This window comes from Balaenoptera acutorostrata, chromosome 15 (assembly GCF_949987535.1).
Source record: "Balaenoptera acutorostrata chromosome 15, mBalAcu1.1, whole genome shotgun sequence".
Classification (NCBI taxonomy): Eukaryota; Metazoa; Chordata; class Mammalia; order Artiodactyla; family Balaenopteridae; genus Balaenoptera; species Balaenoptera acutorostrata.
In genome coordinates, this window is record NC_080078.1 from 16,301,531 (window position 1) to 16,431,685 (window position 130,155).

At 48.6% G+C, this 130,155-nt stretch overlaps 5 protein-coding genes and 1 long non-coding RNA gene across 10 annotated transcripts; 5 read left to right on the forward strand and 1 right to left on the reverse strand.

Moving 5' to 3' along the window:
• Positions 1-13,562: 13,562 nt before the first annotated feature.
• LOC103016631 (uncharacterized) lies at positions 13,563-35,823 on the forward strand. The gene is made up of 10 exons (XM_057528862.1): positions 13,563-14,099; positions 14,302-14,415; positions 16,211-17,388; positions 27,178-27,232; positions 27,413-27,470; positions 31,691-31,802; positions 31,864-32,099; positions 32,323-32,744; positions 33,057-33,170; positions 34,649-35,823. The coding sequence occupies exons 1-10, from the start codon at positions 13,895-13,897 to the stop codon at positions 35,167-35,169; spliced, it is 3,015 nt and encodes a 1,004-aa protein (XP_057384845.1). The 5' UTR covers positions 13,563-13,894; the 3' UTR covers positions 35,170-35,823.
• LOC103017110 (uncharacterized) lies at positions 26,863-29,174 on the forward strand. The gene is made up of 2 exons (XR_451357.3): positions 26,863-27,232; positions 27,413-29,174. It is a non-coding gene; the product is annotated as an uncharacterized LOC103017110 (long non-coding RNA).
• A 5,289-nt stretch (positions 35,824-41,112) lies between the features above and the next one.
• On the forward strand, positions 41,113-48,230 carry LOC103007793 (zinc finger protein 764-like). Of its 4 annotated transcripts, none has more exons than XM_057529407.1 (3): positions 41,113-41,335; positions 45,529-45,642; positions 46,437-48,230. In XM_057529407.1, the coding sequence occupies exons 1-3, from the start codon at positions 41,299-41,301 to the stop codon at positions 47,351-47,353; spliced, it is 1,068 nt and encodes a 355-aa protein (XP_057385390.1). In that variant the 5' UTR covers positions 41,113-41,298; the 3' UTR covers positions 47,354-48,230. The 4 variants fall into 4 exon arrangements, with proteins under 4 accessions (XP_057385390.1, XP_057385391.1, XP_007187054.2 ...); XM_057529408.1 differs by having other exon boundaries at positions 46,440-48,230; XM_007186992.3 differs by lacking the exon at positions 41,113-41,335 and adding an exon at positions 42,989-45,380.
• Positions 48,231-52,504: 4,274 nt separating this feature from the next.
• ZNF768 (zinc finger protein 768) lies at positions 52,505-55,602 on the forward strand. Its single transcript, XM_007186408.2, has 2 exons — positions 52,505-53,405; positions 53,697-55,602. Exons 1-2 carry the CDS (start codon positions 53,318-53,320, stop codon positions 55,292-55,294), a joined length of 1,686 nt encoding a protein of 561 aa, XP_007186470.2. The 5' UTR covers positions 52,505-53,317; the 3' UTR covers positions 55,295-55,602.
• A 5,084-nt stretch (positions 55,603-60,686) lies between these two features.
• Positions 60,687-102,969, reverse strand: ITGAL (integrin subunit alpha L). 2 transcript variants are annotated; one of them, XM_057530219.1, is made up of 31 exons: positions 102,861-102,969; positions 101,690-101,792; positions 100,992-101,083; positions 100,812-100,879; positions 98,369-98,486; positions 98,114-98,244; positions 96,780-96,925; positions 93,370-93,502; positions 93,060-93,210; positions 89,212-89,285; positions 88,999-89,131; positions 84,379-84,530; positions 83,906-84,043; positions 83,313-83,510; positions 83,039-83,169; positions 81,139-81,299; positions 80,882-81,033; positions 78,979-79,068; positions 76,532-76,585; positions 76,366-76,436; positions 75,897-76,038; positions 73,832-73,942; positions 73,344-73,423; positions 73,142-73,228; positions 71,536-71,611; positions 66,495-66,608; positions 66,197-66,253; positions 66,003-66,101; positions 65,497-65,592; positions 64,371-64,481; positions 60,687-62,076 (listed from the first exon to the last, which is right to left on the reverse strand). In XM_057530219.1, the coding sequence occupies exons 1-31, from the start codon at positions 102,913-102,915 to the stop codon at positions 61,903-61,905; spliced, it is 3,498 nt and encodes a 1,165-aa protein (XP_057386202.1). In that variant the 5' UTR covers positions 102,916-102,969; the 3' UTR covers positions 60,687-61,902. The 2 variants fall into 2 exon arrangements, with proteins under 2 accessions (XP_057386202.1, XP_007186469.2); XM_007186407.2 differs by having other exon boundaries at positions 76,532-76,588; positions 100,989-101,083.
• An 18,100-nt stretch (positions 102,970-121,069) lies between these two features.
• Positions 121,070-123,328, forward strand: SEPHS2 (selenophosphate synthetase 2). Its single transcript, XM_007198483.2, has one exon. It carries the CDS (start codon positions 121,230-121,232, stop codon positions 122,583-122,585), a length of 1,356 nt encoding a protein of 451 aa, XP_007198545.3. The 5' UTR covers positions 121,070-121,229; the 3' UTR covers positions 122,586-123,328.
• The last annotated feature ends 6,827 nt before the right edge of the window (positions 123,329-130,155 follow it).

The following is a 130,155-nucleotide window of genomic DNA, read 5'->3' on the forward strand; positions in this document are numbered from 1 at the left end:
TTTCCAGAATGTCATATAGTTGGAATCATACAGTAATCACTTAGTAATATGCATTTGAGGTCACTATGTATCTTTTCATGGCCTGATAGCTCATTTCTTTTTAGCGCTAATATTTCACTGTATGGATGTACCACAGTTTATTTATCCATTCACTTACTGAAGGACATCTTGGTTGCTTCCAAGCTTTGGCGATTATGAATACAGTTGCTGTAAACATCTGTGTGCAGGTTTTTGTGTGGACATAATTTATCAACTCCTTTGGGTAAATACCAAGAAGCATAATTGCTGGATCATATAATAAGAGTATGTTTATTTTTCTAAGAAACTGACAGTCTTACAAAATGGCTGTACTAATTTTTTTCAATGAAGGGGTGTTGGACTTTGTCAAGTTCTTTTTGCACATCTGTTAAGATGATCCTGTGGTTTTTGTCCTTATTTTATTGACATATGATGTATTACATGAATTGATTTTCAAATGTTAAACCAACCTTGCACTCCTGGGCTAACTCCCATCCAATCATGCTATATAATCCTTTCTATGTGTTGCTGGATTTGGTCTCTTGTATTTTGTTAGGTATTTGTTTTTATTTTTATTTGTGGTAAAATTCACACAACATAAAATTTATCATCTTAACCATTTTTAAGTGTACAGTTCAGTAGTGTTAAGAATACACACATTGTTGTGCAACCAATCTCCAGACCTTTCTCATCCTGCAAGACTGGAACTCTGTATGTAATAGGGAAGAACCTTTTGTATTCTATCACAAGTTAATCACTAAAGAGATGTTGCCTGTAAGCTTAAATTATACACAATGGCCCATCTCTGGGAACCCTGCTTCCCAGGTAATGAGCATTAAGCTAAATACCTTTGTTTAGCTCACAGGAAACATCCTGACCAGGGCCACCTGTGAATGACTGCGGGAGGAAGAAATTAACACATTCCCTCTGGAGGCAGATGGGAATCAGGAAGTGTTTTGCTTTACTCCCTCCCATTTTTGTATAAAAGGAGCCTGAGTTGTAACTCAGGCAAGATGGTTCTTTGGGCACAAACCCACCATCTTCTCGGTCAGCTGGCTTTCTGAATAAAGTCGTTATTCCTCGCCCCAGCAACTCCTCTCTTGATTATTGGCCTGTCCTGTGGTGAGCAGTATGAGCTTAGACTCAGTAACATATACTCATTAAAAAACTCCCCATATTCCCCTCTCCTCAGCCCATGGTAATCACCCAACCACCATTCTACTTTCTGTTTCTATGAAATTGGCTACTTTAGATAACTCATATAAGTGGAATCATATGTATTTATCATTTTGTGACTGGCTTATTTCACTTAATGTCCTCAAGTTTCCTCCAAGTTGTAGCACGTGTCATGTTTCCTAACTTTTCATGGCTGGATAATATTCAGTTGTATGTAAACACCACATTTTCTTTATCCATTCATTGGTCCATGGACACCTGGGTTGCTTCCATCTCTTGACTATTGTGAATAATGCTGCCATAAACGTGTGTGCATCAATAGCTCCTCAAGACACTGCTTTGAATTCTTTGGGGTATATACCCAAAGTGGAATTTTTGGATCATAAAGTAATTCTATTTTTAACTTTTTGATGCACCACTATAATGTTTTCCAGAGCAATTGCACCATTTTACATTCCCACCAACAGTGCACAGGAATTCCAGTTACTCCACATCCTCACCTGCACTTGTTCTTTTTTTTTTTTTTTTGTAATAGTAGCCATCTTAATGTGTGTGAGGACAGTAGAGTTTTTTGAATATTGAAGACAGGCTTATCTAATCATCTGTTTTAAACAACTGCTTTTAGTGCAATTTCTCTAGCTCTTTTATGTTTCAGCCAGCTTTTTTCCCTTTCTTCTTTTTTTAATTTATTTATTTATTTTATTTATTAATTTATTTTTGGCTGTGTTGGGTCTTCGTTGCAGGCTTTCTCTAGTTGTGGCGAGCTGGGGCTACTCTTCATTGTGGTGTGCGGGCTTCTCATTGTGGTGGCTTCTCTTGTTGTGGAGCATGGGCTCTAGGTGCACAGGCTTCAGTAGTTGTGGCATGGGGGCTCAGTAGTTGTAGCTCACAGGCTCTAGAGTGCAGGCTCAGTAGCTGTGGCACATGGGCTTAGTTGCTCTGCGGCATGTGGAATATTCCCGGACCAGGGCTGGTACCCGTGTCCCCTGCATTGGCAGGCAGATTCTTAACCACTGCGGCACCAGGGAAGTCCTCTCTTTCTTCTTAATTGTTTCACAATGGTTATCTTTTTCTGTGCTCAACTCGGAGGTGAGAGACTATCTTATTCCCTGTGGTGTGTCACTGTGCCCTTCTCTTGGTAGATTCCATATACATCTTAACAGGTAAATACATTGGAAATACGGGCATCATCCGAGGTGAAATATGCAAGAGGCCTACTGTCGTACTCTCAGATGCTTATAGAAGACACTACTAAGCTAGAAGTGAAGTCTGCACTGCATTATGATGCCTTTACTACCTGGGGGCTGCTGGCTCCACTCGGGGCTTTTCCAGTGCCCTAGGCAACTAGACCTCTGTGTATTTGTGTCTCCCTCAGTAGGTTGTAAGCACCACTGGGAGAAGGCACCCTTAGAGCCACCTCTTTCTGGTCCCAAGCATTATATTTGCCATGTTAAATCACTTCAGACATGGAGAGCCGTAGGTGCTCCAGGACTAAACCTTGAGTCAAGTCCAGTGGAGACCTGAGCATCTGGAAGGCTGTGGAGAGGAATGTAACCTCCACGGCCGAGGCCACTTTGAGTAGCTCCCTGCTCTCTCCCCAGCGCCTACAACTGTGCTCAACCCAGTGGGTGCTCAATAAATGTTTGACCATCATCCAAGTCTCGGTGTAAAGGAGGCAGGGAATCCTAGAGCAACGCAGACGAGGCTCTGGCGAGAGCGGGGCCGAGAGCGGGGCCGAGTGCCGGGCCAGGGAGGAGGCCGGTGCTGTGAGCTCTTGGGCAGCAGGGCTGCGCCGCTGTCCCTTGGCACGTACACCCAATACAGCGCCTAGCACCGATCAGGTGCTGAACAGTGGCTGGCCGGAGCTCCAGGAAGATGGCCTGCCCTCAACGCTATTGCCGGCTTCCTTCCAACCGGAACGATTCTCTCAGACCCAATCAGGACGCTGGCTCTTTGCCTTCTGCCGGACACCTCTCAATCACAGTGCGCGGGAGGGAGAAGGGCGTGAAGCTCAGCAGCGCCATGACAGTTCAGGGCGAAGAGTTTAGGGCCCCGGCGCCGCCTAGTGGTGGGTGAGATTCAACGGCGCTTCCACTGCGCCCGAAGGCATCTTCCCAAGCTCCAACACCGGTCCTTGCAGGACCCGTGAGAATAACATCGGAGGGGTTTTCACTGGCTCCAGGAGAGGCTGGTCGCGGAGCCTTTCGGGTCTCCTCGACGGCGCTTTGCGTCCCAGCAGAGGCCGGCTTCGGCCCCACTGCGTCCAGAACCCGGCGCCCAGCGGCAAACGCGGGGAAAAGCGCTGGACCCACGGCGCCGCCCCCGGACCCGCTCCTTGCCGGCGGGCAGGGGGAGGCCCGGCCCGGGCGAGGGAGGCCGGGCGCCGTGAGCTTCGCGGACGTGGCGGTGTACTTCTTCCCGGAGGAGTGGGGGTGTCTGCGGCCAGCGCAGAGGGCCCTGTATCGGGACGTGATGCGGGAGACCTACGGCCACCTGGGCGCGCTCGCTGAGGCCCGGCCTTCCCCTTTAACCTTTTTCTTGTGACCGGGGGACCCTTAGACCTCGGTGCGGGCGCGCCTGAGAGTGTGTCTGTTGTTGGGAAGGGTCTTCTCCCCGAGTGATCGGGAGGCTGCACCCCACCCCTGCAGAGGAAGCACCTTCTTTAGGCTCCATCCTCTCACCCTGTCCGCTGTTGGCCCTTCTCCCCTAGGATTTTGCAGGCCCCAAACCGGCCCTCATCTCCTGGATGGAAGGAAGGAAGGAGGCATGGAGCTCGGAGGCCAAGGGTCCCGAGGAGGGGCAGAGGCGCCCAGGATCTGGGATAGGTGAGGAAAACCGAGCTGAGCTGGAAGTCAGCCTCTCTTGGGAGTGAGCCGGGCGACCCTTTCTCCCAGGAGGCCCTCCACACACACAGCCTCTCTTACAGGCCCCAGCTGGTAAGAATCCTCTGAACCTTTCCTTCCAAAGTTCCTTTATTAGACCTGGTGCCTTCCTTGGGTCAAGAATAGGGAGGTAGGGGAAAGAGTAGCTCGGGATAGAACTTACTGAGCCTCCTTCTCTGTGCCCAGAGAGTCTGCATCCTTCAGAAAGGGGCCAGAAGTTCACTTGTGCAGCCGGGACTGTCGGCCCAGGCGGCGACTGCTGTTTTTATTCACTGATCTGCTGTGGGTTCCAGTGCCTTGAGAAATCTCAGTCCCTACTGAAATGCCCACGTTTAAGGGCTTTAACATGGCAGGTAATTGCTTATTTCTGTCAAGCAGTACTATCCATCACCTTCTGACAATACTACAAGTTTCCAAGCCCTGAATGGCGAAAAACATGGCATCCACCCATGGAATGGGGAACCGCTGCCATGGTTGAAACTGGGGGTTCTGAAACAGGGCCTGCTGCTCCCTTCACATACATCTACCCATGTGGAGAGAAAACAGGTGTGGTGATGCAAGCACTTGAGTCTTCGGTATCAATTCTCTTGTCTCTTTGAAAGCAAGAAAAAGAAGAATGAATGGAGCAACAAAACGGGGGCCAGGGAACTTGAGGATGCCCCTGTGAGGAATGGACCACCAACGAAAGCCAGATTGGCCTTTAAGGACTGTGGCCATTCTTTGCTTCAGGTCTCCAGACACGGGACACCGGTGCACTCAGACTCCCAAGAGGCCCTACCCCTGCCTGGAATGTAGCCGATCTTTCAGCTACCCCTCCCTCCTGGCCAGCCACCAGCAGGTCCACTCTGGGGAGCAGCCCTTCCCCTGTGACCAGTGTGGACGTTGCTTCCCCCAAAGAGGCAACCTGGCCGTGCATATGCGCACACACACAGGGGAGAAGCCTTTCTCCTGCTCAGACTGTGGAAGGCTCTTTGCCTACCCCTCCATGCTGGTCAGACATTGGCGAATCCACTCTAGAGACCGTCCTTATGTCTGTGGGCCTTGTGGGACTCAGTTCCTCCCAGAGGGCTCATCCGGTCCATCACCGCGTGCTCCACACAGGGGACAAGCCCTATTCATGTCCAGATTGTGGCCGCAGCTTCCACCAGACTGCAGCATTGGTCATCCACAGACACAGACATGGTGGGGAGAAGCTGTACCTGTGTACCCAGTGTGGGTACCACTTTACCCACCCTTCCCTCTTGGCCATCCACCAGTGCATCTGCACTAGGCAGAAGCCCCATATCTGTTCTGACTGTGGTCGGGGCTTTGCCTACCCCTCCCTCCTGACCAACCACCAACAGTTCCACTCTGGTGAGTGTCCCTAACCTTGTGCCCACTGCAGTGCCTACTTCGCCCAGCAAAATAACCTGCTCCAGCATCAGCTCATCCATATGGGAGGGAAGCCCTACAAGTGCCCTGATTGTGGCCTCTGCTTCCGGCAAAGTGGCTCTCTGGCCGTCCACAGGCACACCATACAGGGGAGAAGCCCTACTCCTGCCCTGAATGCAGGCACAGATTTACCTCTTCCTGCGTCCACAGGCGCACCCATTCTGTTGAGAGGCCCTTCCTTTGTCCCCAGTGTGGGAGAACCTTTAGGCGAAAGAGTGCCCTGAAAGCCCACCAATGGATCCACTGTACAGGCAGGACAAGTCGGAGGGGTGACAGACCTCTGTCACAACCCCCAGCTCAGACTTCTGTCCGTGAGGGCCAGGAACCCTCAGTACACTTCTGGCGTTTTCCAGATATGTTCCAGTAGTGCCACTGTCTCCCAGTTAAGCAGTGTGGAGGAGATAATGTCTTAAGATTCTCCCTCATCAAGTATTGGGAAGGAGGTGTAGAGAGGGCAAGGGACAAGAGAGGGGAGAGAGAGAAAGGGAATCAATCAAAAAGAAGACGGTGGGGGCTGAGCCACATCTGGAGTCTATGAGAGACCTGGGAGCAGAGACCAGAGCTTAGAGGGAGCACATCCAGATTGAATAATCTGCCAGGGAAAGCTTGAGACCCCTCCAGTCCTCTCCTGGCACTGACTGCTGCCTCCTGACAGTTTCAGCTCCCAGTTTTCCCCTAACTCTAGATCTCAGGGAAACAAATCTCAGACCCACTCACCCAGCTTGGAGCCAAATGGAAGCAGAGGATTATAGGCTTTGAAACAGTTTATCCCATATTCAATCTTAACTCATCCCTTGCCTCATCAACATCTCTCTGACTATAAAATGAGTATGACAGGGACTTCCCTGGCGGTCCAGTGGTTAAGACTCTGCCCTTCCACTGCAGGGGGCCCGGGTTCAATCTCTGGTGGGGGAACTAAGATCCCACATGCCTCGTGGCATGGCCAAAAAAAAAAAAAAAAAAAAAAAAGGTATGATAATACTGCCCCCAAGGTGATTGTGAGGATTAAATTATATTTAGTCAGAACTGTACAACAGGGCCTTCCCTGGGTACAGAAGATGGTGGGGGCTGAGCTAAGGTCCCACATGCCCTGCTGCACAGCCCAAAACAAACAAACCAAAAAACCCCTGTACAACATTAGTTGTTTAGTACAACATTTTCCACATTGTATATCCTCCAAGTTTTGCATACACAGTAGAGATTTTGGAATATTGAGGACAGCCTTACTTAATAATCATTGCTGGAAACAATGGCTTTTAACGTAATTTTCTATTACTTTTACATGTTTCAGTGAGTTGGAAGCTATTATTACTTTTTTTTTCCCCTTAAGTGACTCACAATGCTTATTTCTTTCTGTGCTCAACTCGGAGTTGGGAGACTGTCTCATAATTCCCTGGAGTCTGTCAGTGCTACCACTGTGGCTTAGGCAGCCAGACCTTTGGGTATTTGTGTGTCTCCCTCAGTAGGTTGTAAGCACCACTGGGAGCAGGCACCCTTAGAGCCACCTTTTTCCGGTCCCAAGCATTATGTTTGGAGATGTCATGTTAAATCGCTTCAGACGTGGAGAGCCTCAGATGCTCCAGGACTAAACCTTGAGTCAAGTCCAGTGGAGACCTGAGCATGAGGAAGGCTGTGGAGAGGAATGTAACCTCCACGGCTGAGGACACGTTGAGTAGCTCACTGCCCTCTATCCAGCGCCTATAACTCTGTTCAACCCAGTAGGCGCTCAATAAATGTTTGACCGTCGTCCAAGTCTGGGTGTAGAGGAGGCAGGGAGCCCCAGAGCAACGCAGACGAGGCTCTGGGGAGAGCGGGGCCAAGTGCGGGGTCAGGAGAAGGCCTGTGCTGTGAGCTCTTGGGCAGCAGGGCTGCGCCGTTGTCCCTTGGCAAGTGTCCGCAGCACGGCGCCTGGCTCGCAGCAGGTGCTGAACAGTAGCTGGCTGGAGCTCTAGGAAGAAGGCCTGCCCTCATGCTACTATCAGCTTCCTTCCAACCGGAACGATTCTCTCAGACCCAATCAGGACGCTGGCTCTTTGCCCTCTGCCGCACGTCACCCAATCACAGTGCGCGGGAGGGAAAAGGGCGTGAAGCTCAGCAGCGCCATGACACTTCAGGGCGAAGAGTTTATGGACCTGGTGCTTTGCAGAGGGCTCGCGGTACAGACGTGATGCGGTTGACCCCCGACTACTTGGGCGCGATCAGAGACCCGGCCCTCCCCTTTTCTCCCTTGTTACGACACGGGGACCATTCGGCTTCGGTCCGGACACGCCTGAGTGTGCGTCTATTGTTGGGGAGGGTCTTCTCTTTGAGGGTTCATAGGGTTCAGGGGCCGTACCCCACCCCTGCAGAGGAAGCATCTTCTCTAGGCTCCATCCTGTCACCCTGTCCGCTGTTGGCCTCTTCTCCCCTAGTTTCTGTAGCCCCCAACCCTGCCTTCATCTCCTGGATGGAGAGAAAGGAGGTATGGAGCTGGGAGGCGGAGGATCCTGGGGAGGGGGCGAGGCGCCCAGGATCTGGGACAGGTGAGGAAAGCGGAGCTGAGCTGGAAGTCAGCCTCTCTTGGGAGTGAGCCAGGCGGCCCTTTCTCCCAGGAGCCCCTCCCCCTACCTTCCCCAGCCCTTCTCTTTAAAGACCCCAGTTCGTACGAATCCAGTGAACCCTCTCTTCCCAAGTTCTCTTTACCACACCTGGCGTCCTCCTTGCCTTCAAGGGAAGCTGGTCCCACTGGTCCGCACTGCGGGTTTGGGGTGAGGCAGCTCTGTTGGGGATTGAGATCTTTTGCCTTCTTTCTGCTTAGAGTACTTAGAGCATTGCTGTCCAACAGAGCTTTCTTCAGTTATGAGAATGTGCTGTATCTATACTGTCCAACACAGAAGCCACTATCCACATGTGGCTATTTAGAACTTAAAATGTGGCTAGTGTGCCTGAGGAAGGGAATTTTAACTTTTAGCTAATTTAAGCCTAGATGCCACCATATTTCTGATTGGCCTTGCAGAGGGGCCAGTTCACTTGGTCAGGTTTCTTGGCCTGCCCTTGCCTGTAAGGAAGTACCCTGCCATTTGAAGCTGCCTAGACCCCTCAATATAAGGAATTTAATGACTTGCCACCTTCCAATTAAGATGGCAACAGGTGTTTTTGTGTGCTTAAAAGGCACTGAGATCTCAGTTTGAGAAATGTTTTCACTGAAATGCCCACATCTAAGGTCTTTAACCAGGGAGAGGTGTTAGCTTCCCTATGAAAAGAATTCAGCACTTTCTTATGAGAACACTATACAGTTTTGGAGGCCCTGAGTGAGGAAGAAGGGATGGTACTTTTCCTGAAAAGGGGAAACTTCTGCCTGAGGCAGGTGGGGTATCTCTGGACGAGGGGGTCACACTCAGACCCCTGTGCCTCGGATGAATGGGTACTCAGTCTCACGTGCTGCTCCATCTCCATACACAACTGCCTGCTTCCCAGAGAGAGAGAGCGGGCTATGTGGTTCACAGCACGCTGCAATCTTCCCCTGGCTCCAGTGTGGCTGTTGCTTTTGAATGAGTAGGGCACTGGCCACCCACAGAAGGGAGAAGTCCTATTCATGTCTGGACTGTGGGCAGCTCTTTGCCTTCCCTGCACTGTTAGACGCAGAGTGGTAGGTCCACTCTGGTTACCGTCCCCATGTTTATGGTCATGTGGCATCCACTTTTCCCAGAGGGCTCACCTGGGCTAGCATCAGCTGCTCCACGCAGGACACACCTGTGCCCTATGACCGCCACCTCCACCCGAGCAGGTCCTCTATATCCACAAGTGCAGACGTATGTGCACAGACTGTGGGTGCCACTTTGCATACGCCCACCCCCCCCCCACCCACCCCAGCCAACATGGGCTCGCGCATTGGGTAAGCACCGCCGGTACTGCCTACAAAGTGCTTGCCAGGAAAACGTGCTCTGGCACCAGCTCACCCACACAGGAAAGAAGTCCTGCTGGTGTTGTGACTGGGGGCGGTGTTTCCGCCAGAGGCTTCCTTGGCCATTTACAGCCGCGCACACACAGGCGAGAAACGTTCTCCCTGCAGTTGGCATCTGCTTCTACTCCTCCCTCCTGCTCAGCCAAGGGCGCATCCACTCTGATGAGACGCCTTCTCCCTGCACTGAGAGTGGGGAAAGATTCAAGAGAGAGTATGCCCTGAAAGCCAACCAGTGGATCCATCAGACAAACAGGGAGAGGCAAAGGTGTGGGAGAGCTGGGTAGTCCCTGTGCCAGGCTCCATCCCTGGGGATCAGGCCCCCCAGTTCAAATCCACTATTTCTAAGACAGATTCCAGGAGTATGGGGGACCTCGGTCACACGCTGTGAAGGCTTATGATGGAAAATATCTCTTTTCATCCGAGTGTTGGCCATGCAGGGTGAGCAGAGAGAGGAAAAAAAGGGGGAGATGTACTAAGTGATAAGGTATGTGCCTGCCTTGAAGTCCCCCTTCAGAGAGCAGGATATAGAAGTAATCAGAAAGGTGCCTGTGAATTACTTTACTTAGAAAGGGACAGGTTGGGGACTTCCCTGGTGGCGCACTGGTTAAGAATCCGCCTGCCAATGCAGGGGACAGGGGTTCGAGCCCTGGTCCGGGAAGATCCCACATGCTGCAGAGCAACTAAGCCTGTGCGCCACAACTACTGAGCCTGTGCTCTAGAGCCCACGAGCCACAACTACTGAGCCTGTGTGCTGCAACTACTGAAGCCCGCGTGCCTAGAGCCCGTGCTCCGCAACAAGAGAAGCCACCACAGTGAGAAGGCTGCGCACCACAACGAAGAGTAGCCCCCGCTCGCTGCAACTAGAGAAAGCCCGTGCAGCAATGAAGACCCAACGCAGCCAAAAATAAAATAAATAAATTTATTAAAAAAAAAAAAGAAAGGGACAGGTTGGAACTAGCCTACATGAATCTGTTAAGGTAAGTCCTTCAGGACTCATTACTCTCTCCCAGGATTAAGTACACTGCTTGCTCAAGTCTGGGTTTATGGTGCAATGACATCTTAGGCAAAGGTGAGGTTTGTCAGTCTATAAGGTGAAGTCCACATGTACTAACTATAATCAGAAGTTGTACTTTCAGGCACTGCCCCTCACTGAGCATGAAACAAGGAGAAATTAATCTCGAAGACTTTCAAAACCCAATTTGGAGCTGCCAGTGCAACACAGGGGACATTCCAGGTTCAAATCTCATCCCTGCCTTTACTAACAGGTTCTGGGCAAGCTGCTCAACCTTCTGAAATGTCCTCATAATGACTCTGGAAGGATAATCATCCTCATAGGGACTCTGAAGATGAGTTTCAACTGAGATCATTTATATCAATTTCAACCATGCCATTTTTTAAAATAAATTTATTTATTTATATTTTTATTTTTGGCTGCATTGGGTCTTTGTTGCTGTGTGCGGGCTTTGTCTAGTTGTGGCGAGCGGGGGCTACTCTTCATTGCGGTGCGTGGGCTTCTCATTGCGGTGGCTTCTTTTGTTGTGGAGCACGGGCTCTAGGTGCACAGGCTTCAGTAGTTGTGGCACGCGGGCCCAGTAGTTGTGGCTCGCGGGCTCTAGAGCGCAGGCTCAGTAGTTGTGGTGCACGGGCTTAGTTGCTCTGCAGCATGTGGGATCTTCCCGGACTAGGGCTCGAACCCGTGTCCCCTGCATTGGCAGCTGGATTCTTAACCACTGCGCCACCAGGGAAGTCCCTCAACCATGCCATTTTAAGTCTTCTGTCACTTATAGACATTGTTTTACTCTGATGCTTTTATAAAATGAAGATCTTCAAGGAGATTCATAAAGGACTTTTTGACAAATAAGACTTTTGATGACTTTTAGATCTTACCACTGAACTGGATAAAAAAATTACAAAACTCTAACAGGAAACCTGATGGCTTCTTCCAGATTAACAGGAATTAATTACATGGGACTGAATGAACTGATAAATATGATTTATAATTTTATGACTTTTTGTCTAAAATATTACTGGCTCGCTTTTAATCTCTGTTTTCCAGAAAACCTTTCCTCTTATGCTATGACCTACAACAAGTTGATAAAGTATACCTCTGTATTGTAAATGAAGATAAAACATTGATCTTTTTCTCTCTGCCTGATCCCTCCAGAATTTGGCTTCTCTAGCTAGCTCCCCTCTGGACTTGATGGCTTCTTGCGACCAGGTTACAACTAGTTATACTAATCATTGAAATCTGTTCTCTTTTTGTTGTTCTCAAATTGCTTATGCTTTGTGTCTCTCTCTGCTGTACTATGACCTTATTAATGTTACTAGCTATATTACTTATATCCTGTCTATTTTATAAGATTGTTACTTCTTGCATTACCTAATGTATCACCAGGCCTCCAACAAAACTAATGATGGCTAAATGTCTTGAGGCAATTGATCATATACATAACTCTATGTAAAATAATTGTAACAGTGAGACTCTAGATACGGAGAAGCAACAAGGGAAAACATTTCCTGCATTATAGGAACAGACTAGTAAAACACACGATCCAGAGAATTTTAGGTTATTAACAGGGCCTAATCCAAAAATAGCACATTGGGGGACTTCCCTGGTGGCACAGTGGTTAAGACTCCGTGTTCCCAATGCAGGGAGCCTGGGTTCGACCCCTGGTCAGGGAACTAAGATCCCACATGCATACCGCAACTAAGAGTTCGCATGCCACAACTAAGGAGCCGGTGAGCCGCAACTAAGAAGCACATCTGCCACAACTGGCACAACCAAATAAAAATTTTAAAAATTAAAAAAAAAAAAAAACAGAAACAGCACATTGGGTGGCTGATCAACAAAATCTTCCTCTGACCTAGGAATGAGAATTCCATGACAAATTGACCATGAAATGCCTCCCAAACCTTGGTCGAATTTATGACCAAGAGGGGGCCCTGTGTGGGAGCTCCCTGGTGGCCTAGTGGTTAGGATTCTGGGCTTTCACTGCCATGGCTTGGGTTCAATCCTTAGTCAGGGAACTGAGATCACACAAGCCGCTGGGCGTGGCCAAAAAAAAAAAAAAATAGAAGGGGCCCTGTGGAAAGGGAACCTTGCCTGCCATTTGGTAAACAACAAATGCTGCCGGCCATCAAGTTATCAGCCACTGCAGCCACCAGGCCCTCCTACTCCCTACCAAGGTGTGCCTTGAGGGAAATTCAAGATGGAAAAATACAGGAAACATTCTGTGCTCTGGATACTGCCTAGATAGTTAAGCTGCACAGCTAAAGAACAATTTCAACAAGCCCAGACTCTTGCATCTTCCCATATATAGAAAAGCCCTAAAATCATTAACTTGAAATGTCTGTTTTTTTGTGATTAGCAATAATGTTTTGATGTTCAAATATATATATATTTTTTCCAGCAAAAACTGCTATATATCCTGGCTCCCCCCTTACCTCTTTGGAGCAGTTCCTCAGAGCTGAGAGGATAGTCCTCAGTAAGGTCCTGGAAAAAAACTCAACTCGCAACTTTTAGGTTGTACGTTTTCTTCAGTTGGACAAAAATCTTTGTTCTCCTTACTAGCAAGTACCCTCTGAGATTTTCCTCATCAGTAGAACCAGGATGATAATCATCATTTCACACATGGTAGCAAAAAATAAATACGTTGAACGTGTAATATGTTGGGCATGGTACCTGCGCACAGGAAACGCTAACGTTAATTCCCTTCCCCAAAAGGCAAGCAGGGAGTTACCCACTATCGCAAGCGAAGGCTCCTCTGAGAAAGCCAGGAAAGGAGACCCAGGGATATTCCAGCCCCGGGTTGGCCAGAGTGGCTCCGTCGCTCAAATCCTTCCCTCCCTCGGCTAGGCTGCGCCTCCAAGAAACAGAGGCTCATTACTGCTCCCAGGCGGGGTCGCCGCTTCCCGCCTCCAGACTCCCGGGCAGTCACCCGACACCGAGGGTCCGGCTTTCTGCCCTTACGCTTCCGTTGGCTTCGTTCAAACAGGCCGCTTTTGGCAACACCCAATCAGAATACTCGATCTTAGGCCGCCGCCCAATGACCGCGTGGAATAGGGGGGGGGGAAAGGGCGTGAAGCCCAATCGCAGCGCCATCACACTTGAGGGCAAAGAGGTTAGGCAGCCGGCATGGCGCTCCGGTCAATAAAATCGATAGCTGGAAGCTGTCTGTGTTTCAGGCAAAGGCGGTGCAGTAGCGGCGCCGCCATTTTCCCCGAAGGCATCTTCCGGTGCCTTTCACCCAAGTTCGGGCAGGAGTTTCCTGAATAACAGCGAAAGGTTTCCGTTAGCCCCGCCGGCGGCCGATTCCTGTTCCCTCCTGGTCTCCCAGGCACGCTCCGCCCGGGTCCGGCTTGGGCTCCCAAATCCCGGGGCCCGCCAGCGCCCAGCGGCCAAGGCCGGGACCGGGAAAGCCGTGGCGCCGGCTTGTCGGGTCCAATGGCACGGCCTTCGGCTCCGCTCCCCGCGCGGGGACCAGGAGAGGCCGGACCCGGCCGGAGAAGGGGAAGGAGGCCGAGGGCGGTGAAGTTCGGGGACGTGGCCTTGTACTTCTCCCCGGAGGAGTGGGAGTGTCTGCGGCCCGCGCAGAGGGCCCTGTACCGGGACGTGATGCAGGAGACCTACGGCCACCTGGGCGCGCTCGGTGAGGCCCACCCCAGTCCGCTTCCGCGGGACCCGAAGGGATGGAGGAACTGGGGATCGGAGTCCAGAGTGTCCAGGGTCCTGGCCTGCGAAGAGGTTGTGTCGGGCGGGAGGACAGGGGCTTGGCAGGAGATGCCACCGGGTAGATAAGTCTACCCAGCGTTATGTACGAGCTGGGCCTCTGACTGATTCTCCTTCCCCAGGGTGCGCAGGTCCCAAACCAGCCCTCATCTCCTGGTTGGAACGAAATACCGATGATTGGGAACCGGCTGCTCTGGATCCACAGGAGTGCCCAAGGCGGGTAACAGTCCAAAGAAGTAAGTGAAAAATGCCTCTGGAGGGCTTGCAGCCCCTAATGACTCAGTCCAGAGTTTCTGTGGCTAGGGGTACCTATGACCCACGCTCCATTTACCGTGTTCGTTTTTACAACTTCAAGGTTCTTGTCTCTTTCATGGTGTCGAGTCCCTCTACCAAAGATTCACTTGTCAGTTTGTAAACTGACCACCTGCAGTTGTCTGTTGTGTAAATGGATCAGTGAGCTTTTCAAAAGAGCTGCAACCCTCCTGCCTCCTTACCAGGACTCTGTCTCCAGCATGCTTTGAATTGGGCTCTGACTGATAGAGCCTATACCTCTGAGTTTTCCAGGTTTTGGGTGAAGGGATCTTATGGGGAACAGTGGCCTGGGGTGCAGGGGCCTCTTTTTGCCTTTCTGGCAGAATGACCCCCATCAGTGCAGGAATCTGCAAGTCTCCTCAGGATCAAGCAAGGCTCTGATTAAGGCCATTCAGGTAGAAGGGCCCCCCAGATCCACCTACAGGGGCAGATGCAACTGTCTGGGCTGGAGTTTCTGTGCCAGATTCTCTAAGAGTAGGGCTATCTTTCTAAGATTCAGATCTGACATGATATTTTCTTGCTTAAAACCTTTCAGTTTTTGCCAAGGCAGGTTGTCAAATGGCTGTCAGTTATATCTAAGACACTTGGGGAACTTGGTGAAAATACAGATTCCTGGACCCCATCCCAGAACTACTCATTTACTCTTATGGATGTCTAGGAACATATACATATTTTAATATCCTCAGTTGATTCGGATGTACGTTTAGGTTTGGTTCTCACAGTGTGGTCCTCAGACCAGCAGCAGCAGCAGCAGCATCACTCGGGAATGTATTAGAAAATGCAAATTCCTGGGCCCCATCCTAGACATGTTGAATCTAAAACTGGGGGTAGGGCCTAGCAGTCTGTTTCATTAAACCCTCCAAATGATTCGGATCACAATAAAATTTGAGAAGCATTGGCTTAAAGGGCCTTATGACCTAGTCAATGCCAAATCATATCTCATTTGTTTCCACTTTCTGCCTTACACTTACCTCTTCAAAAACTTTAAAAAAATTTTTTTTAATTTTTATTTTTTTATTTTATTCATTTGTTTATTTTTGGCCATGTTATGCGGCATGCGGGAATCTTAGTTCCTGGACCAGGGATCGAACCCCTACCCCCTGCAGTGGAAGTGCTGACCTCCAGGGAAGTCCCCAAAACTTTTTAAAAATAATTAATTAATTAATTAATTAATTTTTGGCTGAGTTGGGTCTTTTGCTGCGCGCAGGCTTTCTCTAGTTGTGGCGAGCGGGGCTACTCTTCCTTGCAGTGCATGGGCTTCTCATTGCAGTGGCTTCTCTTGTTGCAGAGCTGGGGCTCTAGACGTGCGGGCTTCAGTAGTTGAGGCTCATGGGCTCTAGAGCGCAGGCTCAGTAGTTGTGGCGCACAGGCTTAGTTGCTCCGTGGCATGTGGGATCTTCCCGGTCCAGGACTCAAACCCGTGTCCCCTGCATTGGCAGGAGGATTCTTAACCACTGCGCCACCAAGGAAGCCCCCAAACCCTTTTTAAAATCAGCTTAATCTCCTCCAAGAAACCTTCCCTGATTTCTCCAAGCTGGATAAGGGGTTCCTGTAATACCCTCCATATTTCCATAGCCATATGTCACACTTAGTTGGTTGTCTTTGTCACTAACATTCCTTGAAGACGGGCCGAGTCTGTTTTATAACCTGTAACACTGTAATAGGAAAGAGTAGGAGCCCAGTGTTTGTTAAATTAATTTCTTCTTTGTGTTCCTGTAGAAACCAGAACCAGAAAGAATGAAGAGAAGGAAGTATTCCCGCCTAAGGAGGCACCCCGCAAGGGGAAGCGAGGCCGCCGGCCCAGCAAACCCCGCCTGATCCCCAGGCAGACATCCGGAGGTCCCATCTGCCCTGACTGTGGTTGTACCTTTCCCGATCACCTGGCCCTGCAGAGCCACAAGTGTGCCCAGAATCTGAAAAAGCCTTACCCTTGCCCAGACTGTGGGCGCCGCTTTTCCTACCCGTCCCTGCTTGTCAGTCACCGGCGGGCACACTCTGGGGAGTGTCCCTACGTTTGTGACCAGTGTGGCAAGCGGTTCTCCCAGCGCAAGAACCTCTCCCAGCACCAGGTTATCCACACAGGCGAGAAGCCCTACCATTGTCCTGACTGTGGCCGCTGCTTCCGGAGGAGCAGGTCCTTGGCCAATCACCGGACCACACACACGGGTGAAAAACCCCACCAGTGCCCCAGCTGCGGGCGTCGCTTCGCCTACCCCTCCCTGCTCGCCATCCACCAGCGCACACACACCGGAGAGAAGCCCTACACCTGCCTGGAATGCAACCGGCGCTTCCGCCAGCGCACCGCCCTGGTCATCCACCAGCGCATCCACACAGGCGAGAAGCCCTACCCGTGCCCGGACTGCGAGCGGCGCTTCTCCTCCTCTTCTCGCCTGGTCAGTCACCGGCGGGTGCACTCCGGAGAGCGTCCCTATGCCTGCGAGCACTGCGAGGCCCGCTTCTCCCAGCGCAGCACGCTGCTTCAGCACCAGCTCTTGCACACGGGAGAGAAGCCCTACCCCTGCCCGGACTGCGGACGTGCCTTCCGGCGGAGCGGTTCCCTCGCCATACACCGCAGCACGCACACCGAGGAGAAACTGCACGCGTGTGACGACTGTGGCCGCCGCTTCGCCTACCCCTCACTGCTGGCCAGTCACCGGCGCGTCCACTCGGGCGAGCGGCCCTATGCCTGCGACCTGTGCTCCAAGCGGTTCGCCCAGTGGAGCCACCTGGCTCAGCACCAGCTCCTGCACACTGGGGAGAAGCCCTTCCCCTGCCTCGAGTGTGGCCGTTGCTTCCGCCAGAGGTGGTCTCTGGCCGTCCACAAGTGTAGCCCCGGGGTCCAGAACTGTAGCCCTAGATCTGCTATAGGGGCGCCTAGCCAGAAAGGCAACGCCCTTTAGAATGGGAAGGAGTGTGTAAGTTCATTTTTTTTCGCGGAGGGGCCCAGAAAAGGGAAGGGGCCCCCGGTCATACAGGGCAGAGTCAGAACTAAAACCCAGGTCTCTTGCTACACAGAGCTGAACTTTATTCTACCACGCTGGCTGCCTTAATACGTGTGTCTAGAACAGACAGTCCCAGTAGGAGAAGTGACATTATTTGGTTAAAGTTTTCCAACCTACCCTATCCTAAAAGAATTTGTGTGTGTGGATATTGGGCTAAAAGTTCTCCCCATCTGATTTACAGGCTTTGTGTTTTCTAGTTTGTGCATGCAGGGATTACCTGTCCCCTTGCATGCAGTCAGGAGGATCCCATTTATGCGGAGCAAGATCTCCTCCTCCTCTGCCTCTTCCTCCATGCCAGGTTTAAACAAACCTGGTTTAGCCCCCTTTTGACGATATTCCTGCCAAGTGGTCTTCTACCCTTTAAAACCTCCCTTGACAGGGAGCTCACTACCTCACAAGGCAGGTCATTTCACTGTGGGACAGCTCTGACAATTAGAAGGCCCTTAAGAACAACATTCTCCTTCCCTGGAAGCCTTGCCCAGTATATGTTTAAAGCTTGATCTACATGGCAGCCTTTCAGAAAACTTAACCACAAATACTCTGCCCCCATGTTTTCAGGTTAATTAGCATTAATTTGGTCAGTCATTCCTTAAAGATAGGTTTTCAAGTCCCACACATGATCTCTCCCCAAACAGGTGCTGGTTTTTCAATGTCCTTTTTAAAGGATCATACAAAGTAAGCCAGCATCACAGTATACACTATACCTCCTTGGTCTGTACTTGTTTTAACAGCTCTAGATTGCATTGGATTTGGGGGTGGTAGCAGTGTACCAGGAATTTATTGGGTTTCAGACACCTAGATACCTAAGCTTTTTCTTTTGTTCTAAAACCACATGCTGTGAAGTAAGTCGTCTGCACCCTGTGTTTGGAAAGTTGGTTCAAGATGGGTCTGGGACATAAGCGCAGTGAGTTTTGGGAGAAGATTAATTTTAAGGAAAAACAGGGGAGCTGTGGTCTAGGCAGCAAGAAGTAGAACCAGGACCAGCTTGTTGTACTTTATCTGGTGGATTTGGATTAGTTCCAGGCAGCCAGTAGCTGGAAAATTCTTGAGAACTGGGTCTCACTCCTCCCTGAGTCTCATCAGAATCAGGAGACACTAGTACAGAACCTTCCATGAGTCCTCTGTGAACATTTTCCACGAAATGAAGTGAGGCCATTCAAGGGGGTTAAAGAGTTAGGTAACTGAATACAAAGCAGGAAGAGTCCGTAGTCATCAAGTTGTGTTCATGCCCTGCCTCCCCCTCATATAAGCTCCAGACAGCAGCAGCAGCAGCAATGTGTTTTAATTTTGATATGCCTCCATGGCACCCATTCCTAAGTAGGTGTGCAGTAAAGCTTTACTGAATTAAGTAAACAAGGCCTACCACTTTGCCTTGGGTAGCTGTACCAAACTGAATTTCCAAACATGACGTATCTCATATTCCAACAGCTGGTGTGGGTCATCCTCCTACCCTGTTGCTTCTTCCCTCAGTCCACCTGATATCAGCCCCAGGGGGGTGTAGCTGGGGCACACAGTATTTGTAATTACCTGTTCTGGTATTTAGCAAGTTGCATTGTAACTGTTTGTTTCTCCTTGGATTGATGGGCTACCCCAAAAGCAGGGGTCATACCAGATTGGGTTTCATTAAAATGTCTGATGAATGATTATGTTCTGTGTGGAATTACTGCTTATAAAATGTAAATCTAGTTCCTTGACTAAGTAGACATTTTTACAGTTCTGATGGAAACCTGCCCTTCCCTAGCAGAAACATATTAGAATTCTGCCTAGCTTCCTGTTTTAGAACTGCCTCTTTTCCCTACCTCTATCACCAGGCTGACCCAACTACTTCCTTACCTAGGAATTTTAGAAATTTCTTTGGGCCTGGATTGTAACTCATAAACTTGGGAGCCGTTGGTAGGCAAGTCCCAGTATGTGGTCTGTGGAGGGCCGAGATGACAGACAAGTTCTTAGGTTTCCTAATGCACTTCAGTCCCAGGATCCCTTTGACAATTAACTGTAGTCAGTGGGAGATCCCAGTATTCTTCCAAGTAATTCTCCCTTCTGCTTCAGGTAGTTTAAGTTGAGTTTCTGTTACTTGCAACCAAAAGAATTAACTAATCCACAGCCCCAATATGGGTATATCTCCCATCTGCCTTCATGCCTATATGTGAGCTATGAAGAAAAAAAAATCACAGTGCTGCTGAGAGGGGCCAGCCTTTCCACTCCATCCTCAGCTGAACTTTCAACATTGTTTATGTCTTTGATAGCCCCAAACCAGTGACTGCCTTCCCCTTCACTAAGAAAACACAGGAGGTCAAATAGGAACTCCCGTAACATTCCACTCCCTGCTGTGACTCCATATTTACCAGTGTGACCACTCGTACTTGCTTCTGACCCACCTCCTGGGAAGCCCCTCATATGCAGAGCTTGTCAGTATAGGTGTGCCTGGATTTTACCTACTTATGCCCTCTCAGGGACTTTGCTCCATCTATTATTCTCTCTTAGTTTTATGGTTTCAGAGTCCCTCTCTTGCCTGGAATATATACATGCCAACCTATAAACATAGTAAAATCTGTCTTTGAAAACAAAGAAATTTCCCTTTGGCCTCAGTCCCCATCTCCTATTTTCAGCTAAGTTTTTTAAAACAACAGTAGCCTACATTCACTACATCCACTCCGTTTATTCTTTGGCCTACTGCAATAGTATTCTAGCTATTTTGTTGAGCATTTATGATGTGCCGTGTACCGTGGCATTAAGCCTTTTATATACATGCCAATCTATAGTTGGTACGAGAACCCCGTCAAGTCAGTGTTAGGAGATGCTCCTCCATGGGTCTCTCATGTTGCTACACATCTTGCTGAGTATGCCAAAAAACACAAGGCTCTGCCCTCAGCAAATTCTCAGACTTGAGCCAATTCCAGACCTAGAGCCCCTTGAATAAGGGAGGGCTGGGTCCCCTTGATGAAGGACCATGTTACATTGGCAAAGACACTGTAAAACTTCTTCCGACCCTTTTCCAAATGTACCTGCAGCCATCTACCAGGGTGGCTGGGCATGGGAGAAGGGAAGTAACTAGAGTTTTCAGGGATTCTAATTCTTAGAGATCCAAATGAGAGAAATGTATTAAATAAGACAAAATAAAATGTTCTTCCAGAAATAAACCCTTGTATTTATGATCAACTGATTTGCAACAAAGGTGCCAAGACACTGCAAGGAAAAAGTCTTTTCAACAAGTGGTGCTGGGACATGAAAAAGAATGAAGTTGGGGGACTTCCCTGGTGGTCCAGTCTGAACCTGCCTTAAGAATCTGCCTTCCAATGCAGGGGGCGTGGGTTCAATCCCTGGTTGGGGAACTAAGATCTCACATGCCACGCAGCCAAAAAAAAAAAAAAAAAAGTAAAAAAAGTAAAATAACTCAGGAAGGACATAAGAAACTGGTAACAGAAGTTGCCTCTAGGGAGGGGAAAGGGACTAGAGGAGAGACTTTTTGTAAAAAATTGAAGCATAATACACAAATAAGTTCACATATCACAAGTGTACAGCTCAATTTTCACAAACTGAACACATCTGAGTAACCAGCACCTAGAACAGGAATCAGAATCTCATCAGCACCCTAGAAGCAAAAAAGGTAACACTCTATCCCGATTCTTAATAGCGTGCATTAGTTTTGCCTGTTTTTATACTTTATATGAATAGAATCATGTATACTATTTTGTGTCTGGCTTCTTTTGCTCAACATTCGTCTATAAGATTCATCCATATTATGCATGTGGTTGTAGATGATTCATTCTCATTCCTGAATGGTATTCCATTTAGTGAATATCCCACTTTGTTTATTCATTCTATTGTTGTGGATAGTTTCCAGTTTTGAGCTATTGCAACTCGTGTTGCTGTGAGCACATGTCTTTCAGTAAACATATGTATTCATTTCTGTTGGGTATACACCTAGGAATGAAATTACTAGGTCATAGGGTATGGCATATTTTCAGCTTTATTATATACTGCCAGCTTTCCAGAGTGACTGTACCAACTGACACTCCACCAGTAGTATAAGAGTTCAACACTTGTGAAACTTACTTTTGACTATTTATTCTTTTGCATTTGGTTATATTATGAAATAAAATGCAGGGACTTCCCTGGTGGCGCAGTGGTTAGGAATCCACCTGCCAGTGCAGGGGACATGGGTTCGAGCCCTGGTCCGGGAAGATCCCACATGCTGTGGAGCAACTAAGCCCGTGCGCCACAACTACTGAGCTTACGCTCTAGAGCCCGTGAGCCACAACTACTGAGCCCACATGCCGCAACTACTGAAGCCCGTGCTCCTAGAGCCCATGCTCCGCAACAAGAGAAGCCACCGCAATGAGAAGCCCGTGCACTGCAAGGAAGAGTAGCCCCTGCTCGCCGCAACTAGAGAAAGGCCGCGCGCAGCAGTGAAGACCCAACGCAGCCAAAAAATAAATAAAATAAATTTATTTAAAAATTAGAGTTGTGGGCTTCCCTGCTGGCGCAGTGGTTGAGAATCTGCCTGCTAATGCAGGGGACACGGGTTCGAGCCCTGGTCTGGGAAGATCCCACATGCCGCGGAGCATCTAAGCCCGTGAGCCACAATTGGTGAGCCTGCGCGTCTGGAGGCTATGCTCCGCAGCGAGAGAGGCCGTGATGGTGAGAGGCCCGCGCACAGCGATGAGGAGTGGCCCCCGCTTGCCACAACTGGAGAGAGCCCTCGCACAGAAGCGAAGACCCAACACAGCCATAAATAAAAAATAATAAATAAATAAATTAATTTAAAAAAAAAGTAAAAACTAACATAATTAAAAAAAAGAGTTGTCTACAAATTGAGATGCCTGTGTACTGATCCTCAAAACAACCAACAAAATCTCAATTATGAAAGAAAACAAAACAAAAATGAAGATAGTTTAAGGGACCACTGAGAGGACATCAAGCAGACTAACATTTGCATTGTAGGGTCCCAGAAGGAGGAGAGAGAGAAAGGAACAGAAAACCTATTTGAAGAAATAATGGCTGAAAAGTTCCTTAACCTGGCAAAGGAACCAGACAACCAAGTCCAGGAAGCACTGAGTCCCAAAAAAGATGTACCCAAAGAGACCCACACCAAAGACACATAATTAAAATGTCAAAAGTTAAAGACGGTTTTCAAACTTTCAAAAGCACGGGCTCCAGGCGCGCAGGCTTCAGTAGTTGAGGCACATGGGCTCAGTAGTTGTGGCTCATGGGCTCTAGAGCACAGGCTCAGTAGTTGTGGTGCACGGGCTTAGTTACTCCACGGCATGTGGGATCTTCCCAGACCACGGATCGAACCCGTGTCCCCTGCATTGGCAGGCGGATTCTCAACCACTGCGCCACCAGGGAAGCCCTGTACACAATTCTTAACATACATACCAAAAACCTAAAAAATTATGTAGTTGTGATTCTTTTTTTTTTTTTGGCTGCGCTGCACAGCTTGTGGGATCTTAGTTCCCCAGCCAGAGATCGAACCTGTGCCCCCTACAGTGGAAGGACAGAGTCCTAACTGACTGGACAGCCAGGAAATTCCCATGATTCTTTTCTTTTCTTTTCTTTTTTAAAATTTATTAATTAATTTACTTAGGCTGCGCCAGGGCTTAGTTGTGACATGTGGGATCTTTAGTTGCGGCATGCGGGCTTCTTAGTTGCGGCATGTGGACTCTTAGTTGTGGCATGAGGACTTCTTAGTTGCGGCATGTATGCAGGATCTAGTTCCCCCACCAGGAATCGAACCCAGGCCCCCTGCACTGGGAGCACAGTCTTACCCACTGGACCACCAGGGAAGTCCCCCATGATTCTTTTCTGAACAGTTATTCCAGTGCCTTTCCAGCTTAAAATTTGGAGGCAAATTTTCCTTAACAGGATATCAAGTGCCCATATCTTCAAATGTTGATATGCTGTTACATCCTAAGTCCCACTAATTCACAATTTAATATCATATACACTACATACTCAAGTTTTCAATCATTCACAGCACATTAACAAAGTTATTAGGAAAACTGGACTACCAGGACCAAAGATGTTACAGAGTGCACAAAATTCTGACCAGGACAGCCAAGATCAAGGAGTGGTTTGCTTTAGGAAACAATTCTACCAAAAACAAGGGAAGGGAAGTAAAGTGTTCAAGGGACCTCTCTGGTGGTCCAGTGGTAAATAATCCGTCTTCCAACGCAGGGGATGCGGGTTCGATCCCTGGTTGGGGAACTAAGATCCCACATGCCATGGGGCAAATAAGCCCGCATGCCACAACTACTGAGCTCTTGCGCCTCAACTAGAGAGCCTGCGTGCCGCAAACTACAGGGCCCACGTGCCCCGGAGCCCACCCTCCACAACTAGAGAGAGAAAACCCACATGCCACAACTAGAGAGAAGCCCAAGTAGACCGTGCACTGTAACGAGAAAGATCCTGCATGCCTCAACAAAGATCCCCTGTGCCGCAACTAAGACCCAACGCAGCCAATAAAAAAAAAAGGAAAATAAATAAAATAAATACTAAAAAAAAAATAAAGTGTTCAAGACATTAAATGTACGACTGACTCCAAATTGCCATTTAGTATGCTTTGTATTATAGGATAGAAAAGCTACCCCATCTATGGAATGTTAAGCTGACACCCAAGACAATCAGAACCTCCCATATTCAATATCTCACTATTTTCTAGTTGTACCAAAAAATAAACAACCAGCAAATGACTTCACCTCTTAAAAAAAAGCATTTACAGCAGCAACATGGATGGACCTACAGACTATCATACTGAGTGAAGTAAATCAGACAGAGAAACACAAATATCATATGATAGCGCTTGTATATGGAATCTAAAAAAATGGTACAAATGAACTTATTTACAAAACAGAAATAGAGTCACAGATGTAGAAAACAAACTTATGGTTACCAGGGGGTATGGGGGGGGAGGGATAAATTGGGAGATTGGGATGGACATATACACACTATTATATATAAAATAGGTAACTAATAAGGATCTACTGTATAGCACAGGGAGCTCTACTCAATACTCCGTAATGGCCTATATAGGAAAAGGATCTAAAAAAGAGTGAATAGGGACTTCCCTGGTGTGCCAGCCAGACTGCCAACAGGCTTCTCGAAGCTGGGCTGCCTAGCTGCTGCCACTCTCCCCTGCGTTGGAGCTGCTGGGACCCGTGGTGGGGACCCTATTCTTGTTTTTTGGGGATTACTTTTTTTTTTATTTTAAATATTTATTTATTTATTTGGCTGTTCCGGGTCTTAGTTGCAGCATGCAGGATCTAGTTCCCTGACCAGGGATCGAACCTGGGCCCCCTACATTGGGAGTGCAGAGTCTTAACCAGGTAAGTCCCCCTTTTTGCTGTTCTGATTGGGCAAATTCCATTTGTCTTCCAGATTACTGGTCTGTTTTGGTTTTTTTTGCATTCTCTGATTTCCTGCTGCTTTCCACTAGTGTATTTTTCATTTCAGTTAATAAATTCAAAACTTCTAAATCTTTGTCTTTCATATCTTCTAGCCCTTTGGTGATTTCCTCACAGATTACCTCTCTGGATTAATCCACTTTTCTCCTGAGTTCGATGAGCATTTTTATGACTGTTACTTTGAATTCTTTATCTGATAAACTGCTTGTCTCCACTTTGTCTAGTTCTTTTTCTGAGGTTTTCTCTTGTTCTTCTCTTCTGAAGATATTCTGTAGTTTATTCATTTTGCCTAACCCTCTGTGTTCATTTCTACGTAAATCAGCTTCATCTCCCAGTCTTGAAAGAGTGGCCTTATGTAGGAGGTGTCCTGTGGGGCTCAGTGGTGCAATCTCCCCTGATCAACAGAGCCAGGTGCTCCAGGGTTATCCCCTGTGTGGGCTGCATGTGCCCTCCTGTTGCGGCTGGGCAGCAAATGTTGCAGGTGTGCTGGTGGGTGAGGTTGGTCCCCTGGGTCCTCAGGGGAAAGCAGGGGCAGGGCGCATGGTGTTAGCTAGGCTGATGGAGAGTGATAGAAATAGTGCTCACCAGCACCAAGCCAGCTATGTGGAAAGAAAGTGAAAACAAATGACGTCTGCCAGTGCTTCCACCCCCAGAGAAAATTCCACCAGATCCCTGCCCCTCCGGTGCATGCCCTGAAATTAGTCAATGAATCTCCTTCTTGTATGACCCAGGCGCTTTTCAAGCTGCTGCCTCTGTGCTAGGACTTGGAGCGAGTGAGTTTCTGCGAGAGTCCTTTAATAATTGAGTCTCTTCCCTTTCCCACGGCCCTCGGGCTCTCCCAGATGTAAGTCCTGCTGGTTTTCAAAGCCAGATGTTATGGGGGCTTGGCTTCCCGGTGCAGGTCTCCCAGGCTGGGGAGCCTGATGTGGGACTTGGACCCCTTGCTCCTCAGGGGGGACCTCTGCGGTTGTGATATCCCTCCTGCTTGTGGGTTGCCCCATGGGAGTGGGGGAGGTTCTCACTAGACCAGGACTCTGCCCTTCCTACCTTTCGCGACGTGGCCTTTTCCTTATATCCTTAGTTGTAGAAAATCTGTTGTGCTAGTCTTCAGGTCAGTTCTTAGAGGTAGTTGTTCTATATGTAGCTGTAGTTTTGGTGTGTCCTGGAAGGAGGTGAGCTCAGGATCTTCCTACTCCACCATCTTGACCCAGAATTGAAAAGAATCTTAAGATATGATCTGACTCATTCCTCAGTGTTATTATTCATTTATGAGCTGTAATTTGAACACAGGTTTTCTGATTGAGGCAGGGTCCAGATAGTGTTATAATTACAATTACAACAATAAGCTCCTATTTATTGAGTACGTTGTGCAAGGCGCTACCCTAAGCACTTAGCTGAACCTAAGTTCAACCGAAACGGGAGCCAGAAGATGACTCTGAATCCGGCTCTGCTGCCCCGTGAGCAGTCACCTGCCCCGTCACTCAGTTTCAGCGTCTGTAAAAGGGGAGACATCTGTGACCTTGGAGCACGGGCCAGATCAAATACTGGGTAGGAACCCATTTCCACAGCTCACAGGGCTAGCCCTGCCCGAGTACCAGAGCTCACTCCCTTACCTCCAGAACCCGCCTCAGTCTTGCCTTTGGGCTTTTACTCACCTCCAAGCCCCGGACCTGCCCATAAGAGGTCTCATGAGAGTAGCAGAAATGAGTACCTTTACTCCGTTAGAACCTCTCTCTTAGATGCCAGACCCAGAAAAGCCAGATCAAGAGAAATCCTGCACCGCCGGCCACCTTCGGATCTGCAGCTACTTCACTCTCGGCCTTTCAAACAGACCGCTCCGGAAAGACCAATCAGAGCCTTCCTTCTTCCCCTAGCGACCGGCGCTGTCCAATCAACGCACGCTATCTCTCCACGGTTACGCCGTGGAGTCCAACCTCCCTTCCGGTTTGCCCCTTGGCATGGAAGGGCAGATAAGAAAGGCGAGGGATGTTGAGGCCGGAGGGGCACCATCTTAGTTAAGGGCAGGACTGTGGGCCCTTCAGGACTTTTTCCGAGGAAGGGCGGAAACAGGTAATTGCGTTTCCACATTTTCCGGAAGCCTCTCTGCGAAGCACAGAAGGGTTTCCCATGGTGCCGCCCCCGGTCCGGTTCCCGGTGGCGGATGTGCCCGGGGAGGCCAGGACCGGGCGGACGAGGGAAGGCAGCCCAGGGGCCGTGAGGTTCGTCGCATGTGGCCGTGTACTTCTCCCCGGAGGAGTGGGGGCGTCTGCGGCCTGCGCAGAGGGCCCTGAACCGGGACGTGACGCGGGAGACCTATGGCTTCCTGGGCGCGCTCGGTGAGGCCCGGCCAGGACCCAGTAATCTGTGGGAAGCGGGGACTGATGCGCCCAGAGGCGATGGGCTGGAAGTGTGGAGCACTGAGCAAGCGCCCTCAGTTCTCCTCCCGGGTTCTCAGCCAAGCCCAGTGTTTTCCTTTGTGAGGATTTTCAGGCCCCAAACCCGCTTTTATCTTTTAGGTGGAAAGAGAGGTGGAGGCGTGGAGCCCAGAGGCCCAGGATCCAGATCCCTGCAGCTGTGAGCAGAGACGAGGGAAAGGTCCTTCACTTCAAACCCCAGGTCGTGACCTTTGAGAACCTCCTCCCCCACTCGGAGCCTCAGCACACACTGCCCACTCTAGAGCCCCTCCGTGTCTCCCTGCACCTGATCTGCAGAAAGGGCTCAACAGAACAGCTAAATTGAAACTGGTAGCACTCTTCGGGCCGCGTTGCCACCATCTCTTAGGAAGGCACGTTCCAGTTCCGGTTCTGGTGCACCTTCAGCCACCCGCGACTAGTGTTCAGTTCTCGGGCTGAGGCTCCTGGTCCCTCTTCCAAGTCCCACTTGAGGTTACGTCACTGAAAACCATTCACCTAACTGGCTTTTCTTTCTGGATTATTTTCTCCCTTAGTGCATTCTGCTTTCTGGACTGTATCTCTCCCGCTCCTCAGAGACGGAGTACCCTAGATTCAAGAGCCTATTAAAGGAGCTGGTGCTCCCTGGAATAGAGGGCACGCTTTGGGCCTGTCCGCACTGGGGAAGCTCATCCAAGGATTCTGTCTTTTAGCCAGAGCAGGTCAAGTAGCTAGCAAAGACACACATGTGGTGTCAAGCCTCTGTTGGCATTGTTTGGTCTTGAAGACTTAGAGGTGGCCGTAAAGAGGACAGTGGCTTCAGGTGAGGAACTCTCCTGCTCCACACTTGCTCTGCACATGGTGCACAAAGGTATCAAACTTAGTGAGCTTAAAGGGTTTTTTCTCCAAACTTTTATGAACTAGTAATTGCAATGTGTTTTTTTTTCCCCAGATATTTGCATGTTTCCTGGATTTTGCACCTTTTGAATAAAGATGTATTCTTGGGCCACAGCAGCTGGAAATACGATGCTGGGGAATTTTTTTTTTTTAAAGAAGGAGTATATTACTTGTGATTAGAGTTGAAATCAAGGCATAGTTATCTTCCGTCTTAATTTTTACTGTAATGTTTGTATGTGTCAACAGTTGAGAGGTCTTTCTGACCTATTTAGATTTGCTAGCCCTACTTTAGAACAGGAAACTCTTGAAGGAATAAAAGCAAGGAGGTGGGGGGGACTAAGCATGTCTGCATGTCAGGAGTGGTGCTGGGTGGCTCAAATTATCTTTTGACCAAAAGACTGCTTCTCCAAATACCTGGGTTCCAAAGATGATTATTAATGGGAACTGACGGTTATTTTTACTTCACCACATAGCCTCTCCTGAATTGGTAGACCTGGATTCCAAGTTCAGCTCAGTCCCCACTAGCTGTGTGGCCTTAAGCATATTATATTATTACATTATTCAGATGTAAACTGACAAGTAAAATTTAAGAACTATAATGACCTCCTGCATGTTTCCTAACTTCTCATAATTATCTGATCAAGATTCTTCAACAAACATTTACAGTTTGGTGGGCAACAAAACAATCTGAAAGCATCGTTTTTGTATTTTTATAATGATTGGCAGGAAAAACATGACACCAACCACTTATGAGCAAACAGTTTTAGTCTTGAACGTTGCAATCTGATGGTTAACAGCCAAGTTTACTGTACTTAGCTCCATCTTCTTAAGTTTTCTCCATCCCTAGTGCAAAGAGAAATGATTTACAACATAGTACCTGAATAAACAGAAGTATTTTTTGGTCCAAGTGAAATGCTTTACAGCTTCTCTTTACATAAAGTTGACTCCCTGTTTTGTTTTGTTTTTAAATAAATTTATTTATTTATTTTTGGCTGCATTGGGTCTTCGTTGCTGCGCACGGGCTTTCTCTAGTTGCGGCGAGCAGGGGCTACTCTTCATTGCAGTGTGCGGGCTTCTCGTTGCGGTGGCTTCTCTTGTTGCAGAGCACGGGCTCTAGGCACGCAGGCTTCAGTAGTTGAGGCACGCAGGCTTCAGTAGTTGTGGCACGCGGCTCAGTAGTTGTGGCGCACGGGCTTAGTTGCTCCGCAACATGTGGGATCTTCCTGGACCAGGGCTTGAACCCGTGTGCCCTGCATTGGCAGGCGGATTCTTAACCACTGCGCCACCAGGGAAGCCCCTGATTCCCTGTTTAAAAGGAGACTTATTTCTGAGGATCTGTTTTTTTCCTTACTCCATTTCTACACTGTTCACACAGTGAAGTACCTCTAGAACTCAAAAAGTTTTAAAATAAGCACATAATTGTTGAGGCAAAATCAGCAGAAGTCACACTTAAAGCCAGAAAGTATTTCAGGTGAAAATCAGCAAGGACAAGGCCAGAAAATATAAAGACCAAAAAGGCACTAGCATGATCAGCAAAGAACATTTCTGAACACAAAGGGGAGATTCAGCATGTAGGGCAGGCAGGAGGGCAAGCAAGGAATTGTTCCAAGACCAGACTGTGGGCTGCTGCCAACAGAGACCTGGTAGATCTCATCCATCTGTTATCTCCAGTGACCGGCCCCACGCTTAGCAACTAGAGTCTGCATCCTGCCTGACTGCAGAAATATTCCAAAGGTGGGAGTGAAAACATCTAGCACCTGTAGTCAGTCCAGTGCAAGCCATTAAGATGACCCGTCTCAACTCAAAAATAGGAAGACACTGAGTCTAGGAAGCAGAGGATACAACCCAAGGGCAGGGAGGGAAGACCCTGGATGACAGCTGAGGCCCAGTCTGTTTTGGAGAGAGGACTGAGGGCCCAAGGAGGGAGATTTCCCAGGGAAAAAAAAATGGGGATTTGAGATTTGATGCTCTCCTTGGTAATTTGCAACAACTTAAAGAACCAGAGCAGATAACACAAGGAGAAAGGACAATTATAAAATTGAAGAAAAGCAAACAGTTGAGAAGAAAGGAAGTATAATAATAGCATATATAGGAAATGTTATTTACAATAATTTATTGCAATGGGCTTCCCTGGTGGTGCAGTGGTTAAGAATCCGCCTGCCAATGCAGGGAACACGGGTTCGAGCCCTGGTCTGGGAAGATTCCCACATGCCACAGAGCAACTAAGCCCGTGCGCCACAACTACTGAACCTGTGCTCTAGAGCCTGCAAGCCACAACTACTAAGCCCACGTGCCACAACTACTGAAGCCTGCGCTCCTAGAGCCCGTGCTCCGCAACAAGAGAAGCCACCGCAATGAGAAGCCCACGCACCGCAATGAAGAGTAGCCCCTGCTCACCACAACTAGAGAAAGCCCGCATGCAGCAACAGAGACCCAACACAGCCATAAATAAATTAATTAATTAATTAAAAATAATAATTTATTGCATTAAGTATGTTGGGAAAAGAGGTCAAGGGTATGGGGCTAGAAATTAAGTATCAAGTATCATAGCAGGGTGCCCATAGTGTCTAAAATGAGTATACCAAGAAAAAGCAATTTTTAAAAAAAGTGTATTTTTAAATGAAAGCTCCAGAATAAATGGCTAAGAGTGAAGTGCATTGAATCAGTTTAGGAAGATGAAAAATTTCCGGAATGGATGGTGGTGATGGTTGCATAACACTGTGAATGTACTTAATACCACTTAACTTAAAAATGGTTAAAATGATTTTTTAAAAGAGGTTAAAATGATAACTTTTATGTTATGTATATTTTATCACAATTTTTAAAAAAAGGAATGATGTTCAGATACACGTTACAACGTGGATGAACCTTGGAAACATGATATTAAGTGAAATAAGCCAAACACAAAAAGATGAAAAACTGTATGATTCCACTTTTATGAGGTACCAAGAATAGTAAATTCCAAGAGAAAAAGTAGGTTGGAAGTTACCAGGGGTGGGGAGGGGACTTGGGGGGGGTGGGAGGAAAGGAATGGGGAAGGACTGTTTAACGGGTTCTAGGTTTTCTTTTGTGAGGATGAAAATCATGTTTTGGAAAATGACACTGGTGATGGTCGCCCAACATTGTGAATGTAATTAATGCTACTGAATTGAAAACTTAAAAATGGTTAAATTTTTCTGCCATATATCACAATAAAAAAGTATGTATTGATTGGAAAGGAACCATTCAGGGGTGATACCAATGTCCTACATCTTGTTTTGGGTGATGGCATACATTTGTCAAAGCTCGACGGATTTCACACTGAAGATCCGTGCATTTTACTGTATATACAATATAATTCAAGTTAATAAAAAGTTTAAAGTAGTTGCCTCTAGAGAACAGGGGGAATGGGTAGGGAGGCTGCCTTTTTCATTACAAGCCTTTTGTATTACTTTTTAAAAACCGCGTATGTTAATTATTTTGGAAAAACTTAAAAAGTAATTTAAAACTTCCCCATTCCAATTCCAGCCTCACCAAGCACCTTCCTTCGCCGGCGGCTCCAGTCCAGAAAATGAGCGAGCGGAACTGCCGGTGCAAGGAGTCGGGTCGGCTTCGCAGCTGTGCACCCAAGTGTAAACGTGTACCTGGTCTCTACCTCGGCTGCCCCCAGGGTTTGGCCAGGTGTGTGCGTCTTCCCGCAGGGGCCGGAGACCGGCTTGCGGATCCCGCTGCCGGGAGGCGCAGAGGGAGACCATCGAGTTCTAAGTCCCGAGCTCCACAAACGCCGAGATCGTTGGTGGGTTCCAGATCCCGCCTACAGAGACTTCCGGGCGAAAACGCCCCGCCAGTCCCGCCTCGCGGCACAGCCGCTTCCTGCTGTCGCGGCCAATCACCGGCCGCTGTGCAACGCGGCCAGCGGGAGTGCTGGAAGCCGCGGGCACGTCCATCTTTCTTGATGGCAGGAAAGCTCCCCTCGGCTCCCCCACCGTTAAAACTCACCTGCACGGCCATTGTATTTAAGGGCAAGTGGACAATGAGAAGCCAGACCGGCGCCATGTTTGATACGGTCAAGGGACGGCGCCCTTAAGGGCAGCCAGTGACAACTGAAGCCAGGATGTCGCCATATTTTCTGAAGGCACCTTACGGGTCCCTTAACCCGGGTGTCTGTGTCCAAGCTGCCATGAAGTGACTAAACACCGAGGGTGTTTATTTGTACCCATCAGAACCCCGAATCCCAAACAGCCAACCCTGCTACTTCGGTTCCCTCGGCTGAGTTCGGAGGCCAAGGCTGGGCGGGGCCCCGGACTCGGGAGCCCTTCCTGTGGACGACGAGAGCTGAGGCCGGGCGCGGGGAGCAGGCGGCAGCTGCTCGGGGCTGGAGGCCTCATGGCGCCGCCCCCGGCCCCGCTCCTGGTGCTGAGACCGGGGGAGACCGGGCCTGACTGCAAGAAGCCTGCGGCCGTGAGCTTCGCGGACGTGGCCGTGTACTTCTCCGTGGAGGAATGGGGGTGTCTGCGGCCTGCGCAGAGGGCCCTGTACCGGGACGTGATGCGGGAGACCTACGGTCACCTGGGCGCGCTCGGTGAGGCCCCGGGTTAGAGTCCGCCTGCTCCTTCACTGGGGTTCACAGGGGAGATGATATAAGGACCCAGAGGATTGTGAGGCCTAATCCCGCAGTATTCCACCAACAACACCAGCCACTTCCCATCCCCAGCGCTTCAGGTACCCTCTCGGGAGTCCTTCTATCCCGCATCCGCTTCCTTCAGGCAGGAGCACTGCAGACCCTGTCCAAGTTGAGCCTAAATTCTGAGGAGGTGACCTCACCCTGACAGGGGGATGCCATCTTCCCAGGGCAGCCTCTCAGGCCAGCACTGTGATCCCTGTTCTCTCCCAGGATTCCCAGGCCCCAAACCAGCCCTCATCTCTTGGATGGAACAGGAGAGTGAGGCTTGGAGCCCCGCCGCCCAGGATCCTGAGGAGGGGGAAAGCCTGGGAGGAGCTCTGAGAGGTGAGGGATGGTCCCAAGTTTCCCCCAACCCCAGTATTCCAGGGCTTCCTGTCTAGCAGTGTTTTCTTTCAGATCGCCACCTCCAGCATCCCTAAAGGAATGAAAGAGTCAACAGATGTTGGATACGGGAGAAGGAAAAGAGGCAGACCTGATAACAAATTTTTCAGAATTTGGTACAGTAGTCGAGACCAGAGTAAGATAATCAGGAGCCCAAGTCTGAGACTCCCTCTGGTAGAAGCGCTGCTCATTCTCCCCTTTTCAGGAACAACTAAAATCCCCTAAGAATGAAAGCAGCTTCAGGTCTGCTTTTCACATTTCTCAAACAAGGCAAAGCAGTAATTGGCCAGTAATTGACAACTTTGCTCTTCTCCTTTCACCATCCCTCAGCAGAGTGATCTTGAGCAAATATCTTTACTCCTCTGTAAATGTCTTAACCCTACAAAAAATTGAGAAATCACAAATAATAATAGCTACTGCTTATTTATTTGTTTTGGCTGCATTGGGGTTTTTTTTTTTAAGCATTTTTTTTTAATTGAACCATCTTTTTCCCTTTATTTATTTATTTATTTATTTATTTATTATTTATGGCTGTGTTGGGTCTTCGTTTCTGTGCGAGGGCTTTCTTTAGTTGCGGCAAGTGGGGGCCACTCGTCATCGCGGTGCGCGGGCCTCTCACTGTCGCGGCCTCTCTTGTTGTGGAGCACAGGCTCCAGACACGCAGGCTCAGTAGTTGTGGCTCACGGGCCTAGTTGCTCCGCGGCATGTGGGATCTTCCCAGACCAGGGCTCGAACCCGTGTCCCCTGCATTAGCAGGCAGATTTTTCAACCACTGCGCCACCAGGGAAGCCCTGCATTGGGTTTTAATTGCTGCGCGTGGGCTTTCTCTAGTTGCAGCGAGTGGGGGCTACTTTTCCTTGCGGTGCGTGGGCTTCTCATTGCTGTGGCTTCTCTTGTTGTGGAGCAGAGGCTCTAGGCGTGCAGGCTTCAGTAGCTGGGGCATGTGGGCTCAGTAGTTGCAGCACGCGGGCTCAGTAGTTGCAGCGCGCGGGCTCTAGAGCGCAGGCTTGGTAGTTGTAGCTCACGGGCTTAGTTGCTCCGGCATGTGGGATCTTCCCGGACCAGGGATGGAACCCGTGTCCCCTGCATTGGCAGGTGGATTCTTAACCACTGCGCCACCAGGGAAGTCCTGCTATTGCTTATTGAGCATTTACTAAGTACTTAAGATACTTTTACTCATTTAATCCTCCCAACAAACTTGTGAACTAAAGAAACCATTATGATTCCCATTTGACACATGAGGAAGCAAGGCCCAGATAAGTCATTCTTAAGAGATTTGAACCCTGTTTACCATCCTTCAGAGCCTGTGTGTTAATCACTGGGCAGTACTTTTCTGGCACTTCCTTAAGTAAAAGCATCCTATAACCTAAGACGATATAAGCGAATGTGTTTTAAAATGTAACTTGATTCCTGTTTCCTAGGAGATGTCCCAAACAAAAAGGAAGAGGAACCCGAGACAGGGCCAGGAGCCAAAGAATCCAAAAAGACTCCTGGGAAGGAGAGGCCTGAAGAGCTGGTTAAAAACAATCTTGACTCAAGCATCAGCGAAACCTCGTCAAGAGCACAGCCACCCAGGAAAGCTGCCTGTGACCAGAGCGCAGGTGCGCAGCCCCCGGTCCTGGTGCCCAGCGTAGATGCTCAGGCCAGCCAGCGGCGCCACGTGTGTGCAGACTGCGGCCGCCGCTTCACCTATCCCTCGTTGCTGGTCAGCCACCGGCGCATGCACTCGGGTGAGCGGCCCTTCCCCTGCCCCGAGTGTGGCATGCGCTTCAAGAGGAAGTTTGCCGTGGAAGCGCACCAGTGGATCCACCGCTCCTGCTCTGGGGGCCGGCGGGGCCGGAGGCCCGGAATCCGGGCTGTGCCTCGGGCCCCGGTCCGAGGTGACCGGGACCCGCCGGTGCTGTTCCGGCACTACCCGGACATCTTTGAAGAGTGCGGGTGAGTGGCTCCCGCTGGCTGGGCTTGAACCTGACCTCAGCGCTAAGGACTAACTGGGCCCTGAGGGAAGCTCCTGACTCAGGGATTTGGGACCCAAAATTCATCCCTTGGTTTTCCCTCAAGGATCCCTCTAGTTTCCAAACTTGTAAAAACAAAAGTGCCTCTAAAGATTCAAAGAGATTAAACTTGACACCTTCTCTCCCTAGTCTTTCTAAAAAAATGAAGAGAGTGAGATGCTGGACTTCTCTCAAAGTGTTATCTCAGTAGCAGGTGCAACCAAGATCATGTGCAAACACTGTCTCCAAAAAAAATCCCCGCTGCTTATCTGCAGCAGAGGTAAATGCTATGGGGGACTAAGGCCAAGGAGGAGGCCTCAGATGTAGGGCATGGTCTAGCTCCGGGTAACTGACACCAATAGGAGGCTCAGGCAGTGAAGTGGGTGGAAAGAATACAGAAGCACCGGGTGCAGACCTAGTCTCTGCAACTTGCCCCCAGGGAATAGCTGGTAAGTCACATGTTTTCCCTGAGCCTCAGCTCCTTCATCTGTAAAATGAGGATCAATAATATCTACCTCAAAGGGTTACTGTGAAGACTGAAATTGTAACAAGATAATATGTATAACACAGTAAATGTGCAATAAACATTTGTTGAAACACAATTGAAAATGATTGTTGATATTTTACACTTCAGACCTTGAAAAGAAGTCTGCTAAGGAGGCAGGGATGGATAGCAACAGCTGTGTTTCACAGATGAGTAAACTGAGGATCAAAGTTTCATCGCTACAAAGCAGCAAAGCTGGAAACTGGCACTGTGCCCACACATATCTATCACTTCCTATGAGCAGTCAGATCTGGGCAGAACAGGGGTCAGGGGCTCAGGTGAGGGTGAAGTGAGGGAGCCAGTCTCACCTGTCTGGGGGAGTCTCAGCAGGAAAATGAGAGCCCCGCCAAGGCCAGAGACCTTTGCAGTCAACATTCAGTGACCATATATTGAGTGGCTTCTGTTGGAGAGACTGCCAGGTGATAAGGGAATCCCAAGATGAGGAAGGCTAATTTCCTTTATTCAGCAAACACCGTCTGAAGACTCTGGGGTTCTGTGCAGGGTGCCAGGGACACACTGACTCAAGTCCAATGTTCAAGACAGTGATTTGGGCTGTGATGGAGGAAGTCCAGAGGCACCATTTAACCCATCCTGGTTGGTGATATGCCAGGAAGTGTAGCTTGGAGAAGGAAGTGGTTGTGCTTCCCATAGCATTAAGAGGAATTGGTATGTAGTGAGATTTTCAGGCAGAGGAATCAGCGAAGGAGGCTTATTTCCTAAAAAGGATAAAAGAGGGACACAGCATGGAGTAAAGGTTAAGGGCATGGGTTCTGGAGTCAGACTGTCTGGGTTCAGATCCTGACTCAATTGCTTTACAGCTCTGCAGTCGTGGGCAAATCACTTCTTGCTCCAAGTTACCTCTCTCTGCCTTAGTTTCTTCATCTATAAAACCTAGATAATAATAGCACCTACCTGATAAGACTGACATAACGATTAAATGAGATAACATAGAACGGTGCCTTGCATATTAGTGTTTAATAAACATTGGTTATTGTTATTATTCAAATACAACACAAAATAATATGTGAGGAGGACCGAGAGGAGACCGAGGAAGGTTTTCTGGAGGAGGTGGTTCAAACTGGCCTTGAAGGATGAGAAAGATTTCAACCAGGATGGGCATGTATAGGGAATGGTTGGCAGTTCCACTTGATTGAAACATAAAGACTGAAAGTAAAGAATAATGGATGACAGATGCAGCCGGAGAAGTGGGACCAATCTGGGAGGACCACAGATCCCAGCGGGGACCTTGAAGTTCACCCTGTAGGCACTGAGGAGCCATAGAAAATCCCTGAGCAGTAGCAAGGCTGTTTGACAGGTCCCATTGGATGTCTTTGCCGGGACTTCCCTGGTGGTCCAGTGGTTAAGAATCCATCTTGCAATGCACGGGACGCCGGTTTGATCCCTGGCCAGGGAACTAAGATCCCGCATGCTGCGGGGCAACTAAGCCCGTGCACCACAACTACTGAAGCCCGTGTGCCCTAGAGCCCGCGCACCGCAGCTACTGAACCCACATGCTGCAACTACTGAAGCCCGCGTGCCTAGAGCCCATGCTCCACAACGAAGAGTAGCCCCTGCTCGCCGCAACTAGAGAAAGCCTGCACCCAGCAACGAAGACCCAACGCAGCTGAAAAAAAAGAAAAGAAAAACCAACCAACCAAACAAAAAACAACAACAACAAAATATCTACTAAGCATTTACCATGTACTAGGTACTATTCTAAGTGCCAAGGTATAGCAAGGAAAACAGACATAGGCATCCTCTTGGACTTTACATTCAGGTAGGGTGGGGAGAGACAAGTGATAAGCCAGTACGTACATAAGACAAAGTACTGTAATTGCAAATAACAAGCACTACAAAGGAACTAAAACAGAGGACATGCTGGAAGTGCCTGCTGTAGTGGGATACCTAGGCCGGGCCTTGGTGAGGAGGAGACGTTTGAGCTGAGATCCAAAGGATGAGAAGGAGCCAAAGGGCCGCTCAGCGTGGCCAGAAAAAAAAAAAAAAAGGAGCCAAGGGGAACCGGGTAGGGTCACAGGATGTGGGAGTGGGGGAGGGCAGGGTTTCAGAGGCCGGGGGGCTGGGGGCAGGGAGTGGGAGAGAGGGGTTTCTAAACAGGGACCGGCAAGTGCCAAGTTCTGAGGTAGGGATGAGTCTGGGTGAGGTGCCGAAAATGAGTTTGGAGGCAGGGGAAGGGGGGTGGGGAGTGGGAAAGGGGCAGGTCACAGAGCTCTTGCTTGCCATGATGCGAAGTTTGGATCTGATTCTAAATATACTGGGAAGCCACTGGATCATTTCTGTTTTTGTTTTGTGGTAAACTATATATAACAAAATTTACCATTTTAAATATTTTTAAGTGTAGAGTTTAGTGGCATTAAGTACATTCACGATGTTGGGCAACCATCACCATTATCCCACTCCAGAACTTTTTCATCTTCCCCAACTGAAACTCTGTACCCCTTAAACAATAATGCTCTATTCCTCCTTCCCCCAGCCCCTGGCAACCACCATTCTACTTTCTGTCTTTGTGAATTTGACTACTTTAGGGACCTCATATAAACCACTTGGGGGTTTTAAGCAGAGTGTCAAGGGTCAAGGCAATCCGATTTGCATTTTAAAAACCCACTCTGGCTGCTCTGAGAGTGGACAGCAGTGGTGCGATAGAGTGGAAACGGAGAGTAGCTGAAGGGCTGGAGGTAAACACTGGAAGATGAAGGGACAGGGCCTGTCCAGGGCTGCACGTGGGGGCTGGGTCATTGGAGGGGCACCAGGACGGTGATAAGGTTTCTGGCTGAGTGAGGAGGATGGAGGGGCAGTTCCTGGGGTGGACCTGGGCGTGATGACAGGGTGGACTGCGGCATCTTGGAGCTGGCGGGGAGCTCTTGGAGCTGTCTGGTCCAATGTTTGAAGCAGGGTTTGGGAAGCCGAGGGCGGGAGGGGACTCTCTTGGGCATGGGGAAGAACACTGGTTTCCATCTCATGGGAATACTGTTCCACAGAATACACCCTGAGAAAGGCTGAGGCCCGGAGAGGGGAAGGACCTGGCTTAGACCACACAGTTGAGTTAGTGGCAGAGGCAGGCCTGGAACCTAAAGCTCCCAATTTCTCAGCTGATGCTCTTGATCTTTTCACTACACCAGGCTGCAGTGCCGGATGGATGGGAAAGGCAAAGGGCTGGATGCCCAGAGACCAGGTAGGAGACCCCAGGCCTAAATCAGCAACGGCCTGAGCAAGAGCTGCTACAGGGTGCCTTTTGTGAAGCCTGTCACCCTCCTGCAGGGCAATTTCACATACCTCCCAAGCACTCGAATGATATATTTTTTTCCCCGTGACTTGACCCCTAAACACAATCCTTTTAATGCTTAGAGCGCATCATTTTAATTTTTTCTCTTTACATTTAATACAACAGTATGGAATTGCATAGGTGACCAGAAGCAGTTCTTCTGACTTCCTAGGTCCCTGCTTCTTGCCCTACCCCACATTACAACTGCATACCTGGCCTAAAATCCCACCTGTCTCTGGTTGCTGACATTGTGCCTTCAATAATTGGAGACATCATGGCATGGGTTCTGGAGTCAGAACCCTCACTAGCTGTGTGGCCTGGGGCAAGGTCATTCCTCTGCGCCTCAGCTTCCTGATCCAGAAGGGTACCTATCTCTGAAGTGTTGTGAGGGTTAATTGAGTTAACAGGCAAAAGCACTTGGAACATAGTCTGGCATGCGGTAAGTGATCGATCAAGATAAGCTAATATTATTAATGTCTTAGTCACATCACAGAACCAACTGCAGCTCTTGCATAGTCGGCCACTGTTCTGTTAGGGGAGCTTGGAATTGGAAGCACATTTAGATGGAGCATGAAAGCAAACGGGTCCTGTCATCCAGTAACTCATCTAACTTTTTTCTTTTTTTTAACATTTTTTTTTTGGCCACACCCAACGGCATGTGGAACTTCCCCAACCAGGGATCGAACATGTGCCCCCTGAATTGGAAGGTGAAGTCTTAACCACTGGACCACGAGGGAAGTCCCTAACCTTTTTTTAAAAAAATAAGTTTATTTACAAATTTTTATTTATTTAGTTTTGGCTGCGTTGCAGCGAGCTGGGGCTATGCTTCGTTGCGGTACGTGGGCTTCTCATTGTGGTGGCTTCTCTTGCTGCAGAGCACGGGCTCCAGGCACCCGGGCTTCAGTAGTTGTGGCACGTGGGCTCAGAAGTTGTGGCTCCTGGGCTCTAGAGCGCAGGCTCAGTAGTTGTGGCGCACGGGCTTAGTTGCTCCGCGGCATGTGGTATCTTCCCGGACCAGGGCTTGAACCCGTGTCGCCTGCATTAGCAGGCGGAGTCTTAACCACTGCGCCACCAGGGAAGTCCCTCGTCTAACTTTTTATACTACAATAATGACTTAATAACGAGAATCCAGTTTGTTTCACAATGTCAGCAGGGGCCACTAAATTTGAAGCGTTCATGTTACTTTTCTGGGAGCCTGGAGGAGGCAGCGCCAGGAGGCGGTGGAAAGGCTCGCATTAGGAGTCTGAAAACCCCGAGTCACTAATGGGCTGCCTGACCTTGGGTCATAACTGGGTTTCAGTTCCTTTCTGTAAAATGACTGAACTCTAAGGGACTGAGAGGCATTCGGCCCAGTGTCCTCAGTAAGAGCTAGTAAATGTGTGGAAGTACTATAGACAAACTGACTATCTCTATAAGGCACAATCACTGTAGGGACATTTAAGAAACTGTTAGAGGAATGGTGGGGGGCTGGGGGAGAAGACATTCACTGAATATTCTTATGTACCTTGTAAATGAAAAAACAAAAAACAAAAACCTGAGAAATGAATTAGTTTGCCAGTAATTAAAAAAATATTTTAATGACCGGGTCACTGAGTGGGCCTTCTTGCGGGGATTGGGAAGAGGACATTTGGCCGGACAGGCCCTCACTCCTAGCCCGGCATCCCCGTCTCCCAAATCTCTCGCCGCCGCCAGCCCTCCCTCACCCGCGCCCGCACCCGCGCCTCACCTTTCACCCACCCGACCTGAGCGCGGGCGCCGAAGCGGTTGCGGCCATCTTAACTACGGGCAAGAGGCCCATGCAAGGCCACTAGCGGAACAGCAAGAGAAGACAAGTAGAGGGGGGAGTATACCAGATCATCAATGCCAGGCCGAACACTGAAGCTGTTACATGCCTTTCGCTAAAGTAGAAGGACGGTAGGGTGCCACCATCTCTTCTGAGGGCTTCTTCATTTCCCGGCCCTGGGACCAACGAGTTCGCGTAACGGGCCGTTTCCCGCCGTCCTAGAGTGGCCCCACCCAAATCTACTTCCGGTCGTCTGGGCCCGGAGGGACCCACCCCCACCCAGTACCGCAGGCCGAATCCCCAGCGTCGTAACCCGGGGGTATGGGCATGAGCCCAAGACTCCGTCCCCGGCCCTGCTCTGGGATCCCTGCGCAGGTGCCGGTGAAGGCCGGGCGGGAAGGACCTGGGAGAAGGCCGAGGGCCACGGGCTTCGTGAAGGTGGCCGTGTATTTCTTCCCTGAGGAGTGGGGATGTCTGCGGTGGCATACCTTAACCTGGCCGTGCTCGGTGAGATCCAGCGTCCCGGATCTCTGAAAAGGGAAGGGGGTGGGTGGGACGAACAGGGACAGGTGCCTGAATCCACTGAGCCTGACTCCAACAGAGTCAGGGTGACTCTGTTTCCCGGCATCCTCGCCAGATTAGCCTAAATTCATAAGTGACCCTCTCCGGTCAGATTTCAACACTGCAAAAACTTCTAAAACCTGTACCGGCCTTCAAGGCGCATGGCACACTAACCTCCACGGACTCAAACCAGATCTTTCCCTACAGGCAAGCCATCTCCTTGACTCCAGCTAAGTAGAATCTTTGTTCTTTGGACATGCTTCTAGCTTAATAAGCCTTTGTTCTTGCTATTCTGCTGTGTTATACACTGACCTCCAACTCTAACACCCTTCAATGCCCTTCTCAAATGCCATCTTCAAGAAATTCCTTGGGGGGGGGATAAATTGGGAAATTGAGATTGACATATATACACTACTATATATAAAATAGATAACTAATAAGGACCTAGTATATAGTACAGGGAACTCTACTCAGTACTCTGTAATGGCCTATATGGGAGAAGAATCTAAAAAAGAGTGGATATATGTATATGTGTAACTGATTCACTGTACACCTGAAATTAACACAACATTGTAAATCAACTATACTCTAATAAAAATTAGAAAGAAAGAAAAGAAAGAGAGAGAGGGAGGAAGGAAGGAAGAAAGGAAGAAAGAAAGAAAAGAAATGAAATTCCTCCTGGAGCTCTTCTGCCCTGTGCTGGAAGTCTCCTCTAAACTGCAGCTCTGTGTCCATCTCTATAGCCCTGAGCACAATCTGCCCAGAGGTCTTCTCTGCACCTGTGCCAGCAAAGCTCCTACCTGGTATCTCTCTTAGAGCAGGTACTTTATCTTGGTTCACCAATGTCTCCAATACCTGGAACATCTAGAACAATGCCTGGCACACATGATGTGCCCAATACATTTTCATTAAATGAATGCGTAGGTACTCTTAAGAAATGTTTATTGGATGATTAGGGTTCTTCCCCAGTTTTGCCAGACCCCAAACCAGCCCTCATCAAATGGGTGGAGCAGGAGACCCAGCTGTGGGGTACAGGTGCTCAGGATCCGCTGGAGGAGGAAGCCTGAGAGAAAGCCAGAAAGATGGGAAGTGGAGGTGATGTCCCAGTGTCAGCTATAAGGGAAAACATTTGAGCAAGAAACACCATCTATATGTTCTTCACTGCTGGTGTTACTAATTTTCGCTGACCTGAATTTATGACACCCACTGGAGATTGCAATCTTGACCTTCTCTTTCTCACTTAATTGGCTTTGAGGCATCCAAGTGGTCACATGATTAGGTCACACTGTATGAATCATCCAGACCGTAGGTCAGTGACAGTGTGTGAATTCAAGTTTAGGATGGAGGCAGTTCATCAGTCTTCCAGGTCCCTGGTTCCTACAACAGCTGCCCTTCTGGTTGAGAGTATCTCTTCTGGTTGGCCCTGGCGTGGGTGGGAATGTCCCTGACTTGGGAGCCCTCAACTGGCCAATACAGTCTAGAAGGGGGCTTCCAGGGCTGGGTACCCATCTGAATGCTTCTGTCATTGTGAAGGTTGATTCCATCACGTGAACATAAGTAGGCCTTGGAGAGTTAACAGGAAAAAAGGTAAGTTTTGAATCTGCTATGTTTCCCAACACTCACTCAGAAAAATGATACATTTGGAAGGGGTCAGCAGAAGGAGTCCATTTGGGAGTTGTCATGAGGCTCTGGGGTCAGAGACACTGATGTGGTCTTGGAGCCTGTGGCCAAGGCTCCCTGTAGTCAGGACTTTCCCAGGCCCTCAGTCAGTGCCCAGCTTCAACACCTGGCACTCACACCACACCCTCATCCCCACCCCAAGTGCAGTCATGCTTTACCTTTACCTTCACCTTGGCCCAGTGTGCTCTGTTTTGTGTTTTTTTCTTTTTTGACCACACCACGCAGCGTGCAGGATCCTAGTTCCCCAACCAGGGATCGAACCCGTACCCCCTGCAGTGGAAGCACAGAGTCCCAACCACTGGACCTCCAGGGAAGTCCCGGCCCAGTGCACTCTGGAGAGGGACCCTTTACTTGCAGCTAGTGCAGTTAACTCTCATGCTACTTGCTGACTCACACAGGCAAGCAGGCCTACAACTGTCCCCACAGTGGGAGGTGCTTCAGCCGGAGGCCACTAGTAGACCCACCAGCTTGGTACCATGGCCCTCAGGGTCTGACCCAGGGGTGCAACCTCTGCCCAAGGTTCTTCTCCAGGAGAGTCCAGACCCCCCCTGCGAGCTTTCAGCACTACCCAGGGCTCTTCCAGTGTGTGATAGGGATGGGCACTGACAGGTGACAAAAAGCCATCACTCTTAGTGGAAATTTTCTAATTTCTTTTGTGTCCTTCAGGGGGCCTGAGAGGCTAAGAGAACTTGCTGGGGTTGAGCCCCTGGGCAACTCTGCACCCTTAGTCCTTACCCTCCACGGACCACCCTACAACAAGCCTCTCTCCTTGGCCAGGCTGACCCCTCCCAAGTTTATGTCTCCCCCTTCCCTCCTGCTGAGATCAACTCTTTACTTGCCCAGCTGCCCTAGGGAGAAGCAGCCACTGGATACAGGGTGTCAGGCGGAAGCCTCAGGGGGGCCTTTGGAACGAGGCAAACAGACAAGAGCTCCAGAGTAGACCCCAGAGCTGCTGAAGATGTGAAGTGCATGTCCATGAAGTGTGTGAAATGCTGTGACTGATTTAAGTGGCCAAAGGAAAAATATCAAGGCTTCTTAGGGCAGGGTATTTATGAAGGCTTGTGGGAAGCACAGACTAGACAGTCAATAAATGCGTCCGGTGAGAGAGAGGGTTTGGAGGTAGAAATGATGGAGAGAGTTGGTGCCATTTGCTAAGACAAAGACCCCAGGAGGGGCAGGTTATGGGAAGAAAGGGATGAGTTCAGTTTGAGCCACGCAGAGTCCTAGGTGCTTGTGGGCCATCCATGCCGGGGCAAGTTGGCAGGTGGCTCTGTGATCAGGAGCTCAGGAGCCAAGCTTGAGCTAGAGGTAAATAGATGTTCGGGAGACGTCCTGTAGGGCATGTCGGGGGAGCGTAAGCTTACAGAAGGAGGGTCCTTCCGACCTTTCTCAGACCTCACCCTACTCTTCCCCAGTTGCCCCCACGACCTCCTGAAACAGAAGCTCCCATAATTTCAGGCTCTATCAAGCTTCCAGTAGAGAAGGTTCTTTTACCCGCTCCATTGTTTTTACCCTTAACACTGGGGGAAGCCTGCTGTCACCCAGTGATGGGCCAGCGACGAAATTGAACGTCTGAATTAACAGCGCGGAGCGGCCTGGGGTCTGGGCTGGAGGTCGCTGTTCCAAACCTGGGCGGGGCCGCGGCTGCGCCTCCAGCGCGGCGGGCGCGGGGACCCGGCGGGGAAGCCGGGCCGCCGCGCCTCTGGGGCCGGGCGCCAAGCTCTGGGGAACGCCGCCTCCGGGATGGTGGCAGCGCCTCCTCGGGCGCCTGTAGCCGCCGCGGCCATGTTGGCTGAGGGCTCGAAGACAAAGCCACCTGGAGACACCGGGGCGGCGTCATCTGGGCACGATGGCGCGGGAGGGAAGTTCGTAGGGCCGCGTTGCCGCCATCTCTTAGGAAGGCATCTTCCAGTTCTGGTTCTCGGTGCGCCTTCAGCCACCCGCTCTTAGTGTTCAGCCACTCCCGTGGGCCCTCGAGGGGCCGTTCCTGGTCTCCCGGCCTCACGACGGCGCCCCGACCCTCGGGCCCGGCCAGGGAGCGTTCTTGATCGCGGAGGCTCCGCGGACCCCGGCGGGTAGGGGTGGCGCTGGCCCGCCGCCGGGGTGGCACTTACGATGGCGCCGCCCCCGGCCCCGCTCCCCGCGCGGGAAGCTAACGGGGCCGGGCGCCAGGGGGGAAAACCCGAGCCCCTGAGCTTCGCGGACGTGGCCGTGTACTTCTCCCCGGAGGAGTGGGGGTGTCTGCGGCCCGCGCAGAGGGCCCTGTACCGGGACGTGATGCGAGAGACCTACGGCCACCTGGGCGCGCTCGGTGAGGCTCCACCTGCTCGCCTGCGCCCACAACCCCGTCCACCCCGCCCAACCTCTGGGTCCTGCACGTGGAGTGGGAGGCCCCAGAAAGTCGCGACCCTGGGCGGCGGCCTCCCCAGCAGCGTGGGCTTTGCATTCTTCTCTCCCAGGCTTCCGAGGCACCAAGCCAGCCCTCATCTCCTGGGTGGAGGAAGAGGCCGAACTGTGGGGTCCAGATGCCCGGGATCCTGAGACGGGAGAGTGTCTTAGAGAAGCAGACACAGGTGAAGTAGTGGGTACTTTGTCCCGTGGGGACTTCCTCTGGGTCCGACCCATCCTGCTACCCTCTGCCAACTCCTTACCTGCTCATCACTTTCCTCCCTGAATTGCTTTCCCAGCTAAGGTTATTATGCCTGGTCCCTGCCTAGCTCTGGATTCAGCCTAGAAAGGGGCTGTGAGTGTGACCCAGGCATACCTGCCTCTCCACTCCACTACAGCTCCGCGGTATCTGAGCCCCTCACATCTAGTCGGTCTCTAAGCTCCTTGGAGCTCCGCATCACCTCGTCTGCTGTTTGCCTGCTCTCTAGCTCCTCTGCCACCTCCTCTGTTTTCGTTTACTTTCTTTTTGTTGTATTTTGGTAGCAGCCTCCTTTCTCTTGGCTTGCACGGTTTTCTTCCTCCACTTCGTCCTGTCCACCTGTTGCACCGTGCCCAGCCCCTCTGAACTTGTCAATGCCAGTCACCTTCATGCCTCCCTTTGTGCTGCATCCTTACCATCCACTCATCCTCCGTGATCCAGTTAAATTGTCATCCCTCTGACCCCCATTTCCCCAGCCCTGAAGTAGAATGTACTGTGCCCCTGTTCCTTCCTTCTCTGTCTCTGCAGCTTTTCTTACCATCCTGTGCAGCTGAGGAAAAGGTGTCACTCCTAGCTTCCCTGCCTGTACCAAGCTGAGTCCCAGAGGCAGCTGTGGGTCCAGAAGGTGCCTGTATCTAAGAGGCTTCTCTGTCCCCATATGGGCTGTGGGAATCAAGGACCAGGATAAGCCAGGGTCTGAGCTCTCCCCTTATCTCCCAGCAGGTTCCAGAGACAAGGAAGAGAAAGGACAAAGAGAAGGGACCAAGGCACTGGGGAAGATCCTTTCTGTGGACGCTCAGCCTCCCGGGCTGATGGCTCTCAAACCCTTTTCTGCTGGGTTTTCTTATGGTTGGGAGCAGCCATCGAAGGTGCCTCGCCGGGGTCGCCCACCACTCTGTGCCCATCCCCCGGTCCCCAGGGCAGACCAGAGGCACGGTTGCTACATGTGCGGGAAGAGTTTCGCTTGGCGCTCCACCCTGGTGGAGCATCTGTACACCCACACAGGCGAGAAGCCCTTTAGTTGCCCTGACTGTGGCAAGGGCTTCAGCCAGGCCTCCTCTCTGAGCAAGCACCGGGCCATCCACCGAGGGGAGCGGCCCCACCGCTGCCCGGACTGTGGCCGGGCCTTCACCCAGCGTTCCGCCCTCACCACCCACCTCCGGGTCCACACGGGCGAGAAGCCCTACAGCTGTGCTGACTGCGGCCGCTGCTTCAGCCAGAGCTCCGCCCTCTACCAGCACCAGCGGGTCCACAGCGGCGAGACCCCCTTCCCGTGCCCAGACTGTGGCCGCGCCTTCGCCCACGCCTCAGACCTTCGGCGCCACGTGCGCACCCACACGGGCGAGAAGCCCTATCCGTGCCCAGATTGCGGGCGCTGCTTCCGGCAGAGCTCCGAGATGGCGGCCCACCGGCGAACCCACAGCGGCGAGCGCCCTTACGCCTGTCCGCAATGCGGCAGGTGCTTCGGCCAGAAGTCAGCCATGGCCAAGCACCAGTGGGTCCATCGGCCCGGGGCGGGGCGGCGCAGGGGCCGGGGTGCCAGTGGGTTGCCTGTGCCTCTGGCCTCTGGCCGAGGGGACCTGGACCCACCCGTGGGCTTCCAGCACTACCCAGAGATATTCCAGGAGTGTGGGTGATGGCCTCAACGGTGACAAGGCAAAGGGTGAAGATATAGACATTGTCTGAGGCCCAGGGTGGCCTCAGGGGCCTGAAACTCCAGCAACTCCGGGGAGGCCACAGAAGTCCCAGCCAGAGCTGGACCTGGGGGAGGAGGACTGTTTCATCTTAGGCCCTCACGAGCTTCATCTGCTGATACCTTGTTCCCTACTGTCCCAGACTCTAGAAGCCCCCTTTGCTGAGTTAGGGCTGAGGTTAGAACCCCCACTAGACTTCCACTGTGGGGAAGAAAAGGCTGTTTCTAAGAGGATTGAGGTGGAGAACTTTGTTTTACCCACTGACTTTACTGCAGAAGTTAAAAACTGATGGCCGGGTACCGAATGTGGTCACATTCAGGACTGAATGTGGTCTGTAGCAGCCTTTTAAAATATATATATTTTTTAGCCCAGCCAGCATTTTTAAATGTTATGAATTATTGGTTAACATTTAAAAATGAGGATATTTCACACAAAAAACCAGGTTTCTGGCCTCTCTTGAAAAATCCAAAGATTTGGCAACTCCACCTGAGCTCCCACAAAACCACAATTGGTGGGAGCTGAGGGGCAGTTGCCCCTTTGGATGGAGACCAGGCTCTCCAGTTCAGCATGCCCGCCACTCCTTATCACCTCCTGACCAGTGTCAGCTGGCACTCATCATGGCTCGCCAACATCTCTGGCAAAGCAGGCCCTCTCCATCTGGCATTTTTCTACTCATTTACATGACCTGTTGGGTTCCTGTAGTCATTTGAGTTTGCAAACTGTAGTCTACAGCATTCAATTGTTCTTGAATCAGGGATTCAGGTAGAGAGCATATTTGTGAAAGGGTGGCAGGAGAGAAGTAAAAGGAGGCTTTATGTTAGATCTTGGCTCGTATTGCATTTTATGGTTTACAAAGTACTGTCTTGTCCATCAACTCATTTCACCCTCATAATTGCCTATGGAAGGAAGCATCTTGCTTGGAGAGGACAGCCCATCAGGAAGAGGCAGTCAGGACTGAATTTTTTGCCCCAAATGGAGTGGTGTCTCCACCTCAGCACCACTCAGCTGACCTGCACTTCCTGTTTTTGAAGGGGAGGGGCCTGAGAGACCCCTCTAGTACTCCTTGGGCCTCCCTGGGAGAGCCCTATGGCTCAGGCTTTGCTATTCTAGGCCCAGCCAGGAGGGCCTCATCACATTTCTGAACTGGAAGAGATCTTAGCTTTTCCATCCTTTTGCATTTGGGGACACTGAGACTGGGGAAAGCTGAGCAACCTGTCCAAGGTCACACACAGAGTGAGATGCTAGGATTCTTTGTTTCCTGCTGTCTTTACCATACCACTCTTGAGTTCCTTGCCAGTGTCTCAGCCAGGGTTCTGGAAGCATCTTCCCACTCCCTGAGATGACACCCAGCACTGACCTAGACTAGGGACAGAGCAGCACAGTGTTAATGAAGCCCAGGTACAAGATGAGTGACAAAACAGCCACATAGCCAACAGGGCAAGGGAGAAACCAGCCTTAGATGAGAGTTCCAGGGCCAACAAAATCAAAGCTTGCATCTTCATTCTCTTTAGGACCTCCATCACCAACAAAGGGCGACAAGGCCAGGAACATTTGGGGTTAGTAGCCAGAGGGAACTGTACTATTCTGTATTCCCAAGCTCTGCAGAGAATCCCTCCCCCATCACCCTGTGACTCCATCATCCATCTACCACTCATTCCTTTGGTCAGAGTCCAGCCTTGTCCAGGTGATGGAAGCAGCCAGCCATGTGCAGATCCTTTCTTGCCTCTGGTCAGGATGACCCTTCCCCTCAAGTAGGAATAGCAAGGACTTATGTCCTCGGTGGCCTGTGTGCACTTCCCTTCTGAGAACTCAGCCCTGTGTCTGGCCTTAGGAAGAAACCAGATTTGTCAACCTAAAGAAACTTCTAAAGGAAGAGGTACAAAACTTGGGGAAAAGACACTGTTCAGGTAAAGTGATGAACTGACTTGATTCCAACCTAATCTTCCAATCTGACCCCACCAAGATCTCTCTTAGACTAAACTTCACCAGGAGGATTGGCTCATATGCCACCTGTCACAGGGGGAATGTGGGAGTAAGGAGGGGCACCTTGGGAGTGAGGAGAGGCACCTTGGCAGTAGTAGCTACCTTTGTACCAGCTTTTATTCCCCTAGAGAAGCCAGTGTCCAACCCATCCTTCCCCCTGCCCCTCAGCACTGCCTGGGGAAAGCACAGCCTGCAATACCACTTCTCAGGTCAGCCTCAAAGCCAGATCTGGACCCTGTCTGAGCTTGCCAATTAAAGGTATAATTACTACTTTCTCTGAGTGCTCTGAAGTTTTCAAGACTTGCTTAGGGCCCCCAAACCAGAACCAACTCCTCTGCTTCCTGCCCTCGTGACCCAATTTTCCCCCCACTTAATATTTGAGTATCATGGAACGCTTAAGCCTCAGCCTCACCCCCTTCTTAGCTCCTCACTCCTTGGCACGGATACTTGCCCTAAAGGTAAGGCTCCCTTTTCTCTCCGCTACCAAAGGTTTTTGAGGCTCAGCCCCTGAAGCAATTTAAGCCAGGAAGAGGGTTTTCCTAGGGCTTCATTGGTGCATCAGGAGAAATGCTTGTCTGCACCAGTGAAAACATGAGCCCCATCCACATGGCCAGAGTGAGAGGTCAAGGCCATGACCACATGGCCCCTTGCTAGTTTGTCCAAGCCATGTAAAGGATAAGTATTGATATGAGCTCCAAAGACCCCTAAATTTGGGGGGAATATTTGTTTATGTGTATCTTTCTAGGAACAGTACGTGCAAAGACGTTTATGACTCAGAAGCTAAAACCTGCTCTAGGCCAATATTTTTCAAAGTAAGGCCTTTCTGCCACAGAATCACATGCAGTTATCTCTTCAAAATGCAGCTAGCTCCCTGGGCCCTGTCCCTAGTCTATTGTATCTCCAGGGGTGGAATCTTATGGCTGCTAAAGTTTGAGAGAACCACTGCTCTGAACATAAAAATGTTATTTTCTAGCTGCTCTTAGCGTTGCAAGAGTAGGGGTTGGTGTCAGGGCCTGTTCTAAATGTGTCAGGCCAGCTGATGACTTCGCCATACACAAAGACTCCCATTTCCTTTGTTCTTCCCAAAGGGGCCTGTGTCATGATTGGTCTCTTTCTGGGTACCTCAAAGCTTCTTGAATATACCTGGGCATCTCTTGTAGCGTCTGACAGAAGGCCTCTTAGAGGGCTTGTCCTTTGCATGCAGGGAGGAAGCGGGTCACACAGAACCTTTGTCAGGACTTTCTTGGGTGTGGGCCAAGTTGGTTGGACCATGAACTGTGGCTGCACACTGAACATCTCTGCCCCAGTGCTGCTGCACGCCGAGGGATGATGCTGTGGACGAAGTGGCTGCCCAACTCAGGACATGCACTTGGTCAAGTTGGAACCCTCATCAGAGTCTTCCCTGTGCTTAGAGCCTATCCCTGCTATGGGCATGTGGCCGGCAGAGGCTGGCTGCCTCTCGAAGGTCCATTGCATGGAGAGGACAGGTGCTGGAGGAGGCTGCCTGGAAGTCGGCCAGGTACTAGTGAGACTGAATTTCCACATGGAAATACTGGTGCCAGAGCAGACTGAAGCCCTGGCCCAACTTCTGCTATTCGTGGGGCTTGTGGCCCACGCTATGAAGAGTGCAGGCAGGGACCATGTCAGAGCTGGGGCTGGAGGACTCGCCACATACTTTGCAGGGGACGGCTGCTCTCCTGTGGGAATTTTCTGGTGGGTAAGCAGGTTGGAGGTCAGAGAAAAGTGTCTCATGAAGCAGACTTTTGTCTCTCATTTGTGTGCTTTGGGGATGACCAGGAGGTGGCCCAGGTCCAGATCTTCCCATAATCACTGCACTTGTAGGCCTGTGTGGGCCCTCTAGTGCTGGACCCTGTGAGCCATTCTTCAGGAAGGTTTTAGGACAGAGAGTGGGATGGGAGAGAGGCATGGAGCTGGAACCTGATCCTCTGGAGGGCAGAAAAGGACTCCTGCTTTATTTGTAGGAAGGTCTCTATCTGTGATTCTGTCTGTAAGCCTCTACTGAGAACTGAGATCGCATCTCTCCAGCCTTTTCCCATTTGGAATTCTCCAAATTCTTGTTCTCATCTCCTTTCAGGAGAATGGAAGATGCCATCTTTCCTCCTAAGCAGTTTCCTTCTTTCCTTTGTCTGGTAAGGCAATAAGAAAACACAATCTATGGCTCCTGCATCACTCCCACAGAGAGAATTTGGTTCATTAATTGTCAAGAACACTACCAACTAGTTTTAGCAGCAAGGGTAGAAGAAGGACAAGAACTGGATCCTATTAAATTGTCTTTCCAGGGTCACTTTTCCTTTGATTCAAAGCTGCACCTAGGGCAGTGTTTCTCAGGTTCCCTTCCTCTACAAGCCTCTATCCAAGTCAGACAGGACTGGAGAGTGGTTCTCTCCTATCCACTTCCACTCCTGAGAAAATCCAGGAACCAGGGACAAAGGCTCCAAGGGACTGAGTTAAACTCAGTCTTTGGGGAAGGTGAAGGGGAGAGTCAGGGTAACAGAAAAGGAAACAACCTTCTTTCTGCGGCAGGATCCCCCCCACTGGCCCCTTCGGCACCTGGAACCTGTGGGAAGAAGGAAAGTGCTGGGAAAGAGTGTGAGAAGAGACCGGGGAGTCAAGGGTGTCTGTCCTCAGATGCCTTGTCTTTCATTCTTCAGAAAGATAAAACCTAATGAAGGGTAAATGGGGGCGGGAAAATGTCTGAAAGCACAGGCTCAACAAGAAGGGAGACGCCAGGGACCTCCCTCCCACTCCTCCCGCTAGCACTTCTGAAGCACAGAGAAGGTGGAACCGGCCTGCGCACCATGCAACCAATCAGAAAGGTGCCTCGCGTTCCCTGGCGACCATTAACGCCTAGCAGTTGGTGTAGTGGGAGGAGGCGGGACGGTGAAAGCACGCGCTGCACCGACCAATCGGTGAACTCCCTGGGAGGGAGGGGCGGTGCCTCCGGAAACTGGAGGCAGGCCTGTTTCCTTGGCAACGATCCTAGCCCTCCCTGAAGGGGGAAGGGTGGAGATTAGGAGAAGCCGCGAGCGGAGGGGGCCAGGAGGAGTGTGGGTGGGCATGCCGGTGTGGGGGAGTGGAGTTCGAGGAGGGGGGTTCCAGACTCAGGAGCCTCGATGAGCCTAAGTGGCGGGGTGGGGTCCCGAGGCGCGGCCAGAGCTGACCCCAAGGCCCGGGAGGGGAGGGGAGGTAGACACCGCCCCCGCTGGCACCGGGAAGCGTCGCTCCTTCTCGCTGACCTTGGTCTCGCTTGTTGCCTCGCCCTTGGCCACAGGCACTGACGGACGCAGGGCCGGGAGACGGACATATAGGCCCCCGGGCGGACAGGACCTAGGACATAGGCACACAAACTGCCCCAGCTTCTCCCGCCGGCTCCAGGGCGCCCCGTCCTCGCCTACCTCGACGCCGGGGCCATCCAGCCCAGGGTTAATGCCAACGAGTTTCCACCTCCAGCCGCTCCTAGAGAGGCCGCGGCGCTAGCCAGCGGGGGAAACTGGCCGCGGACGGACACTTCCTGTGCAGAGGGGAGGGGGACGGCCAGCCGCAGCCCACCCCGGGGCTGGGAGGCCAGACGTCGGGGTCTCGGGCGGGGAGCGGTATCCGGGGGCGGCAAGGCGAGTCGTGAAGCCCCTCATTTCCGAGGCCACGACGTGTGGGGGCCTGCGAGGACCCCAGGGCAAGCCGAGACCTTGTGGGTGGGGGCGGGGCCGCGGGTAGGGGAGGGGCCCGGCGGGCCGGAGAGGCCCAGGGTCAAGACGTCCGGCCTCAGGGGCCGGGGCTGGACAGCCGGGTCCCCTGGGTGGCGCTGAGCGGGCGGGCGGCGAGGGCCCGGGTCTCGGGGGCACTCAGACCGGGTCGCAGGATCGTCCGCCATCGCCGCTGCCGCCGCACTGGGAGCCGGCGGGGATGGAACGGGAGGCGTCGCCGTGGGGCCTCGAGCCCCGGGATGTGCAAAGTCCTGACGAAATGGGGAGCCCCGAAGGGTCCCTCAAAGGTGAGGGAGGGAGCGCCCCTCCGAGGGGCGTGACTGGGAGCGGGAGAGGGGGCTGTAGTGGGTGGGATGGGAAGAGAGCCGGGGGCTTGGACACCTGGGACTTGGAGGAGGCGGGGGCGGGGACCGGGTGTCCTGGGTTTGCTGAGGGGGAGGTGGGAATTTCAGCACTTGCCCGAGGGCCAGCGACCCTGCTTGAGGAGGAGGGAAAGGTTTGTGGCAACTAATGGTGGGACCCAGTGACCTTCCAGGCCCCACACAATCTGGGTTTTCTGTAATTCTCTGATCCTGCAGGCAACATGAGTGAGAATGAGGAAGAGGAAATTTCTCAGCAAGAAGGCACTGGGGACTATGAGGTGGAAGAGATACCTTTTGGGCTTGAACCCCAGAGCCCTGGGTTTGGGCCACAAAGCCCAGAGTTTGAACCCCAAAGCCCCAGGTTTGAGCCTGAGAGTCCAGGTTTTGAGTCCCGAAGCCCTGGTTTTGTGCCCCCCAGCCCTGAGTTTGCACCCAGAAGCCCTGAATCAGATTCTCAGAGCCCTGAGTTTGAACCCCAAAGCCCTAGGTATGAGCCCCAAAGCCCTGGGTATGAACCCAAGAGCCCTGGATATGAACCCCGGAGCCCTGGGTATGAACCCCGGAGCCCTGGATGTGAATCTCAGAGCTCCAGGTATGAATCCCAGAGCCCGGGGTATGAACCGCAGAACCCTGGATTTGAACCCCAGAATCCTGAGTTCAAAACCCAGAGCCCTGAATTTGAAGCTCAAAGTTCCAAATTCCAGGAAGGTGCAGAGATTCTTCTGAATCCTGAGGAAAAGAATCCCTTGAGCATCCCCTTGGGAGTCCACCCCTTGGACTCTTTCACCCAGGGGTTTGGGGAGCAGCCCACTGGGGGCCTGCCCCTAGGGCCCCCTTTTGAGATGCCCACAGGGGCCCTGCTGGCTACACCCCAGTTTGAGATGCTCCAGAATCCCCTGGGCCTGACGGGGACCCTTCGTGGTCCAGGCCGACGGGGTGGCCGGGCCAGGGGTGGGCAGGGCCCGAGGCCTAACATCTGCGGCATCTGTGGGAAGAGTTTTGGGCGGGGCTCCACCCTGATCCAGCACCAGCGCATCCACACAGGTGAAAAACCCTATAAATGTGAGGTCTGTAGCAAGGCCTTCTCCCAGAGCTCTGACCTCATCAAACACCAGCGCACGCACACGGGCGAGCGGCCCTACAAGTGTCCCCGTTGCGGCAAGGCCTTCGCTGACAGCTCTTACCTGCTTCGCCACCAGCGCACGCACTCTGGTCAGAAGCCCTACAAGTGCCCGCACTGCGGCAAGGCCTTCGGCGACAGCTCCTACCTCCTGCGGCACCAGCGCACCCACAGCCATGAGCGGCCCTACAGCTGCCCCGAGTGTGGCAAGTGCTACAGCCAGAACTCATCCCTGCGTAGTCACCAGAGGGTGCACACCGGGCAGAGGCCCTTCAGCTGTGGCATCTGTGGCAAGAGCTTCTCCCAGCGCTCGGCACTTATCCCCCACGCCCGCAGCCATGCCCGCGAGAAGCCCTTCAAGTGCCCTGAGTGCGGCAAGCGCTTTGGCCAGAGCTCGGTGCTGGCCATCCACGCCCGTACCCACCTACCGGGTCGCACCTACAGCTGCCCCGACTGCGGCAAGACCTTCAATCGCTCCTCCACGCTGATTCAGCACCAGCGCTCCCACACGGGCGAGCGGCCCTACAGGTGTGCCGTGTGTGGCAAGGGCTTCTGCCGCTCCTCCACGCTGCTGCAGCATCACCGGGTCCACAGCGGGGAGCGGCCCTACAAGTGCGATGACTGTGGAAAGGCCTTCTCTCAGAGCTCCGACCTCATCCGCCACCAGCGGACCCATGCAGCCGGCCGGCGCTGACCTGGGACCCCGTCGGGGTGGGGAGGTGGTGGGCAGAAGAGAAGGGGACAGGGAGCTAGAGCAACCATGAGAGAGAATAGGGGAAACGCTGGAGGAGGGAGGAGTCGAGGGTTCTAGGAGGAGAGGGGGCCTGGATGGAGGAAGCGACATGACCCGGAGACTTATGGGAAATGGGCTATGAAGAGGGGTTGGAGGGAGGCCAAGCTGGCAGCCGGAGGCTCTGGGACAGATCCAGAAAGAGGTCAGCAGAGAGCTGGCCTCAGCAGCAGCATGCCCCTTGGTGGAAGCCTGGCTTGGCAAAGTGCTAGGTGGGGGTGGGGGGAGGGGGGGTTGGGTTACTTAATTAGAGTGGGTAGCTTAGATTGGTAGCTACTGAGACCCTCGTTGAGTCAGGAAGGGGTAAGGGTAGGCGGGGCGGGGAGTGGGGCCCCGAAGCTTGGCCTGGCTTCTGAGTGCAAACCCCAGCCTCCCTTGTCTTCCTCAGGCTTTGGAGCCCCCGAATTTGAGTTCAATAAAAACCTTTATGTGGTAAAAGAGACTTGTCCTTAAAATGTGTGCATGGATAGTGCCCTGGGCAGTGGGAGATACTAGGTCATAGCTACAGCCAGTGAAGCTGTAAGCCCTTGTCTGGGAAGTGCTTTTATATTCAGTGTTTCACTGGAATCTTATAAACTGAGGCTCAGGAGACATGACTTGCCCATATCTGTGCAAATTCACGTCCTGTGCTTTGAATGCTACACAAACACAAAGGGGGTCCAGTGCAGGTGTGAGAAAACCCTCAACCTTGTGGAGGTCCCTATTCCCAAACACGGAGGGTCTGTCCTTGGGCCAGAAAACAGACCCTGATTCTCATATCCAGGCCTAGTGCCTGCGTTCCAGCTCTCCCAGGCTCCCAGCAGCCAGCTGGGCTGTCCCCTCCCTGCTCCCAGCTGGAACCTCTAGCCACCCCTCTGTGCACACTCTGACTGACCGGAATCACAGGGATTGTCTGCAGTTCCAACCCCACCCATAGGGGGAGCTTACTGGACCCAGTATGAAGGTTGGACAACTTCAGCCTTTAAGACCCACTAGGCTGGTCCTTTTTAGGACCGTGTTGTTACCACCCTATCTTTATCCTACTTTCCTTTCACATCTGAGCCTCAGCCTCCTAACACTTGGCTCCTCAGGAAATGATGGGGAGTTGGTGCCATCAGTGAGTCTGCGGGAATTCTGGAGTATGGCCTGTCGTGAGCTTAGCTAAGGAGGACAGGCCACACCTCAGGGAACTACTCAGCTGCAGGGCACATCTTGAGAGGAACACCTGCTAAGTTCCCTGTGAAGGAGACGTTCAGACCATGTCTGCCCGGCTCCACCTGCCCCCAGTAGCTCAGCCTCACAGGCGGGTGGGGAGTCATCGCTCCATACGGCCTCCTGGGCCTCAGGATCCTGACATCACCCTCGGCCCCGCGCCCATCCTCAGGCCTTATAACTTGTCAAGGGCAAATGACCTCTCTAAGCACATTTCAATCCAGCCTCTCATGATCTACCAACTCCGGAAAGGGGCCCTAGAGATCATGTAGTTCAGTACGGTTTGGTGTGTTTAGTGGTTTTCAAAGATTAAATTATTTTGGATGTAGAACATTACTTTTCAAGGGAAATCTCACAGTCTTTTAAAGACCTTTGTAAACTTTATGCACATTTTTGTACAGCCACCCTACCACACATAATTTCATATATTAAAATACTCCAACTCCCACATTTAATATAGTTCATATATGTAACTATATATGTCGAACAGAACTGCATTTGACTACCTGACATATTCCATTTGTAGACATTTACTACAACATTTATTTCAATTATACAATTTAATCTCCTTATTTTGTTTTTTTTTGTTTTTTAAAATTTATTTTATTTATTTATTTTTGGCTGCGTTGGGTCTTCACTGCTGTGTGTGGGCTTTTTTAGTTGCAGCGAGCAGGGGCTAGTCTTCCTTGCAGTGCGTGGGCTTCTCATTGCGGTGGCTTCTCTTGTTGCGGAGCACAGGCTCTAGGCACGTGGGCTTCAGTAGTTGCAGCACGCGGGCTCAGTAGTTGTGGCTCTTGGGCTCTAGATCACAGACTCAGTAGTTGTGGTGCATGGGCTTAGTTGCTCCGAGGCATGTGGGATCTTCCCAGACCAGGGCTCGAACCCATGTCCCCTGCATTAGCAGGCGGATTCTTAACCACTGGGCCACCAGGGAAGCCCTAATCTCCTTATTTTGGAGTTGAAGTTTTCTTTGGCTCCCAACTGTAGGCACTTGAAAGCTAGAAGGACCTGGGTACAGTGCCTGTGGTGCTTAATTGATAAAGTAGCTTTGGTATTTGGGGTTTTTTTGGCCACACCATGTGGCTTACAGGATCTTATTTCCCTGACCAGGGATTGAACCCACGTTCTCAGCAGCAAAAGCACAGAGTCCTAACCACTGGACTGCCAGGGAATTCCCAGTAGCCTTGGTATTTAATATCGGTTCAAATGAGGGTGGGACTCAGCTGCTCAGCCTCTACCCCTCTCTTCATGACAGCTCCTGAGGTACCTTCAGATGCCAGGTGGAGCAGACCAAACCCAGAAAGGACATGTGTGTTCCCCAAGGTCAAGGTGGAAGGGCTAATGGAAGAGCTCCAGCACCAAGTCTCTTGACTTGTGGTCAGCCTGCTGCTTTTACTACACCCTCCTCCTGCACAATAGACCAACCATTTCTGTCCACCACCATTAGCGCTTAAACGCTAGGAACAATGCTAAGCAGTTTACACGTGTTATTTAACGCTCAGAGCGGCTCTGAGGTACAGACTACTATTATTCCTGTTTAACAGATGAAGAAATGAATCCCAGAGAGGATAAGGAAATTGCCCCACATGACACAGCTAGGAAGCAGCAGAGCCTGGATTCCATCCTAGGGCTGACTGGGTTTTTTTTTGTTTTTTTGTTTTTTTTTTAAATTTTATTTATTTATGGCTGCGTTGGGTCTTTGTTTCTGTGCGAGGGCTTTCTCCAGTTGTGGCAAGCGGGGGCCACTCTTCATCGCAGTGCGCGGGCCTCTCACTATTGCGGCCTCTCTTGTTGCAGAGCACAGGCTCCAGACGCGCAGGCTCAGTAATTGTGGCTCACGGGCCCAGCTGCTCCGCGGCATGTGGGATCTTCCGGGACCAGGGCTCGAACCCATGTGCCCTGCATTGGCAGGCGGATTCTTAACCACTGCGCCACCAGGGAAGCCCCTGACTGGGTTTTGACCATTTTCCTAACGATACTAAGATGTTATTTACTTTTTTTCACTCTGTTTCTCCCATAAAGAACTGTTTTCTAGAAGCTGCATGACATGTGATGACATATGTCATCACTCTGATGGCTTGCGTGGAATGTAGGCATGGATGTTCTCATGTTTAAGTTTTTCTCCGGTTTAATTTCTAATTGGATAAAACCAATAGATTTAACCCATATACTTTTAGGGCCACTGAATCAAACATTTATTGAACAATGCCTTTGTGCCAGCCCTGGTGAGGGGTCGGTGTTGGTAATGCACATGAGGCCTGAGTCCTGCCTTCCAGAATCTCCTAGTCTTGAGAGAGGGGCCCACAGAGTCAGCGTCACGTGCCCCGATGAGCCATAAACAAAGTGGTGTTGAATTGGGTCCTTTGTCCAGGAACCAAGGGGATGAGAAAAGCTTTGAAGTATCAATACTTTGAAGTAGAAAGATTTTAAAGGATAGAAAACAGGTGGAAACAACAAGGACCTACTGTATAGCATAGGGAACTATATTTGATATCCTGTAATAAACCATAATGGAGAAGAGTTCAAAAGAAAAGAACACAGGTGGAGTTGGACAGGCTGGCAAGGGGAACAGTGCGTGTGAAGGCACAGAGGCAGGAAGGATGCCGAGGTGTTTGAAGACAGTGCTCTTTTTTTTCTTTTTTTGGCTGCACCGCGCAGCATGCAGGATCTTAGTTCCCCGACCAGGATCGAACCCGTGCCCCCTGCAGTGGAAGCGTGGAGTCCTAACCACTGGACCGCCGGGGAACTACCACAAAGACAGTACTCTTGAGCAAGTTGGAAGAGAGATTCCTTGGCGTGGTGACAGCAAGTCTGTTCCTGAAATGAACCTTCCAGATTTTCTGTGTTTTGTTGCCAGCCTGATGAAAATATTCACTTTTTCCTCATGTCACAGAATCTCGCTTCCTCAGAGAGACTTTCCCGACCACCTGTGTAAAAGGGCCCTCTCCATCACCCCCTACCCTTTGTCCCGCTTCACTTTCTTTACGGCCCTATCACTACCTGGAATCACATTTCTACTTTTTCGCTGTTTTCCCACTGAAGTGAAGCTTCCCGAGGCCAGGGACTTGTCTGTCATGTTCACAAGCAGGTCCTCAGAATCAGCACAGGGCCTGACACAGAGTGCTCAAGAAATCCCGCAGGAATGAATAGAACCCAACTTACGCTTCATGAGGCTTACAGATCATTTCATGTACTTTTAGCAGTTCAGTGATACTCCTGATGGTCAAAACATTTTTTTCCCCTCTCTAGGAAAATGAGCCTCACTTCTTCCTTCCTGATGTCTTGCTTTGGAGCCAGCCCCATGGTTCCTTGGAGGCTGGACCAGAAGGGGGTGATGAGGTTGGAGAGGCTGGCAGGCTTTGAAAGCCTGTGTGCCCGGCTCAGGAATGTCCACTTACTCCGCTGTAGGCACAAGGGAGCCATCAAAGGTCACTGCTTGGGGGACCAAATGTTGCTTCTCACCTCTCACTGCTGGACAGGAGCTGACCTTAGAGTTACTCAATATTCCCCCGGTGTCCTACTGACCACAAGAGGGCAGCAGTGACTAGTCCCCTCTGTTCCTTCTAAGGCAGGGGCGGGGGAGGCGGTTTCAGTGTCAAGGCCCAACAACCATTTCTTTAAAAAAAGGGGGAGGGCATAAATCGACTATACCTCAATTAAAAAAAATTTTTAAAGTGGGGGTATCAGAGAAGGTCTATTCTCACAGCTTGATAAATTGTCAATGCCTCCCTAACCTTTCCTCACTTTCTGTGCCTCTCTTGCTGCTTCTTTTGAATGAACTGACAACGTCCAGCACATGTCAGTTTCTGAGGGTCATCACGGCAAATAAAAAAAGGAGAAGGAGAAGGGAGAAAGGGAAGAAAAAAAGATTTGACTGTTTTGGTCCCACTTAGTGGGAGGGTTGAGAAGGAAATGTTCTTTTTTATTTTGGCCACGCCACGTGGCTTGTGGGATCTTAGTTCCCCGATCAGGGATCGAACCCGGCTCCTTGGCAGTGAAAGCTCCAAGTTCTAACCATTGGAATTCCCATTTAATTCCAGGAAATTTTCATTTAATTGAGCCAGGCTGGAATGTTGCACCAGCACAAAAACATCACAAAATTGGCCAGAATTTCACATTTATTTGGTAAATATGTACAGGTGCTGTGCTTGGCACTGGGAGCCAGGTAAACGGACACAGTTGACATCCTTGAGCTCACAATCTCATGGTGGGGGCCACAGTGGGAAGTGATGGAGTCCCGGGGTGGGGCTGTGGAGGGAGGGGGCAGGTGCCTGGGGCAGACTGAGCCTTGTCGGATGGGGTTGCCCTGGGGCCCATCCAGACTTTTTTCTCTATCTTCCCACAGGCACCCTCACAATTCAGTGAAATTGTCTCAAGCACCTACTATGTGTCTGGCTCTGTGATATCACCAGGGGTTCCAAGGTGAACAAGAAAGGTATGATCCTTACCCCCCTGGAGTCCACTGTTTAATTTAAGTAAATCACTTAACAATTAACGAATATGATCAGTGCTATGCAGGACAAGTGCGGGCTAGTGTAAGCATGTATAATATGGGAACCAAACTGAGTTGGGGTTGGGGGGTTGCCCTGCGGAAGTTATGTATGAACTGAGATCTGAAGGCTGAGAGAGGGTTAGGCAGGAGGAATGTTCCAGGAAGTGAGAAGAGTCTGGGTGAAGGCAGTAAGCCAGGAAGGAGCTGGGCAAGTGAAAAGGCTGGTTAACTGGCACTTAGAAAGGGAGGCGGGATGTCTCTAGAAAAGGCTGGGAAGGAAACAGCCCAGTTTTGCAGATTTTGGAAGGCCTATTAAGGAATCTGTTAGCCAAAGGGCAAGGGGTTTGCAGGAGCAATGTAGTGACACAGATGAGATTTGCTCTCTGGTAGGAGAATTGAAAGCTGACTGGATTCCAGGCAGGAGAGGATGCAAGGCAAGGTTCTGGGAGCTTGAGGCCTCTGCGGACATCCAAGGGCAGGTGGGTATGAGGGTCTGGAGTGTCGCTAGGTTCTGAGATTGCCGTTTCTCCAAATTTAGATCAGATGTTTTCTTCCACGGAAGGAAACTAACAGGGGCCGGTGGGAGCCAGGACCACATGATAATTACAAGGCCTCACCTCTGTGGCCTTCCTGGCCCATCCCTCAAAGGATCCTCACCACAAGTCTGCAAAGGAGGCAGGCAGGAATGGGCCCATGTTCAAGATAGGGAAACTGAGGCTCACGGAGGGGCAGTGACTTGCCCAAGGACACATGGTGAAATTCAGGTAGAGGCAGGTTGGTACCAGGCATCCCGAGTCCAGTCCTGGGCCTTCTGCATCCAGCCTGCACCTCAGTCCCTGCCACCTCCATCTCGGGCCTCCTCCTCGTGGAGGGGCTCCAGGCAGCCCGGGTCCTTGGCTTCTTCCCCAGACGCCGGCTGCCCAGCGTCTTCTCCAGTGATTTCATTTGAAGCATCTACGGTCGCCTCCATCCTCTCCTTCAGGTTCCGTTTGAAGAAACCAACCTGTAGGAAGACAAGACTTGAGTAAACAAAGAGTCCACAGAGCCCTTTGGACCATTCGGCCCCGGCAAAACATGAAAGTACCGTTTATAGGGATAAGTCACATATGCCACAGACAGGTGGCATCTGCTCTGGGGATGGGGCGAGGGGATCTGCCACACCTGCTTCTTGGCAATATGTTAAAAAGCTGTACGTTTAATAGTTCATTCCTGAGGCTCATCAAAATGTCACGTACCATTATTGCGGGTGGGTGATTTGACAATATCTAGTAATACTAACAGCAAGAGCCTGCACTTATATAGGGCTTATTAGTAGGGGCCATGCACTCTCTGGTGAAAGCTCAAAACATATATATTCTTTGGCTCAGTAATACCAGCTCTAGGAATTGATTCTAAAAAATATCTGGACAAGGGCTTCCCTGGTGGCGCAGTGGTTGAGAATCTGCCTGCCAATGCAGGGGACACGGGTTCGAGCCCTGGTCTGGGAAGATCCCACATGCCGCGGAGCAGCTGGGCCCGTGAGCCACAACTACTGAGCCTGCGCGTCTGGAGCCTGTGCTCCACAACAAGAGAGGCCGCGACAGTGAGAGGCCCGCGACCGCGATGAAGAGTGGCCCCCGCTCGCCACAACCAAAGAAAGCCCTCACACAGAAACGAAGACCCAACACAGCCAAAAATAAATAAGTAAATAAATAAATTAAAAAAAAAATATCTGGACAAGTGTGCAAAGATGTTGGTAACAAGAGCGTTTTGGGACTTCCCTGGTGGCACAGTGGTTAAGAATCCGCCTATCAATGCAGAGGACACGGGTTCGATCCCTGGTCCGGGAAGATCCCACATGCCGCAGGGCAACTAAGCCCATGCGCCACAACTACTGAGCCCACGTGCCACAACTACTGAAGCCCGTGCGCCTAGAGCCCGTGCTCCACAACAAGAGAAGCCACCGCAATGAGAAGCCCGCGCACCGCAATGAAGAGTAGCCCCCGCTCGCCGCAACTAGAGAAAGCCTGCGCGCAGCAACGAAGACACAATGCAGCCAAAAAAAAAATAATAATAATAATAAAAGCCTTTTGGCACACAGTTTGAAAAAAGGTCAATTCCAAACAATCTAAACATTCGTCAATAAGGATCTTGTTAAATAAAAGGTGAGGCATCCAGACAGTAGAAAACCACACGGGTTAAAAAGCAAGAGGCAGGGACTTCCCTGGTGGCACAGTGGTTGAGAATCTGTCTGCCAATGCAGGGGACACGGGTTTGAGCCCTGGTCCAGGAAGATCCCACATGCTGAGGAGCAACTAAGCCCGTGCGCCACAACTACTGAGCCTGCGCGCCTAGAGCCCGTGCTCCGCAACAAGAGTAGCCACTGCAATGAGAAGCACGCACACCACAACAAAGAGTAACCCCAGCTCGCCGCAACTAGAGAAAGCCCACGCGCAGCAATGAAGACCCAACGCAGCCAAAAAAATAAAGTTTTTTTAAAAATTAAAAAAACAAAACTAAAGAGCAAGAGGCAAATCTGATTGTGCTCAGACAGAAAGACATCAAGATATAATATCCAGGGGGAAATACAAGCTCCCAAGCAGTATATACAGTAACGTTTTGTACACATCCACACATCCACTGGCTTTTCTCTTTCTCTCTCTCATGCTCACACATTCCCATATACGTTAACAATAAAATTAGAACATGGAGGAATATAAACAAAATGGTTGTTAATGACAACCCTCTGGGGTTGCAATAGGGAGAAACTTTGATTTTCTATGTTTTCTTTTCCGGAATATTTGAGTTTTTCACGTGGAACAGCTGCCCTCCAGCACTCTTCATCTGGCTAACTTCTACTCATCCTTCAAATCCCAACTCAAAGGGCACCTCTCTTGAGAGGCCTTCCTGGACTCCCCCCAACCTCAGTTAGGTCCCTGTGTTATAGGCCCAGAGCACATAGTATAGCCCCCATCATGTTTGTGTCTGTCTCCCCCATAGACTGTGAGCATCTCAAAGGCACGGACCATGTGTGTGTTCTGTGTCTCCGTATCCCAGTGCCTGGCCCTCGATAGTGGGACATTCCTTCTCCTTTCTCTCCCTGGGTACCCAGGTCTGGCTCTGCCAGTGCTTGTTGAGGGATGGGAGTAAAGTCTTGCCTGCCCTTTGGGCCTCAGTAGCCTTATCTGTAGAAGGAGGAGTAGGCTGAGGCCCCTTCTGGCTTTAAAGCCCCCTCATCTTGATATTCTGCTCCCTGACTCCCGCCAATTCCACTTTCCCCAGCCTGGCTGGGTGCCCGTTCCTCGCAGAAGCTCCTACCTTGTACAGAGCTAAGAAAATCAGTAGCAGCAACAAGAGTCCCCCGATACTGCTCAGCACGTAGAGATAGACCATTTCCTTCTCATATACCACGTCGACCTTCATGATGACCTGGGGGAGAGGAGAGGTGGGGAGTGCAGGGAAGAAGCCGTTCCCACCCCTGACATTTCTTGTGAATCTGGCCTCAGTCCCTAGGTCTCCGCATTTCCCATCTGGACTGTGTCACGCACGACATGGGGCTTGGGCCCAGACCCCCTCTCCAGTACACCTTGCACTGCAGCCACCAGAATGAACAGGCAAATATGCACCACGGCCCCCTTAAACCCTTAAGAGGCTTCCCTTAGCCCCAGGATGAAATGCCAGAACCCCAGCTCAGCACGCAATGCCTTCCAGAATCTGGCTTCTGCTTACTTTTTCAGCTGCCCCTTCCCGTCTCCTGCTCTGAGCTTCCTGCTCTTAAACCCGTCTCGCCCACTCTCTCAACGCCGGGCTCTGCATGTGCTGGGCCCCTCCCGTCATGCCCTGCGTGTGGGGTGGGGGCCCCTTGGCTGAGTTGCCATCAAACCCATCTTGACCTTGTGGTCTGCTTGTGCCAAGGCTGATGGCTCTGGCTGTGGGGAGGTTCTTTTTTTTTTTTTTTAATTTATTTATTTTTGGCTGCACTGTGTCTTCGTGGCTGCGTGCGGGCTTTCTCTAGTTGCGGCGAGCGGGGGCTACTCTTCGTGGTGGTGTGCGGGCTTCTCATTGCTGTGGCTTCTCTTGTTGCGGAGCATGGGCTCTAGGTACGCGGGCTTCAGTAGTTGTGTCACGCGGGCTCAGTAGTTGTGGCTCGCGGGCTCTAGAGCGCAGGCTCAGTAGTTGTGGCGCACGGGCTTAGTTGCTCCGCGGCATGTGGGATCTTCCCGGACCAGGGCTCGAACCCGTGTCCCCTGCATTGGCAGGCGAATTCTTAACCACTGAGCCACCAGGGAAGCCCTGTGGGGAGGTTCTTACTGCACTAAAGCCCAAAGCTTCTCCTCTGTGGCTGCCCACACTCCCAGGTCCAGCTCTCCTAGCTCTGTCCTGGGTTCCTCCCGTTCCTCTGCTGCCCTCTGTTCCCGGGTCTTCTGAGGAGGTAGAGAGATACCTGGGCCAGGGAGGCATTGCTGCCATAGAGGTGAAAGTGCTTGCTGCTGTTGAAGGAGATGGAGAGGGAGCTGCAGAGGCTGAACATGGAGGAGGCCTGTGGGAGGGAGGGGTGGGGGTGGGGCATCAGGCCAGAGGGAACAAGGACCCAGAACCCACTGACTTCTGCCCCCCAGTGCAACTCAAGGGGCAGAGGCAGAGGAAAATGGGTCCTAGTGGGTGCGCCATCTCTACCCCATTCTCTCCTGGAGCGTTCTAACGTGCCGTTTGCCATTATTGGGAGGACATTTTTCCTATAAAGAACACCTAGGAATTATCTGTAGGCCCCTGAAAACAGTCCTGCAAATTTTAAACAAATCATGGTCCTCTTTCATCTGCAACTGTGTAAACGTTGGGGCTATTTCCTCAAGACAGAACAAAAAAATGCAGGGAGGCTCTCTGGGGGGGAAGCCCACCCTCCACCCCTCGAGGCCCCCCCAGAACCACTTGGAGTCTGTTGCCAGCTACCTTGATTTCCCCAACCAGCTCCACCGTCCCGATCACTTGGACGAGGATCTCCTGCCTGAAGACCACTGGGCAGCGGAACTCGGCTCCAAGTGAGCAAGGCTGCGGGAAGAAGGAAAGCAGGGGGTCAGGGAGGTCTCTTCCCACCTGCCCTCTGGCCAGCCCCCACCCCAGTTTCTGAGGTCACGGGCCCACACCTCAGCCACATCAGATGGACTCTCCAGATCCTCACGGTGGCAGGTGACGGGAGGCTCCTGGGAAGGATGAGGTGAGGTCTTCAGTTAGTCCAGAGCTGAGAGGGGACGCCAGCCCCTTGAGGCCAGACCTGGCATTCTTCCCCACTCTCAGATACCACTGTGCATCCCAGTTCTCCCCCACTGGCCCCTGGCAGATTCAATCATCCTCACTCCTGTCCCCACACATCTCCCCCCAACCCCACGTCATGAGCTCACCCCCAGAGACCTGGGTGCCCTTCCCTCCGTGGGCCACACTCACCATCTGCACGCTCCACTTCTGCATGATGGGCCCCTCGCCGTGAGGCTGTGGTACCCTAACCAAGGCCTCCAGGGTGGGCACATTGTGGTCATAGACAGAAGGCTGGATCCTCACCTGGTACAGAGGACAAGGGGCTGCAGAGCCCTGAATGCCACCCCAACGGCCACCCCAGATCCAATCCTCCTTGGCTGGGACCCAAGGGCCCACTCTTCGTTAGGCAGCGGGCAGTGGTCAACCATACCCTTACCGCATGGGTTCCACGTGCTTCTCTGCTTCCTCCATGTGGCTAACCCTTGCCCATCCTGCAAGGTACTGCTCAAACATCATCCCTGAAGGTTTGGCTGACTCTCCCACAGCACCCTCGTTCATCAGCAAGATGGCAAAGCATCTGCTTGTGTGTGTTTATCCCCCCTAGACTGTGAGCTGTGAGAGGGCAGGAGCTGGGGCTCATTTCACCTGCAATTCCCTACGGCTTTGACACACTACCCAGCACAAAACCAGCCTCGCAAAAAGTAGTTTTATGAATGAGTGAAAGAAGGAAGGACATTTAACAAGGATAGATGCAAAAATTATTTGGGAAAAACATTTTGGCAAGTGCACTGAATTTATTTAAGAAACATTTCCTGGGGGTTCCCTGGTAGCTTACTGGTTAGGATTCCGGGCTTTCACTGCTGTGGCCTGGGTTCAATCCCTGGTCGGGGAACTGAAATCACACAAGCTGTGCGGCGCAGCCAAGATTTTTTTTAAAAAAGCATTTCCTAAGTGCCTTTTATAAAAAAGATCTGTCTGTGCTAGGGCTGGAAGACCCAGAAATGTAGAAGAAAGTGACACAGGAGTAGCACCAATGAATCGCAGGGAGGTCAAGCAGGGAAATACATATCCAGTTTGTGGGGTTCTACCATTTATTCATTCAACAAACATCTGTGGACACTTTAAAAGCATCAGTTAAGTTAAATTTAAATGGCCTAATGTTAAAGGCAGCATTTGAATTTAGCTGTGAAAGGTAGAGAGGAGATTAACAGATAAAGATGGGGGAAGCCAGCGGGAAGAGAAAATGCAGGCAATTAGGAGAGCACCAGGTGAGTGTGATGTGGCCAGAGGGTAGGGTGCCTGGGAAGGAGAGATAGGAGATAAGTCTGGAAAGGAGACTTGGGATGAGATTCTGGTGTCCAGAGGCTGGAGGGCCAGAAGTCAGGGGACCAATGACTAAGCAATGGGCAGTCCTGGAAGGCAGCCAAGGGGAAGATGGCTCCAGGGGGTTGCACCCACAGCAGGCACGGAAGAGAAAGAAGTTGGGAACCTGTGCCATAGTCCAGCTGCAAGAAGATGAGGAACTCAGTCTGAGCAGTAGTGAGGTCAGAAGAGAGAAGAGGATATAGACAACAGCACCTGAGGAGGCAGTGGAACCAAGTACAGAGGAAGGAGACGTTCACCCAGACTTGGAAGTTTTGCTTGAGGAAAAGGTGGTGCTTTTAAAGGATTCTAAGCAAACCAAAGGAGATGCTGGCTTACAGGAAGATGATAAATTTGGTTTCGAACATCCTGAGACCAAAGCTTCAAGAGGAGCAATTGTACTCCTAGTTATATATCCAGGAGAAACAAAACATATGTCCACACAAAAACCTGTACAGGAATGTTCTAGCAGCATTATCCATAATAGCCCAAAATGGAAATAACCCAAATGTCCATAGACTGAAGAATGGATAAATCAAGTATGGCCTGTCTTACAAAGGAATATTATTTCGCCAAAAAAAAAAAAAAAAAGTATGAAATACTGACCCATGCTACAACATGGATGAACCTTGAAAATACTATGCTAAGTGAAAGAATCCAGTAACAAAAGACCACATGTTGTGTGATTCTTTTTATATGTAACATCTGGGATAGGCAAATCTATAGAGACAAAAGTAGTGGCTGCCAGGTGCTGGGGGAGGGAGGAAGGGGGTGTGACTGCAAATAGGTACCAGGTTTCTTTTTGGAGTAATAAAAATGTTCTAAAATTAGATTATGGTGATGGTTGCACAGCTTTGTGAATATACTAAAAGCCATTGAATTGTACACTTTAAATGGGTAAATGGGTATGTGAATTCTATCTCAATAAAGCCATTAAAAGACAACAACAACAACAAAAGATGCTAGGAAGACATCCCAGGGGAGATCAGTGACCAGCTGCAGGCACAGGTGCATTGGAGGCGCAAGAGGGACACAATTCAGAGTCGTCATTTGGAAGGGGGACACTGACCCTGGAAGTGAGACACACCTAGTGGAAACAGACACAACAGAAAAATCAGTAGCGCAAGCCCAGAGCCCCGAATCTGCTAGGAGGCAATGGCAATGGTGACAAAGCAGAGGACGGAGGATTAGAACACGTAGGTGGTAACTATCCCCACCTGATGAACACTTAGCATGCTAGGCCTCGTCTGAGTCTCACTAAATGCATGATCTCATTTAGTTCTTTCAATATTCCTATGTGGTGGGCAGTACTATCATCCCCATTTTACAGATGAGAGAACTGAGGCTCAGGGAGATTCACTAATTTGTCTGAAGCTATCAAGTAGTAGAGCTGGCATTTTAACCCAGGCTGTGACTCCAGAGACTGGAACCACTGTGTTCTATCACCTTCCTTGGATGATGGGGAAAATAATAATGTTAAAAACAGCCAACGTTGACTGATACCATTTGTGTCAGCACTGTGCTAAGCTCTTAAACTGCATTTTCTGGGAATTCCCTGGTGGTCCAGTGGTTAGGGCTCTGCGCTTTCACTGTCGAGGGCGCGGGTGCATGGCCAAAAAAAAATTAAATTAAATTGCATTTTCTCATTTGTGCCTCCTGAAAACCCCATAAGGTAGGTGCTATTATCCCCGTTTTACCGAGGCTCAGAGAGGTTAAGTAAGTTGCCTAAGGTCACACAGCTTTAAGTGGCAGAGCTTCAAAAAGATCTCGGGTCTGGCTGAAGCCTATGTTCCTAACCAGCCAGGAGAGCAGGAGACCACGAGGAAGGAGATCCGGTGGCCCAGCTGGCCAGCTCTCACTGGGTTTCCATGCCTGTTTAGCCCACAGTAAACCTTAGTTATTAGAGCTGACCTCCTTGAGGCAAACAGGGCCTGACTAATGGGACAGCTTCAGGAAGGAGGGACAGGATCACTCATGCCGTGTTGGGTTAGCTAAAACGGAGACCATTAGGGCCTTTAGCAAGAGTGGCTGCTTGCCAAGCCAGGCAGTAGCGAGGCAAATGCAAGGCTGAAGTTGCTGGAGGCTGGTGAGGTGGTGCAGGCATCTAGCCCTGGTGACTATTCAGAGGCGGAGAGAGAGAGAGAGCGTGCTCAAGGGGTTGAGCTGGTTCCAGGCTGAGTGAGGCAAGAATGTAAGGTTTCCAAAGTAGCTGGGAGGGTCAGGGCTGCAGCACGACACCCACCTCACCCCTGTAACGACCTCCACATCCCCAGGCAGTGTGCCAAGCACTCTAGAGGAAGCAGGTGACCCATTTAAACCTCACGACCACCTGTGAAGTTCTTATCCCAAACCTCACTTGTCACAGTGGGGAACTGAGGCATGGACAGGTGAATCCTTGGCCCAAGGTCATACAGAGCGCAAGCGACAGAGTTGGGGTTTGTCGGACTCTTTTCCACTATTCTGGTGGTAAAAGGACTGGCCTGGTCGACCCCCGTAGGGAGCCCAGAGCCATCCCAGTGAAAGACACTGGAAGCCAACTCCAGTGGTCACTCAGAACGTTCTATCTCAATGCAAATGGGCATCTGACCTTGCCAAAGGCCCCTCTCCCTCATCAAGGTGTCAAGGTGAGATGGCTTCCACCTTTGTTCCGAAGGGGCTTGAACTGCCCGGGGTCCTTCCCCGCTGGCTACTGCCCAGTTGGCCCTGACTTCAGTGCGGCCTTGGGGAAGATGGCGCCTCTTTGGGGCCTCTGTTTCCCCCACGGTAAAATGAAAATGCTCTTGGCTTGTTCAGCGCCTGCTCCTCTCTGAGGTTACCTCAAGAAAGCCCTAGACGCCTCAAGGTTTAGATTCAGGGGGCGGCCTCCCTCTTCTGAGTTCCCATAATGAAGACTCTACTACAGCACCAAGCATTGCAGGAGAAATGAGGACCACTAACTTAAACACATGGATTTTGTATACAAGTAAGTGCTTGAATCTGACCTGTTCCCCTTACTAGCTGGGTAACCAGGGCAAGTTACTTGACCTGTCTATGCCTCAGATTTCTCATCTGTAAAATGGAAATGACACTGCCTGTCTTACAGGCTCTCACAGTTGGGTGTGAATTACAGGGCTAGCATGTATAGAGGTCCAGGCTCAGAACTTGGGTTTGGTGAGTGGTCACGGACCCTGTTTTATTTATTGCTGCCCCACCACCTAGGAAAGTACCTAAACTAGAATAGTAGCTCATTAAATGTTTGAATAAAAACTAGGTTCTCGGAAATGCCCTGGCAGTCCAGTGGTTAGGACTTGGCACTTTCACTGCTGGCCCGGGTTCAATCCCTGGTTGGGGAACTTAAGATCCCAAAAGCCTCACAGTGCAGCAAAAGAAACCAAACTAGGTTCTCTCCAGAAAACATGAATCTGATTCTGTACCTAACTGAGAACACAATTAGGATCTCCACAATTGTTCTGTACCTAACTGAGAACACAATTAGGATCTCCACAATTAGGAGATCAAATGTCTATATAATTGAATCCTAAAATAAATGGGAACTTTCTACTTCAAAAAACAAAAACACCCCACGACACTGTAAATCAACTATACTTCAATAAAATAAATTAAAACAACAACAACCCCAAAGCTAGGTTCTCTCTCAGAGCCCTTCTGGCTCTCAAGTTCTGTGATTCCAGAAATAATTTATCCAGAGTTGGAAAGGAGCCGGTGAGTATGCACCACTGGGAGCATTTCAGGGAAAGGATCACAGAACGAGGTGGAGGGCTGGGCTCGTTGAGGATGGGACTGGGTCTAGTTGGTCTCTGCATCCTTGGTCCTCAGGATGGGGCTGAACGTGAAACCTCTAAGGACCCTTTCACATTGAGGTTCATACCTGGTAGATGTGCTTGACATCGTGGATCTTGGGACCCTTGGGGGTGAAACTGATATAGAGCGTGGAGTTTTCCTGGCTGTGGAGAGAGAGGAGCAGCTGAAGAAGCTGGAGAAGACAGCAACCCAGTCACCCAGGGGGCCCTGGGCCAGGGGAAGCCTCGGAGTTGCCAGCCACTGTGCTAGAGACGGCGCAGGCACGATCTCGTGTCATCCTGACATCGCTCTGCTCTTGCCCTTCGGAAGCTAGGGCTCACTGAAGGGGTCAGTCTTGCCCAAAGTCCTGCAGTGGGGGACAAGGACTGGAACACAAGTGAATGGCTTTTGGAGCTGTGTTCTCCCCACTAGATGCCACCTTGCCGGGGCCTCCACTGTCCTTGGGCCCCACTGCTCACCTCCTCGAGAAGTGCACCAGCCTCTGGCTCGCTCTCCCACCCCATCCGTCTAATGACCTTCCTAATATCACTCTCTGATCCTGCCACGCACCTCCTCCGAATCCATCAATGGCTCCCTGCTGCCCACAAGGGTCAGGTCCAAAGCTCCCCCATATCCAGACCTGCCCGCTTCCTAGTCTGCCTGCCCACTGCTCCCCACAAATACCTACCATCTTCTGGGCCCGCCCACTCCCTGCTCCCCGGATCTGCCCCGCTGTTTGCCGCCTCCGTGCCTTCCCCTTTGCTAGTCTCTCTGATGAGAACGGCTGCCTTCCTTCCTAGCCCTTATCTGAACCTCCTCACCCTCCAGACCCCAGTTCAAGCCCCTGTTCTGCACGACTCCTTTCAAGTCTCCTCCAACTCACATCATCTCTCCTGGCTCTAATCTCATGTCACACCTCAGACAATAGTGTGTTTGGCATTTATGTTCAAAAGCATCGGGGACCCTGGCTCAGACACGGCCCCGCCCTTATCTCACTGAGCCGACTTAAAAACACCACTTCCCTTTTCCGGCTTCATCCTCTTTTCTGTAAATGAGAAAACCCAACTAGTGATCCCCATGGGTCCTCAGCATTCTGAGACTCACTCACTCCGTGTGTTTGGGTTCTCCAACCTGACCATAAACTCTCTGTGGGCAAGGGCCATTGTGAAAACTTTTCTATCTCTTCCAGCACTCTTGGCCCCGGGGAAGAGGGAATCTAGCATGGCTGGAAATGTTCAAGCGCTTGGCTGGGGTTTGGAGTCAGACAGACTTAAGTTCAGACCCTGGTGTCAGTACTTCCTAGCTGTACTACTCTGGGCAGATTCCTCCCTTCTCTGAGCCTCATTGTTCATCAGTAAATCAGAGAGAGGCAAGGTGCCTCGCGAGGTGTCGGAAGCTCCAGGGAAAGCCCTCAGCTGCGCAGTGCAGTTGGAGCAGAAGCTCACATCAGGTCAGTATTCAGTGCACTTTTTCTTCCGTCAGTAAGTATCGATCTGACTCAGAGCTCTTCAAGGGCCTTCACTCTACTGAGTGTTGAAAACTGCTGAGATTGTAGCTAGAATCAGTTCTAATCACCCTGGGGCTCTAGGAAAGAGGTGAGGGGGGCTTTGAGGGGTAGCCCTGGGAGGAAGGCTGGGGCCCTGGGTTGGGGGGCTGAGGTGGGAGGAGAGGGGGGACGGCTGCTCAGGACTCACTCCTTGGTGAGGATGTTGATGGGGTACATGACTGGTATGCTGGTGGTGGCCGAGTTGTCCTCCAGGAGGCCTGAGTCCTCATTGTTGCTGCAGGGGGCAAGGTAGAGGGCAGTGTTAGGAGACGGCTTGGCTAGGACTGTGTGACAGTCTGAGGCCAGGGAGGGAGGGGATGCTGGCAGGGGCCTGCCTGGGGCCTGCTCACCAGCTCACATTGGCGTGCACCTCGACAAAGTCCCCCCAGGAGCCGTTCAGCAGCGTATGAAACATCACCTGGATATCAACCTGTCAGGGGAGGAGAGGGGAATGAAGAAGGAAGGCGCCTGGCCCTCAGGGGGCCACCTTAGCCCCTCACAGCCCCCATGCCCCCCACTGCCATAGTCACAGTGACACCTTATCTCAAGCTCTGGGCTGGGTGTTTTATCCCCATTGTAGAGATGAGGATACTGAGGCTCTGAGTGGTTAAGTCATGTGTGTAAGGTCACAAAATGAATGACCCAACCCTGGGTTTCTCTGATTCCGAAGTCCAGGCTCTCAAACACGACACAGGACACCTCTGCACACATTCTCTTGGGGGTAGGGATAAGCCCTGCCTTTCCAATCACCTTCACCTTTCCCAGAGCCAGGAGCTCCCTCCCCTCCTGAGCTTACAGCCCCTTGGCTGCTTGACTCCTGGGGGCTGGAAGCACTCACCAAGGTGTCCGCTTTGAAGATGGGAGAGCTCACGTTGCAAGAGAGGGCCCTGCTCTGAAGCTTGGTCTCCTCGGGAAGCTCCTCGCAGCTCACAGGTATCTGGCTGTGGGGCTGGGGGTGAGAAGAGAGAGAAGGAGCTTTTTAGTGGGCGAGGTTAAGGGTTCCCCAGAGGCCACCAACCCTCAGGCCTCCGCCCCCCGCCAGGGCACATTTGCAGAAAGGTGGGGCCGAAGAATCAGGGGTACAGCCAGGGGTTCAGTACAAAGATGTTCACTGCAATCCTGTTTGTCACAGGGAAAAACTGGAAGTGATCAAACAATCCAAAGAGGTGGGAATCGTTCAGTGAATCATGGTACAATCACAGGAGAGAGTTAAAATGCTGCTACATCCACACATTCAGCAACCATTTACAAAATGAACTTGATCCTGGGCTAAGGAGGACAAAACTCTTCATCTTCATCACTGTCTGGGAGCGACAGATTTCAGTTCGGATTGGGAAGAAAATTAGATAAGGAAATAGAGGCTCAGAGCAGTCGAGAGACTTTCCCCCCAGTCTCACAACAGGGATCTGGTAGGAACTTGAATACAGGTCTGTTTGACCTCTGATCTCAAGTTCTCAATCACTCTACTAGATGCCCCTTAAGAAAGCATTTAATGTTGCTGTATAAGAATAATTCAAGGATTCATCAACAGAAGAACGGATAAGCAAAATGTGGTATATCCATGTGATGGAATATTAGCCTTAAAAAGGAATGCGGGCTTCCCTGGGGGCGCAGTGGTTGAGAATCCGCCTGCCAATGCAGGGGACACGGGATCGAGCCCTGGTCTGGGAAGATCCCACATGCCGCGGAGTAACTGGGCCCGTGAGCCACAATTACTGAGCCTGCACGTCTGGAGCCTGTGCTCCGCAACAAGAGAGGCCGCGATAGTGAGAGGCCCGCGCACCGCGATGAAGAGCGGCCCCGCTTGCCGCAACTAGAGAAAGCCCTCGCACAGAAACTAAGACCCAACACAGCCAAAAATAAATTAATTAAAAAAAAAAAAAGGAATGAAATTCATACCTGCTATCACAGGCATGAACCTCAAAAACATAATGCTAAGGTGAAGAACATCATGCTAAGTGATGTAAGACAGACACAAAAAGACAAATATTGTATGGCTCAACATTTTTTTTTTAAATTTCAAAATTCAAAAATTTTAAAAAAACATGGAGGACAAATAACCATATGGAGAGCAAAATGCCAATTAGTTAAAATACAGAATAAATATACAATGTATCAATAATTTATACCTATGTGTATAGATAAACAGAAGGATAAACACCAAAATATTAAAAGTCATAATTGTGGGTTGTATAAGTACAGGTGTTTGTCTTCTTTAAACTTCTCTGTAATTTCCAAGTTTCTGTGGTGATCATGTATTACTTTTGTAACAATAATTTAAAAAATAAAAGTTGTACTTAAAATAACCCAGCTCAAGAGAGTAAATCCTAGGAGTTCTCATCACACACAAAAATGTTTTTTCTGTTTCTTTAATTTTGTATCCATACAAGACGATGCATATGCATTAAACTTATTGTGATGATCATTTCATGATATATGTAAGTCAAATCATTATGCTGTACACCTTCCACTTATACAGTGCTGTATGTCAATTATATCTCAATAAAATTAGAAGAAAAAATAAAACAAAATAATAAAACAACCCAGGCCATCCCTCAAAGACAAGTTGGTCACCTTTAGGAGGAAGGTAGCTCAGTCTCCCTGAACCTGTGCACACCTTCTTGGTCACCAGGTCCATGAGCCTCTGTCACACTCTCCATTTCATGCGACCCTCTAACCCTGTGATGTCCCCAGCCTCATTTCTTGGTTGCAAATCCGAGGCTCACAGAGGATGAACCTTGTATCTCAGCTCACATAGCTCGAGGGTGGCCATCAGGCTGAGAACCCAGAGGTGGTCCGAAGACCTCTGCCCACATCTTCAGGCTGTCCTGACCGCCTGGGGCTCCAAGAGGCAGGACAAGCCTGGCACGTGGTCTGCGGGCAGACCCCACCCTCTCGCTCACCTTGAGTGTCTCCACTTTGCGGAAAGAGAGTCCCCGAGGGAAGCTCAGGCTGAGGTGGACCCAGTAAGCATCTTCTCCCAAGTTACTCAGTGTCAGCCCCACAGAGAGGCTGGCGGAGGGGGTCAGACGCAGGACTCTGGATCTGGGGGGAGGATCAGGGCAAAGTTATGGGGGCCAACAAAGGAAGCAGGATCAGAGGTGGGGACTTTCAGAACTGAGGGATCCGGTAGGCCAGAAAAAAGAAATACACAAAAATAAGTTCCTGTGCACAGGCTTTAAGTTTTGCGATCTCATCTATTCCTGATAGGAGAGCTGCAAGGCACCAGCATTTCTCAGAGGGGGAAACTAAGGCCCAGACGACAAACGGAGTCAGTGACCGTGGGGGCCTTCCGACCTGAAGTCCCGTGTTCTTTCTATACACAGGAGCTGCCTCAGGAAAGCATCGAGTGAAATAGGAGGCCTTACAGACCTTGCAGTGGAGGTCAGCCCCAGGTCAGCCTCACATTTCTTGTCCTCTCCGCAGTTCTTCTCAAAAGGGATCTGAAAGGCCAAGAAGAAAGGACCAGGAGGCTCAGATCCCCACACCCAGGAGGACTGGACCCTGGCCTCTCTGTCTGCCCCTCTTCCCCTCTTACCTCCTTGGTCTCTGAGTGTGGTGAGGGTCTCAGGATGGGCTGGATGTCCTTGCCCTGCTGAGCACGGAGGAGGGGGAGACAGGAGAGAATAGTTGAGGCAGCAGAACTGATGGAGGAGAGCTGAAGGGGCTCAGAGCTTGGTGCTCAGCTGGGCTGGCTGTGGTCGGGGCCCTCTCAGGAGCCAAGGCCTTCCTGGGGCAGGCCCCAACCTCCCGACTCAGCCCAAGGCTGTCTGTGCCACACTCCTCTGGTGGCAGTTCCTTGAGGGAGGCTCAGGGTGTCCACTTCCTGTCCTGGCCACAAGATCTGGGCCTTGACCGAGCAGCTCCCCCAGGTTCTCCCAGCCTCTGCTGGGAGCAACACCTGGCCGCGCAGCCTCTAGACTCGCCTGCTTGGGACTAGCTCCTCCTGTGGTTCTCCTCTGTGAATCCCAGCTCTCCATCTCTTATCAGATCAAGGCCAGTTTTTTCAACATTTCCAGAATTTCTGCTCTGGGCCAGACCCCCCCACCAGAGATCAAAACAGACACACTGCCCGTCCTCCCAGGCTGGTGGGAGAAACGGCCCGGCATCCTCAAGTGTGAGGATGGGACAAGTACAGGGTATGTTTAGAGGATATAAAAGGGGATCCTATCCTAAGCTTGGAGATCAGGGAAGCTTCCTGATGGGACGGCATCTCAACTGAAATCCACAGGGTGAGGAGGAGGGAGCCAGGTGAAGAGAATGGCAAGAGACGAGGAAAGAACAGTTTATGTGAAGGCCAAGGCAAGAGAGATTGTGCCCGTGTAAGGAGCAGGAAGATGCTCAGACTGGCTGGAGCGCCACGTGTCAGGAGGGGCAGGAGAGAGAAGCAGGGTCCAGATTCCGCTCCCTGCCTTGCAAGCCATATTAGGCAGTTGAGGGTAATGGTAACACAGGATTGTTTTATGGGTGATCAACTGTATGTTCTCGAGAGACTCCAGCCTCCTCCACTTCCAGGCCATCTGCCAAGCAGCCTCCAGACTCTCCCCTAAGGGCGGGGCTCCTGGCAGCTTCTGCTGACGGCTCACAGCCACCCCAACATTCCCATGCAGATTTCCCACCACCCACCAGACCACAGCCCGTCCCTAAAGGGCCATCCAGGGCCTCTGTCTTGCTCAGTTGTTCTGCCAGAAGCTAAGCCCACCTCCCCATTTCCCCCGAACTTAAAATTGTGCCTCTTCTCTCTCAACCTACCCAAAATCTACTCATTCTGCGAGATCCGGAACCAATGACACTTCCCCCAGGAAGACTTTTTGACAACTGTGACCTCAGGTCTCTCTCTCTTTTTTTTAAATTACCCTTTAATTTGTTTATTATTATTATTTCTTTTGGCCGGGCAACACACCTTGCGGGATCTTAGCTCCCCAACCAGGGATCGAATTTGTGCGCTTTGTAGTGGAAGCTTGGAGTCCTAACCACTGTACCATCAGGGAATTCCCAGGTCTCTTTTTAAGCCTGAATTGCTGCACCACACAGTTTGACTTTTTTTTTTTTTTTTTTTTTTTTAATTAGTGCCGATGGGAGAAACTGCTGGTTGTCCCTATACATCCTGAGCGGGTGGCAGGTTGGGGGGCGGGGCACTCAGTGCAAGCTGCCAAAAGCCACAAGAAAGAGTGTGCTTATCAGTCACCGTGCTCCGGCTCTGAAAGGGGCCTCAGAATGTTGCAACTCATTTCAGAGATGCAGAAACAGTCCCGAAGAAAGACAGACGTGCTTGTGCCAGGAAAAAAAAAAAAAATCTACATCTTCAGGGCCAGAAAAAAAAAATCTACATCTTCAGGCTTCCAGGCCCAGGTTCCTTCCATCAGACCCTGCTGCCTTCCAACAGAAGCCAAACCACCAGCTGAGTGTCAAGGATTTCAGAAGAGGAAATTAGGCTTTTGGCACTGGGTAGGGAGCGTGTGATCCAGGAGACTAGGATAGAGAGTGTTTTCCTCCTCTTTTACATAACAAGGGCACCCCAATTAGGCTTTGAGGGAACTACCTGCCCTCAACGGAATACCCTTGGGTGAGAAGGCTAATTAGGATACCCTGTCCTTCCACAGATAAGGGATGGTCCTAGGCTTTCTGGTGTTCTCTCCCTGTAATTTGCATCTGTTAGAATTCGCCCCATGTTAGAAGCCTAATGAGGTCTGAAGCTGATGCACAGAGGGACGGGGAGCAGATTCACGGAAGGGGCCGTGCCCTGGGACGTCCATCCATTATTTCTTCCTCTTGAGAGCCCCCAGAGCCTCCACCCACCCTGGTCCTCCATCTTCCCAATCCCAGTTTTCCAAATTTCTCTTAAATACAAACTCCCATAGACTCCTTTCTGCTTAAGTAAGCATATTTCGTTTCTATTGCTTGAAGCCAATGTAACAGTCCTGCTACATTGAATTTCTATTCTCCCTTATTTCCTATCAGTTTCGCCAGCTGATCTCTTCTTACCGCCCTTTGGTCCCTCGGTGTCCCTTCTTCCTCCCAGAGAGAGTAATTTAGGGAGACATTGATGGGAGAGATGAGGTCTTGAGTGCACACCTGAGGGCAATAAGAATACACCCTATGTCATGAGTTTAACCTTTACCATACTTCCAGTTAAAGGCACACCTTGTCCATACTTTATAAATGATGACATTCCAGTAGCTAGCTGTCTGAGACCTTACCAGGAGTGGAAATATGTTTACTATACATCAGGTGTTTATGATATGCCCAGCTTGCTTCTCAGTACGATCGTTCATCCCTTAGCCCCAATCCCAAGGCAGACATCAGTCATCAACCACAGCACTTTTCCCTAGTGAGTCCTAACAGAAGTCCCTGAATCATTGTCAAACTCCTCTAGGCAACCATTATCAAAGTTTGCACAAGAAAAGAATACTCTAGAATAAGCAGAATATCCCAGTTCCTTGAGAACAGGGGTGGGTCTCAGTCTTTTACGTTATTACCAGTGCCTGACACTTTGGAGACGCTCACTTTGGAGGACTTTTTGTCCTCACCTAAAGTTTCCCCCAACTCGAAGAGGTAGGCATTATTATCCCCACATTAGAGACGAGGAAAGTGAGGTGTAAAAAGGGGACACAATTTTCCTAAGGACGAGAACTAGGAAGTGAACCCAGGCCTGTCCAACTCCCAAGTCTAAAGTCTTTCCATCACGTCACAGGGCCTCTTCTCTGGCAAATTTATGTTTAAAATTTCCAAGTCTTGTAATGCGGGTTAGGGGTGTGAGGAGGCAGAGGGGCTCTGCATGAAATGAGATCGGGAGCTGATAGTTGTTGAAAATGGGTGATGCCTATTTGGCAGTTCATTAAACTATTTTTCTACTTTTGTATGTCTGAAATTTCCCACAATAAAAACTTGAAAACAAACTTCAAAATCTTATACTGAATATACCAATCACATATTCAGTCTCTTATGAAATATTTGAGGCCAGAATAAAATTTAATATCAATCTTATTTCATACAGAACAGGTATAAGCAAACGGAATTTGGGTATTTTGGCAGTTATCTAAACTAACAAGAACTTAAAAAAATTCTTTCTGGGATGGATTTTTTAAAAAAAATAAATTTATTTATTTATTTCTGGCTGCGTTGGGTCCTCGTGGCTGCGTGCAGGCTTTCTCTAGCTGTGGCAAGTGGGGGGCTACTCTTTGTGCGGTGCACGGGCTTCTCATTGCGGTGGCTTCTCTTGTTGCCGGAGCACAGGCTCTAGGCACTCGGGCTCAGTAGTTGTGGCACATGGGCTTAGTTGCTCCGCGGCATGTGGGATCTTCCTGGACCAGGGCTCGAACCCATGTCCCCTGCATGGGCAGGCGGCTTCTTAACCACTGTGCCACCAGGGAAGCCCTCGGATAGATGTTAATAATAAAAGACCCACATGGCAAACGAAGATCCCGAGTGCCACAACTAAGACCTGGTGCAGCCAAATAAATAAATAAATAAATATTTAAATAATAATAATAAAAAATGACCACGTGTACCTGGCAAATAGTGACACACCACCGCGCCTGAATATTCCATAGGACCAAATATTCTGTGGCCATTAAAAATAATCTGAAAGCTGGGCTGCAGCATTAATATATGATGTGTGAAAAGAGTAGGGAAAAAATGGTAAGTACTTTACAATTGTAATCATGTTTAAAATGCCTATGGATGTGGATTAAGGACTAGAAGAAAATATGCTGAAGGTATTGTTACTACTGTGGTACAGAAGAGGAAACGGTAGGACCAGGAGATCAAGGTGACCTGTGACCTGTGCTGGACAGCGATGGAGCCGAGCCTGGCACTGGGGCTGCCTCCCGCTGTGGTCAGCTCGTCCGCCCCTTCCCTGCCCTGAGCAGCCTTGCTGGCTCCTTACCGGGAAGTGGAACCAGAACCCAGTGCAGGACTTGACTGAGGTGACAGCTGTGTTCCTGCTGAGCTCATGTTTCCCATCTGGGAACAACCCCCGGCTTCTGCTCCGATGGCCATCCAGCTGCAGAGTGTAAGTGAGGTTGGCAACCAGGTGCCCTGGGCAGGGTGGAAAGGCAAGAGTTGAATGACGGCGGATCCTGGGGCCGTGAGCCTGGATTTGGGGCAGGCAGCTGAGCTGGGAAGCAGGAAGACAGCACTGACCTTTGAACTGGGAGATGAGAGACTTGACCTGGAAACAGACTGTGATGTTAACACCTTCCTTCTTCTTGTCGCTGGTGGAATACGAGCACTCGACTTCATGCACTGGGATCTCGGCCGGGGAGAAGGACATGGCTGTGATGATATCCACCACAGGCCGGGAGCTGCAGGGAAGGCAACAACCAACGCTCTCCCTCAGCCTCAACTGCCATCCCCAGCCAGACCTGGGGCTCCAGCTAGCAGAGTCCAGAGGACTCCCCTTCCCTAAAGCAGACCTCAATGTCACTGTCTCTTTGCAATGAAAATAATAATGATAATTCATTAGGGCTCCCCATAATGATAATTCTTCCTAGCAGCTTTCTGACCCATTTCTCACACAGAAGAATGAGCTTTTAAAAAGAAAAGTCGGGACTTCCCTGGTGGTGCAGTGGTTAAGAATCCGCCTGCCAATGCAGGGGACACAGGTTCGAGCCCTGGTCCGGGAAGATCCCACATGCTGCGGAGCAACTAAGCCCGTGCACCACAACTACTGAGCCCGCGCACCACAACTACTGAGCCCGCATGCCTAGAGCCCGTGCTCCGCAACAAGAGAAGCCACCGCAATGAGAAGCCCGCACGCTTCAACGAAGAGTAGCCCCCACTCATCACAACTAAAGAAAGCTGGCACGCAGCAACGAAGACACAACGCAGCTAAAAATAAAAATGAATGAATGAATGAATGAATAAACTTATAAAAAGAAAAATCAGGGAATTCCCTGGTGGTCTAGTGGTTAGGACTCCGAGTTTTCACTGCCGAGGGCCCAGGTTCGATCCCTGGTCAGGGAACAAAGATATTGAGCTTCCATGCCAGTAACCTTTCAAGGATGCCCCATGGTATTCAGAATAAAATCTAAACTTTTCACTGTCTGTGCCATACCACCTGCCTCTCCAGTCTTTTTTTTTTTTGGCTGCGCTGGTTCTTAGTTGTGGCACGTGGGATCTTCGGTGCCGCATGCGGGGGGATCTTTAGTTGTGGCATGTGGGATCTAGTTCCCCGCCTGGGATTGAACCCGGGCCCTTTGCATTGGGAGCACGGAGTTTTACCCACTGGATCACCAGGGAAGTCCCTCCTCTCCAGTCTCACCTCCTACCACACTGACCCTATTTCCGTGCCTTGAACACATCACATTTTTGCCTGCCTTACAGCCTTGGCACCTCCTGGGCTTTCGACATAGAAAGCTCTTACCCCAGATTTCTGCAAGCCTGGCTCTTGCTCATCTTTCAAGTCCCAGTTCCTCAGAAAGGCCTTTCTTGGCCACCCAGTCTATAGTAGGTCTCCCCTGCTATTCTCTCTCACAGAACCCTGTTCATGTTCCTCATGGCACTTATCACAATTGTAATGATCTATTTATTTGTTTTACTTTTTTATTATATGTTTCCCCACACATACACTGTAGACAATGCCTTGTTCCGTATTGAAGACAGTATCTAGTCACTAGATGACATTACATGAGGCTTCCAGTGACTCTAAGATCTGGGTCAGGCAGGAAGTGCCATCACCATTTCAAAGATGAAGAAACTGAGGTCTTGAGAAGCAAAGTGACTGGGGTAAGATCACCCAAGAAGTCAACGGCAGAGCTTTGACTTGAATCCAGGTCACCAGGTTCTAAAGCCACCCCATGTCTCTCTAGGAGGTTTCAGTGTTAGATAGGCCTGGGTTCCCAGTCTGTCACTGAATAGCAGCTGTTTAACCTGGAGCCAGACACAAAGCTGGTATAAAAGGAGAACCAAACTCACAGGGTTGAGCAGAGGACCAAGTGCGCCGATGTTGATAAGCATTTAGCACGATGCCCAGTACATCGCAACTGCTGAAAGGATGAGGACTGCAGTCATCCCCAGGTAGGACTCAGGAATCCCACCTTACCTCAGCACGATCACCTGGCTCTCAGCCCCTACAGCCACATCTACCAGGCCGTCCCCGCCAAGGTCCTTCACACCGTGGATGGAACGTCCAAACCATCGAATTCCTGGGAGCATCCGGGTCCCTTCTATCCGCTGAGACCAAGAGAGAAATTCATGCTAAGCTGGGGAGAGGATGGGCGGAAGGGCAGGAAGAGTCAGGCTGAGGAGTGGGGTTGGCGCTTGGTGGCTGCCAGGTGCCTGGGCATGGGTTCTGATTGGCAGGCGGGGTACCTCACCTGACTGGGCCAGGGGCTCAGCCCCGCTTGCTGCCCATTGAAGATGTACACAGCCCCCTGCTCTTCCAGAGGGGCTCCCACGGCCACGTCCGTCAGCTCATCCCCATTGATGTCCGTCAGGGCAGCGATGACTGCTCCAAATCGCCCAAGGGGGTAGCCGGGATCCCCCTGCAGCTCTGAGACCATTTCGAACCCCAGCTGGGAAGGAGCAAGGCAACAGGTCCCACCTCAGTCACTCAGCACTAACCACTGGACCACCAGGGAATTCCCCACCTTTGTTATCTGCGTGATTTTGTGCCTTTGGAAAGTTGCCCAGCCTTGTTGAGCTGCGACGTTCCCATTTGTAAAATAAAGCTCATAGTATCCCAGAAGGTGATTATGAGAATCAAACGAGGTATCCTATATATAAAAAGTTTGGCACTGGGCCTTGCACACATTTTACCCACCTCCGCATATTTGCTATTGTTTGTAGTTGTTCTAAAGGTCTGATTAACACAGGATCAGGCAGGGAAAGGCTTTCAGAATAACTGAGACCTGAGAAGGCATGGGAGTCTCCTTCTCCCACATTCTCCGCTCAGTGTCCTGGTCCCCACCTTTTTTCTTTGGTAGATAAACACCCGGCCTCCTCTCTGCTCGCCATAGAAGAGGGGGGCTCCAACCAGCAGCAGCTCTGTCTCCCCATCTTGGTCCATGTCAACGCCACACAGCTCGCCACCAAAATAAGAGCCAATCTGCAGGGAGAGGAAGACGTTTGAGGAAGAAACCTAGAGCAGGACACCTCCCTCCCCATCAAGTGCACCCTATCCATCCTACTCTAAGCCCTCAAATGAAGGTCCAAGTCCTGGATCCCACTTAGAGCCCGTATGAATTCAGACAAGTTGGGATCTTAAGTTGGCAAGCGGGGATGACAAAGCTAACCTCAGAGGCTTTGCAGGGGAACAAATGTGACAGTGCTCGGCACAGGGCGTGCGCTCAGCAAGTGGATGCGTGTTGGGAAGACAGCAGGAAGCATAACTAGTGTCACTCCAGCCCCCTCTTGGGTGGACGCCCCTGCAATCACGCTCACCTGGATCCCATCTATTTTCTGGATTTGGCTCCAGGGTTCTCCGCCCTTTGGCTCTTGGAACAGCAACACCCGCCCCACGTGCTGGTATCGGGGGGCTCCAGCTGCCAGCAGCGACGGGGTCCGTCGGGAGGGCAGCCAGGTCACCGTGTAGCCTGAGGAGAGAGCGAGCGCGGGGCTTGGAGTTAGGAACACAACGGCTGCTGAACGACGGTAAAACCCAGGGGGAAAGGCAGCAGAGACCCTGGGAAGCTGGGTTAGCAGCAAAGATGCACTGAGACAGCCAGAAGGCCTTCTCCTGAGAAGAGCAGCCACGTGCTCCGAGGAGTACAGATCCTGCCGTCAGGGTCCAAGGCTGCGTGTCTCACACTGTGGACAACATGCATGCGCAGGACGAAGCAGCCGCGTACTGCAGGGTAAACATCTTCCTGAGGCTCAGTTCACCTAAGGGTTTATGAAGGAGACTGCCTTCTTTTTAAAGAGTAAAATGAAATGGAATATATTAGTAAGAAGAAGGCAAAGTTTGCACGAAGATTAAAAATAAAGCAGCAGGGCTTCCCTGGTGGCGCAGTGGTTGAGAATCTGCCTGCCAATGGAGGGGACACGGGTTCGAGCCCTGGTATGGGAAGATCCCACATGCCGCGGAGCAACTAGGCCCGTGAGCCACAACTACTGAGCCTGCGCGTCTGGAGCCTGTGCTCCGCAACAAGAGAGGCCACGACAGTGAAAGGCCCGCGCACTGCGATGAAGAGTGGTCCCCGCTCGCCACAACTAGAGAAAGCCCTCGCGCAGAAACGAAGACCTAAGACAGCCAAAAATAAATAAATAAATAAATTTATTAAAAATAAATAAATAAATAAATAAATAAATAAATAAATAAATAAAGCAGCAGATGCCTCAAGACTGCCAGCCTGCCCTGTTTCAGACTTGGCAGTCCCTACATTGCATGACCCAACTTCTTAAAACCAATCTCTTTATAGATGATAGAAAGACAGATAGATGGGAAAAGAGAGAAAAAGAATTATGTATCTATATAGAGATACAGATACAGATATACATATAGATATATCCTATGGGCTTTGTTTCTCTGGAGAATCCTGACTGATAAAATAATATATACATATGTATGTTATTCTTTACATATATATGTGTATATATATATAAAGAGAGATAAAGCAAATGTGGCAAATGCTAACAACTGATAAATCTAGGTGAAGGGTATATGGATATTCACTGTACTATTAACTTTTCTCAAAGTGTGAAAATTTTTGCAGAAAAATTTGGTAGAAAAGATTAAAGATGCGTTTCAATGAAAAAGTTTGGTAAGGTAGTACAACTCAATCAGCATGGAGACATAGCCTAATAAAAATACTGAAATTTAAACATAAGGAGTGGTGGACTTCCCTGGTGGCGCAGTGGTTAAGAATCCGCCTGCCAATGTAGGGAACACGGGTTCGAGCCCTGGTCCAGGAAGATCCCACATGCTGCGGAGCAACTAAGCCCATGCACCACAACTACTGAGCCCGTGTGCCACAACTACTGAGCCCGTGCACCTAGAGCCCATGCTCTGCAACAAGGGAAGCCACCGCAATGAGAAGCCTGCACACCACAATGAAGAGTAGACCCCACTCGCCGCAACTAGAGAAAGCCCGTGCACAGCAACAAAGACCCAACGCAGCCAAAAATTAATTAATTAATTAATTTTAAAAAACCATAAGGAGTGGTGATTGTACAGCACAGAGAATATAGCCAACATTTTATAATAACTATAAATGGAGCATAATCTATAAAACTTTTGAACCACTATCTTGTACACCTGAAACTAATATGTTATTGTAAATCAACTATACCTCAAGAAAAAAAAAAAGCAGGAGACTTGAAAACATTTCTGCTTCAAGGTATCACTGAGGTTATCTACATACTTCACAACTCCTGTGGTTGAGGTTCCCTGCCTTCTGTTCCTACACTGATGAAACGCTGGAGGAAATGCTGCAGGAAATTGGACCAGGGATTGGGGGGGAGCCAGGAGCCACCTCACAGGAATGCTCTGAAGATGACTCATTGACCCAATTTGACCTTCTTTGTTTATTTTTTTTGAATTAATTTTTATTGGAGTACAGTTGATTTGCAATGTTAGGTTAGTTTCTACTGTACAGCAAAATGAATCAGTTATACATATACATATATCCACTTTTTTAGATTCTTTTCCCATCGAGGTCATTACAGAGTACTGAGTAGAGATCCCTGTGTTATACAATAGGTTCTTATTAGTTATCTATTTTAATGTATAGTAGTGTGTATATGTCAGTCCCAATCTCCCAATTTATCCCTCCTCCGCATGACCTTCTTTGCTCAGAGCAGTTGAAAGTGAATGAGAAAAACAGATGTCCGAGACTCTATAGCCCATGAGAGGAAGGGTGAAGAGGCTGAACCACTCTCCTGTTTCTTCATGTATATTCCTGAAGTACAAGGGTTAAGAACTTGCCCTTTGAAATCAGAGAGACAAGATTTTAATCCGAGTATTACTTCTTCTTGGCTGTATAATCTTGAGTAAATTACTTCATGTGTCTGAGCTTCAGTCTTCTAGTCTAAAAAAAAAACTGGGACAATACCAACCTTATAGGGGGGTTTTGAGGATTAAATAAGACCGTGGATGTAAAATGCTTAGCACCATGTTAGTGAGATCTAAACTAAGATCTGAAGGATAGTAGCATAGTAGGCAATCAAGATTATATTTACTTCTACATATACACAACACACACATACATCTGTGTGTGTGTATATAGTGGTATGGGTGCCTAACTAGAGATTCAACTTTGGGTTATTTCTTCTTATTCAGTGAGCAACTTTGCCAGCTATTTTGCAGTACAGTCATCTCTACGTATCCGCAGGGGATTGGTTCCAGGACCTGCCCTGATACCAAAATCCACCACAGACGCTCAAAGTCCCACAATTGGCCCATGGTATCCCCGGCTTCCAAATCTGGGGATTCAACCAACCATGGATCATAAATGTGGAAACCACGGCTGCAGAGGGCCAACTGGATACTGAAGAACAGAAAACCACCTTGAAGGCAGTAGTGTAGGTGCTGCAGTGTAAGTGCAGTGGTTACTAAGCACAGACTTTGGGTCTGGACTACCTGGGTTCCACCTACTAGTCTGTGACACTGGGGGAGTTATTTAAAGTCTCCTGGGCTCAGTTTCTTCATCTGTAAAATAGAGATGATAAAAATACCTACTTACAGGGTTGTTGGGAGGATAAAATGAGATAAAAATAAGTTAATATGTGCCATGCACTTAGAACAGTACCTGGCACATAATACTTGCTCAGTAAAGAAAAAGAAAAGGAAAACAAGGAAAAAAATCACTGAGGGCAGTCCCCCTTAGAAGGGTAAGGGTAGATGCACGATGAATAGCACCAATTTTCCCGAGGAAAGTATTTAATAAGATCTTGTGTTTTGAAAGTTTAATAATAATCTTTGTGTACTGAGCCCACCCCCAGCCAAGGGTCATGGGTGAGGCAGGGTGGAGGGTGGTGGTTCTAGATCTATGAGGAGGTAGAACCTGGAAGCACTCCTATCCCAGGGCTCTTGGAGTCAGTTCGTGCCTTGAGACAGGCTGACTCTTTGAATGTGAACTAGAAGAGCTATAACCCCAAGCGCAAGGGTGAGGCCATTCAGCTCCTGAGACTGGCGTCGGCTTGGATGGACAGCATCCCCAGGACTGTGCAGGACAAGACACCACGAGGCAGAGAGAAGCAACAGCAGTTGTGGATTGACCAGCCTCGTTTCCTCTGTGCTTGGCATCTGAGAACCCTTGAGACTGAATCAACCCTGGAGTTCCTGGACAATTCAAGGGGAGAAAGCCTCACGGAGGAGGGGCTGGTCCTCCCACCGATGAGGCAGGTTGTTTTAAAATGGACTCGGGATTTAATTTATAGGTATAACTGAGTAACGACACAGAGAAGTCACTGCCATTGAAAAAAGTTTATCACTCACAGCTCCCCAAAGCAGGCACCACAGCAGGCCATGCAGGGCCACATGGGAGAAGCACCAGGTGGAAGGAGCAAGGGGAGAATGGCCCAGAGCCGTTATTGCAGTTTCGGTGGGAAGGAATGAGGGAGGCAAGACAAGTTTGAGCAAGCTTAGGACTGGACGGTTTGAATAATGTTGGCAGGCTCTGGGCTATAGAGGTGGTCTTCAGTTGTCTAGTACCTGAGCCTGGGGTGATTTATGTCAGAGTAGATACTGGCCTGGTGTGTGAAAGTTAGATAAAAGGGTGGTTGGGATGCAGTGTCTGGATTGGCCATTTGGCTTATGGAAGGCCTGCTCCCAGGCAAGTTGTTTCCTACCTGTAGGAATTAGCTGGCCCTGGGAGGAGAAGTCTCTCCAGGATTAGCAAGGCCACAAGATGTCAAAGCATCATAAGGTACAGAAAATAAAAACATGATTAATACACAGGTGAGGGGTTAGTAAGGGAAAAATGAAGACTATTATAACCATAGTTAAACTGAGTTTGTTCATGTTGTTGCTTAATTGCTTTCATTATTATTTTGAAAGTCAATCTGAGTGACTCCCTGGTTCCTCAAAGCTGAAAGAACCCAGCAGAAAAGAGAAGTACTCACCCAAATATCCTGTCCTCACTTCTGGTGTCAATGGTTCATTCCCAACAAATGTATCACCCCGCAGGTCTGTCTTCAGATCGAGAAAGCCCCCAGCCCAGTCTTTGGCTCCAGCGGCCCCTACAATGCCATGGCCCTGCCCAGGGAGGGAGATTAGTGCGGTCAGCTGCGTTCCCACCACATCCCTCAGCCGGTAGCGTCAGGCTCGCCGCTCACCCTGCTGAGGTCCGCACTGATCCCGCTGGAGGACAGCTCCATGTTGAAGGATGTCAGGTCCTGTTTGCTTGTGCCTGAGGGACGAGGTAGGGAGAATGGGCCGAGACCCAAGGAGCAGTGAAAACTGTGATGCTCAAGAAAGGACTGAGGAAAAAAACACAGCATCTACCCGTAGGCAAGGTAGAAAGAGCATGAACTTTTTTTTTTTTTGGCAGCTCTGTGCAGCTTATGGGATTTTAGTTCCCTGACCAGGGATCGAACCCGGGGCCCTGGCAGTGAGAGTGCCAAGTCCTAACAACTGGACTGCCAGGGAATTCCCAAGAGCATGAACTTTAGCGTCAGACGGGGAAGCGACTTATGCCCTGAGCCTCCCGTGACTCTCCACGCGCCCCGGGTGTGGATATTCCATTCCCTGACTCAGCACGTCTAAGAGGCAGCTCTTGATTTCTGCTCCTACTCAGGCTTCCCCTCTTCAATGAATAGCACCCCACACCCACCTAGTGACTCACGCTAAAAGCCCCGGAAACAACCTTGATTCTTCCCTTTTCCCTCCATTCTATCTCCAACACATGACCAAATCATGATAGTTCTACCTGCAAAACACATCTGCCCACTTCTGTGAATCGTCTGTATCACTGCCACACTGGCCCAAGCCATCCTCCTCTTGTACCTGACTAAGGCAGGAGCTTGCTAATTTGGTCTCTTTGACTTCATTCTTTTCTTTTTTTTTTTTTAATTAAATTTATTATTTTTTTGGCTGTGCTGCACAGCACATGGGTTATTAGTTCCCTGACCAGGGATCAAACCTGTGCCCGCTACAGTGGAAGTGCAGAGTCCTAACCACTGGACCGCCAGGGAAGCCCCTTTGACTTCATTCTTCCTCTTTCCATGCCTTTTTTCACAGAGCAAGTTGTGTATTCTTTTTAAAAAATGTACATCAGACCTCATCTTTCCCTTTCTTAAAACCCTTCCTGGGGCTTCCCTGGTAGCGCAGTGGTTGAGAATCCGCCTGCCAATGCAGGGGACACGGGTTCGAGCCCTGGTCTGGGAGGATCCCACATGCCACGGAGCAACTAGGCCCGTGAGCCACAATTACTGAGCCTGCGCATCTGGAGCCTGTGCTCCGCAACAAGAGAGGCCACGATAGTGAGAGGCCCGCGCACCGCGATGAAGAGTGGCCCCCGCTTGCCACAACTAGAGAAAGCCCTCACACAGAAACGAAGACCCAACACAGCCATAAATAAATAAATAAATAAATAAATAAATAAATATTTAAAAAAAAAAAAAAAAAAACCCTTCCTAACTTCTCATTGGTCTGAAGACTAAAATCCAAACTCATGAGGAGCTGGGAGGCCCCTGCCTTCCTCTCCAAACTTCTGTCTCCCTTACTCCCCACACTGCTATTACACTGACCTTTTTTCCTGTTCCTCCAGCACACCGAGCCCTGCCCCATCTCCTGGCCTTTGCACTTGATCTTCTTTCTGACTATAATGCCCTTTGCCCACACTTCTCCCATGGCTGCCTGATTCTCATCTTTCATGCCTCAGCTCAAAAGTTATCTCAGTGAATTTTACCTCACTTTAAAAAAAAACACCTCACGGGATTTCCCTGGTGGTCTAGTGATTAGGATTCCAGGCTTTTACTGCTGGCTCAGGTTCAGTCCCTGGTCAGGGAACTGAGATCCCGCAAGCTGCGCGGTGTGGCCAAAAAAAAATTGCATCTCAGAAAGGCCTTCCTTGAAAAGCTTATGTAAAGTGGCTTCTTCCAATTAAAGCTGTCTTATCACTTTACTCATTTTCTTTATAGCACTTACCACAATCTTGAATCATCCTGTTAGTTTACTGTCTTTCTTTATCCAACCTGAATATGAGTTCTATGTTGGCAATATCCCTGAGAGTCTGATTCACAGTGCCTGCTCCATGGTTGTTGCCAGCATGAATAAATAAAATGAAAATAATACCACCAGCCTTGCAAGGATACTGAGAAGAACCGATTCAATGATATAGATAAAGTGCCTGTTACCTGTAAGCTTTCAAGAACCGTAGCAATTATTATGAAGATTTGTTCATTCACTGAAGAAACATTTAGAGTCACTAAATATTTGGTGCCAGGGATACAGGGGTGGGAAAGCAGGCACGATACTTGTCACTAAACCTCTCAGTTTAGTGTGGGAGACAGACATCTAATAGAGAGCTCTTTTTTTTTTTTTTTTTTTTTAATTTGTTTTTTTGACTGCGTCAGGTCTTAGCTGTGGCATGTGGGATCTTTTGTTGCGGTGCTCGGGCTTAGTTGCCCTGCGGCATGTGGGATCTTAGTTCCCTGACCAGGGATCGAAACCGCGTCCTCTGCATTGGAAGGCGGATTCTTAACCACTGGACCACCAGGGAAGTCCCCTAATAGAGAGTTCTTAATACAATGTATGTCACGGGCTGTGACAGGGAATGTACTGTGGTTAAAGCAGCACATGGGATCCCAGACTTGGGATCAGCGAGAACTTATCAGAGGGAATGACATCTAAACTACGATCTGAAGGATGAGTAAGGGCAGGGAAGGATAGAGGATAAGAGCTATGATTTATCAAGAGTCTACAAGGTACCAAGCACTTTGCTAAGCAGTCATTAGGGCTTGAATTGTGTTCCCTGAAGAAAAGATGTCTAAGTCCTAACCCCTAGTACCTCAGAATGTGACCTTATTTGGAAATAGGGTCTTTTCAGAGGTAATCAAGTTAAAATGAGGTCATTAGGGTGGGCCCTGATCCAATCTGACTGGTGTCCTTATTAAAAGGGGCAATTTGGACACAGAGGGACAGACACAGAGACAAGACGATGGGTAAACACACAGGGAGAAGACGGCCAGGCGACCAGAGTGATGCAGCTACAAGTCAAGGAACACCAAAGACTGTTAGCAAACACCAGAAGTTAGAAGAGGCAGGGAAGGATTCTCTCCGAAACCATCACAAGGAGCATGGCCCTGTCAAACCTTTGATTTCTGACTTCTAGCCTCCAGAACTGCAAGACAACACATTTCTCTTGCTATTTTTTTTTTTTTTTCATTTCTCTTGCTTTAAGCCACCTAGTTTTTGGTACTTTGTTACAACAGCCCTAGTTAATGAATACGGCAGTTAAACCTTACAACCCTCTGAGACTGGTATCACTATCCCCCTTTAACAGAGAACAATGAGGCTCGGAGAGGGAAAGTGACCTGGCTGAGGTCACACAGCACAGGCAGAGTGAATTCTTGAGCAGGTTTGCCTGGTCCTATTAAATATAATACATTGCTTCTTCAAGTGAACTGAACACCAAGGCTGTGTCCTAGTGAATGGGCTTCCTGGGGGAATCAGGTACCTTTCAGCAGACTAAGCTACCTGGGGAAATACTCTCCCATAGGCAGTCCTCCATCTGGCGACTACAATCAAACCTTCTCTTATTCTGGGCCAAAGAAGAGGGCCTGTGGGCTCCTTGCACTTGGCTCCTGCCTGCTTGCCCGTCTTAAATAATTTGAGGCCCAGGACAAGTGACAATGAGGGAGCTGAGTGAGGAGAGGAAGGGATTATAGTCATTCTACAGGGCTCAGCTGATGCCTACAAGATATAGGTCAGCTTGGGGACCCATCCTGGACCAGGCTGAGCTTCAAGAGGAAGACAGACTTTCAGAGGGAAATAGAGGCTGCTCCTAAACCACCCTCCCCTAAGTTCCTACCTGAGGTCTTTTAACCGGAGAGCTCTTAACACAGTGGCAGATGCTCTGTAAGCTCCCGTGATTATTATTCCGCGTGTCCTTAATCTAATGTCCCAGGTGAGGTTCTGTATACATCCCCATGAACCCTCTCTTCCAGGGTCTGCCACTCACCTTCAATGACATAGATCTTTTTTTGCAGCTCGGTGAATAGATCTTTCAGCTTCTCAAATGTGTCCAGAATCTTTACAAACTCCTCCGCAGGTTTTGAGGCAAATTCATGGAGTGTCTCCTGACTTTCCTTGGTCTTAAAATACTTTCCAATCTGGAAGAAATGAAGAGTGAAGAGCTAGCATCCCCAGAATGGCAGACCAATTTTCTGTTATTTTCACAAGACCCTGGCCCCAGGGAGAAAGGGAGAGGGGTTCAGGAATAGGAGAGGGAAGACGGGTCATAAGAAGAAGCAGGGACCTGGAGCCCGTACCCCAATGATGTAGCGGATGATGTCTTTGGCCACGTCAATGTTGGCTTTGTCAGTGGCTTCCCCGTCAGTGATGATGATAAGCACTTTGGTGGCATCTGGCCGGGCCCCCAGCTCTTGCCGGAACACCTCGGTCCTGTGTCCCGGAAGGGGGGGGGATGTGAGAGACTCCCCGCAAATCACCTGAGGTCTCCCCCTCACCCTGCTCATTAAGTCACTGTCCTGCTGATTATGCCAAATCCCTTCTCACAATTCCCAGACAGCTATTCCTGGCCTTCAAAGCTCTCTTCTGAACCTCCTTCCTCACCCTGGTTGCCATATCCCTCCTTCTGGACCAGTGGTCTTCAGCTGAGTTCTGGGCAGCCACGAGGTTGTCCCAGAGTCTGTGGGCAGTGAGGGGAAACTCTGGGCTTCCTACTCTTCATTTCAACCACGTGGCAACTACCCTTTAATCAGTTAGATATGCTGGTGATCTAGGTGAGATTCCAGTGGAAGGATGGGCTCCACGGCAGAAGGAAACTGGAAAGCCACTCTTCTAGAGAAAGCTCATATAACACCCCCTTCTGTCTCCCCTACCATTGCCAGGCTACCTGTACATCTCTGCTGCAGCAAATCTCCTAGGCAATCAAAGAGACTTGTTTCTGTGTCAGTTTTTCCCCAAACCAGATTTGCTGCTGTATCTCTGGCTCCTGACTCAGAGTAGGTGCTCAGTGCATGCGACAGAAGAGAAAGAAGGAAGGACTGAATTCTGGACAGGCCGAGCCTCCAAATTCCTGCCCTGCCCACAGCCTCCTTCTGAAGCAAGACAGGCTGCCCACAGCTTCCACTGGGACAGCCGCTCTATTTGAACCATCCTCCCCTCCTCACCCCACAGCTAACCAAAGATGGACAATTAATCCAAGAGCAGCCAGTCCGCAACCCCTGACTTATGGCATGACCTGTACTGGGAACAGAAGCTGAAACTCACCTGGAGAGGCCACAGTGGGAGGTGAAGAGATACAGAGAGGAGGGTGGGAGAGCTACTTGGAAGTTGCCAAAGACAGAGGAACCTGATGGGCGGGGTCAAAACCACGTCTTGTTCTATCTCGGATGCAAATGTTTCCCCAACTTCCATCCACCTGGACATGGCCTATCATGGATCCTGTTCATGGATTTCCACCCTGGTTTAAACCACCATCATCTCTCGTCTGGATTTTTCAATAGTCTGCGAATTGGCATCCTGTTTCCACCCTTGTCCCTTCCACAGTCTAATATCAACCCTGCAGCCAGGGGGATCCTTTTAAAAACATAAATCAGATTATCACTCCTCTGATCAAAACCACCAATGATTCTCATCTCACTCGGAGGAAAAGCCAAAGTCCTCACTAGGGCCTCATCCAGACTTCGATGATCTCTCTGACTTCACCTCCTACTACTTGAACTCATCACTTCTTTCCAGCCACACTGGTGTCCTGGTTTTTCTGTGAACATTCCAAGCATGGAATCAGGGCCTTTGCTGTTCCCTCTGCCTGGAATGGTCTTCCTTCAGGTATCCGCATGGCCTGCTTCCTCACCTCCAACAAGTCTTTGCTCAGATGTAACCTCCCCTGATCTTCCTATTGAACAGTGTTTTATTTGTCTTTGTAAAACTTACATCTTCTACTATATGATCTAATTTACTTATTTATCCTATTTATTACATTTCTCTCCCCTACCAGAATGTTAAGCTCCAGGAGGGCAGAGACTTTTCTTTGTTTCGTTCACTGTTAATTCCTAGCACCTAGAAAATGGCAAACAAAAACCTGCAGACCAGAGCCAGCCCACAGCTTGTTTTTGTACGGTCTCTGGGCTAAAAATGGTTTTTATATTTTTGTTTTTAAAGAGTTACAAAAACAAAGAAGAATATGCAACAGATAACAGTTATGTGGCCACAAAAGTCTAAAATAGTACTATCTGGCCCTTTATAGAAAAAAATCTGCCAAGTTCTGACCTGGAACACTACCTGGCACACAGCCAGATGGTCAAGAATTATTTATGAAATACATTTCCATGACCACTTCTTTTTGTTCCCACAGTTGACACCTTTTGGGGTATCTTCCCATCCTGTGGGGACCCAGTTCTCTAAGAACTGTCCCCTTCCCAATGGAGGTGGGACCCCTGAATCCATGTGACTCTACGCCATGAAGTAGAACAAGGCCTTAGCTGGGTTGACCCATGGACACACAATCTAGGCTCAGCCAATCAGATTTCCTCCCCTGGAAGCTAGAATTCAGGTTGTTCACCTGAACTGAGGAACTGAGGCTGCCATTTTTTCAATGGGCATTGTTTGATCATGTACCCACCAGAGCCATCTACAGACAGAAGAATGAAGTAGACATGACAAGTCAAGTAAGCCCCAGAAGAAAAGAGCTGGAAACACATGCAGAGTCTTGAGATACATCACATGCATGTTTAACTTATGCAAATCCAACTATACATGCTTGGCAAAGAAATATAAATGAAAAATATAAGTGTAATAGTACGGGAGATCCTTTCTGCTATTTCACTCAATCTGAGCGTATGCCCCGGGGGAGCATGAGATAAGAGATGTAATTCTCTTATTCCCCAAAGTGATCTCGGTTTCCATGGCCATTCTAATGTTTAAATACAGGTATTTAAAAAATACACAATATGGCCCTTTAACACAGTCCAACTACATTCATCTAGGCCTCAATTTAAACACAGTAATCTGATCCAACTCTGGGTAAGTAGGTTTAGAAAATCAGGATATGCTAATTTCCAATATGGGACTTGGATATATTGACTCTGATGAACAATTCAAAGAATAATTCAAAAATAATTTGACTCTTTGAGATTTGTATTCATACACTGACTTCAAAAGCTGATCCCCAACTAAGATGTGACTCTACCGTGGCTGCCATCATTCACAATCTCTTTTCAAGTTCTGGTTCTAAACCCTCATGAGGCCTGGAAATATTCTCTGTCCCAAAGGTTCATGAGCTATCCCTGCATCCTCTCATGAATTCCCCTTTGGGATTTAGTTGGTGTAGAGTCCTGTTATAATCAAAAGAACCCCGGAATTCCCTAGCGGTCCAGTTGTTAGGAGTCTGTGCTTTCACTGCCCAGGGCCCGGCTTCAATACCTGGTCGGGGAACTAAGATCCCACAAGCCACGTGGCGTGGCCAAAAATAAATAAATAAATAAAAATTTAAAAAAATCAAAAGAACCTGGACTATAACACAATATTGTAAATCAACTATATACTTCAATAATAATAATAATAAAGAACCTGGAATATAATTGCTCCACTAGAATGCTTACAATAACCTGCCCCTTGCTGAACCCACCTGTTGAGTTCCTACACCTTGCAACTTGAAGAAGCTAGTACACACAGAACAACCGACGGATGGGCTCTCTCACAAAAGGGAACTCACGCGACATAGTTGATGGCACCAAAGGTGTTGGTCAACAGGCGCATGTGTTTGACTTTGGCAAGCAGAATATCAGGGTCCTTCCATTTAACATAATCCAAGAAAGTAAATTCTGTTTTGTAGGTTGAGGAAAACTGAACAGCTGCAAACTAGAAAAAGGAAGGAAGACATAAAATGTCGTTACATAGTCCTTCCCACTTGTTTGCGCCAATCTCTACTTTTTTTTTTAGTAAGTTTATTTTATTTTATAAATTTATTTATTTTTGGCTGCGTTGGGTCTTCATTGCTGCGCTCAGGCTTTCTCTACTTGTGGCAAGCGGGGGCTACTCTTCATTGTGGTGCGCGGGCTTCTCATTGTGGTGGCTTCTCCTGTTGCAAAGCACGGGCTCTAGGTGCGCAGGCTTCAGTAGTTGTGGCATGCGGGCTCAGTAGTTGTGGTTCGTGGGCTCTAGAGCGCAGGCTCAGTAGTTGTGGTGCACGGGCTTAGTTGCTCCGTGGCATGTGAGATCTTCCCGGACCAGGGCTTGAACCCGTGGCCTCTGCATTGGCAGGCGGATTCTTAACCACTGCACCACCAGGGAAGTCCCACCCATCTCTACTTCTTATCCAGGACCTGGGCAACCCAACTCCACATTCCTGCCTTGAATCATTCTTTTGTTTTGTTTTGTTTTGTTTTTTTGGCCACACTTCTCAGCATGCAGGATCTTGGTTCCCCAAGGATGGAACCCATGCCCCCTGCAGTGGAAGCATGGATTCACCAGGGAAGTCCCTCGAATCATTCTTTTGAAAATGAGGCTGTATATAAACAAACACAGAAATAAATCAACCTGGACCCCCTTATGGAGCGCTGTCTGCTGGGCTCCGGTTCTCTGGGTTCTGCCTACCTCATCAATAGAGATGGCTCCCAGCAACCATATTTCTGCTGAGTGACCCTGCTAAACAGGATACAGTTGGCTGGGACTGAGGTGAGGCCAGTCAGAATCTCTTCTCTGAGAAACTGGAATTTGCAGAGGGAGGGGTTGCTTGAGAGGAAGATTGGGAAAAAAAAAACACCTCCTCCTGAAACTTTAACATGTGAACTTGGGAGCTTTCCACAGGCCTATGTGATCTAAAGAAGCTGAGAGCCAGTCTACAGAGAGAAAGAGAAAGAGAGAAGGAAGCAAGAGCCAAAAAGAAACAGAAATGAGAATTAGGTAGAATCCTGGAAGCAGACGTCCAGTAATAGCCATGCCCTTAGGTTCTAGAGACACCTTGTACTAAATTTTCCCTTTATGCCCTTAGCTAGCTCAGGTAGGCATCTATTGCCTACAACCAGGAATCCTAACTAATATATTTACCTGGTAGGAAGAGTTGCTGAGTTTCTTCATCACATCCTTCATGAAGTCCAGAATTTTCTGAAATTCATCTTGCTGCAAGCTCCTTGAGCCATCAAACAGAAATACCAAGTCTACGTTGCCCTTTATACATTCTACAGAGGCCAGACACAGAGGGACTTGGTAAAGGGTCTCTGAGGGTTGGCCTGCCCATGCCAGTTCCCATGTATGGGCAACCACTTGGAGGTATTTTTACCCACCGGATCCCCCGTTCCTTACCCTGATAACCAGGGTGCCCTTGCAGCACCGGACCCCTCAGATTCTGGCGGAAGAGGTAACACAGGCCACTTAGATAGATGTTCTGGTCACATGTCCGAGACATTCCAGGGTCACAGGCCTGAAGGAATCAAAGATTTTTAAAAAGCTTGGGGCTTCCTCTTGCTGTGTGTCTTTTGGGCATCATCAACCAGGAACAAGAACCTTCAGGGTCATCATCCCCCGACCTCATTCCCATCATCCAACTGGTTACCAAGGCAAGGTAATTCGGCCTCCAGGTATCTTGTATCAGGCTCTCCATCCCCACTACCAATGTTATATGCCAACGGATGCTCGCTGCCTATAGGACGAAGTCTAAACTCCTTAGTTTGGCATTCATATAGTTTACAGTAGGCACTATCTTACATTTCCAAACCCATCCTCTTCTATTTCCAATTACACATTCTGTGTTTAAGCCAAATCAAATGACTCCCTATTCCCAGAATATACAATGATGTTTCTTTCATTTATGACTATCTTTCCTGCCAGACTGTAATTTCTTGAAAGTCAGGGCTCATGTCATGGTCATCTTTGCATCTCACTCCCCTTACCCCATCAGAACCCAGCACAATGCCTGGCATGTAAGAGTAGCTAAGTAATCAAGCTCCAATTAAATACTGGATAAATATTTCACTCGTTTAGCTTTCTATTTCTCATATACCTGTGTCAGAAAGATGCTGTTGGGATGAACTGTAAAGAGTAATGGACTTGTAATCAAATAGGAATTATATTCAAATCCTGGCTCTACCTCTTTAAAACCATGTGATCTTGACCAGGTCTTTTAACCCCTTTGGTCCTGTTTCCTCATGTGTAAAATCTGTATACTATCCCTATCTCACCTGAGTGTCTTGAGGATTAAAAGAGATAAGGCAGTGTTTCCCAAACTTTAGGCGTTTGTGTACCAGTTCACAATTTCTGTCATATGGGCATATCATCCACACTATTATTTACTTAATATTTTATTTAACTAAAATTTACCTTTTTTAAAAAAAATATTTATTTATTTATTTATTTATGGCTGTGTTGGGTCTTCGTTTCTGTGCAAGGGCTTTCTCTAGTTGCGGCAAGTGGGGGCCACTCTTCATCGCGGTGTGCGGGCCTCTCATTATCGTGGCCTCTCTTGTTGCGGAGCACAGGCTCCAGACGCGCAGGCTCAGTAATTGTGGCTCACGGGCCTAGCTGCTCCGCGACATGGGGGATCTTCCCAGACCAGGGCTCGAACCCGTGTCCCCTGCATTGGCAGGCAGATTCTCAACCACTGCACCACCAGGGAAGCCCAAAATTTACTTTTTTAAAAAAATTGAAGTATGGTTGATTTACAATGTTGTGTTAGTTTTTGGAGTACAGCAAAGTGATTCAGATATATATATATACACATTCTTTTTCATATTTTCTTTTCCATTATGGTTTACGACAGGATATTAAATATAGTTCCCTGTGCTATACTATAGGACCTTATTGGGGGAGGGAGGATGGAGGAGGGAAGGATTGGGAGTTTGGGATTAGCAGATGCAAACTATTATATATAGGATGTATAAACAACAAGGTCCTACTGTACGGCACAGGAAACTATATTCAATATCCTGTGATAAACCATAATGGAAAAGAATGTGAAAAAGAACATATGTATAACTGAGTCACTATGCTGTATAGCAGAAATTGACACAACGTTGTAAATCAATTATACTTCAATAAAATTAAAAACAAAAACAAAAAACAAAAGAAAAACCCAAGAGGAACTTGTTGTTTAAAATTTACTTTTTTAAACTTTAGCCTCATCCTGTGCAATGCGAGCCAAGAAATCATGAATTTAATGTACCTGTTGAATATTTTTTCTAATAAGCCATTAAATAAATATATGACTATTAAAACATTAAAAGTTGTGTACCACCACAAATCATCTTGTATATTAACGGTCACAGATATTGTACATTTGGAAAAAACACTGAGATAACTAAGGTCTCAAAAATAGCTGACTGATAGATGGTCCTCAATAAACACTGACTGAATCTGAATCTTTCTGATGCCTATAATCTTCTATAGCACGGGTCCCCACCCCCTCGGTCCGCGGACCGCTACCCTTCTGGGGCCTGTTAGGAACTGGGCCTCACAGGCGGAGGCGAGCGGCGGCAAGCAAGCAAGCAAACCTTCATCTGCCTCTCCCCATGGCTACCCTTCACCGCCTGAACCATCCTCCCATAGCTCGCAATACCGCCTGTACCATCCCCCATCCCCCCGCCAGCCCGGTCAGTGGAAAAATTGTCTTCCACGAAACCAGTCACTGGTGCCAAAAAGGTTGGGGACCGCTGTTCTATAGGATCTTTAATCCATTTTTTTCTTTCCTTTGTCTCCCTTTCCTAGCATCAAGCTTCACAGGCGCTGATATCACACTGTACAGAACTCTTACCAAAAGGCTGTCACTTGTGGGGTCTGTCGCCAAGGTCATTCCCAAGTACTTGGAGGTATAGTTGGAACCTGCAGGCACCAGAAGATTGGTCTGGAGGAACTTAGGCAATCCCGGTGTGATGGGGCCAGCCTCGATTTCTTGGTACCGTTCCTCCCAGCTCCCAAATCAGTTACTCACTACTCAGTCTGACTGGCAGGCAGTGTCCAGTGCCCAGCTGGCACTGATAGAGGTTTCCCATGTTGTTCCCCTCACCTGGAGCTCCCACGACAACCCTGATGAGAAATCGCATCTGTGAGACGGAGTTGCCCAGGCCTTTAACCACCCACTCCTACCTATTAAGGGGGTTCAGACCCCCCACAAGATATCTCAAAGCAATTCAGCCACTCCTCTTCTGGGTGACTCCTCGGCCCCCATCTCGTCCCTATTGAATCCCAGATAAATAATCCAATATGACAGAATTCTAGAAAGTTAAGGATCTTTTCCATTTACAGTCCAGAAAAACAGAGGCCCAGAGAATGATCTGCTAGAACGTCACATTATGAGTTCATTCAATCAGCCAACAATTCAAAAGTCATTTATGGCCTACCTGCTATGTGCTAGGCTGTGGTATGTACTAGGGAGGGGTGGGGATTAGAGAGAAAAACCAAATCTCTGCCATCAAGGAGCTCACTGTCTAGTCTGGGAACGAGTCTGGAATCTAGGAAGTGTGGCAAAGTGTTTTAGGGGTTGTGATACATATCCCCTTCTATTAGGCACTTATAAGGTGCTTTAATGATGGATGGTCCTCATCCTACTATCTGTTGCTTGGGTCCCACCACGGACTCCTCGAAACAGGAGGGTCCTGGCCAGGGCAGGGAGGACCTGCGGCGACAGCTCACCCGTTTCCAACCTGCAAGACGCGGTACCCAAAATGCCTCCCGGCGTGTGGAATGGAGAAGTTTTGCACGTGTCGCACATCCAGGTTGTAGCTCCAGGCTGGGGCTGAGGGATACCAGGACCAGGTCAGCCACTTCCGGCCAGGGACACCCCCACGACCACCCCGGAACGGCGGTCGTTGATTGGCCGCAACCCACGTGCCCCCAGTGGGCGGCCTCACCCCCAAAGACCTCGCTTCCTTCTCCCCAGGCCGCCCACACCCGGGGCAGGGCTGGCAGCCCATCTCCTGGACTCCAGGAAATGTGGAAGCAATTCCCTACTACCGAGAGCTCTGGCAGCGCCATGGCCTGGGGAGGACACACAACTTCCCGATTGGCCCATCAGCAAAGAAGGAAGGATGAGAAGGCGGAGGCCCCTAAGAGAGGTCAGAAGGCCCCCCCCAACCCCCGAGGCGGTGGGGATGCCCCAAGGCAGGGTGCATCTCCCCACACACACCCACTTCTCCCTTGGGCTTGGGGCCCCGTCGCCCTGAAAACTCAGATAATTAGCCTCAGGCTCCCTCCCCGTGAAAGTTCAAGATCCCCTGATCCTGTGAAGCTGCCTCCTCACTCATGTAATGCTCCCTCCCTCCCCACCCCACCATGGACCAGTCTCTGCCATAACCATTAGATCTCAAATTCCCCCATCACATCCCCCACCTAAGCCCCAAACTGTCCTTTTTGGCCTTGCTTTCCTTCCAGGCCTCAGGCTCATTTCACAGCACCTTAAGATGTCAGAGATGCTGGCCCTGCCATTTGTTCAGATGAAGAGACTGAGGCCCAGAAAGGGGGAAGGGACTTGCCTAAGATGGCAAAGAGAGGTAGAACCATGGGTAGGACCAGACCCTAGACCAGCTGTCCATACCCATTAACCATCCCCCTTTTTTAAGGGCACACTGCCCCGTCTCTCACTGCTGCCACCTTTGTCTCCCTTTTCTGTCTTTTCCTTCAGACCTTGCCTATACTTTGACTTTCTTTCTTTTCCCCCTTCTCCCTCCAGGATTCCTGGGCCCCACGTTACCTATGGCCGATCCCACACTTAAAACAGCTGCTCATTTACTCTGGTTCCACAAAGCCTTGCAGTTTCCCTGGGCACAGACACATGTCCCCTCCCCTCCCCACCCCTCTTGCCTACCGAAGAGAAAAGGCCCAGACAGCAGCAGCCTTATCACCATGATGCAGGAATTCATCTTTCAAGGGGCTGGAGGGACCCGACCCAGGTGCAGTCTCAGAGGGCTCTTGGGATTTACTGGCAACCTAGACAGGGTGAAAGAGGGAAATGATAATGCCCCGGGGCCTCTTGCAGTGGAACTTTCTCACAGAGGCGCCAAGCTGGTGACACTGCACTGGGGGAGAGAGGGTTGTGCCTGGAGGGGTTGTGAAACCGCATGGGTTCAGAGAGGAAGTGTAAGCAGGTTAAAGACACTTCCTGTGCCTGCTTGCATTTTCTTATCATCCAGGGGCAGGCAGCACAGTAGTGCTGCCCGAGAGCTGCTGTGTCTCAGTCCTTCACCAGCACACAAATTTAAGATTCGTTAAAGCTCAGTGGAGGATTGGTCAGATGAACTGTGGTACAACCGTAATGGAATGCTACGTAGCCACAAAAAAGAAGGAGGATTGAAAAAAAATAAGATCGGGGCGGGGGGGGTGGGGGGAAGAATGATATAGCTTTCTCTTGATGTTGAAAGATGCCCATGAAATACTCACCATCGAAGAAAAAAACAAGTTACAGAACAGTATATTTAATAATTCGTTCTGAGTCTAAAACACAAACAAAAAATAATAATTTCCACAGAATGGGAGATATATGATTTGCAAGTCATCTGATACGGGACTTGTATCCAGAATATATAAAGAACTCTTGTGGGACTTCCCTGGTGGTCCAGTGGTTAAGACTTTGTGCATCCCCTATAGGGGTCGCGGGTTCCATCCCTGGTCAGGGAACTAAGATCCCACATGCCGTGCAGCATGGTCCAAAAAGGAAAAAAACAACAATGACAAAACAAAACAGAATATATAAGGAACTCCTGTAACTCAATGGTAAAAAGACAACCCAGTTTTCAAGTGAGCAAAGAATTTGAATAGACATTTCTCCAAAGACAGTATATAAAATGGCCACTCAGTACACGAAAATGTTCAACATTTTTAGTCATTAGAGAAATACAAATCAAAACCAAAAGATACCACTTCACACCCACGAGGATGGCTAGAATAAAAAAGGAAGAAAGAAACTAAGTGTTCGTGAGAATATGGAGAAATGGGAACTCTTGTACTTTGCCAGTGGGAATTTAAGCTGGTGCAGCTACTGTGGAAAACAGTTTGACAGTTCCTCAAAAAAGTTAAACATAGTTTCCATGTGACCTAGCGATTCCTAGGTCTAGACCCAAAAGAATTGAAAATATGTTCACAAAAAAACTTATACGCGAGTGCTCATAACAGAATTATTCATATTAGCCAAAAACTGGAAACAATGCAAATGTCTACCAACTGATGAATGGATAAACAAAATGTGGTCTATTCATACAGTGGAATATTATTCAGTCATTGAAAAAAGAATGAAGTATTGGTACATTCTACAATGTTTGTCCATGTAGAATATTTGTACATTCTACAAACATTCTACAATGTTTGTCCACAGACAAACCTTGAAAACCATGCTAAGTGAAACAAGTCAGGCACAAAAGGTCAGATATTGTATGATTGCATTTACATGAAATGTCCAGAATAGGCAAATCTATAGAGACAGAAAATAGATGAGTGGTTGTCAGGACGGGGGGAGTGGAGAATGTGGAGTGACTGCTCTTGGGTATAGAGATTTTTTTTGGAGTGATGAAATGTTCTGGAATTAGATAGTGGTGATGGTTGCACAACTTTCTGAATATATTTTTAAAAAACACTAAATGGTATGTGATTTATATCTGGAAAAAAAAGAAAGAAAAATGGAAGTTGAAATTATGGGTGTGTTTGTAAAAAAAAAAAATCTGAAAGGACACACAACCAAACTCCAAACAGTGATTACCTCTGCAGAACACGGATTACACATTTCTGCATTATCTGGAAGAGGGTGTATAACTTGGGTAATTAAAAAAAATAAAAATATTAAAAACACAACAGAATAGAGGAAGTGTATTTGTTTATGGGAAAGCGATACTGTTACACTTCATATTCTCTCTGTTGTGAGGAAATCCTGCTCAACCTGCAAGGCCACTTCCAGTGTCACTGCCCTGGAGAAGGCTTTTGCAGTCAGATTACCCATAATCTACTGCCAGGCAGTTACAATTTGACAAGCTGGCTCTTGATAATTAGATGATATTAAACAGTCTTTTTCAAATTCAGTTAAAATCAGGTAAGTCAGACTGATTTCTTTGATTCTCTGTACGGCAGTTTCAATTTACAGCTAACCAAATTCTTTTGTTTTGTTCTGAAATTACAAAAAGAATATACATTTTAAAATTCAAACATCACAGAAGTGTATAAAGTAAAAGGATAAAAACTCTAGAGTAACCATGGTTACCAGTTTGGAGCCATACGTTCTTCATGACAAAAAATTATTAGTTCTAGTAGTTAACCATACAGGTTTGATCTGTTTGGAAAAATTATAATTCTCCTCTCACCACGGAACATCTAATCCAGAATTAATAGTCAAATTAGCCACCTCCAGTGTGAGGGTTTTCCTTTACACCAGCTTCAAATTTTAGATGCTTGAGTTAGGGCTTAAGTTTATAGAAACTTTAAGTGTATCAGTAGCAACGAATAGAACACCTGGGATGAAAGGATGCAGGAAACAATCTCAGAGTCTCCACTGCTTGGATTGTATTAGTTTATGTGTATGTTTCAGCAGGTGGGTATACTCATTTGTATATTTATCATGTTCTGGTTTTCAGTTTAAAAAAACAAAAGAATTATACATATATATAATATATATATATATATTATATATATATATATTTTTTTCCCCACTTCTTTTCAAGGTTTATAAGGCTGAGGAACTATAAAGTACAAGTAAGCCCCAAAGATTCTAGGAAGTCAGGGGCCCAATGCAGGAGAGAGCAGGTGATTCCCCTGAAGAGCTGGGCTGCAAAGATCTCAGGCTGGGACCACACGGGGAAGGCCTGAGGGGCAGGATGCACCTTACACACACACACACACACACAACTTCTTCCTAGTCATGTTCGCCAGCTGCCTTCATCATAACTGAGACTCAGTTCTCTGAGGGCCCAGATCCTCTGAACTGTCTCTCCATTCCATCCCTTCTGTTAGAACCTCCATCAGTTTTCACCTGAACAATTTATTGCCACTGCAGCTCTTCTTTCCCTCAATCCCCTCCCCCTAGAGAAGGTTCTACCTCCCAGGTACTACCACAGTAGCCTGGAGAAACCTGAGCATATCTCTCTCACTCTTTAAAACCCCCGATGATTCCCCTTTTGCACACACAAGATCGAGTCCGAGCTCCTTGGTATGGCTTTCAGGGGCCTTGTTGCCTCTCTGTGCCCCATGATCTAACCTACCGAATGTCTCCTCAGTGGACAAACAGACCAAGCATCTAGAGAAATGTTTATGAAACACAAAGTGTTGGCCATACTCGCACCCCTTTCTGAGGAAAGCAGCTTCAGTAGGTGGTTTCTGTATGATGTCATATTGGCTGCATCAGATGAACAGCGTGGAATGGATTCTGTTGGTGTGGTGATGGCTGACTGGACCCGAGGTGATGCCTGGGGCAAAGATGGCCATGGATAGCCTGGACCCAACACATGCAGCTCTCTCCAGGATGGCTTGGTTGTTCCACTTATGAATTGTTCCACACAGGGTCATGAAAATGGACTCAAACATATCACGTCACAGAGGAGTGACAAATGAGATCTCAGATTGGGGAGTTCCAGGTTACACAGAATCCATGCAACTAAGACTGAGCCAGTGGGCTGGATGCCTCAAGTCTGTGTGTCCTCTGTGGGGTAAAATGATCTTAATGATGTCTTATTTTTCCGTAGGTTCATCTGAAAATGATGAGAGAGAATTTTCTCTTGCTCCACTCAAGAGAGCAAACAGGACTTTGTATCACGCTCTTTTGTATCTTCATCACTGCTCATTCCATGGTCCAAGCCATCACCATCTTGTGCCCAGATTTTTTTTTTGCATCAGATTATTTTATATTTTTTGATAAATGTATCAATGCAAATAATACTGTAATCCATGTTCCCTTCTCCTCATGCCTTAGAAGCAATAATTACAATCGTTTGAGGGTAATGAAGCTTTTAAATTTTAGTATGTATAAGTATCACAATATATATATCTATATATGTGTGATATTTATGACTTTTAATTGACATAAAATGATTTCAAAACTGTATAAAATGTTCTGCACTTTGGTAACTCAATATTATGTCTATGAGATCAAAGTGAATATATATAATTCTGGTTTATTCATTTTGATAGCTGTATAATATTCCACTGTTTGGATATGCTCATATGCAGTCTTCCTTTTCTGATAGATGTTGAGTTGCAATGTTTCAGTAAAAATCCTAGTATATGTCTTTTTGTATATTCTTTATAAATTCCCTTATGGTATAACCCCAAGGATAAATTTTAAGTCATAAGGCATACACATCTTCAAAGACAATATATAATATTACCTGATAATAAATTGTCTTTCAGAGTAGTTATTGCAATTCTACCAATTCTCCTTTTCTTTATTTGTCAATATCTCACTTTTTTTTCCTTGATGTTGTTGTTGACTGAAAAAACACTGCACACCATAAAAGCAGTGAGTTTCAGTTTTATTGGGGGACCTTACTGAGAACTATAGCCCAGGAGATACCTCTCAGTTTGCTCTGAATAGGTAGGGGAGGAGCCAGTGTATATGTGATTTTTTTGGCTGGGAAAGACATGTAGTCAAGCATACATCTTGGTAAAAGATTACTAACCAAATCATAAAACGCAGATATCTCAAGTTAGTGATCTTAGTATTTTCTATGTCTGGGAAGATGCAAGACTCTGGGGTCATTGACATTCTCCCTTAGATATGCACCTTAATTATCTACATCCAAAACACAGAAAGCTCCATCTTACTTTTCTCCTTCCGGAATGCCCTTCCAGGTGCACGGTCGGTGGGCAACTGCAGTAGGTTGCAACTTAATCCTTATAGAACTGGAATGGTGGGGGGCAACATTCTTTGTTTACCTTGTAATGTCCAGTTTTGTCTATTAAGCCATATATGTAAATATATATATATATATCTTATTAACTTAATTTCCCTTCTCTGATAGACCTAGTGGCAGGGCAGGAATAAAGACGCAGATGTGGAGAATGGACTTGAGGACAAGGCGGGGAAGGGGAGGCTGGGACGAAGTGAGAGAGTGGCATTGACATATATACACTACCAAATGTAAAATAGATAGCTAGTGGGAAGCTGCTGCAAAGCACAGAGAGATCAGCTCGATGCATTGTGACGACCTAGAGGGGTGGGATAGGGAGGGTGGGAGGGAGGCTCAAGAAGGAGAGGATATGGGGATATATGTATACGTGTAGCTGATTCACTTTGTTGTACAGCAGAAACTAACACACCATTGTAAAGCAATTATACTCCAATAAAGATGTATAAAAAAATTTCCCTTCTTTTACAAAGTTATAACAGATGATAAAGTGGGAGATTTAGATCACTGGCTTATTATAAAAAGCTATAGTTCAGGAACAGTCAGATGGAAAAAATGCACAGGGCAGGGCATGAGGAGAGAGTTTCCCTGCCCTCTCCAGGCACCTCCACATGCTCACCAACCCAGAAGTTCCTTGTGCCCAGATTTTGTGACAATTTCCTAACTAATGGGTCCTGCTTCCAACCTTGCCTCTGCTACAGTCAGAGGGGTCCTTCAAAAATATGTCAGATCACGTCACTTTCTTGCTCAAAACCTTCCAGTGGTTCCTCATGTCACCCAAAATACCAGCCAAAGTTCTCACCATGTCCCACAAAGGCTTAACTCATCAGACATCTCATCATCTGTTTGAGCTCGTCCCCCTCCAGCTTACTCCTTTCCAGCCTCACTACTGTCCCGGCCCTTTGATCATCCATCACTCCTTTGCCTCAGGGCACTTGTTCTCCTGCAGGCTCCTTCCCTCATCTCCTCGAGCTCTTTGTTCCTTAGCACTTATAAACTGCTTCTATTATCTAATTTCCTTATTCATCCAGTTTATTGTCCATCTTCCCTACTGGAATGTAAACTCCACTTGGACTGTTGCTGTTCACTGCTGGATGCCCAGTACCTAGAACAGTGCTTGGAGCAGAGTGGATAAATATTGAATCAGTAAATGTTTACTGAATGAATGAATGCTGGGGGCTGCCCTTGTCCCTAAGGATAGTTAAAAGACTTTTGCTTTCCAAGGTCTAGGCTCTCAGAAGCAAAAAGCTGTATCATCCAAAACGGAGAGGTTGAAGGAGTTGAAAGAAGAGGGCTGGGGGCTTCCCTGGTGGCACAGTGGTTAAGAATCTGCCTGCCTGGGCTTTCCTGGTGGCGCAGTGGTTAAGAATCCGCCTGCCAATGCAGGGGACACGGGTTCAAGCCCTAGTCCGGGAAGATCCCACATGCCGCGGAGCAACTAAGCCCCTGTGTCACAACTACCGAGCCTGTGCTCTAGAGCCCACGAGCCACAACTACTGAAGCCCGCGTGCCTAGAGCCCGTGCTCCCCAACAAGAGAAGCCACCACAATGAGAAGCCCTGGCTCGGACGAAGAGTAGCCCCCGCTTGCAGCAACTAGAGAAAGCCCGTGCACAGCAACGAAGACCCAACACAGCCAAAAATAAATAAATAAATAAATTTATTAAAAAAAAAAAAAAAAAAAGAATCTGCCTGCCAATGCAGGGGACACGGGTTCGAGCCCTGGTCCAGGAAGATCCCACATGCCGCGGAGCAACTAAGCCCGTGCACCACAACTACTGAGCCTGTGCTCTAGAGCCCAAGAGCCACAACTACTGAGCCCGCACGCCTAGATCCCATGCTCTGCAACAAGAGAAGCCACTGCAATGAGAAGCCCGTGCACTGCGGCAAGAGTAGCCCCTGCTCACCACAACTAGAGAAAGCCCGTGCACAACAACGGAGACCCAACGCAGCCAAAAATAAATAAATAAAATAAATAAATTTGTTTAAAAAAATCTATTTGTTTTCATTTCAGGATGTTAATATCTATTTTTTTTTTTATTGATTTATTTTATTTATGGCTGTGTTGGGTCTTCATTTCTGTCCGAGGGCTTTCTCTAGTTGCGGCAAGCGGGGGCCACTCTTCATTGCGGTGCGCGGGCCTCTCACTATCGCGGCCTCTCTTGTTGCAGAGCACAGGCTCCAGACGCGCAGGCTCAGTAATTGTGGCTCACGGGCCTAGTTGCTCCGTGGCATGTGGGATCTTCCCAGACCAGGGCTCGAACCCGTGTCCCCTGCATTGGCAGGCAGATTCTCAACCACTGCGCCACCAGGGAAGCCCTAATATCTATTTTAAAAAAAGAAAGAAGAGGGCTGAGTTCCCAGAGCCAGGAATTTATTTAATGACTATATAAAATGACATAATACACTGGGGGCAGGTAAGCAATCTGTTGGCTCCTTCCAGACTGTGAATTGGAGAACAGAGAGAGGATTGGCCAGTTATAAGAGAGGGGAGGGCAGTTCAGACATGCAGAGAAATAGGTGTCATGAGAGATATAAATATGAGCTCCGTGAATGAGGAACAGCGATAACTTGGGGGGCGGCGTCCACTCCTAATGGCCTCTCTAGCCCCAGTCCACATGGGCTCTCACGCTGCAACTTTTCTCTCCTGTGGCTCTTGGATGAATAAAATATTGACTAGGCAAGGGTGTGGCAGCAGGAAGCTTCTGGGCGGGCAGGGACCAGCGGGCCTCTGGCTGATGTAGTTGGCATCAGGAAACACAGGCTGGGACCTCCCAGCCTCCCACACGAATCCACCAGGCCCAACTGTCTCGAAACCCAAGACAAATCAGGGCAAAGTTCTCTTTTCAGATTCACACAGAAGATCCACTGGTGCAAATGCTGCTGGTTGCTATCAGCTGCTGTCTCCCGGCCCAGGCTCCTCACCCACGACTTCCTCTTGGGTGTATCAACACAAGCTGTTTTGGTCAGGATGGTTCTGACACAAGTATCTGGGTCACCACAGGGCTCTTTCCCCTTCTTCCCACCTGCCAGGAGGTTAGAAGGAGAAACTCCCCAGGAGAGGAGTTGGAGCCTCTGGGGAGAGGAGGTCACTAAGGCTACCACCCTATTCCAAGGCCCTTATGATCTCATGGCTAGGTGGACCGTGCATTCTATGGTTCTAGAAACTCTACCTGGGTTTTCCCTTTACCTGGAGGGAGGGTTGAGCTGAACACACCACAGGTAGGGATCTTCTAAGGAGGGCACCCCTTGGGCATTCACCTGTAGTCCATGGGGCCCCCCCTTGTCCCTGACTGACCTCACTTCGAGGGCTCCATTTCCAGCATCTGGGTGTGGGGTTCATTTTTGTGGCCAACAGAGCATACAGTTCAGGGCCAGCAATCTGGGAATCAGTTCTGGGCTGTATTGTCTTGCTATGTTGTGCCAGTGAATCTCTTCACCTCTCTGGGCCTTGGTTCCTTCTTTTGTACATCACCCAGACTTCCATAGGACTCACCAATCTGTGAGCTCAAATAGGATCATATTCGTCTTCATACCCCCATGTTGTTGCTTTATGACCCTCACCTGCTAGTACAAGATCTCCAGCTTCCTGCAAATCTTCTGTGCTATTTCAGAAAGTCTCACATACCATTCCCTGGCATGTAAGCTGCTCCAGGCTTCATACCTTGGCTGCTATAGCCTAGATGATAGCCACTGTGTATAAGAAGGATCTCTACTCTCCTCTGACAGCTAAGACTTCATTCCTGGGTCAAGCTCATTGTCATATGAGTCTCCCCCACCTTCAGGAAGCTCCTCTGCTCCCTCTTGAAAAGGTCTTCTATAGGGTCACCTCGGAAGTTTTCCGGGCATGCCCAGTCATTCTTGAACTTCCAAAGTGGCCAGAACCCAAGTTTGGCCTGCTTTGTGTATAATGAAGATATCAGTAATGCCCGCCTGATAAAATTTTTTCCGACAAGGAAAAATTTGTTAAAACAAGGAAAATGACTCCCTGCCATCACTCTACCTCAGTGGGAAAAAAGAAAACATTTCCCATCTTCTCACTGGGTAGCTTGAGTCCATCTAGAAAATAGGTCAAGAGAATTCCCTGGTGGTACAGTGGTTAGGACTCCACACCTTCACTCCTGTGGGTCCAGGTTTGATCTCTGGTCGGGGAACTAAGATCCCACAAGCCTTGCCACACGGCCAAAAAAAAAGAAAAAAGAAAAACAGAAAAATAGAACCTGGAAGACTGGTTATTGTAGGATGTGTTTGCACTGTCTGAAGTGTTTGGGGGAATATCTAAATCATTAGGAAGGCCTCCTCCTAGGTCTCACGACCAATCAGACTCTCCTCAACCCCTTCTGCTGCCCCTCCTCCAGCTGAATATTCCTGAAGCTCCTTCAGGAACTATGGGCGACTCCCTTCAAGGCCTCAGATGACACCCTATGAATTTGGAGGGTCTCGGCCAAATCTCACATTGTGGTAAGTAATAGGAGCCCATTTGAACTGGCTAAAATTAAAAGAATAAATTTGTTTAAAGGATATCACAAAACTCTTAGGGGAACCCCAAAACAACTGGGTCTTCTGGGTGGCTGGAGAGGGCACCCCATCTTCCCCCATTCTTCCCTTCCTCTCTGCAGGCCAGCATTCTCCGCATCTTCAACAAAGCTCGAAAAAGTTTGCCCTTTATTGACCATCTCATCCCAACTTTATATATACTTAATCGAAAAGACCATGGGGGCTAAGATCTCTGAATTTCCACACTCTTAGGAGGGAGAATCTGATTGACCCAGCTAGAGTCAAATGTCCACCCCACAGTAACCAGCTGAGGCCAAGGGAACAGAGTCACATCCTAAATATAAACCAGCATCTGGCCACCTCATCCTCAATCCCTGGGTGGGGAAGTAGTCCTCAAGCAGAGGTTGCAGGGCTAGGGCGAGGCAGAAATCCCGAAAGTTCTTTGTTTCTTGGGGTAAATTTCAGTCTTACAACATAACTTGGCTCAAACTTTCTTTAGCCTCACGTCCCACTTTTTCTTCCTCAATCTCTCATCAGCCTATCCCACTTGTCTGAAATGTACATTCCCCATCACCACGTGTCAAAATCTGCCCAAGATCTTCTCTAAGGCTTTAAAAATAAATAAATTTATTTATTTTATTTATTTATTTTTGGCTGCGTTGGGTCTTTGTTGCCGTGCACAGGTTTTCTCTAGTTGTGGCGAGCGGAGGCTACTTTTCGTTGCGGTGCGCGGGCTTCTCATTGTGGTGGCTTCTCTTTGTTGCGGAGCACGGGCTCTAGGAGCGCGGGCTTCAGTAGTTGTGGCTCGCAGTCTCTAGAGCGCAGGCTCAGTAGTTGTGGCGCATGATGGGCTTAGTTGCTCCGCGGCATGTGGGATCTTCCCAGATCAGGGCTCAAACCTGTGTCCCCTGCATTGGCAGGCAGATTCTTAACCACTGCACCACCAGGGAAGCCTTTCTCTAAGGCTTCATGCCAACTTCTCCATGCCATCCTTATGATAGTTTCCACTAGAAGTGTAGTAAGAAAAATTTCAGATTTGAAAGATCTCCTGAATATCACCTAATTCAACCCTCCCTCGCCTCACACAAGTCCCTTATATATTACCTCCCACTAAATCTTCAGCCAGGTCCCACTCACACACCTCCAGAGCTGGGATGCTCATGACTTCTCAAAGAGATCCATTGTGTCTCCGGCATCTCTGCCTGTAGCAAAATGCTTTCTTGTATTACATACCAATTTGCCTTCCTGTGACTTCCATGCTTTAGACTTGGTTCTGCCCTGTGGAAATGCCTAGGACTAATCATTCCACCTTCCCACCCGGAAACTCCTCAGAAATTTGGATATGGCTCATGTCAACCCTTAGCCTTCTCTCTTCCAGGCTGAACATCCTCAGTTATGTCTAATATTCCCCATAAAACAGTCTCAAGTCCTCTGACCATCCCAGGAGGACCACGTTTCAACTACCCTCCTAAAATCTGGTGCCTCAAAATAAATACAACAGGGATATTCAAGGAAATCTTTAAATTTAAATTAAAAAAAGGAAGAAAATAAATTAAATCTCCAACATAATAAGAATTTGGTTATATCGATTAAACAAATCGATTTTATACAATACTATTCAGCCTTTATCAAAATATGGTAGATTTACATATACTAGCATAGAAAGATTGTCATGGTAGAAAAAAAGCAAGTTACAGAGCACTGTGTGTTACATCTTATTTGTCTGCTAGGCAGGAAGTCTGTCTTTCTCAGCTTCTCTCTCTCCCATCTCTCTGCTTCTGAAACATTTTGTTTTTTAGTGTATATAAAACCAATTGGGGGGAGGATAATGACTGAATTCTGCATAGTTATTTCTAAATTCTAGAGATGTCTTGAGTTATTTCTAGAATATAGAGGATAAGGTTTGGGGAATCTTTCATGCTATGATTGTTATGTCTGTAATGTTTTTTTTTTTTTTTTGTAAAGAGCACATATTACTTTCATAATCAGAAAACAACAACAACACTAATAAAGGATTTGCAATGCTTTGGTGAGCTCCGAGTATCAGGGTGTTGATCTATTTCCTCCTTCACATTCTTTTCATTTATTCATTCAGCCAACGCTCTCTAAGGCCTTCTCTGTGCCAGACCTGGTGCTGGGCCTTGGGCTCTTAGAGGCTAGTGAAGTGTGATTCCACCTGTGAGAAGCTCACAGATGTCAGAGAAAACCTAGCATGATAAATGCTAGAACAGAGGAAATCACAGAGCTGAGGGATCACAGTGGGGGGTACTTCCTGGAGTCTTGAAGATAATAGTGTTTGTGGGCCATAAAGGGCTTTTGGGTGATTGAGAGCAGCCTGGCAAAGGCCTGGAGGCAGGGAGAGCTGTGCTGTCCTCCGTCCACCCCCTCCACCTTCTTCCCTCTAGTCCAAGCCACCACCATCCCTCACCATCCTCTGCAGCATTCTTCCCCTCCAGTCTATTTTCAACCTAGCAGCCAGAGTGATCTTTCAAAAACACAAAGGCAACCATGTCATCCTCCTGCTCAAAACTAATCTTGTGGCTTCCTCTTTCTATTAGGAGAAAAAGTCCAAAAATCCTCCGCATGACCCATCAGATCTTGCACTCAAGCCATCAGGAAATCTGTTGGTTTCAAAAAATACCCTGACTCTGATTGCCTCTTACCATCTTCACTGTAGCCACTGGTGCAAACCACCATTGTCTCTCTCCTGGGGTTTTACAGGAGCCTTCTCACTGTCCCTCTGATTCCACCTCCCGAGCCCATCTGCCCTCACCTTAGGCAGAGTCATCATGTCAGTCCTCCAGTCTAAACCCTCCAATGGCTCTTATCTCACCCAGAGCCAAAGCTAAAGGCCTTATAGTGGCCCACAGGCCCTGCATATCAGGCCCTTCATTGCTCCTCTGACATCACCTCTTCCTGCCCTTCTCTCGTCCAGCCACTGGCCTCCTTATTCTTTCGCCATCGCATCAGCCTTGCTGTGTCTTGGGGCCTTTGCTCTGGGTGTTTCTCTGTTTGGAATGCTGTTCCCCCAGATGATCACATGACTCCCTCCCTCCTCATCTTCAAAGCCGCTCTGGTGATCTCTATCTCTGTCTCAGAATCCTCCATTCCCCGAGTTCTGCCCTTACCCCAAGTCTCTTTCTCTCTCTGGGTCTTATGGCAGGAGTTCACTCACTAGGGTTTCTCACATTTGCCTCAGATACAAAGATGAAACTTCCTGGCATTTGGGATGGTGGAAGGTGGTTAAGAGTGTGAGAGCTGTGGCCATGAGTGTCATTTCTCAAGTTTTCTGAGGCAGAGCCTGTTGCTAGAAACCCCATGAGGCAAGTCCAGGAGAGGTGGGAGTTGGGAACTAGGGCTGAACCTGGCCTGGGTCAGGTCCAAGGCAGGGACCACCAATAGGGACACTGACCTGGGTGTCAGGCCAGAGCGGTGGGGGCTCAGGCCGACGGGAAAAGTTTTGGACCTTTGGGGTTTGACTGCAGACTAAAAACCATAACAAAGTTAGATTATGTCAATCCTACAATGACCTGTGAAGCCCTATGTCCTGTGCTACCTCCTCCCTACCCTGTGCCACATCTGTCTGACTTCATTTCCTTTAACACTCCCTACTCACTGTGCAGCAGTCACCCTGACCTCCTTGTTGTTCCTAGACCACCCCAGGCACACTCCTTCCTGCCCCAGGACCTTTGAACTTGCCAGTCTCTCTCCCTGAAACACTCTTTCCCAAATATCTGCATCCTTATTCCTCTCTTCAGTCAGGCCTTTATTTCAAAGTCACCTTATCAGTGAGGCTTTCCCTGACCACAATCACACAATACACACTCACATACAAGAATTCTTACCTCCCTCTCTCCAGACTTTATTTTTTCTCCTTAATATCTATCCCTAACCAACAAAGGATTGCTCTTATCTAGTGCTGTCTCTCCATTAACACGTCAGCTCCATGAGGACAGGGATTGCTGTCTGTTGTGTCCACTGATATAGCTCCAATATCCAGTGCAGTGGCTAGCACAAAGGAGGTCTTCTATACATATTTGTGAATGAACCCAGGGAGTGTCTCCAGCATCTATTACATGCCAGATATTTTTCAACCATTATTTTATTTCTTACTAGAAATAAATGGGATGATCCCATTTTTGTTAAAAAAAAAAAAAAAAGGTGTATATAATGCACAGAGCACACACTATGTCGCTCCATACAGCCTGGAGGGAATGGCTGGGCGCCCCCTGGGGCTCATTGTGAGGTGGTGGCCCTCCATATAGCATGGCAAGAAAAATGTCTAAACTTAGCTCTGTTCCACTAAGGTGTCAATAGCAATTCTCTCTGGGAGGAGGGATTTCAAGTGATTTTAACTTTTTTCCTTTTTACTAAGTTGCATTTTGTGATTTTTCTACAATGACAAGACAATGATTTTGTAACAAGAAAAAATTTTGATGGAGATTGTACTGAGCCTACTGAAGTATTTTCAGTGTACTGAAAATGTACTAAATGTATATTTTCAGGAATTCCCTGGTGGTCCAGTTGTTAGGACTCTGTGCTTCCACTGCAGGGGGCGCAGGTTCTGTCCCTGGCCGGGGAACTAAGATACCACATGCCTCGAGGTGCGGGGCAGGCCCCCTCCCCAAAAAAGTGTACTGAACCCTAAAGTGTAGTGTTATAATTCTGAATGATTATCATAATGGAAAAAAACCCCAAGGCTTTTGTTGTATGTGGAAATCAAATGGTGGTGGGTGAAGGGTGAGATAGGAGTAGGGGATTAAGAGGTACAAACTACTATGTATAAAATAAGTAAGCTACAGGATGTATTGTACAGCACAGGGAATATAGCCAATATTTTATAATAACTGTATTTTTTAAAATATTTATTTATTTATTTATTTTGGCTGCACCAGGTCTTAGTTGCGGCACACTGGATATTTGTAGCGGCGTGCAGGATCTTTAGTTGCGGCATGCATGAAGGATCTAGTTCCTCGACCAGGGATTGAACCTGGGCCCCCTGCATTGGGAGCACTGAGTCTTAGCCACTGCACCACTAAGGAAGTCCCTAAAATAACTTTAAATGGAGTAAATCTATGAAAGTTTTGAATCACAATGCTGTACACTTGAAACTAATATCATATTGTAAGTCAACTATACCTCAGATTCTCTTATTCTTTAAAACCCCTCTTTCTTCTCCTTTGCCTGCTCTCCCAACCCCACCTCCAGGTTTTTACCTTTGCAATCTTTGACCCAAATGGTAAATGTAGTTCAATGAATCTCTCAGTGAAAAAATAAGAAAAAGATAAAAAGGATGCTTTCGAAAGCTCATGATGCGGTCACAAGGATCCACCCAGGTGGATGGCCTGCACAAAGGCACGTGAACTTGTCGTTCTGGCCCAGTAGGTTGGTCACTGGCCAAGGCAAATTCATGACTTTTTTTGCACTGGCCCGGGGGAACATTGCTCCCAGGTAGAAGTGACAGGGAGGGATATGGATGCAAATCTTCCCCCAAAAGAGTCCTGCTTCCTTGAGGGGCGTGGTAAGGGTTGTTAGTATTATCAAGGTGACCCCCGGAATGAGGGGTAGAGCACCAGCCTTCAGGTCAGACAGACTTGGGTTTGCAATTCCCACTAGGTTGATTCCCAGTTGGTGACTCTGTGCAAGACTCCTAAGCCATCAGGGACCTCAGTTTCTGCATCTGTAAAATGGAGATAAGAAAGCCAATTTCCTGGGGCTGCTCTGAGGAGGAAATGAGGAGATAAATAAATGCAAAATGCTCAGCACCATCATATGGCTCATCATATGTGCTCAGCAAACTGTAGTGTATAAAATGATGTATTCATTCAACAAATGTTATTGCCATGTAAAGTGCTAGGGTGGACGAAACAGAGCAGCCCCTGCTCTGTGGAGCTTACAGACTAGTGGAACAGATAGTCATGGTGTAATCACATGAATAAAGAATTTCAATTGCGCTAAATACTGAGAAGGAAAAGTCCAAAGAACTAAGAGAGCATATAACCAGGGGCACCTGATCTAGCCACTTTTTAACCCAGAAGAGGTGACTACAGACGAAATAGAATGTTTTTGTTTTTCCCTTAATGATAAGAGAATCCTTCACATGTACAATGTGCTGAACGTTTTGCAAAGAACTTTTCGTAGATGAGATTTTCATATGATCCAAAGCAGAGATGATGACCCTCATTTTACAGAAGTGGAAACTAAGGTGTAGAGAGGTTATATAACTTCCTTAAGGCCGGACAGCTCATTGATATCACACCCAGAGATCAGACAAAACACAGAAGTCCTTTGCTTCCACATCTATTGTTTTTTCAGTATATCATTTTTAAAAAATTCTGAAATACAGCATACTTTCTTCTTTTTAAAATGTTGAAATATAGTTTACTTACAAAAAGCATGGGGAAATATATGTGTATGGTTTAAGGAATACCTATGAAACTACCACCCAGCCCAAGGAACAGAATTTAACATAGCTCAGAAGTCCCCTTATATACCCTTCCCCAGAAGTAACTCCTATGCTAAATTTTGTTAATCATTAATTCTCTTACCTTTTAAAAGAGTTTTTATCATTTATGCATCTCAGTGATATATTATTGCTTATTTATAAATGGCATCTTAGTTTATGTTTTCTATAGCTCGCTTCTTACTCCCAACGTTTTGTTTTTGAGATTATTCATGTTGATGATGCCTATATCTCACTTTTACAAATAAATAATATTCCATTGTGTGATTACACCACAATTTATTTGTGCACTGACATTTGGATCATTTCCAGTGTTTTACCGTTATAGCTCTTCTTTTTCCTTTGGGACATAAATGAATTTGTTTTTATAAAAAACTTTTGTAGATGTTATAAGTTTTGTGAATTTAAAGTCCAGTCCCTACACCCACATTATCAGTACTGTATGATAGTAGGTTCTGTCATTTATTTTGAGTTTACCATCAGTCAGGAACTGTGTTAGGAGATTTACACACATTTAAAAAATTTAATTCTCTTAACATTCCTATTTGATATGTATTATTATCTTCAGGTGAAAGGACTACTTTTTTAGGCAATGAAACTGAGGTCCCTAGAGGTTAGACAATTAGCCTAAGGTCATTAGGAGAGCCAAGATTGCAACTCGGTCTAATTCTAACGTTCCGGTTCTTTCCAATTCACTCCAGGACTTAATACCGTATTGTGCAGTAATAAAAACCAAATGTAATGATGAACTATACTATCTATAAGTATCTACTCTATTTTTTATATTTGTGATTGTGGTAAAACATACACAACATAAAATTGACCATCTTAACCACTTTTAAGTGTACAGTTCAGTAGTGTTAAGCACATTCACATTGTTGTGCAATCATCTCCAGAGCTCTTACAGCCATTCTTGAACATATCACCTGGGGCACACATGCAGGAGTTTTCTCCAGGACATGTCCTATGGGTGGAATTCCATGGGTTTGCATGTGTCCAACTTTATCAGTTAAGGCCAAACTTTTTTCCAAAACGTTTGCACCAATTTATACTCCCATAGGCAGTTACTTTTTTTTCAAGTATGCATTACATTCAAATGTTTAAAAAAATTATTTTAAGTTCCAATGTTAAAAGAACAAAAAGACAATACAATGAAAAAATCTCCTGTCCCCTAACCACCTCATTCTCTCCCCAGAGGCAATCAAAATTACTTATTACTTATTACTCATATAATTATTATTATAAGGTCTTTATGAGAATTAAATTAGTTAATATATGTAAAGTATTTAGAATCCTGCCTATTAGAACTGCAACTACTATCAGGATAATCACATCGATGTTTTCTCATTCTTTTTTACAGTTGCCTGATAGTCTATTACATAAATGTATCACTATTTTAATCATAATTGATAAACATTTAAGTTGTTCCTGTATGTTTATAGCACAGCAGTAAATAACTATTATTTCCCACTCACATAGGTGAGTACATCTAAAGGATAAAGTTCGGGAACTGGAACTGCTGGGTCAAAGGTATCTAGCACAGTTATAATTTTAATGGATATTGGCAAACTGCCCTTCATGAATACATCACAGATTCTCATATATATTAACTTAAAGAGATAGAAACTTTGGAATAGAATAAACCTAGGTAAGCTACTTTTTGTTCAGATGAGTCAGCTGATGCACGGGAGAGGGAAAATGACTGGCACAGGCAGTTAGTAGTGGAAACAGCACCAGAACCCATGCAGATGTCTGGACTTGGAGTCTTAAATGCTTTGAAGTCCATGTTAACATTTCATTATTTTGATGCTGCGGCTTGCTTATATAATGATAGTAACTTAATAACTAATTTCTCACTATTCTTTCCGATTTTTTCCCTGGGCTATTTTCCTACCCTGGATTGATCATGCGCGCTATCTTGGACAATTCTGACCGGCTTGAGGTTTGCCAAGTGACCCATCTGCCCTCGTCTTCGAAAATGCTGGATTTGGTAAACTGCCTCTAGGGAAACAGAGCTCCGCCAGCCACTCCCAAGAGATCGTTTAAATTACATCAAGGGAAATGAACCAAGGTATTTGTTCTGTAATCTCTCCGAGGTCAATTTCCCAAGCTGGTGGTTGATTAGTAATACATCTTTTAGACCAAAGGAAGCCCGCCTCCCGAGTCATCATTGGCTGGTACTGCTGTCAATCACCAGGGGTATAAATAAAGGATGCCGGCGGCTCCTCCTCCCGGACGGCCAGGAGCGCGTGGGGTGGCTGCAGTCAGGCTGCGCGAGTCGTGCCGGGGAGGCGCTCTGCGGTAATATCTGACTGTTACTCCTTAATAACTGGAGTGGAAAGTAAAAGGGACCTCTGCTCCTCTCTCCTCTTTTCCCCTCCCTGCCGGGCAGGCGTGATGGCGGAAGCCGCGGCGACGGGCGCCGGCGGAGAGGCGATGGCGGCGGTGGCGGCGGGGGAAGGCTCCTCGGGCCCGACAGGCTTGCCTCTAGGCCGGGGCTTCTCGAGCTACCGGCCTTTCGAGCCCCAGGCGTTGGGCCTCAGCCCGAGCTGGCGGCTGACCGGCTTCTCCGGCATGAAGGGCTGAGGCTGCAAGGTCCCGCAGGAGACGCTGCTCAAACTCCTGGCGGGACTGACGCGGCCGGAGGTGCGGCCTCTGCCGGGCCGGGGCCTGGTCGGAGGCCGTGAAGAGACGGCCCAGGAAGCCGGCCTGCCGGTTAGGGCGGAACCCAGCCCAACCTTACCAACCCTCGGCATTGGGATGGACTCCTGCGTCATACCCCTGAGGCACGGGGGCCTGTCCCTGGTGCAGACCACCGACTTCTTTTACCCCTTGGTGGAAGATCCCTACATGATGGGGCGCATAGCTTGTGCCAACGTGCTGAGTGATCTCTACGCCATGGGCATTACTGAATGTGACAACATGTTGATGCTACTCAGCGTCAGCCAGAGTATGACTGAGGAGGAACGAGAAAAGATAACACCACTCATGGTCAAAGGCTTTCGGGATGCTGCAGAGGAAGGAGGGACTGCAGTGACTGGTGGGCAAACGGTGGTAAACCCTTGGATTATCGTCGGCGGAGTTGCCACTGTGGTGTGTCAACCAAATGAATTCATAATGCCTGACAGTGCCGTTGTTGGGGATGTGCTTGTGTTAACCAAACCCTTAGGAACCCAAGTTGCTGTCAATGCCCACCAATGGCTGGATAATCCTGAAAGATGGAATAAAATAAAGATGGTGGTCTCCAGAGAAGAGGTAGAGCTGGCCTATCAGGAAGCCATGTTCAACATGGCTACCCTAAATAGAATTGCTGCTGGATTAATGCACACGTTTAATGCCCATGCAGCCACAGATATCACAGGCTTTGGCATTCTGGGTCACTCTCAGAACCTTGCAAAACAACAAAGAAATGAGGTGTCCTTTGTCATTCATAATCTGCCAGTCATTGCCAAGATGGCTGCTATCAGCAAGGCCAGCGGGCGCTTCGGGCTCCTTCAAGGAACCTCAGCAGAAACTTCTGGGGGGTTACTGATTTGTCTGCCAAGAGAACAGGCAGCTCGCTTTTGTTCGGAAATCAAATCTTCAAAGTATGGAGAGGGCCACCAAGCCTGGATCGTCGGCATTGTGGAAAAGGGAAACCGGACAGCCCGAATCATTGACAAGCCTCGAGTTATTGAGGTCCTGCCCCGTGGAGCCTCTGCTACTGCTCTTGCTCCTGAGAATTCCAGTACCTCCTCTGAGCCTAGCTTGTGAGATGGAATAGGGGAAGTTGTTTGGACTGTAGAGCCTTTGTACAGAATCATGGACAATTCTCAAGAGTTGATTTTAGGAAATTTCCAAAGAAGGCTGCCTGCATAATAGTTCCAGCTGCCCTTTCTAGGTGATTTGACTCAGCCCATCAAAAGCTGCACATTCCAAGGCCAGAAGTAACATTTTGGACTTTCGGGGGGTAGGTTTGTTAATCTCTTGAGTGGAAAAAGCAGAAAACCCTCTGTTTCCTCTTTCCAAGAGCAAGATGAGGCTACTCAGGTTTGAGAGATTTTTCTGGGCACAGGGTTCATTGATTTCTGCCCAGGGAGTGATATTATTTAAAATTACATAGACACCAAAAATAAGTTGCAAAAAGAAAAACTTTTAGATCAGAAGCAAATAAGTTTGGACCAGTACTGTTGATAAATCTAAATTGTTAAGGGAGATTAAAATGCAATGTCAAATTCTTATTAGATTACTCTGAAATACTGGCTCTTTCCTACTCTGGACAAGAATTGAGCAGCTTGTCCAATGACTGGGAAAGGAGGACCTCCAACCACCTTACTTGGTCTCTGTTAATGACGTCTCTCCCTCTAAACCCCTTTAAGGACTGGGAGAGGCAGAGCAAGCCCCAGAGCCCAGGCCTTGGTGGACATTAAGATGTTAAATTCTTGTGCTGAAAATTCCTGGTGATTTAATCAATAAAGTGATTTCTAGTGAAATAAAGAGGATTTTGTTGAAAAATTCTTCTGGCTAATGTTTGTATCCTTGGAATTCTGAATCTTTTACAGTCTTATAAAATGAACCAGCTGATACATTTAGCGTTGACAGTAAAGGACTCAAGAACAGGCATAAATCCCAAGGACTAGAGGGTGGGAGAGGAAATAGGTAAAGAAAGGTGTCAACAAATCTTGGAACATGGAAAGTGGGTGGAAGAGGGGTAACTGACTTAGAAGAACAGAGGAAGCTGAAGTATAAATGCCTTCAGAGTTGGGGAACACTAACAGGAAGCAAAGAGATATGCTCCGAATGTACTAAGGAAGGTGGGGTCAAAGGGTGGGGATGAAAATGGAGATACTGGTTAAAAATTTATGCACAGGGCAATTAGAACTTTGCAGTTCTCAATCCTCTCCCCCGTGTCATACAACCAGCTGACTGCCTCTCACCTGTGTAGGTAAACGGAGGTTTGTTTTCTGGAAAATGTGAATTTAAAAAATACTGTAAAGTCAGGGGCACCAGGCAGAGCAGAGGACAGGGAGCCTCACCAAAAACAAGAATAAAGACAAAAATGAGATTGCCCAGCCCCCTCCCTCAGCTTAGGTATTAGAAACACTGTCCAGGAAGCTTATACTGCCCCTGCCTGGCGCAGGTGGAAGATACTCCTCTGGAGAATATAAAGCTGTCCAGAAAAAAGACCTATAAATACAAACATTTAGGGAGTCCCCGGTGAAAATCCCTGTACTGGGAAGCCTCCCAGTTGAAAAACTTCACTCAAGCACATTCTTTTTAATGCCTCATTCTCAAATATGAGCAGGCAAGGATCACCAGATATTTGAGGCAAGCCTCCAACTTGAAAGAAGTCAAAGCAAACTCAAGAAAGAGACAATACAGGGAGCAAAAGAAAAAATAGAGCAGAAATAAAAGAAGATAAAGTATCCATTAAAAGATAATAAGAGAGCAAAGCACTTAGAATATAAAAATATAGCTAAAATCTTAAAATTCAGTAGAAGATTTAGAAGGTAAAGTTGACATTTATCAGAAAGGAGACAAACAAAAAGATGCGCAATAGACGGAAAAAAAAGTAGGAAAATCAGAGATGAGCCAGGAGGTTCAACATCTGAGAAAAGTCCCAGAAAGATGTAATGAAGCAGATGGAAGAAAGAAAACGATCAAAAAATAATACAAGAGGGCTTCCCTGGTGGCGCAGTGGTTGAGAATCTGCCTGCCAATGCAGGGGACACGGGTTCGAGCCCTGGTCTGGGAAGATCCCACATGCTGCGGAGCAACTAGGCCCGTGAGCCACAATTACTGAGCCTGCGTGTCTGGAGCCTGTGCTCCGCGACAAGAGAGGCCGTGACAGTGAGAGGCCCGCGCACCGCGATGAAGAGTGGCCCCCACTTGCCGCAACTAGAGAAAGCCCTCGCACAGAAACGAAGACCCAACACAGCCAAAAATAAATGGATAAATAAATAAATAATAAAAATAAGGAATTCCTTTAAAAAAATAATAATAATAATACAAGAAAGTTTTCTAAAGTTTAAAATTGCGACTGTCACATGCCTTTTGAATTCCCAGCATTGTGAGTGGAAAAAGGCCTACATTCATTTTATTGTTAAATTTTAGAATGCCAGGGATAAAGAGACCCTAATAATAACAATAGCAAATTCTTACCTGGTACATACTCTTTGCCAGGCACTGTTCTAAGTGCTTTTATATGTATTAACTCCTGTAAACTTCCAACCACCCCATTTCGCAAATGAGGAAGCTGAGGTGCAGGGCGATTGAGAAATTTGTCCAAGGTTGCCCTGGCAGTCTCCTAAACAGCCTGGTTCCAAAGTCCATGCTTCTAATCATTGTGCTCTCCTGAATCTTCTGGGGGGAGGGGAAGATCGCAAACAAAGGTTTGGTATCAGACTTCTCAACAGTGAATTGGAAGCTAAAAGACAATAAAGCAATGCTTTCAAAATTTTGAGGGTAAATGATCTTCTCTGTAATTCTATATTTAGCTACATTTTTCAAACAAATAGTATAAGGATATTTTTTAGACATGGAAGGTATCAACGTGGTTTCATCCCATTCACTCTTTCTCAAGAAACTACTGGAAGATGTGCTCCAGCAAAACAAGGGAACAAACGGAGAAAGAGAAAAACATGGGGTCCAGGAAACCCAACCCAGCACAGGTGGAAGGTGAAGGGAGCTCTCAAGGTAATAGCGGTCCAGCAGGCATAGAGAAGAACCAGCCCATGCTGGAGCAGAAGCCTGGAAGGCTTCCAGGAAAAGGAAAATGGAACTGATAGAGTATTGGTATGTTTAATTGTGTGATAAATTGTATTGGAAGGTTATCAGAAGATGTAAATAGAATTAGTGATAATTACATAGAAAATTAGCCAAAAAAAAAAAAAAAAGAATGAGGCTGTTATCAACTCCAGCCAAAAATAAAACCTTGAAAGATAAACGAAATGTAATCTAACAACAACAACAAATAAATAATAAATAGATAAATTCAATCAGGTTTTCTCCTGCTCAGAGCTCAAAGCTCTCAAATAGCTTTCCACAAAATCCCTGCTTCATCTTGTGACACTTTATCTCACGGCACTCTCCCTACCTCTCTCATGAAACTCTAGCCCATTAGCCTTTCCATGGTGCTTCAAACAAATCAAGATCCTTTGTTCTCCGCCTGGAACCTCACCTCTATGCAGCTGGCTCACTCTTAGTCCTAATTCAGCTCAAATAAAACCTCTTCATAAAAGCCCTCTCTGACCTCAGCCAACACCCAGCTACTCTCCCAACTCATCACCGTATTTATTGGCTTCATAGCTTTTATCCTAATCTGTAATTATCTTGAAATTTTCTTAGTTTACTTTATAATTGTCCCTTTCTGCTTGTATGTAAGCTCCAGGATGGCAGAGGATGTTCTGTATCCCAGAACTGGAACAGTGTCTGGCCCACAGTTAGTGTTCAGAATAGTCTGGCCCACAATTAGTGTTCAGAATATACTGAATCAATGATTGAGTGAGGTATACACTGGGGACCCCAGCACCCTCTGTTTTCACACTTTCCTTGCTCTTGGTGTCTCCTAGTGGTGGAAGTTGGTACCACCAATCTCTTAAGACAAGGCTTTGGAGAAGAAATTTGGGCCTTGGTTCTGCTTATCAATTTACACAGCTCTCTAACTGGTTTATTTTCTTGCTTGGGGTGGGCAGTAGAAAAGGGCAGGAAAATGATGCTTCCCTGGCCTGGGTCCTCTTAGTTAACCTAGAAAGGGTTAGGGGTTGGAAGCAAGGTAGGCATCCAACTATTCCTTGGGGAGGGGCTGGGCAGCAAAACGGAGGTAGCAGGTAGTGGAGGTGACAGGCCTCGGGTGGAAATCAGAACAGAATCACAGGTATAAACAGAGGTAAGAAAGGTGATGGAGGAAAAGAAAGAGGAAGAAAAGGAAAAGGGAGCCAAAGGAAGAAAAGAGAAAGGAGAGGAAATTGAAGGTAGAGAAAGAGAGAGAGGAAGATGAAAAGAAAGGACAGAAGGGCAGAAGGAAAGGCAGTGGCAAGGTGACCTCAACAGATACTCAAGCACATGTGAGCTGCCTCCTTTACTCCTTTGTGGGGAGACGTCTTTCAGTTGCTGAAGAGCACTGGGGAGTGCTGGTGAGCTTCAGCCTTCGCCTTTCTGGGTGATCTCAGACAAGTCTCCTGACCTCTCTGGGTCTCAGTTTCCTCATCTGTAAAATAGGTGCAGCCATACCCACCTATGGCAGGCAAGTCATGGAGAGGATCCCATGAGACCTGCTCCTCTAAATATTTATTAGATCGACTCAAGTACCAGGTCCCGGGGAAACAAAAGCCGGACACTGCTTTTGTTCTCCAGGAGACCCGGTCTAGGGGGAGATCTAGAACAGGAACACCAATCTGCCCCAAATTAAGGCAAGAAGTGGTAAGTGCCACGAGAATGAGAGTGGATGAAGTGCTTTATAAAACCAAATTATGTCCTGGGAATTCCCTGGCGGTCCAGTGGTTAGGACTCCGTGCTTTCACTGACGAGGGCGCGGGGTCAATCCCTGGTCGGGAACTAACATGGCCAAAAATAAATAAATAATAAAATAAAATAAAACCAAATTATGTCCTTTTTGAGGAAGTTTAGGAAGGCTTCCCAGAGGAGGTGGCTTTGAAGCAAGGCTCTACAGGATGGGTGGAATTTGGATTTGGCTATGCAGAGAAGGGGGATGGGCATTGCAGATGGAGGGAACCATGTGAGCAAAGGCAGGGAGAGTGGGGAACACCTGCTCAGCATGTGTGTAGGGGGATACAGCTGGATAAGTAGGTTGGGGAAGGACTTCTAAGGGTGTTGGGACTCTCTGGCCTGACTGAGCTAGGCTAGAGGTTCCTAAAAGCCTCTGTCATGACTCCTCCTGAAAAATTTAAGAAGAAATATTTTTAATTATAGCAGCACCCTTTCTCCTGTCCCTCAGTTCAAAACCAACAAGGCCTATGGATCTACCTCGAATAAGAACAGCACTGCAGCAGATTCTCGGGATCCAGCCATGAACAAAATACATATTGTCCTGGTCCTCCTAGCACACATGTGGAGGGTCCTTGGAGGTCACCTAGGACAGACCCCCATTATATAGAGAAATTGAGGCTCAGAGAAGAGAAACAATCTTCCCAAGAGCATTGGTAGATAGGTTCCCAATCACCTGACTCCTAGTTTCCCATCACATTCTGTTGTCTCTGGGACCTCCGACTGGCCCAGGTTCCCCCACCCTGATACCACTTACCCAGCTTATGGGCTTCTGTTATTTTGTTCTCCAGCTGCTGTTGACACTTCTACTCCAGGGTTTCCCAAAAAGCCTTACTGGAACCAGTTGCATCTGTTTGGCTGTAGTGGGGAAGGTGGCCAAACTCTTGAGTACCAGAAGGGCATATGTGTGCATTTACACATTTGCCTGTTCCAGCCCGTCCACCCTGTCATTAAACATTTATTAGCCTGCACTGGGGAAACACCTTTGGTTTGAAAAGACTAGGGCACCTAGTCTCTGGGGGTTGGTTAGGCTTCTAAAGGGCTAATCACAAATGTGGACCAAAAAGCAAGACCAAGTACACTGAGGCCCTGACTAAAGCAGAGAAGTCTTGTTGCCTAGATATGACTGAGGAGAATGGAGAAAACTAACAGGATGTGGGGTGAAGGTTCAGGAAGAGCCTGGGATGAGAAGTCTAGATGATGGGGCCAATCACATGTTCATGACTGTTCCTTCTCCCTCGTGAGGGTCTCCCCCGCCCCCACCCCCAACTCCGTGCCGTGCTGATGCTGAGTTTGGTTGGTCTTTAGAGGATGATGCCGTTGGAGCAAAGAATTTGGATATCCCTGCAGGATGCTTTGCAAGAGCTTTACAGCTCAGCCAGGGAATCTCCTAGGGGAGATGGGCAGAGGCAGTCTCAGAGAGAGCGCCTCCTCCTTCAGGTCAGTCTCCAAGGACCATCTGACCTGGGAACTCTAGAAGTCCTGGAAACCTGACTCTTCAAAAATCTGAGATGCAGAGGACTCCTGAGAAAACTGCTCTCCAAGTGGTGTTTTATATTCCAGTAAGAGTTTGGGTTCTGGTCTGGAGAAGCTTAGCAAACACCAGGGAAGGTGCTAGGGGTGGTACTTGGCTCCTGAAACTTTCAGTACCCAGATCCATAAGGCAGTTCAATGCTCGGAACTTCAGACCTGTCTGTCCACCTGCCTGCTGGACATCATCTGGATGTTCTAGAGTCATTCATCTCGGACTCAACGTGTTCCAAACTAAAATTCGTTATCTTCCCTCCTACCCCAGCTCCCAGGTCTTCTGTGTCCTCATTTCAGCAAATGACAAAACTATCCATCCATTTACTCAAGCCAGAAACCAAGGAGTTACCCAGGACTCCCTCTTACCTCCCACACCCTATATCCAACTTCCATGTTGCCTAATCTAGCAAATTCTGTGCTCTCATTTTACCCAGCAGCTCAGCCGCATCAGATGTACACTCGTTCTGGAACACTTTCCTCTCTTAGGCTCCGTAACTTCACACTCTGTCAATTTTTCTCCTACCTCACCTTTCTCTTCTGCTCAACTGCCAAATGTTGGAGTACCCCAAATCTTAGTCTCGTCTACCTAGATTCTTGTACTAGTTATTCTTCTCCAATTCCCTGACTTTAGGTACTGTTTAAATGACTGAGACTACCAAATCTGAATCTCTAGCCCTGATCTCTCCTCTAAACCTTAGGTTCATAAATCCACCCGCCAATTCGATATGCGCCTTCAACTTGCTTTGTCCTAAAACACTCTTCTGATGCCTCGTGTGTTCAATCCTGAACCTCATCTTCCACATCCCAGTATAAGTCACCATCCATCCACCAAGTTGCTCAACACTCAAAACCTGTAAGCCATGCTTGATTCTACCCTTTCTCCCATCTCACTAGTTCAAAACCACCAAAGCCTATAGATCTATCTCCAAAATATGCATCCACCTCTCTTCATCTTCACCGGCTATTAGCAGCCCAAGGCACCAACATCTGTTGCTGGAAAACTGCAGTAACTCATCTCTCTGCTTCTACTCTTGCCCTCTTCAGTTCATTCTTTTTTCTTTTTTTAAATATAAGGTCAAATTACATAGAATGCTACTCTTTTTTTAAAAAAATATTTATTTATTTATTTGGTTGCACCGGGTCTTAGTTGTGGCAGGCGGGCTCCTTAGTTCCATGGGATGGAACCCGGGCCCCCTGCATTGGGAGCGTGGAGTTTTATCCACTACGCCACCAGGGAAGTCCCCCCTTCAGTTCATTCTTAACACAGCAGTCAGAGGGCTCAGAAATACAACACATGATCATACGGCTCCCC

Excerpts from the sequence above, each read along its gene's own strand:
- ZNF768 (XM_007186408.2), top strand. The coding sequence starts at position 53,318 with ATGGAACGGGAGGCGTCGCCGTGGGGCCTCGAGCCCCGGGATGTGCAA. Across the intron at positions 53,406-53,696 it reads CCCCGAAGGGTCCCTCAAAG|GCAACATGAGTGAGAATGAG; the intron begins GTGAGGGAGGGA and ends CTGATCCTGCAG.
- LOC103016631 (XM_057528862.1), top strand. The coding sequence starts at position 13,895 with ATGGCACGGCCTTCGGCTCCGCTCCCCGCGCGGGGACCAGGAGAGGCC. Across the intron at positions 14,416-16,210 it reads GCGGGTAACAGTCCAAAGAA|AAACCAGAACCAGAAAGAAT; the intron begins GTAAGTGAAAAA and ends GTGTTCCTGTAG. Across the intron at positions 27,233-27,412 it reads TGGCTTCCTGGGCGCGCTCG|GTGGAAAGAGAGGTGGAGGC; the intron begins GTGAGGCCCGGC and ends TTTATCTTTTAG.
- ITGAL (XM_007186407.2), bottom strand. The coding sequence starts at position 102,915 with ATGAATTCCTGCATCATGGTGATAAGGCTGCTGCTGTCTGGGCCTTTT. Across the intron at positions 96,926-98,113 it reads TCAGCAACTCTTCCTACCAG|TTTGCAGCTGTTCAGTTTTC; the intron begins GTAAATATATTA and ends TCCTTTTTCTAG. Across the intron at positions 93,211-93,369 it reads TCATCCGCTACATCATTGGG|ATTGGAAAGTATTTTAAGAC; the intron begins GTACGGGCTCCA and ends CATTTCTTCCAG.
- LOC103007793 (XM_007186992.3), top strand. The coding sequence starts at position 45,185 with ATGGCGCCGCCCCCGGCCCCGCTCCCCGCGCGGGAAGCTAACGGGGCC. Across the intron at positions 45,381-45,528 it reads CGGCCACCTGGGCGCGCTCG|GCTTCCGAGGCACCAAGCCA; the intron begins GTGAGGCTCCAC and ends CTTCTCTCCCAG. Across the intron at positions 45,643-46,436 it reads TCTTAGAGAAGCAGACACAG|CAGGTTCCAGAGACAAGGAA; the intron begins GTGAAGTAGTGG and ends CTTATCTCCCAG.